This window comes from Medicago truncatula, chromosome 1 (genome assembly GCF_003473485.1).
Source record: "Medicago truncatula cultivar Jemalong A17 chromosome 1, MtrunA17r5.0-ANR, whole genome shotgun sequence".
Taxonomy (NCBI): domain Eukaryota; kingdom Viridiplantae; phylum Streptophyta; class Magnoliopsida; order Fabales; family Fabaceae; genus Medicago; species Medicago truncatula.
Window position 1 is genome coordinate 14,889,068 of NC_053042.1, and position 121,096 is coordinate 15,010,163.

The window sequence follows — 121,096 nt, forward strand, 5'->3', positions numbered from 1 at the left end:
AATTTCCCCCCCCCCCCTTCAGATATTTCATTCAATTTCCTTAAAGATAATCAAAGATCGTACCCTTTTCATATGATTTTTTTTAGATTAGCCTCTCTTATTTAGATGGTATTTTATCCTCTCATGATATCAACCAATTAAAATGTAATATACATTGACAACATTAAATGTCATAAACGAGTCAATTTTTTTCTAAAAAAAGAATCAATTATAATCATAAGGTAATTTTTAATGCTTTTAATTTTTATTTAATTATAGACATGATTACGTTAGAAATCATATATCTTATTTATTTGTTACACATGGGTCCTTTATCTTTATTTTTTCCGCTTAGGTCTTTTATCTCTTATAAAAGCACATATACATCATTTTTCTCATTTTTTTTATTAAAAAAAATACATAATTTTATTTTTTAAAATATCGTTTTATTAAAAACGAAACAAATCCAGAAATATGATGAAGATGTTCATCATCTTCATCTTCTTCCTTTGAATCTCCATCATCTTCATTGAATCAAAAAAATTTCTGCACAAATATATCTCCAAATATCATGAATTAATGTTATATTCACCTCAAATCTTCTTTTAAACACAAAAATCAAACCCCTATAGAGAAAGAGATTTAGTTTCATCAAAAAAAAAAAAATTAGTTATATAAATTGTCACGCTATTATTATTATTATTATTATTATTATTATTATTATTATTATTATTATTATTATTTTCTAACTCAATATTCAAGCCCGGCATAAAAATAACCCCAAAATTGATAGCAGTTTTGCACATCAATTTTATTGTTTTCAGAACAATCTTAACTTTCGTAAAGCCTAACCCTTCCGCCAGTGACTAAGCCCCCACCATCCGCCTTCCAACATTTGTGAAATTAAGGTTTTGATTTTTGTGTTTAAAATAAGATTTGAGGTGAATATAACATTAATTCACGATATTTGGAGATGTATTTTAGTAGTTTTTTTTATTTAAAGAAGATGATGAAGATTCAAAGGAAGAAGATGAAGATGATGAACATCTTCATCATATTTTTGGATTTTTTTTCAGTTTTAATAAAAATATATTTTTAAAAATAAAATTATGTATTTTTTAACAAAAAAAATACGAAAAAAGATGTACATGTGCTTTTAAGAGAGATAAAGAACCTAAACGGGAAAAAATAAAGACAAACGACCAAAGTGTTACAAATAAATAAGATAAATGACTCATAATGTAATATTGCCTTAATTATATTTCAGTGTTCAATCTTAATTAATTTACACGACAGGACTGACTTAGAACAATTAAATTTTCACATCAAATTTCTTTAATCTGAATGTCCTTAAATTTATCAGTTATATTCATAAAATTTATTCCTCCGATTTTGATTGTTCAATTTTGTCGTTCCCAACTACCACATTTTTCAATTTTCGTGAGAATCGTCATGATTTCCAATATCGTGAGAATTGTCGTTATTTCCAGTACAACTTCAGGTATGATGACTTGATTTTTCTTTTTGATTTGATTTTTCTTGGTTGTGAGGTAGTTAATTATAACAATTGAGAAAATCATCCGTTGTATTTTGAGGGCTAATAGCAGGTGTTACCGCTGTGATGTTGTGGGAGTTTGCTAGCATTTTTTTGGTTGTTGCTGAAATGGTTATGTGATGAGGCTTTTGTTCTTTTATTTTGGCTTAAAGGCTTTTGCTGATAGTGAGACATGTCTATGCGTGTTAACAGATTTTATTAGGTTGGCTGCTTAAATAAAAAATAAAAAAAAGTCACGATACCTGACGCGGTTCTAGAAACAACGACAATTCTCACGATAATTGGAAATTGGGGCAATTTTGAACGACAAAATTGAACAATCAAAATGGGAATAAGAATGAAAAAGAAACAAAAATTGATCAATATGGAAGAATAAAGGACAAGAAATTTGAAAGAAGGAGATGTTTTTGTTCTCACGTTCGGGGTTCTGGAATGAAAGAAATTTTATGAATGTAAATGATGAATTTAAGGACATCCAGATGAAAGAAATTTGATGTAAAATTTTATTTGTTATAAGTCTTGTAGTGTAAATTAATTAAGATTGAACACCTTAATATAAATAAAATAAAAAAATTAAATAAAAATTAAAGTATTAAAAGTTACCTTATGATTAAGATTAACTCTCATTAAAAAAAAATTAAGATTAACTCTTTTATTTTTAGAAAAAATCTACTCATTTATTTGACATTTAATATTACTTATGTATATTACATTTTTATTGGTTGATATCATATAGGCCTCACCCGGTTCTAAACTTTGATGAGATTATTTGATCTTTATTGCTAAAGTCAACGCCGCTCATTATTGCCATGCATTTTATTCCTTAACAATCATGAATGATAATGCATTTAATAATGCCACTCATTATTGCCTTGCATTTCATATTAATTTTCTCATTTGGTGAGAAATATTTCATAGTCATGGATAAAAAAAAATCTCGTTCACTCGGTGGTTTGAAGTTATTTTTAACATAGAATATTTCATCTGTATCTTTTTTTTATCTAAATAAGTTTTTTTTATGTGTTAGTGTAGTGTTATGTTGTTCGTCGTCTTGTACCTTGTTTTTTAATTTCACTTCTTATTGTGATGTTTGTTTGATTCATAATGAAAGATCAGTTTCACTCCATAACATATTCAATCAATAATCTGGACGTCAATGTGACAGATTCGTTAGCGTGGGGTATTCTGGTGATTTAGATTTTATCATATTATTTGTAGGTATTTTGTTGTTGTATGTTATTAACTTGGGTATTGAGAGTTTATTAGCATATTCACCCTTTACGTTTTTAGCGATGTTAATCATGTCATTGTATTTGATATATTCTATAATTTGAATAAATGTATATTGTTTTTTTAATTTGTAAACTAAAATAAAATATTCATAGTCATGGTCATGGATGATATGTTACTCTTTGCAATTAAACCACGTCCTTCCTTTTTCATTGTGTGCGACACGTTTTGCAAGAGTTACATTCTGATTTTGCTTTCTCTCACTCTGTTGCACGCTTCTTGATTTTCAAACGACACACGTGAAAATTGGTGTCTAATTTTATTCAACATTTAACAATTTAATCATTAATTGATACATTTTTTAATTGTACTAAAATAAAATCATTTTCGTACTATCTTTAATTCTTTCCACAATTCAACTAAGGTGGATTAAATAAATGTACATTCTCTTGTAAATCAAACATGGAGAATGATCTTTAAAAAAAATGAGAACGCTAACGAGTAGGCATTGGTTAAAATTCTAAAATAAGTAAGTTTGTATAAAAAAAAAAATGTGTAATTATTGCTAAGATAAAGGTCAAAATTTATATTTTCAAGACAAAGTTTTTTTGCGGATGATTGTTTTTGTTTGGTTATTTGATGTTTATGTTATCGACATTAAATATGCTATAATATTTTGATGTGTTTTACATTTTTAAATTATGTATCGCTTGAACAAATTTTGACTTGTATGTAAAAAAATAATTTATTTTGTGTCTAAATTCTACATTTAACTATAGTACTTGAAATTTAATTTGATTGGTAACTAAGGATAAAATTGTAAGAAAAAAATCAATTATATAAAGGGTAATATAATTTATATAGGTTATTAAAAATTAAAAAAAAAAAGTTTTTAAAAAATTTAATTACCAAACAGGTTTTCTAATTTTCTGTTTTCTAAAACTGTTTTTGAAAATTATATTACCAAATGGATTTTCTAATTTTTTTCATTTCTAAAACAGTTTTTAAAAGTCACATTACCAAACAAGTTTTTTCTTTTTCTCTTCTTGAAATCACTTTTCTAAAATTGTTTTTTAAAACATATTTTGAAAAATAAAAACATATTTTGTCATTTTTTTTAAGAAGTTAAAATGGAATATATTACGAAATCAATGAGTCTTTCCTAGCACAAGATGTACTAAGAAAGAATCAGCAAAATCCAAACAATATTTACAATAGAAGCAGAGCAAAAACTAAAATAGGCAGAAAAATATCTGGATATAATAATAATAATAATTATAAGTCTTAATTTGTATACACTAAGTGACAATTTATTGGCTTTAAACCTCCAATATGAGTGAAGAAGATTCAAACATATTCCAATGGAAAATTGCATATGCCGTGAGAGCATAGTAAGAGTAGAGTAGATGGTGATTGCTTTAGCGTCCTTTATTCATAGTAAGAGTAGAGCATAGTAAGTTTTTTTTATTCATATGCAAAATTTTCTCTTGAACCAAAAGAATCTTCATCGTAAAATACATGTTTTTCTAGTTTTTTCACTTTAATAATCTGAACCGGAGACAAATTAACATCTTCTGCAGAGGACTTCATCTTCTTAGGTGAAGAAACTCCCAAAGTTGTTTTTTTACCCTATCTGTCTCTTTATTCATGTCAAAAATATTATTTTTTTACTATGGTTATTTCCTTGCAATAATTGAACTATTTTTAGTATTGTATTATTAACTCTGGAATATATATATATATATATATATATATATATATATATATATATATATATATATATATATATATATATATAGTAAGTATAGTAAGTATAATTCAGATAATAAAAGACTGCATAATGTTTCAAAAGAAAAAAGACTACAGAAGAAAGTTAATATTTTTTTTAATGATAAATGTTATTAATTATTTTTTTAAAGGAAATGTTATTATTTAATTGTTAGATTAATATATATTTCTTTGTTCGGATTTCAATCTAAAACTTGCAATTTATTAATCTGTAGTTCAAACTAGCTGAGCTACTCAACTCTTAAAAAAAAATTGATATGTTGGAGCATGGATTAATAAGACTTTCGATTCTCCACTTTTCAACATTGCAAATTCGTAGTTTAGGCTCTTTAATTTAGGGGGAAATGATATTTGTGTGGATATTAAAAAAAAAACGGTAGGCCTAATTAATTTGTATGTATTAAGACAACATGTGGCTTTAAACTTCCAACATGAGTGAACAAGACCCTTACATAATTCTGCAGGATTACGGATGCAATTGAAAAGATAGCTAATTAGTTACTAAAACATATCAACATAATGAACTAGGGATTGATTGTGAAATAGCAGCTATATATTTGTTCCAGCAACGATGGGACGCTTATTTGCTAGGAAAAGTTTTCATGTTAATTCGTTGCTAATATAAAGATGTCATAGCAAATTCATAGTCAATGTGCAGCAACATCCTATTCAAAAGTTTATGTTCTCTAGTTTTTTTTTTTTTTTAAGTAAGATATGTCCTCTAGATATATAGCTTAGATATTGCAACAAATTTCCTAGTAAATCTCTAGCTAAAACTGGTCAAAATTTCAAAGCAAATTCTATATTTCATTGGTAAGTATTTTAGTTTTTCCAATTAATTTGTTAAAAATTTGCTCTAAACAAGAATAACGTTGTCCTGAGAACAAAACGGTAAGTTCCATAAAACATATTGGTTCCTTTTGTTAAATCCAACTCACACAAACTCCTAAAACCAACAGCAACATAAGAAAGGAAACATTAAAACAACATGAACACACAATCTTCCAAAGCACAAATCTACCATTGAGAAATCTGTATGAAGTTATTAAGACAATTTCTTAACTTCAAAACAATTACTCAAACAAATTAAAGAATGAAAGAGCTGATGGCGTCAAATTGCATAAATTGGTCTAATATAAAGACCAATTCTGTACAATTATATTGATCTAAATTATATATTAAAATTGATAAGACCAGAACCATAACACAAAATGTAGAGTATCAAAAATGCTCCAGCATAAGGAAATATTCGGCCTAAAGCTATCTTACCCCATCTTCAAGTTTGAAAACATTACACAGTTGCAATAAAAACTTTACCACAAGATCAACATTTTCAGGTCTCACAAGAAATAGATGACTTGGTAACTCTGGTCAATAAAGGCTAGTGGGTTAGATCTATTTTCAATATAGAAAACATACAAATGTCCAATTCAAGTACAGATATAGGAAAATCAAGAGAGTGAAGAGACAAACATTAGATAGATATACAAGTATTCTTAAGCCAGGAAAAGACAACACACCTTAGGCACAAGTGTAATGGTAGCAAGAAGCTGATTCGGATGCACCTACGGAACGGAGGACTGTGATTCGGGAAGGGAGGTTGGTAATGATGGAAGTCAAATCGTTACGGAGGAAGAGTTTATTGATCAGTACAGTTGCAGAAATTCGTGAATTTTGCTGGAAGTCGAGCTTTGGAATATAAATATAGAAGAACCACCTAAAAGGATTGAGACTCATGTTCTTGTTTTTTTTAACACTAATCTTCAACAATAAGAAGTTGTAGACATCATGCATTTTTAATTTTCTTAACAATTAAAAATTGAAAGCTTATAAAAGTCCTGCTCTTCTACACGAAAGGATGTATTAAAACTGAGTAGAATGAAATAGTATTTATGGGAAAATTTTGAAATCTATCATTTTGAAGTCTATTCTTCTATTCTCTCTAATATGTTCAACAGTTAGTCCTTAGGTTGTTCTCTTGTTTAACGGGCACACCGATGTTCATAGAATATGAACTCTTATATTAGGCTGACCAATAATTGTTTCTTTTAAGATGACTTGTTTGAGAAGGTTCCCACCATTTATATCTACTATTTTTTTTAGATAGTGAATAAAAATCAAAGATGAAGGAAAGAGGGTCATTGGTGTTTCCTTTCGATGAGGTTCCATTAACATTTCGCATTTTAATTTTATAATAATAATTCAATGGTTGGAGAAATGGGATCACCGGTCCTTTTAACTGCACCTCAAACCAGACGTGCTCAACATCTTGTGTAAATCAAATTTGGTTTTTAAAAGAACAAAGCTGATCCGATGGCATAGGGAAACAGTTTCTATTACTGCATACACACTTTACATCTTGCTTACATTAAAAAAATTTGACAAAATCTTGTTTACATAATTTGTTCACATATAATAGATACAATGCCAATGGTAATAATTTTTCCAATATATAAAATATATATGAAATACTATTATTTGTGTTTAGTCTCTCCCATTTGAGGAAGTTTCAATTTTAGTTACTGAAAAAAAAAAATCTTCAGAACCTACACCAACTTAAGATTGCATCATATTTAGTCTCTAGGATAACACTTACCATACTAGAAAACTATGATTACAAACTCTTTGTTTTTTTATTACCGGACTTTGTGAAAAATGCAATCCTATTTGATTCTTGTGTATTTAGATTAGAATCAGATAGTTCATCCTTTATTGATGTATCAATTTGGAGGTTTTTTCTGCAGTGCATAAATCACGATACTTAATGTGTAATTCTCAGTATAAAAGATAGGAAATCAATTTACTTTTATAAATTTTACATAAAATTATTTATTAGGATTTGGATCTTCTCATTTAGTTCTTAACAGAAAACCTTTTCACTTCATATAGGACGAGAAAGTAAGGGGGGTGTATTGGATCATGATTCTAAGGGTTAAAAGACTTTTTTATCATGAAAAAATCTTGTGGTATTCAATCAAGACTCTTTCCAATTTAAAAAAAGTCTTGTGTTATTCAATCAAGATTCTTTGTCATTTAAAAAAAGTCTTGTAGTATTCAATCAAGACTCTTAATCACTTAAAAAAAGTCTAGTGGTATTCAAAATCATTCAAATTTCGAAGGATTGTTTAATAAATCAGATTTTGATGGATTTTGTGGGATTTTCTAGTGAAATTTTAGCATGAAAAAGTCTTTCATGAAAACATGAAATTTCTTAGGATTGTTTTTTTCTTTTAAGATTTTACTATCTCTCCCTCTCTCTCCTCCCTTCTCTCTTACTCTCTCTTTTCCTCTCCCCTCTCTCCCTCTCTCTCTCCCCTTCCTTCTCTCTCTCTCTCTCTCTCTCTAGCTCTCCCGTAAAAAACCTCTCTCTCTCTAGCTCTCCCGTAAAAATAAAATAAAATAAATAGAAGAGTCTTTATTGAGATTTTGTGAAAGAGAGTGTGTTATGATATTTTTTTTCAACTATTTCTTAAAATTCATAAAATCTGTTGAAATCTCTTGAAATCCATAAAATCATTTCAAATCCTTTAAAATCTTATGAATTAAATCCATTTAAATCCTTAATAGTCTTTTAAAATCATCAAAGTCATCAAAATCTTGCAAAATCTTTTAAAATCCTCAAGACTTTTTTAAACAAAAATTGTCCTTTAAAATCCTAAAAGGATGTGTGAGACACAATATTGGATTCAACTGAAGCAAAAGTTATATATTATATATAGGTTTTCATCTTTTTTTTTTGGCATATAAATAAGTATCATATAAAGTTAAAATAAAACTTTAAATTATAGCAATATTGAAAGCGTACTTGAAACTATAAATTCATAATAATTATAAAAACGATTCACAATGCCAAAAAAGATTTTACAAATACAAAACAATGATGTATTATTGAAGTACATATATTTCGTAAACACCATATTTTGTAAACACAATATTTAGGCTATATATATGAGACAATATATATGTAACTGACCCTTTGAACATGGCTATGACATTACAAGCTGCTTGCAGACCTGCTCCATGGTAGGGCGAGAACACGGGCTTTTTGTTATGCAAGCAACTGCAATCCTTAGCACAGAAGACACCTCTTGAACAATGGTATTTGTGGGATGAGGGAGACGTTGGTCCAATTTATCTATCAATGGCATAGGATCAAGTGTCACGTCCATAACACTTTGTGAAGCTTGCTGCCACAAAGAAGTTACAACATCTCCAGGGTGCTTTCCATAAAGTATTTCCAAGGTTAATATCCCAAAACTATACACATCACATTTCTCATTTACTTCCATTGTGTATGCAAGTTCTGTGGAAATTTAAAAAGAGTTATCACGTGAAAAATATGATTCTGTAAAAATAGCATGATATGTAGATTTCATAGTTGTGAAATAATTACATTTTACATGTAAGTACTAAAAATGAACTACAAATTATTATAACCTTTAATTAATATAAAAGAAAAGGAATTGACCTGGAGCTGCATATCCAAAGGTGCCTGCAAAAGAAGTCATGTTGGATGAATTGGGATTTAGGAACTTGGATGTTCCGAAGTCTGAGACATGAGCTACATATTCCAAATCCAAAATAACATTCTTGCTGGATATATCTCGATGAACAATAGGAGGGGAACAATCATGATGCAGATAGAATAAGGCATTAGCTATATCTTTAATGATATTCACCCTCTTATTCCAATCAAATTCAGCAGCTTGTTCATTGTCCTTCAAAATGTTGTACATGCTACCCTTCTCCAAAAATTCATAAACCAAAAATGAGTGTAGTCGATGTGAACAAAAGCCGTATAACTTCACAATGTTGCGATGTCGAATTTCTGTCAAAGCATGGATCTCATTATTGAATGCTTTCATATTAGACATTTCTTCATGTTCTAATAAATGAAGTTTCTTCACAGCTACAACTTGACCTGAAGGCAACTCTGCTTTGTAAACATTTCCATGTCCTCCAACCCCAATGAGATGCTTGTTGTCAAAATCTTCTGTGGCTTCGATTATGTTCTCATATACCATTTTTCCATCAAAGCTCCATGTTGCAAAGAGATTTTCAGTTTGAAATTCTTCTGTAGGCTTGTATTCTTTTTTTCTTGAAGTGTGGTAGAAAAGGTATGAGAACCCATAAACAAATAATGCTAACAATAGAGTTCCAAGAGTGAGGGGTAAAACTAGATCCAAAATTTTGTTAGTCTTATGACTATGAAAGTTATGAAAGTTTCCACCTGATGTTGAGCAAGGCTCTAGACCAGAGACATTACCACACAAGCCTTTGTTATTTCTCAGTGCTTCAATTGGAGCTTTTAGGAAGGCTGGAATGTTAGGAATCGGACCCTCCAATTGGTTGTATGATATATCAACAATTGTCAAGCTTAACATCTTACCGTAGCTCAAAGGAATGGTTCCAGAAAGATTATTATGTGAAAGATTCAATGTTTGTATGTGATTTAACTGTCCAAGCATTGATGGTATGGTTCCGTTCAAAAAATTTCCACTAAGGTCAAGATCTTCAATAACTTCTAATTGGCCAAACTCAATGGGAATGTTTCCTTCAAACCTATTTTGGCTCAAATTCAAATGTATTAACTCAGACAACCTTCCAAGTCTTCTAGGGATGAAGCCACTTAAATTATTTTTTTCAAGCTCCAAGGCAGTTAGTGCCTGCAGTGATGCAATTTGTACAGGAACTTCTCCCAAAAGATTATTGTTATTTATCGAGAGTTTGATTAACAAAGATAAGTTTCCTAGCTCCTTTGGAATTTTTCCAGTAAGATGGTTTGAAGACAGATTAAGTTCTTGTAATTGTGTTGCTCCACCTAGTTCTTGCGGTATGCTTCCAGTTAAATTATTGTTGGAGATTTGAAGACTTGTGAGTTTCTTGCACTTACCCCAATTTGGTGATATATGGCCATAAAAATTATTATCACTTAATTCCATGTAGACCAAATGTGGATAAACACCAAAACCATCTGTTATATTTCCAGTTAATTGATTTTTTTGAAGCCTAACTCTAATAAGGCTGGAGCAATTCTTCAAACTCATTGGAACTAATCCTGTGAAATGATTATTGGATGCAGTGAACCAATATAACTTTCCACTAACACAAATGTTGTGCGGTAATTGACCTGTGAAATTATTATCACCTAACAACAAAACTTCTAAATTGGTAACTCTATTCATTCTGGTTGGAATGTTGCCACTTAATGCATTTGAGAAAGGAGGTAAGCTACTGAGTTTTGTCAAATTTCCGATAGTGGGAGGAATTGGTCCAGAGGGTTTATTTGTTGAAATGGTAATAGAATCCAAGTTGACCAAGTTACCAATGGAAGGTGGAATTTGTCCGGTGAGAGCATTTGAGAAAAGAGATAACACTGTGAGTTTTGTCAAATTTTTTATAGTGCAAGGAATTGGTCCCGAGAGTTTATTTATATGAAGGATAATAGAATCCAAATTGACCAAGTTACCTATGGAATGTGGAATTTGTCCGGTGAGAGCATTTGAGAAAAGAGTTAACTCAGTGAGTTTTGTCAAATTTCCTATAGTGAAAGGAATAGGTCCAGATAGTGTATTTGTATGAAGGACAATAGTATCCAAATTGACCAAGTTATATATGGAAGGTGGAATTTGTCCGGTGAGAGCATTTGAGAAAAGAGATAACATTGTGAGTTTTGTCAAATTTCCGATAGTGGTAGGAATTGGTCCCGAGAGTTTATTTCTATGAAGGAGAATAGAATCCAAATTGACCAAGTTACTCATGGATGGAGGGATTGACCCTGAGAGGTTGTTGTCTAACAACTGGATTGTGGAAAGGGAATAAAGTTTTCCAACTTCATTCGGAATGCTACCAATGAGATGGTTTGAATAAAGGTAAAGATAATATAAATTGCTCAAATTTCCAATTGTAGAAGGGATTGCACCGGAGAGATGATTCATAGACAAGTCAAGTTCACCGAGTTGTTTTAGAAATCCAATTTCTCGAGGAATGAAGCCAGAAAGGCTGTTATTTCCAAGATATAGTCTCTGGAGGTTGACTAAATTTCCTATTTCACGAGGAATGTGGCCGAAAAGTTGATTGGAATGTAACTTGAGATTTGTTATTTTGGCCAACTTTCCTAAAGAAATAGAGATAGACCCACTGAGATAATTAAAGCTGAGATCAAGATAGGATAGTTTGGAGAAATTACCAATGGTATTGGGAACGCTACCAGAGAGTTCATTTAGTGACAAATCAAGAGTTTCTAGATTGGACATTACACCAATATGATGTGGAACAACTCCAAAGAATGAGTTGTTTCTTAAAACTAAGCTATGGATTTTTGGAAGTGATGAGATATTGAGATTTTGAAGTGTACCTTTTAGTCCAATACTTGCAAGATGTATCTTGTAGATAGATTTTGACTTGCCATCACATGTGATTCCCACCCAATTGCAAGGCTTATTACCAATCCATGAAGAGAGCAATGACTTGCTTTGGTTGTCAAAGCTTGCTTTCCATTTCAATAAAGCATTTGCCTCGCTGCTTTGCGTTTTTGACGAAGCATGAGGTGATGTTGCCATTACAAACATACAAAAGAACCAAAGAAGACATGATAATGGAAACAGCTTCATGCTCTGAAGCATTTTGGAAATTTAATCAATGAAATGAAAGTATGTATAGTTAACTGAAAGTATAATTGAACAAGAGACTCTTTATGATATTGCATGCATTATAATGGGAGATGTAGATGATATATTTATACACATAATATGGTAATAAACACTTGATATTCCCTTTGCAATAGGGAAGAGAGACACTAGGTTGGATTAACACGGAGTTTAAACTAAGCCACATAAAAAAATCTTCTTATCTTTCATTAGTCTATTCAAGTCTAGAACCACAAAATATTAAGTCGTTCATTATTAATCTATTCTCAATATTCCAATTTCTCCACCATTTGTATATTTGTTATTACACTCTTTAGAAAGAAAAAAAAGATTATCTGGATATAATAATAATAATAATACGTCTTAATTTGTATGCACTAAGTGACAATATGATAGCTTTAAATTTCAAACATGAGTGAAGAAGATTCAAACATATTCCAATGGAAAATGGCAAATGCCGTTAGAGCACATAGTAGGAGTAGATGGTGATTGCATTAGCGTCCATTTTGGTCTAGAATCATTGATCTATCCTCCCAAGGAGGGGTAGAGTTGTTGAGGTGGACCATGAGATTTTAAAATATTGATATTTTTTTTTGTTGAATATAGTATTTAATATGCTTAATTGCATGTTTGATCTCTTATGTTTATTTTAGGTTTTAAGTTGGTCTCTTATGTTTTAAAAGTTTCAAGATGATTGCTTACGTTTTAAAAGTTTTAATTTGGTACAAAATGTTACTCGCATTGAAATAAGCTAGTCTCTTCTATAACTTAACGTTTAAAGATTCAGGTTGAGTATAAAATTTAATTTATTTAGACAATCACTTTTAAAACATTTTTTAAATTTTTTGTTTTATTAGACTCAATTGCGAAATGGACTGACTTATTCCAATGTGAATAACATTTTTGACCAACTTAAAACTTATAAAACACTTATAAAACGTAAGGGACCAATTTGAAACTTTTAAAACATAAGGGACCATCTTAAAAATTAAAATAAACATAAGAGATCAAACATGGAATTAAGCCTATTTAATATCTAAGCATATCATGTTCTATTATTTATATAATTATTTTTAAGTGAACTTAATTTTGGGATCCTATTATTTTTATCAAATTCATGAATTTAATTTTTATCCATGATTTATTTTTTATGATTTTCTGGGAAGTTTTAGAGCAATCTGATCAAGTAGTACGGAAACCAGATTTTTTTCTAAAACAGAAAATGAGAGTTATGATGATTAATATATATGGTCCTTAAAATGGTTATCCATGTTACGAATAGACTCAGAATTTGTGTTGATACAGTTTGAGTTATATAATCTGGACTAATTTTCCCCTGAAAAATGGCGTTTAGGGGTATTCGGATTCTATAATCCAAAAAAGTAAGGAACACGCCCTATTTCTTGAGGTTTTTGGATTATAAAATCCGAACCGGTGAAAAATTCATTTTTTTAATCCCATAACAAAGAAAAAACTCAATTTAGATTATAAAATTTGAAAATCACATGATCATTTTCATAAAAAATAAAAAATGGATGCGCGAAAAATAGGTAGAGAGGAAAAGGCAATAGTCTAACATTTTGTGTGTTGAACACTCCCCCATTGTCTTAAATCATAGTGTCCTTCACTACTCTAGGAAGGATCACTTTTGGAAAATGCTTGCTGCACCAAACTTCTATCCCTTCAGCAATATCCTTTTGTGCTCACTGTGATTCTTGGATTGTTGATATTGATTCTTGTTTTACATGTCTAACAATGTAACTGTTCCAGTCAAAGCACGCAGTAGGCACCATCAGATTAATTGTCTCTGATAATTATGATTCGATTTATTAAAATTTTATAACATTTTTTAATTAAAATAATATAAAAAATAATTTTTTTAATAATTATAAAAAAACAATTACACACGTGACATCCACGTCAGCATTGATTTGGTCAAAATTGGTCTGGGAGACCAAAACTGCAAAAGGGGGAGTACTTATGGAGCTGAATTGTATTTTATTTTGTTAGGGGGCCAAAACTGCTATTAAGCCTAAAATTTATAGTAGTAATAAATATGTAATATTACAACTTTAATTTTTTGTTTATATATTATAGTTTATTTTAGTGGTCAATTTAAATTTTTTCTGACTCGGTTAACCGGTGGAATATGAGTCAACTCTTTGTGAACCGAACAAACCTTCTTCACTTGTTTAATTTATTTGGGTCTTTCCACAATATTTTGGAGTTTCTTAAAGTCTTGAGAACATCTGCACGTTTTCCCTTATGGCATGATTTCTCCTCTTCTTCATGTCATATTTGTCCTCTTGCAAAACTTAATTAGAAGGTTATCTTATATCTTACATAATCACTTGTCTAAATCTACCTTTGAAGTATTGCATTGTGATATTGAATGGAGACCTATATGGACATTTCACATGACATGCAATACACTATAATTCAAAAGCAACATAATTAAAGCCTTAAAATTACTCAATAAAAAACAGTTTCATAAGAGGTTTACCATTACAAAACAGAAAAATGGTGGTCTTATTTTTATAGAAGCTAAAATGAGTACACCAACTCATACAACAAAGCTACACCCAACAGAGCAATACATTGACACTTAACTATAATTTTATTCTCAAGATAAAACACTTATCATGTAATAGAAAAAGGGATGGAAAATCCTCTAAATCATTAGATAAAACCACCCATTTCCTATATCTTAAGATGACTTTGACATTACAATCTCCTTGCAAACTTGCCCCATTGTAGGGCGATCATGTGTTCTCTCACTTAAGCAATGAATTGCAATCCTTAAAATTGATAACACCTCATTCTTGATATCTTTAGTAGGATGCGGGAGGCGTTGATCCAACTTATCAATCAATGACATAGCGTCGACTGTTACATATATACCACTTGAATGCAAAGCAGTTGATACAATGTCTCCAGGATGCTTTCCAAAAAGTATTTCCAAGGTTAATATCCCAAAACTATACACATCACACTTCTCATTTACTTCCATTGTGTATGCAAGTTCTGTAACAAACACTAAGAGTTATCAATGTGAAAAATAGGGTTCCAAAACAAACAGGATATGTAGACAATTAATACAAAGAAAAGAAATTAACCTGGAGCAGCATATCCAAAGGTTCCTACAAAACAGGTCCAATTGGAAGAATCGGGATTAAGAAACTTGGCTGTTCCGAAGTCTGAGACATGAGCCACATATTCCAAATCCAAAACAACATTCTTGCTGGATATATCACGATGAACAATTGAAGGTGAGCAATTGTGATGCATATAGCATAAAGCATTAGCTACACCTTTAATGGCATTTACCCTCCTATTCCAATTCAACTTAATTGCTTGGTCATTGTCTTTCAAAATCTTGTCCACACTGCCTTTCTCCAAGAACTCATAAACCAAAAATGAGTGCAATGGATGTGAACAATACCCGTATAACTTCACAATGTTTCGATGCCGGATTTCAGTTAAAGCTTGGATCTCACTTGCGAAAGCTTTCAGATTGGACGTCTCTCCATTTTGTAATGAATGGAGTTTCTTCACCGCTACAACTTGTCCTGTGGGGAACTCTGCTTTGTAAACACTTCCGTGTCCTCCTATCCCAATGAGATGCTTGTTGTCAAACTCTTCAGTTGCTTCAACAATGTTCTCATACACCAATTTTCCATCAAAGCTCCATATTGCAAATAGATTTTCAGTTTGAAATTCTCCTGCAGTCTTGTATTCTTTTGTGCTTGAAGTTCGACATAAAAGGCATGAGAGGCCATAAAGAAATAATGCTGACAATAGAGTGCCTAGAGTGATGGGTAAAACAACCACCAAAATGTGTTTAGTCTTATGACTATGAAAGTTACCACCTAATGTTGAGCAAGGCTCTAAGCCAGAGTTACCACACAAGCCTTTGTTATTTCTTAATGCTTCAATTGGAGCATTTTTGAAGGCTGGAATGTTTGGAATTGGACCTTCAAATTGGTTGTATGATATATCAATAGTTGTTAAGCTTGACATCTCACCATAGGTCAAGGGAATGGTACCAGAAAAATTATTATGTGAGAGATTCAATGTTTCTAAGCGATTTAACTCTCCAAGCATTGTTGGTATGGTTCCATTCAAAACATTCTCGCTAAGATCAAGATTTTCAATAATTTTCAATTGTCCAAACTCAGCAGGAATGTCTCCTTCAAACTTATTTTGGCTCAAATTCAAGTCCAATAAATTAGGTAATCTTCCAAGTTGTTCTGGGATGAAGCCACTGAAATTATTTGTTGCAAGCTCCAAGATAGTTATTTTATGCAATAATGCAATTTGTTCAGGAACTTCTCCTACAAGATGATTGCTACTTATCAAGAGCTGGATCAATGAGGATAAGTTTCCTAGCTCCTTTGGAATTTCTCCTGTGAGTTGATTCGAGGAAAGGTCCAGTATAGTTAAATTGGTTGCTTCGGCCAATTCGGGTGGTATGCTTCCTGATATATTATTATTGAAAACTTTAAGGCTTGTGAGATTCTTGCACTTTCCCCAATTTGGAGAGAGATGACCATAAAAATTATTATCACTCAATTCCATATATTCCAAATTCGGATACACACCAAAGCTATCTGTTATATTTGCAGTCAGTTGGTTTTGTTGAAGTCTCACTCTCTTAAGGCTTGAGCAATTTTTTAAACTCTTTGGAACTAGACCAATGAACTGGTTATTACTAGTGGAGAAACGAGTTAACTTTCCACTAACACATATATTGTGAGGTAAATGACCTGTGAAATTATTATTGCATAACTGGAGAATTTCAAAATTAGTAAGCCTATTCATTTCAGTTGGAATATTTCCAGTGAGAGCATTTGAAATAAGAGATAACTTAGTGAGTTTTGTCAAATTTCCAATAGTGGAAGGAATATGTCCGCAGAGTTTATTATCATCAAGAAGAATAGAAGTCAATTTGATCAAATTACCAATGGATGATGGGATTGGCCCAGAGAGGTTGTTTCCTGACAATTGGATTGTGGTAAGGGAATTGAGCTTTCCAACTTCACTGGGAATGTTACCAGAGAGTCTATTAAGTGATAAATCAAGAGTTTCCAGATTTGACATCACCCCAATATGGTGAGGAACAACTCCGTAAAAGGAATTGTTTTTTAAAACTAAGATGCGGATTTTTGGAAGTGATGAGAAATTGAGACTTTGAAGCATACCTTTTAGGCCAATATTGGTGAGATTTAACTTGCAGATAGATTTTGAGTCATCACAACATGTGATTCCTTCCCAACTACTACAAGGATCGTTACCGATCCATGAAGAGAGCAATGCCCTACTATGGTTGTCAAAGCTTGCTTTCCACTTCAATAGAACATCTACTTCGCTGCCTTGGATTTTTGTTGTGGCATGAGGTGATGTGGCTATTACAAACACATAGAAGAACAGACGAACACACAACAATGGTAAGGGCTTCATCTTCTGAAACATTTTGGAAATTTGGACACAAAGAAAGTTACGTATTAGACTAAGAGACTTGTTGTTATAATGCCATGGGAGATATTTATACACAAAATACAAGTCTTCCATCGGCCTGATTAAAGTCTTCCATGTTGAACTTCCATGAATAAGTGACGTTCCCTTCCCAAAAAAAAAAATTAATAAGTGACATTGACAATGGTGACTTATAAACTTCAAAAATGGTGACTTTTAATGCCGTAAGAAAGATTGTTTGAATGTGAAGCAAGTTAGGTGACGGTCTTTGCACTAGAGTCTTGTTTTGGGGTTAGTATCTGTCAAAGGACCGATAAAGACCTGTTTGGTCACCACTCCAGATTATTTTGGTTTGGACACACTCATAATAACTCATAAGAGAAAAAGATAAAATCAAATTGAATTAAATAATTAATTGATCTATCAATACTTTCCCGGGATTATCCTAGTGGAAATTTTATTCCTAGAAAAGTTTGACAAAAGTGTTTGGATATTGATTTGAATTCTGAGGAACTATATTTTAAGGAAATGGTGTAATTATTAAAATACCCCTTGAGTGTGTTTGGATGAGGGAATGTTTTGAGGGAATATAATGTTTTGAGGAAATTCAAATATTTTGGGGTGAATTCCATTGTTTGGATAATAATTTGAAGCATTTTCAAAATGATGGAAATTTATGAAGTATTTTGTTCAAGTTAAATTTAGAGAATTTCAAATGACACCTAAAAGTTAAGAATTTCAAATTTCTTCATTGTTGTTATTTTTCATATTTTGCATTTTAGTCCTCAATTTTTCCAAAAATTTCAAATTGACCCCAATAAATTTCCAAAAAATTGCAAATTGGTCCCTCAAAATTTTCAAAAATTATAATTTGACCCCTTAAGTTTTTGAAATTTGTAAATTGACCCCTAATTTCAATTTTCAAATTTGGCCCTCTAAAAATTAAAATTTATAAAAGTTGCCCAAAAATGATGACAATAAATTTTTTTATTACTCCATCCAAACAATAATATTTAAGAATGAAAGCAATTTAATTGAATCATTTGAATAACCTAGAATTCTAAATTCTTCAAAAAATTTCAAATACTCCATCCAAACACACTCTTATAGTAGGTGGACACAAATGATGGGTGGCCCGATAGCGGAAACCTGATAGCAGGTGGCCCAGTGGATCTTGGAGAGGATCTGATACCATATTAGAAATTGTGGTTGTGCCTAACACAACCCCACAAAACTGGCTTGTGAGGTGAGGATTGCCCCCCACTTATTAACACATTGTCAGGCCATCAGCTATCCGATGTGGGACTCTTAAGAAGACCGCGGGAAGACAGAGAAGAAGTATGGAGCTGACAGAACTAACCCACTCAAAGATTATTCAACGCCAGCAACCAAAGGATCTCAGGTCTTGAAGGATAAGTGGCGAGTTTATTGGGGATTGAACCTTTGAAAAAGCAACAATTTGAGTTTTGAGGTTGTGATGATAGCTCAACTTACCTTGTATTTGGTATATTTTTGAGTCACTTTAATAAGCATTTAAAGACAATATAAATGAGTTTTAGATAAGTTGATCATGGTTTAAGAGAACTTTTGCATTTTTTTTTATTTTAATTCGTTGTAATTTTGTTTCTTCCCTAACCAAACAACTCCATAGGTGTTTTAACTCATTTTATCAATATGTTATATAAGCCGGAAAACAAGACATCTCATGAAATCTATGGAACACAAAGAATGAAGATCAACGAGGTTTTGGAAGGCTTTGAAGACAATACAAGTTGGGGGAACAAAGGAAGAAGAAGTTACTGGGTGTTTTTAGTTTTTATTTTTTTAAAATAAAAACAATCCATGTGGCATCAATATCATCAAAATAGTCCACATGACAGCGTTGTGTAGACTGCCACGTGAAATTTTGTTAGTAAAATGTTAGTTGACCTAACTTTAGAGACTAAAATCGTTATGAAAGATTTTGGAGGGATGAAAACATGTGATTTTTTTATAGGAACAAAAACCAAAATTTGCTAACTTTTTATAAACAATAAACTTATTTAACCCTTGAGGATTTTTTTTTTCCTCTACTCCCCTCTCTCCAAAGCCCTCCACACCCATCCAAATTCCCAAAGAGACCCTTAAAGCATTTGAGTGAAGGACTGCACTAAATTCAAAGGCTTTCACTTTTCCTTTTTGTAAAAACAAAATAAAATTCACCTTATTATGGTTCACGTCCACAAGTTTCATACTAAGGAGTACACCATTTCTAGCACAAGATATCAAGGATCACTAAACAATTATAGAACGAAATATACAGACTGTATATTTCATTCACCTATAAACACAATTCTATAGTTCAAAGCAAGAATTATTTTGATATGCAAAGCTGCATATAAGTTACCTTACCTAACAAATACTTGTGACACGAAATGGATTATTTTCTCTTGGGTGGAGGGAAATATGTTGGAATAACATTAACTTACTTTACAAGACCTAAATTGAGGATACCCCATGAAGTATTTGGCCAAGATTTCTCTTTTGCCTTCATTAACAAAACTCTAGTCCATGCAATCCAACCTTCCCAAGAAATCCTTTTATCCCAATGACATCCCCATTCAAGCAAAAGAGTCAATCCTCTCTCAGCTTCTTTCTCACCCTCTTCAAATCTACCCTTTGTCAAATAAACTTGACTCAACACCACATATGGCTCTCCCACAAAAGGGTTTTTCTCAATACTCTTCACCAACAACTCCTCAATCTTCTCCAACCCTTCTTCACAAATCATAGCTTCCCAATACAAATCCCTTGCAACAATTTGATCCCTTGCATCCAAAACCTTGGTACATTTAGCGAAAACCGGTGGCAAAACCAACTCAATATGTTCATCTCTCTCATAATCAACACCATTAACTCCTTTTACTCCCAACATTTTCTTCTTTTCTTCCAAGAATATCTCTTCCTCTCTCAGAATCAAATTGTAAACAGCTCCCATCCTCGAAATAGAATTCAACCACAAACCCGGCTTACCATTTCCCGGCCAAACAGCACCAAAATTGTTCCCTTTAAACTCAAGCCTACCATCAAAGTTCTCAAACAACATATCTTGAAAACCAAAAAGCTGATCACAAAAATCAGCCATAGTCATCATAACAAAAACCGCGACAACCCTCCTCGAAAGCTTCACATCTTCACCTGTACGAATATGCTTCACTTTTATCCCATCAGCAGGAACAAGACCTTGCAATTTCTTCCTCCAACTTTCATCCTTATTAAATATCCCCTTCTCCTTTGCATTCCTCAAAGACAATTCTGATTTTTCAAGATCATGACAAAGCTCCTTATCAGAGTAGTGAAAAAGTAGATCATCATGAATAAGAGATTGTCTAGGAACAACACAAAACAAATGAATCAGACGCTCAGCTTCTACGCCAACATGTCCACGAACAACTTCGCGAGAGGTTGAAGGATCAAAGATAGCAAGATTAACATAGGAATTGGAGTATGCTGAGTGGAATAGGCCACAAAGAGACACGGAGTATGGAGATTTCCAAAGATGGAGAATGCGGAAAATATCAATAAGGTGTTCAAGGAAAGTTCCATGTTTGTGCCAACATTCAGATGCACCAACAGAACGGAGGATTGTGATTAGGGAAGGGAGTTTGGGATCGATGGAAATGAGCTCGTTACGAAGGAAGGGTTTAGCTGAGGTTAAGAGGGTTTCGAGGTATTCACTTGAACTTGATGAATAAGAAGAAGAATTTGACATGGTTATTAATTCGTTAACGAGTTGGTGAATGATTTTGGAAGACTACTATTTAACGAGAAACAACGAGGATTGGTCTAGCAGAAGGAGTTAGACTCTTAAAACATGGCGATCTAAGGATTAAAACATGGTTGAAGTGTTCAAATTTGAGACGTCTAAATAGAATTACCAGGAACCTATGAGAAACAAACAAAAGAAAATTATGTGAAACAAAATGTGGTTGGTGCCGTGTTGTTGTTGTTGTGTTGTTGAGAAACAATCCAAGTGGGTAATGATGAGGCACTGAAAATGAAAGTGATAGAGACAAGTGATTCATAATATAGAGAGATTGAGACGTTGCCTAGATTCTTATGCAGTCACATTCAGTGTGTTTGTTTGTTAAACTGATAAGATCAAACAATTTATCTGGCTACGGATAGTTTCTTAACGCTGATTTTGTGCAGTCACATTCAGTGTGTTTGTTTGTTTGTTAAACTGCATTGTATTTTTATGACTTTTTCTTTATGTCATGACTCAATTTATTTTGTTTTGATTTTAGTTTTCTTTACTGTTGGTACTAAAGAGAGCCTAGAAGGACAGTAAAACTAGGTAAATGTAACACAACCTCGACTGTAACGTAATCAAGTCAAGGTTGTGAAGTTCAAAGAGAGTCTCCGTAGAAAAGAAAGAAGATCCAATATCCGACTTAAAGACCGATTGATTCGAAGGGTTCAATTTTATTGTCCATTTGCGGAGCTCTATTTAGGATCCGTTTGGTTCGAGAGTTTTGGAGGGGAGGGGAGGGAAGGGGAGGGGAGATTTTTAATTTGAAGTGTTTGGTTCAATTTTTAGAAGGGAAGGGAAGGGGAGGGGAGGGGAGCAAATCTCTTTAAAATTTTATTGCATTGCCATAATTATCCTTAAATTAATTTCAAATCTCAATATTAACCTTGTAACAACTTTTATTATTATTAGATTATATTATTTTTGTAACAATCTTATTATTATTATTAGGTTATCTTATTCTTGTAACAATTATTATTATTATTATTTTGTTATATTTTCCTTGTAACAATTTTTATTATTATATAATCTACCACTCTTATTTGTTAGACATACTTAGAATGATTCTTCAATGTCCACCCAAAGCACGCAAAGCAGTCATAATGGAAACTGTCTTTGGTTCTTCTGATTAATCATACTATGATGGTGTTATGATGTTTATGAGTTTTTTTAGGGAGACTGTTTTGTTATGATGTTTATCATTATTTTTTTTAAGGAGAAATAGTTAACAGTAGTCATAGTCACTTTCATGTGTCTTATTTGTTCATATGCAACAAATTTCATTTATCTTACAATTGTTAATTAATAAGCACTATCCATGATTTTGAAAATTCTTATGTCATATATTTAAGAGCTATGCTATTTTTTACGAAAGTAATTGGAAAAAAATGCAAGGATTACAAAGAATTGCTCTTATAAAAAAAATATTACAAAGAATTGCTCCGATAAAAAAAGCCAAAAAAAAAAACAATATGATGCTTGGAGCAAAATACATGAGCCAGTTTAAGATAAAATAGCGGCTTAGATGTGTGCTTGTCTTTGTCAGTTTCTGAAATCGTAAAAACAAACAGTTTCTTTTATTTAATTAAGTTTAAGGGTAAAACGGTAAAATACTGTTAAAATCTCTCCCCTCCCCTTGTGAACCAAACACACTTTTAATTAAAAATATCTCTCCTCCACTCCCCTCCGTAAAAATCCCTCCCCTCCTAATTCTCGAACCAAACGGACCCTTAAAATCAAGGTAAAGCTTTCTTCCAAATAATCCATTAAAATTGGCATCGAAGAAATCAAACGCTTTAAGAAAAACACACTCCAAACTTTCAAACGAACACCATTAGAAAAACTCATAACATTTAACACAAAAGTTACCATCACACCTCATAAGCATGATGTTTCCATGGCCGAGAGATTCACGATCAGCAAGGCCTTACTTTAGGCCTTCTAAAAAAAAAAAATTATCTAAAGCATTTTACACCTCTTTAAAATACAATAGTTCACTATTATTAAAAACTAAGTTGCAAATATACAAGTTCGTCAACAAAAAAAAAAAGAGTTGCAAATATACACAAGAAGATTTGTAACATCTTGCATTTTAATCCCAGATATTACTTAAATTTTATTTATTTATTTTTTACAAAATATGACTATTTTTTTTATATGAAAACAAATTTACTACATGGTAATTTATTTTTCACTAGAAATTTTATTTTGTTAAATAACCATTTAAATTGTAAATGAAAATCATCTAACTTACATTTTAGTTAAAATAATTGATTTTCTTTTACAACATAATTTTATAAAAAAAATATATTCATTGTTGCGGAAGTATAAAATTTAGGCAAAATTATTGAAATTCAAATTAATTAAAACTTAAATATATATTTATTTTACTCTACAAGCCGGCCCTAGTTTTCTCTCTCTAGGTTTTCTCTTCTAGATTTTCCATCGAGCGGTGGTTTTGTGTCAATTCTTGACCTGAAATCACTCATCTTCATCTTTTTCTCTATATTTCAATCTAAATAAGTGATTTTCACATAGATCTAGGTTTTTTCTTTGTGATTTCATCATCTAAGTGTGGTGGTTTGTTGTTCGTCGTCTTGTGCGACGCTGTTTGATTCCCGTCTTCTTGCGGTGTTCATCTGATTTATTTTGAAGATCGATTATTCAATCAAAGATTTGGGCGTCAACGTTGCAGATCCGGAGGCCATGAGTATTCCGATCATTTTAATTTTATCATATATTTTTGTAGGCATTATGCCGTTATACGCTATTAACTTAGCGGTATTGAATGATGTAATCTCTCTATTTGAACGAATGAATATCATTTTGTTTTTGTCAAAAAAATTAATTAAAACTTAACAACATTTTGATTAGTTTCTAGCGGAGGAAAACTCACTTCCACGTTTCTAGTTTGGAACAAAGGATAATGCTAAGCACAACGACAAAAATCAAAAAAAATCAAACCCCTATAGAGAAAGAGATTTAGTTTCATCAAAAAAAAAAAAATTAGTTATATAAATTGTCACGCTATTATTATTATTATTATTATTATTATTATTATTATTATTATTATTATTATTATTTTCTAACTCAATATTCAAGCCCGGCATAAAAATAACCCCAAAATTGATAGCAGTTTTGCACATCAATTTTATTGTTTTCAGAACAATCTTAACTTTCGTAAAGCCTAACCCTTCCGCCAGTGACTAAGCCCCCACCATCCGCCTTCCAACATTTGTGAAATTAAGGTTTTGATTTTTGTGTTTAAAATAAGATTTGAGGTGAATATAACATTAATTCACGATATTTGGAGATGTATTTTAGTAGTTTTTTTTATTTAAAGAAGATGATGAAGATTCAAAGGAAGAAGATGAAGATGATGAACATCTTCATCATATTTTTGGATTTTTTTTCAGTTTTAATAAAAATATATTTTTAAAAATAAAATTATGTATTTTTTAACAAAAAAAATACGAAAAAAGATGTACATGTGCTTTTAAGAGAGATAAAGAACCTAAACGGGAAAAAATAAAGACAAACGACCAAAGTGTTACAAATAAATAAGATAAATGACTCATAATGTAATATTGCCTTAATTATATTTCAGTGTTCAATCTTAATTAATTTACACGACAGGACTGACTTAGAACAATTAAATTTTCACATCAAATTTCTTTAATCTGAATGTCCTTAAATTTATCAGTTATATTCATAAAATTTATTCCTCCGATTTTGATTGTTCAATTTTGTCGTTCCCAACTACCACATTTTTCAATTTTCGTGAGAATCGTCATGATTTCCAATATCGTGAGAATTGTCGTTATTTCCAGTACAACTTCAGGTATGATGACTTGATTTTTCTTTTTGATTTGATTTTTCTTGGTTGTGAGGTAGTTAATTATAACAATTGAGAAAATCATCCGTTGTATTTTGAGGGCTAATAGCAGGTGTTACCGCTGTGATGTTGTGGGAGTTTGCTAGCATTTTTTTGGTTGTTGCTGAAATGGTTATGTGATGAGGCTTTTGTTCTTTTATTTTGGCTTAAAGGCTTTTGCTGATAGTGAGACATGTCTATGCGTGTTAACAGATTTTATTAGGTTGGCTGCTTAAATAAAAAATAAAAAAAAGTCACGATACCTGACGCGGTTCTAGAAACAACGACAATTCTCACGATAATTGGAAATTGGGGCAATTTTGAACGACAAAATTGAACAATCAAAATGGGAATAAGAATGAAAAAGAAACAAAAATTGATCAATATGGAAGAATAAAGGACAAGAAATTTGAAAGAAGGAGATGTTTTTGTTCTCACGTTCGGGGTTCTGGAATGAAAGAAATTTTATGAATGTAAATGATGAATTTAAGGACATCCAGATGAAAGAAATTTGATGTAAAATTTTATTTGTTATAAGTCTTGTAGTGTAAATTAATTAAGATTGAACACCTTAATATAAATAAAATAAAAAAATTAAATAAAAATTAAAGTATTAAAAGTTACCTTATGATTAAGATTAACTCTCATTAAAAAAAAATTAAGATTAACTCTTTTATTTTTAGAAAAAATCTACTCATTTATTTGACATTTAATATTACTTATGTATATTACATTTTTATTGGTTGATATCATATAGGCCTCACCCGGTTCTAAACTTTGATGAGATTATTTGATCTTTATTGCTAAAGTCAACGCCGCTCATTATTGCCATGCATTTTATTCCTTAACAATCATGAATGATAATGCATTTAATAATGCCACTCATTATTGCCTTGCATTTCATATTAATTTTCTCATTTGGTGAGAAATATTTCATAGTCATGGATAAAAAAAATCTCGTTCACTCGGTGGTTTGAAGTTATTTTTAACATAGAATATTTCATCTGTATCTTTTTTTTTATCTAAATAAGTTTTTTTATGTGTTAGTGTAGTGTTATGTTGTTCGTCGTCTTGTACCTTGTTTTTTAATTTCACTTCTTATTGTGATGTTTGTTTGATTCATAATGAAAGATCAGTTTCACTCCATAACATATTCAATCAATAATCTGGACGTCAATGTGACAGATTCGTTAGCGTGGGGTATTCTGGTGATTTAGATTTTATCATATTATTTGTAGGTATTTTGTTGTTGTATGTTATTAACTTGGGTATTGAGAGTTTATTAGCATATTCACCCTTTACGTTTTTAGCGATGTTAATCATGTCATTGTATTTGATATATTCTATAATTTGAATAAATGTATATTGTTTTTTTAATTTGTAAACTAAAATAAAATATTCATAGTCATGGTCATGGATGATATGTTACTCTTTGCAATTAAACCACGTCCTTCCTTTTTCATTGTGTGCGACACGTTTTGCAAGAGTTACATTCTGATTTTGCTTTCTCTCACTCTGTTGCACGCTTCTTGATTTTCAAACGACACACGTGAAAATTGGTGTCTAATTTTATTCAACATTTAACAATTTAATCATTAATTGATACATTTTTTAATTGTACTAAAATAAAATCATTTTCGTACTATCTTTAATTCTTTCCACAATTCAACTAAGGTGGATTAAATAAATGTACATTCTCTTGTAAATCAAACATGGAGAATGATCTTTAAAAAAAATGAGAACGCTAACGAGTAGGCATTGGTTAAAATTCTAAAATAAGTAAGTTTGTATAAAAAAAAAAATGTGTAATTATTGCTAAGATAAAGGTCAAAATTTATATTTTCAAGACAAAGTTTTTTTGCGGATGATTGTTTTTGTTTGGTTATTTGATGTTTATGTTATCGACATTAAATATGCTATAATATTTTGATGTGTTTTACATTTTTAAATTATGTATCGCTTGAACAAATTTTGACTTGTATGTAAAAAAATAATTTATTTTGTGTCTAAATTCTACATTTAACTATAGTACTTGAAATTTAATTTGATTGGTAACTAAGGATAAAATTGTAAGAAAAAAATCAATTATATAAAGGGTAATATAATTTATATAGGTTATTAAAAATTAAAAAAAAAAAAGTTTTTAAAAAATTTAATTACCAAACAGGTTTTCTAATTTTCTGTTTTCTAAAACTGTTTTTGAAAATTATATTACCAAATGGATTTTCTAATTTTTTTCATTTCTAAAACAGTTTTTAAAAGTCACATTACCAAACAAGTTTTTTCTTTTTCTCTTCTTGAAATCACTTTTCTAAAATTGTTTTTTAAAACATATTTTGAAAAATAAAAACATATTTTGTCATTTTTTTTAAGAAGTTAAAATGGAATATATTACGAAATCAATGAGTCTTTCCTAGCACAAGATGTACTAAGAAAGAATCAGCAAAATCCAAACAATATTTACAATAGAAGCAGAGCAAAAACTAAAATAGGCAGAAAAATATCTGGATATAATAATAATAATAATTATAAGTCTTAATTTGTATACACTAAGTGACAATTTATTGGCTTTAAACCTCCAATATGAGTGAAGAAGATTCAAACATATTCCAATGGAAAATTGCATATGCCGTGAGAGCATAGTAAGAGTAGAGTAGATGGTGATTGCTTTAGCGTCCTTTATTCATAGTAAGAGTAGAGCATAGTAAGTTTTTTTTATTCATATGCAAAATTTTCTCTTGAACCAAAAGAATCTTCATCGTAAAATACATGTTTTTCTAGTTTTTTCACTTTAATAATCTGAACCGGAGACAAATTAACATCTTCTGCAGAGGACTTCATCTTCTTAGGTGAAGAAACTCCCAAAGTTGTTTTTTTACCCTATCTGTCTCTTTATTCATGTCAAAAATATTATTTTTTTACTATGGTTATTTCCTTGCAATAATTGAACTATTTTTAGTATTGTATTATTAACTCTGGAATATATATATATATATATATATATATATATATATATATATATATATATATAGTAAGTATAGTAAGTATAATTCAGATAATAAAAGACTGCATAATGTTTCAAAAGAAAAAAGACTACAGAAGAAAGTTAATATTTTTTTTAATGATAAATGTTATTAATTATTTTTTTAAAGGAAATGTTATTATTTAATTGTTAGATTAATATATATTTCTTTGTTCGGATTTCAATCTAAAACTTGCAATTTATTAATCTGTAGTTCAAACTAGCTGAGCTACTCAACTCTTAAAAAAAAATTGATATGTTGGAGCATGGATTAATAAGACTTTCGATTCTCCACTTTTCAACATTGCAAATTCGTAGTTTAGGCTCTTTAATTTAGGGGGAAATGATATTTGTGTGGATATTAAAAAAAAAACGGTAGGCCTAATTAATTTGTATGTATTAAGACAACATGTGGCTTTAAACTTCCAACATGAGTGAACAAGACCCTTACATAATTCTGCAGGATTACGGATGCAATTGAAAAGATAGCTAATTAGTTACTAAAACATATCAACATAATGAACTAGGGATTGATTGTGAAATAGCAGCTATATATTTGTTCCAGCAACGATGGGACGCTTATTTGCTAGGAAAAGTTTTCATGTTAATTCGTTGCTAATATAAAGATGTCATAGCAAATTCATAGTCAATGTGCAGCAACATCCTATTCAAAAGTTTATGTTCTCTAGTTTTTTTTTTTTTTTAAGTAAGATATGTCCTCTAGATATATAGCTTAGATATTGCAACAAATTTCCTAGTAAATCTCTAGCTAAAACTGGTCAAAATTTCAAAGCAAATTCTATATTTCATTGGTAAGTATTTTAGTTTTTCCAATTAATTTGTTAAAAATTTGCTCTAAACAAGAATAACGTTGTCCTGAGAACAAAACGGTAAGTTCCATAAAACATATTGGTTCCTTTTGTTAAATCCAACTCACACAAACTCCTAAAACCAACAGCAACATAAGAAAGGAAACATTAAAACAACATGAACACACAATCTTCCAAAGCACAAATCTACCATTGAGAAATCTGTATGAAGTTATTAAGACAATTTCTTAACTTCAAAACAATTACTCAAACAAATTAAAGAATGAAAGAGCTGATGGCGTCAAATTGCATAAATTGGTCTAATATAAAGACCAATTCTGTACAATTATATTGATCTAAATTATATATTAAAATTGATAAGACCAGAACCATAACACAAAATGTAGAGTATCAAAAATGCTCCAGCATAAGGAAATATTCGGCCTAAAGCTATCTTACCCCATCTTCAAGTTTGAAAACATTACACAGTTGCAATAAAAACTTTACCACAAGATCAACATTTTCAGGTCTCACAAGAAATAGATGACTTGGTAACTCTGGTCAATAAAGGCTAGTGGGTTAGATCTATTTTCAATATAGAAAACATACAAATGTCCAATTCAAGTACAGATATAGGAAAATCAAGAGAGTGAAGAGACAAACATTAGATAGATATACAAGTATTCTTAAGCCAGGAAAAGACAACACACCTTAGGCACAAGTGTAATGGTAGCAAGAAGCTGATTCGGATGCACCTACGGAACGGAGGACTGTGATTCGGGAAGGGAGGTTGGTAATGATGGAAGTCAAATCGTTACGGAGGAAGAGTTTATTGATCAGTACAGTTGCAGAAATTCGTGAATTTTGCTGGAAGTCGAGCTTTGGAATATAAATATAGAAGAACCACCTAAAAGGATTGAGACTCATGTTCTTGTTTTTTTTAACACTAATCTTCAACAATAAGAAGTTGTAGACATCATGCATTTTTAATTTTCTTAACAATTAAAAATTGAAAGCTTATAAAAGTCCTGCTCTTCTACACGAAAGGATGTATTAAAACTGAGTAGAATGAAATAGTATTTATGGGAAAATTTTGAAATCTATCATTTTGAAGTCTATTCTTCTATTCTCTCTAATATGTTCAACAGTTAGTCCTTAGGTTGTTCTCTTGTTTAACGGGCACACCGATGTTCATAGAATATGAACTCTTATATTAGGCTGACCAATAATTGTTTCTTTTAAGATGACTTGTTTGAGAAGGTTCCCACCATTTATATCTACTATTTTTTTTAGATAGTGAATAAAAATCAAAGATGAAGGAAAGAGGGTCATTGGTGTTTCCTTTCGATGAGGTTCCATTAACATTTCGCATTTTAATTTTATAATAATAATTCAATGGTTGGAGAAATGGGATCACCGGTCCTTTTAACTGCACCTCAAACCAGACGTGCTCAACATCTTGTGTAAATCAAATTTGGTTTTTAAAAGAACAAAGCTGATCCGATGGCATAGGGAAACAGTTTCTATTACTGCATACACACTTTACATCTTGCTTACATTAAAAAAATTTGACAAAATCTTGTTTACATAATTTGTTCACATATAATAGATACAATGCCAATGGTAATAATTTTTCCAATATATAAAATATATATGAAATACTATTATTTGTGTTTAGTCTCTCCCATTTGAGGAAGTTTCAATTTTAGTTACTGAAAAAAAAAATCTTCAGAACCTACACCAACTTAAGATTGCATCATATTTAGTCTCTAGGATAACACTTACCATACTAGAAAACTATGATTACAAACTCTTTGTTTTTTTATTACCGGACTTTGTGAAAAATGCAATCCTATTTGATTCTTGTGTATTTAGATTAGAATCAGATAGTTCATCCTTTATTGATGTATCAATTTGGAGGTTTTTTCTGCAGTGCATAAATCACGATACTTAATGTGTAATTCTCAGTATAAAAGATAGGAAATCAATTTACTTTTATAAATTTTACATAAAATTATTTATTAGGATTTGGATCTTCTCATTTAGTTCTTAACAGAAAACCTTTTCACTTCATATAGGACGAGAAAGTAAGGGGGGTGTATTGGATCATGATTCTAAGGGTTAAAAGACTTTTTTATCATGAAAAAATCTTGTGGTATTCAATCAAGACTCTTTCCAATTTAAAAAAAGTCTTGTGTTATTCAATCAAGATTCTTTGTCATTTAAAAAAAGTCTTGTAGTATTCAATCAAGACTCTTAATCACTTAAAAAAAGTCTAGTGGTATTCAAAATCATTCAAATTTCGAAGGATTGTTTAATAAATCAGATTTTGATGGATTTTGTGGGATTTTCTAGTGAAATTTTAGCATGAAAAAGTCTTTCATGAAAACATGAAATTTCTTAGGATTGTTTTTTTCTTTTAAGATTTTACTATCTCTCCCTCTCTCTCCTCCCTTCTCTCTTACTCTCTCTTTTCCTCTCCCCTCTCTCCCTCTCTCTCTCCCCTTCCTTCTCTCTCTCTCTCTCTCTCTCTAGCTCTCCCGTAAAAAACCTCTCTCTCTCTAGCTCTCCCGTAAAAAATAAAATAAAATAAATAGAAGAGTCTTTATTGAGATTTTGTGAAAGAGAGTGTGTTATGATATTTTTTTTCAACTATTTCTTAAAATTCATAAAATCTGTTGAAATCTCTTGAAATCCATAAAATCATTTCAAATCCTTTAAAATCTTATGAATTAAATCCATTTAAATCCTTAATAGTCTTTTAAAATCATCAAAGTCATCAAAATCTTGCAAAATCTTTTAAAATCCTCAAGACTTTTTTAAACAAAAATTGTCCTTTAAAATCCTAAAAGGATGTGTGAGACACAATATTGGATTCAACTGAAGCAAAAGTTATATATTATATATAGGTTTTCATCTTTTTTTTTTGGCATATAAATAAGTATCATATAAAGTTAAAATAAAACTTTAAATTATAGCAATATTGAAAGCGTACTTGAAACTATAAATTCATAATAATTATAAAAACGATTCACAATGCCAAAAAAGATTTTACAAATACAAAACAATGATGTATTATTGAAGTACATATATTTCGTAAACACCATATTTTGTAAACACAATATTTAGGCTATATATATGAGACAATATATATGTAACTGACCCTTTGAACATGGCTATGACATTACAAGCTGCTTGCAGACCTGCTCCATGGTAGGGCGAGAACACGGGCTTTTTGTTATGCAAGCAACTGCAATCCTTAGCACAGAAGACACCTCTTGAACAATGGTATTTGTGGGATGAGGGAGACGTTGGTCCAATTTATCTATCAATGGCATAGGATCAAGTGTCACGTCCATAACACTTTGTGAAGCTTGCTGCCACAAAGAAGTTACAACATCTCCAGGGTGCTTTCCATAAAGTATTTCCAAGGTTAATATCCCAAAACTATACACATCACATTTCTCATTTACTTCCATTGTGTATGCAAGTTCTGTGGAAATTTAAAAAGAGTTATCACGTGAAAAATATGATTCTGTAAAAATAGCATGATATGTAGATTTCATAGTTGTGAAATAATTACATTTTACATGTAAGTACTAAAAATGAACTACAAATTATTATAACCTTTAATTAATATAAAAGAAAAGGAATTGACCTGGAGCTGCATATCCAAAGGTGCCTGCAAAAGAAGTCATGTTGGATGAATTGGGATTTAGGAACTTGGATGTTCCGAAGTCTGAGACATGAGCTACATATTCCAAATCCAAAATAACATTCTTGCTGGATATATCTCGATGAACAATAGGAGGGGAACAATCATGATGCAGATAGAATAAGGCATTAGCTATATCTTTAATGATATTCACCCTCTTATTCCAATCAAATTCAGCAGCTTGTTCATTGTCCTTCAAAATGTTGTACATGCTACCCTTCTCCAAAAATTCATAAACCAAAAATGAGTGTAGTCGATGTGAACAAAAGCCGTATAACTTCACAATGTTGCGATGTCGAATTTCTGTCAAAGCATGGATCTCATTATTGAATGCTTTCATATTAGACATTTCTTCATGTTCTAATAAATGAAGTTTCTTCACAGCTACAACTTGACCTGAAGGCAACTCTGCTTTGTAAACATTTCCATGTCCTCCAACCCCAATGAGATGCTTGTTGTCAAAATCTTCTGTGGCTTCGATTATGTTCTCATATACCATTTTTCCATCAAAGCTCCATGTTGCAAAGAGATTTTCAGTTTGAAATTCTTCTGTAGGCTTGTATTCTTTTTTTCTTGAAGTGTGGTAGAAAAGGTATGAGAACCCATAAACAAATAATGCTAACAATAGAGTTCCAAGAGTGAGGGGTAAAACTAGATCCAAAATTTTGTTAGTCTTATGACTATGAAAGTTATGAAAGTTTCCACCTGATGTTGAGCAAGGCTCTAGACCAGAGACATTACCACACAAGCCTTTGTTATTTCTCAGTGCTTCAATTGGAGCTTTTAGGAAGGCTGGAATGTTAGGAATCGGACCCTCCAATTGGTTGTATGATATATCAACAATTGTCAAGCTTAACATCTTACCGTAGCTCAAAGGAATGGTTCCAGAAAGATTATTATGTGAAAGATTCAATGTTTGTATGTGATTTAACTGTCCAAGCATTGATGGTATGGTTCCGTTCAAAAAATTTCCACTAAGGTCAAGATCTTCAATAACTTCTAATTGGCCAAACTCAATGGGAATGTTTCCTTCAAACCTATTTTGGCTCAAATTCAAATGTATTAACTCAGACAACCTTCCAAGTCTTCTAGGGATGAAGCCACTTAAATTATTTTTTTCAAGCTCCAAGGCAGTTAGTGCCTGCAGTGATGCAATTTGTACAGGAACTTCTCCCAAAAGATTATTGTTATTTATCGAGAGTTTGATTAACAAAGATAAGTTTCCTAGCTCCTTTGGAATTTTTCCAGTAAGATGGTTTGAAGACAGATTAAGTTCTTGTAATTGTGTTGCTCCACCTAGTTCTTGCGGTATGCTTCCAGTTAAATTATTGTTGGAGATTTGAAGACTTGTGAGTTTCTTGCACTTACCCCAATTTGGTGATATATGGCCATAAAAATTATTATCACTTAATTCCATGTAGACCAAATGTGGATAAACACCAAAACCATCTGTTATATTTCCAGTTAATTGATTTTTTGAAGCCTAACTCTAATAAGGCTGGAGCAATTCTTCAAACTCATTGGAACTAATCCTGTGAAATGATTATTGGATGCAGTGAACCAATATAACTTTCCACTAACACAAATGTTGTGCGGTAATTGACCTGTGAAATTATTATCACCTAACAACAAAACTTCTAAATTGGTAACTCTATTCATTCTGGTTGGAATGTTGCCACTTAATGCATTTGAGAAAGGAGGTAAGCTACTGAGTTTTGTCAAATTTCCGATAGTGGGAGGAATTGGTCCAGAGGGTTTATTTGTTGAAATGGTAATAGAATCCAAGTTGACCAAGTTACCAATGGAAGGTGGAATTTGTCCGGTGAGAGCATTTGAGAAAAGAGATAACACTGTGAGTTTTGTCAAATTTTTTATAGTGCAAGGAATTGGTCCGAGAGTTTATTTATATGAAGGATAATAGAATCCAAATTGACCAAGTTACCTATGGAATGTGGAATTTGTCCGGTGAGAGCATTTGAGAAAAGAGTTAACTCAGTGAGTTTTGTCAAATTTCCTATAGTGAAAGGAATAGGTCCAGATAGTGTATTTGTATGAAGGACAATAGTATCCAAATTGACCAAGTTATATATGGAAGGTGGAATTTGTCCGGTGAGAGCATTTGAGAAAAGAGATAACATTGTGAGTTTTGTCAAATTTCCGATAGTGGTAGGAATTGGTCCCGAGAGTTTATTTCTATGAAGGAGAATAGAATCCAAATTGACCAAGTTACTCATGGATGGAGGGATTGACCCTGAGAGGTTGTTGTCTAACAACTGGATTGTGGAAAGGGAATAAAGTTTTCCAACTTCATTCGGAATGCTACCAATGAGATGGTTTGAATAAAGGTAAAGATAATATAAATTGCTCAAATTTCCAATTGTAGAAGGGATTGCACCGGAGAGATGATTCATAGACAAGTCAAGTTCACCGAGTTGTTTTAGAAATCCAATTTCTCGAGGAATGAAGCCAGAAAGGCTGTTATTTCCAAGATATAGTCTCTGGAGGTTGACTAAATTTCCTATTTCACGAGGAATGTGGCCGAAAAGTTGATTGGAATGTAACTTGAGATTTGTTATTTTGGCCAACTTTCCTAAAGAAATAGAGATAGACCCACTGAGATAATTAAAGCTGAGATCAAGATAGGATAGTTTGGAGAAATTACCAATGGTATTGGGAACGCTACCAGAGAGTTCATTTAGTGACAAATCAAGAGTTTCTAGATTGGACATTACACCAATATGATGTGGAACAACTCCAAAGAATGAGTTGTTTCTTAAAACTAAGCTATGGATTTTTGGAAGTGATGAGATATTGAGATTTTGAAGTGTACCTTTTAGTCCAATACTTGCAAGATGTATCTTGTAGATAGATTTTGACTTGCCATCACATGTGATTCCCACCCAATTGCAAGGCTTATTACCAATCCATGAAGAGAGCAATGACTTGCTTTGGTTGTCAAAGCTTGCTTTCCATTTCAATAAAGCATTTGCCTCGCTGCTTTGCGTTTTTGACGAAGCATGAGGTGATGTTGCCATTACAAACATACAAAAGAACCAAAGAAGACATGATAATGGAAACAGCTTCATGCTCTGAAGCATTTTGGAAATTTAATCAATGAAATGAAAGTATGTATAGTTAACTGAAAGTATAATTGAACAAGAGACTCTTTATGATATTGCATGCATTATAATGGGAGATGTAGATGATATATTTATACACATAATATGGTAATAAACACTTGATATTCCCTTTGCAATAGGGAAGAGAGACACTAGGTTGGATTAACACGGAGTTTAAACTAAGCCACATAAAAAAATCTTCTTATCTTTCATTAGTCTATTCAAGTCTAGAACCACAAAATATTAAGTCGTTCATTATTAATCTATTCTCAATATTCCAATTTCTCCACCATTTGTATATTTGTTATTACACTCTTTAGAAAGAAAAAAAAGATTATCTGGATATAATAATAATAATAATACGTCTTAATTTGTATGCACTAAGTGACAATATGATAGCTTTAAATTTCAAACATGAGTGAAGAAGATTCAAACATATTCCAATGGAAAATGGCAAATGCCGTTAGAGCACATAGTAGGAGTAGATGGTGATTGCATTAGCGTCCATTTTGGTCTAGAATCATTGATCTATCCTCCCAAGGAGGGGTAGAGTTGTTGAGGTGGACCATGAGATTTTAAAATATTGATATTTTTTTTGTTGAATATAGTATTTAATATGCTTAATTGCATGTTTGATCTCTTATGTTTATTTTAGGTTTTAAGTTGGTCTCTTATGTTTTAAAAGTTTCAAGATGATTGCTTACGTTTTAAAAGTTTTAATTTGGTACAAAATGTTACTCGCATTGAAATAAGCTAGTCTCTTCTATAACTTAACGTTTAAAGATTCAGGTTGAGTATAAAATTTAATTTATTTAGACAATCACTTTTAAAACATTTTTTAAATTTTTTGTTTTATTAGACTCAATTGCGAAATGGACTGACTTATTCCAATGTGAATAACATTTTTGACCAACTTAAAACTTATAAAACACTTATAAAACGTAAGGGACCAATTTGAAACTTTTAAAACATAAGGGACCATCTTAAAAATTAAAATAAACATAAGAGATCAAACATGGAATTAAGCCTATTTAATATCTAAGCATATCATGTTCTATTATTTATATAATTATTTTTAAGTGAACTTAATTTTGGGATCCTATTATTTTTATCAAATTCATGAATTTAATTTTTATCCATGATTTATTTTTTATGATTTTCTGGGAAGTTTTAGAGCAATCTGATCAAGTAGTACGGAAACCAGATTTTTTCTAAAACAGAAAATGAGAGTTATGATGATTAATATATATGGTCCTTAAAATGGTTATCCATGTTACGAATAGACTCAGAATTTGTGTTGATACAGTTTGAGTTATATAATCTGGACTAATTTTCCCCTGAAAAATGGCGTTTAGGGGTATTCGGATTCTATAATCCAAAAAAGTAAGGAACACGCCCTATTTCTTGAGGTTTTTGGATTATAAAATCCGAACCGGTGAAAAATTCATTTTTTTAATCCCATAACAAAGAAAAAACTCAATTTAGATTATAAAATTTGAAAATCACATGATCATTTTCATAAAAAATAAAAAATGGATGCGCGAAAAATAGGTAGAGAGGAAAAGGCAATAGTCTAACATTTTGTGTGTTGAACACTCCCCCATTGTCTTAAATCATAGTGTCCTTCACTACTCTAGGAAGGATCACTTTTGGAAAATGCTTGCTGCACCAAACTTCTATCCCTTCAGCAATATCCTTTTGTGCTCACTGTGATTCTTGGATTGTTGATATTGATTCTTGTTTTACATGTCTAACAATGTAACTGTTCCAGTCAAAGCACGCAGTAGGCACCATCAGATTAATTGTCTCTGATAATTATGATTCGATTTATTAAAATTTTATAACATTTTTTAATTAAAATAATATAAAAAAATAATTTTTTTAATAATTATAAAAAAAACAATTACACACGTGACATCCACGTCAGCATTGATTTGGTCAAAATTGGTCTGGGAGACCAAAACTGCAAAAGGGGGAGTACTTATGGAGCTGAATTGTATTTTATTTTGTTAGGGGGCCAAAACTGCTATTAAGCCTAAAATTTATAGTAGTAATAAATATGTAATATTACAACTTTAATTTTTTGTTTATATATTATAGTTTATTTTAGTGGTCAATTTAAATTTTTTCTGACTCGGTTAACCGGTGGAATATGAGTCAACTCTTTGTGAACCGAACAAACCTTCTTCACTTGTTTAATTTATTTGGGTCTTTCCACAATATTTTGGAGTTTCTTAAAGTCTTGAGAACATCTGCACGTTTTCCCTTATGGCATGATTTCTCCTCTTCTTCATGTCATATTTGTCCTCTTGCAAAACTTAATTAGAAGGTTATCTTATATCTTACATAATCACTTGTCTAAATCTACCTTTGAAGTATTGCATTGTGATATTGAATGGAGACCTATATGGACATTTCACATGACATGCAATACACTATAATTCAAAAGCAACATAATTAAAGCCTTAAAATTACTCAATAAAAAACAGTTTCATAAGAGGTTTACCATTACAAAACAGAAAAATGGTGGTCTTATTTTTATAGAAGCTAAAATGAGTACACCAACTCATACAACAAAGCTACACCCAACAGAGCAATACATTGACACTTAACTATAATTTTATTCTCAAGATAAAACACTTATCATGTAATAGAAAAAGGGATGGAAAATCCTCTAAATCATTAGATAAAACCACCCATTTCCTATATCTTAAGATGACTTTGACATTACAATCTCCTTGCAAACTTGCCCCATTGTAGGGCGATCATGTGTTCTCTCACTTAAGCAATGAATTGCAATCCTTAAAATTGATAACACCTCATTCTTGATATCTTTAGTAGGATGCGGGAGGCGTTGATCCAACTTATCAATCAATGACATAGCGTCGACTGTTACATATATACCACTTGAATGCAAAGCAGTTGATACAATGTCTCCAGGATGCTTTCCAAAAAGTATTTCCAAGGTTAATATCCCAAAACTATACACATCACACTTCTCATTTACTTCCATTGTGTATGCAAGTTCTGTAACAAACACTAAGAGTTATCAATGTGAAAAATAGGGTTCCAAAACAAACAGGATATGTAGACAATTAATACAAAGAAAAGAAATTAACCTGGAGCAGCATATCCAAAGGTTCCTACAAAACAGGTCCAATTGGAAGAATCGGGATTAAGAAACTTGGCTGTTCCGAAGTCTGAGACATGAGCCACATATTCCAAATCCAAAACAACATTCTTGCTGGATATATCACGATGAACAATTGAAGGTGAGCAATTGTGATGCATATAGCATAAAGCATTAGCTACACCTTTAATGGCATTTACCCTCCTATTCCAATTCAACTTAATTGCTTGGTCATTGTCTTTCAAAATCTTGTCCACACTGCCTTTCTCCAAGAACTCATAAACCAAAAATGAGTGCAATGGATGTGAACAATACCCGTATAACTTCACAATGTTTCGATGCCGGATTTCAGTTAAAGCTTGGATCTCACTTGCGAAAGCTTTCAGATTGGACGTCTCTCCATTTTGTAATGAATGGAGTTTCTTCACCGCTACAACTTGTCCTGTGGGGAACTCTGCTTTGTAAACACTTCCGTGTCCTCCTATCCCAATGAGATGCTTGTTGTCAAACTCTTCAGTTGCTTCAACAATGTTCTCATACACCAATTTTCCATCAAAGCTCCATATTGCAAATAGATTTTCAGTTTGAAATTCTCCTGCAGTCTTGTATTCTTTTGTGCTTGAAGTTCGACATAAAAGGCATGAGAGGCCATAAAGAAATAATGCTGACAATAGAGTGCCTAGAGTGATGGGTAAAACAACCACCAAAATGTGTTTAGTCTTATGACTATGAAAGTTACCACCTAATGTTGAGCAAGGCTCTAAGCCAGAGTTACCACACAAGCCTTTGTTATTTCTTAATGCTTCAATTGGAGCATTTTTGAAGGCTGGAATGTTTGGAATTGGACCTTCAAATTGGTTGTATGATATATCAATAGTTGTTAAGCTTGACATCTCACCATAGGTCAAGGGAATGGTACCAGAAAAATTATTATGTGAGAGATTCAATGTTTCTAAGCGATTTAACTCTCCAAGCATTGTTGGTATGGTTCCATTCAAAACATTCTCGCTAAGATCAAGATTTTCAATAATTTTCAATTGTCCAAACTCAGCAGGAATGTCTCCTTCAAACTTATTTTGGCTCAAATTCAAGTCCAATAAATTAGGTAATCTTCCAAGTTGTTCTGGGATGAAGCCACTGAAATTATTTGTTGCAAGCTCCAAGATAGTTATTTTATGCAATAATGCAATTTGTTCAGGAACTTCTCCTACAAGATGATTGCTACTTATCAAGAGCTGGATCAATGAGGATAAGTTTCCTAGCTCCTTTGGAATTTCTCCTGTGAGTTGATTCGAGGAAAGGTCCAGTATAGTTAAATTGGTTGCTTCGGCCAATTCGGGTGGTATGCTTCCTGATATATTATTATTGAAAACTTTAAGGCTTGTGAGATTCTTGCACTTTCCCCAATTTGGAGAGAGATGACCATAAAAATTATTATCACTCAATTCCATATATTCCAAATTCGGATACACACCAAAGCTATCTGTTATATTTGCAGTCAGTTGGTTTTGTTGAAGTCTCACTCTCTTAAGGCTTGAGCAATTTTTTAAACTCTTTGGAACTAGACCAATGAACTGGTTATTACTAGTGGAGAAACGAGTTAACTTTCCACTAACACATATATTGTGAGGTAAATGACCTGTGAAATTATTATTGCATAACTGGAGAATTTCAAAATTAGTAAGCCTATTCATTTCAGTTGGAATATTTCCAGTGAGAGCATTTGAAATAAGAGATAACTTAGTGAGTTTTGTCAAATTTCCAATAGTGGAAGGAATATGTCCGCAGAGTTTATTATCATCAAGAAGAATAGAAGTCAATTTGATCAAATTACCAATGGATGATGGGATTGGCCCAGAGAGGTTGTTTCCTGACAATTGGATTGTGGTAAGGGAATTGAGCTTTCCAACTTCACTGGGAATGTTACCAGAGAGTCTATTAAGTGATAAATCAAGAGTTTCCAGATTTGACATCACCCCAATATGGTGAGGAACAACTCCGTAAAAGGAATTGTTTTTTAAAACTAAGATGCGGATTTTTGGAAGTGATGAGAAATTGAGACTTTGAAGCATACCTTTTAGGCCAATATTGGTGAGATTTAACTTGCAGATAGATTTTGAGTCATCACAACATGTGATTCCTTCCCAACTACTACAAGGATCGTTACCGATCCATGAAGAGAGCAATGCCCTACTATGGTTGTCAAAGCTTGCTTTCCACTTCAATAGAACATCTACTTCGCTGCCTTGGATTTTTGTTGTGGCATGAGGTGATGTGGCTATTACAAACACATAGAAGAACAGACGAACACACAACAATGGTAAGGGCTTCATCTTCTGAAACATTTTGGAAATTTGGACACAAAGAAAGTTACGTATTAGACTAAGAGACTTGTTGTTATAATGCCATGGGAGATATTTATACACAAAATACAAGTCTTCCATCGGCCTGATTAAAGTCTTCCATGTTGAACTTCCATGAATAAGTGACGTTCCCTTCCCAAAAAAAAAAATTAATAAGTGACATTGACAATGGTGACTTATAAACTTCAAAAATGGTGACTTTTAATGCCGTAAGAAAGATTGTTTGAATGTGAAGCAAGTTAGGTGACGGTCTTTGCACTAGAGTCTTGTTTTGGGGTTAGTATCTGTCAAAGGACCGATAAAGACCTGTTTGGTCACCACTCCAGATTATTTTGGTTTGGACACACTCATAATAACTCATAAGAGAAAAAGATAAAATCAAATTGAATTAAATAATTAATTGATCTATCAATACTTTCCCGGGATTATCCTAGTGGAAATTTTATTCCTAGAAAAGTTTGACAAAAGTGTTTGGATATTGATTTGAATTCTGAGGAACTATATTTTAAGGAAATGGTGTAATTATTAAAATACCCCTTGAGTGTGTTTGGATGAGGGAATGTTTTGAGGGAATATAATGTTTTGAGGAAATTCAAATATTTTGGGGTGAATTCCATTGTTTGGATAATAATTTGAAGCATTTTCAAAATGATGGAAATTTATGAAGTATTTTGTTCAAGTTAAATTTAGAGAATTTCAAATGACACCTAAAAGTTAAGAATTTCAAATTTCTTCATTGTTGTTATTTTTCATATTTTGCATTTTAGTCCTCAATTTTTCCAAAAATTTCAAATTGACCCCAATAAATTTCCAAAAAATTGCAAATTGGTCCCTCAAAATTTTCAAAAATTATAATTTGACCCCTTAAGTTTTTGAAATTTGTAAATTGACCCCTAATTTCAATTTTCAAATTTGGCCCTCTAAAAATTAAAATTTATAAAAGTTGCCCAAAAATGATGACAATAAATTTTTTTATTACTCCATCCAAACAATAATATTTAAGAATGAAAGCAATTTAATTGAATCATTTGAATAACCTAGAATTCTAAATTCTTCAAAAAATTTCAAATACTCCATCCAAACACACTCTTATAGTAGGTGGACACAAATGATGGGTGGCCCGATAGCGGAAACCTGATAGCAGGTGGCCCAGTGGATCTTGGAGAGGATCTGATACCATATTAGAAATTGTGGTTGTGCCTAACACAACCCCACAAAACTGGCTTGTGAGGTGAGGATTGCCCCCCACTTATTAACACATTGTCAGGCCATCAGCTATCCGATGTGGGACTCTTAAGAAGACCGCGGGAAGACAGAGAAGAAGTATGGAGCTGACAGAACTAACCCACTCAAAGATTATTCAACGCCAGCAACCAAAGGATCTCAGGTCTTGAAGGATAAGTGGCGAGTTTATTGGGGATTGAACCTTTGAAAAAGCAACAATTTGAGTTTTGAGGTTGTGATGATAGCTCAACTTACCTTGTATTTGGTATATTTTTGAGTCACTTTAATAAGCATTTAAAGACAATATAAATGAGTTTTAGATAAGTTGATCATGGTTTAAGAGAACTTTTGCATTTTTTTTTATTTTAATTCGTTGTAATTTTGTTTCTTCCCTAACCAAACAACTCCATAGGTGTTTTAACTCATTTTATCAATATGTTATATAAGCCGGAAAACAAGACATCTCATGAAATCTATGGAACACAAAGAATGAAGATCAACGAGGTTTTGGAAGGCTTTGAAGACAATACAAGTTGGGGGAACAAAGGAAGAAGAAGTTACTGGGTGTTTTTAGTTTTTATTTTTTTAAAATAAAAACAATCCATGTGGCATCAATATCATCAAAATAGTCCACATGACAGCGTTGTGTAGACTGCCACGTGAAATTTTGTTAGTAAAATGTTAGTTGACCTAACTTTAGAGACTAAAATCGTTATGAAAGATTTTGGAGGGATGAAAACATGTGATTTTTTTATAGGAACAAAAACCAAAATTTGCTAACTTTTTATAAACAATAAACTTATTTAACCCTTGAGGATTTTTTTTTTCCTCTACTCCCCTCTCTCCAAAGCCCTCCACACCCATCCAAATTCCCAAAGAGACCCTTAAAGCATTTGAGTGAAGGACTGCACTAAATTCAAAGGCTTTCACTTTTCCTTTTTGTAAAAACAAAATAAAATTCACCTTATTATGGTTCACGTCCACAAGTTTCATACTAAGGAGTACACCATTTCTAGCACAAGATATCAAGGATCACTAAACAATTATAGAACGAAATATACAGACTGTATATTTCATTCACCTATAAACACAATTCTATAGTTCAAAGCAAGAATTATTTTGATATGCAAAGCTGCATATAAGTTACCTTACCTAACAAATACTTGTGACACGAAATGGATTATTTTCTCTTGGGTGGAGGGAAATATGTTGGAATAACATTAACTTACTTTACAAGACCTAAATTGAGGATACCCCATGAAGTATTTGGCCAAGATTTCTCTTTTGCCTTCATTAACAAAACTCTAGTCCATGCAATCCAACCTTCCCAAGAAATCCTTTTATCCCAATGACATCCCCATTCAAGCAAAAGAGTCAATCCTCTCTCAGCTTCTTTCTCACCCTCTTCAAATCTACCCTTTGTCAAATAAACTTGACTCAACACCACATATGGCTCTCCCACAAAAGGGTTTTTCTCAATACTCTTCACCAACAACTCCTCAATCTTCTCCAACCCTTCTTCACAAATCATAGCTTCCCAATACAAATCCCTTGCAACAATTTGATCCCTTGCATCCAAAACCTTGGTACATTTAGCGAAAACCGGTGGCAAAACCAACTCAATATGTTCATCTCTCTCATAATCAACACCATTAACTCCTTTTACTCCCAACATTTTCTTCTTTTCTTCCAAGAATATCTCTTCCTCTCTCAGAATCAAATTGTAAACAGCTCCCATCCTCGAAATAGAATTCAACCACAAACCCGGCTTACCATTTCCCGGCCAAACAGCACCAAAATTGTTCCCTTTAAACTCAAGCCTACCATCAAAGTTCTCAAACAACATATCTTGAAAACCAAAAAGCTGATCACAAAAATCAGCCATAGTCATCATAACAAAAACCGCGACAACCCTCCTCGAAAGCTTCACATCTTCACCTGTACGAATATGCTTCACTTTTATCCCATCAGCAGGAACAAGACCTTGCAATTTCTTCCTCCAACTTTCATCCTTATTAAATATCCCCTTCTCCTTTGCATTCCTCAAAGACAATTCTGATTTTTCAAGATCATGACAAAGCTCCTTATCAGAGTAGTGAAAAAGTAGATCATCATGAATAAGAGATTGTCTAGGAACAACACAAAACAAATGAATCAGACGCTCAGCTTCTACGCCAACATGTCCACGAACAACTTCGCGAGAGGTTGAAGGATCAAAGATAGCAAGATTAACATAGGAATTGGAGTATGCTGAGTGGAATAGGCCACAAAGAGACACGGAGTATGGAGATTTCCAAAGATGGAGAATGCGGAAAATATCAATAAGGTGTTCAAGGAAAGTTCCATGTTTGTGCCAACATTCAGATGCACCAACAGAACGGAGGATTGTGATTAGGAAGGGAGTTTGGGATCGATGGAAATGAGCTCGTTACGAAGGAAGGGTTTAGCTGAGGTTAAGAGGGTTTCGAGGTATTCACTTGAACTTGATGAATAAGAAGAAGAATTTGACATGGTTATTAATTCGTTAACGAGTTGGTGAATGATTTTGGAAGACTACTATTTAACGAGAAACAACGAGGATTGGTCTAGCAGAAGGAGTTAGACTCTTAAAACATGGCGATCTAAGGATTAAAACATGGTTGAAGTGTTCAAATTTGAGACGTCTAAATAGAATTACCAGGAACCTATGAGAAACAAACAAAAGAAAATTATGTGAAACAAAATGTGGTTGGTGCCGTGTTGTTGTTGTTGTGTTGTTGAGAAACAATCCAAGTGGGTAATGATGAGGCACTGAAAATGAAAGTGATAGAGACAAGTGATTCATAATATAGAGAGATTGAGACGTTGCCTAGATTCTTATGCAGTCACATTCAGTGTGTTTGTTTGTTAAACTGATAAGATCAAACAATTTATCTGGCTACGGATAGTTTCTTAACGCTGATTTTGTGCAGTCACATTCAGTGTGTTTGTTTGTTTGTTAAACTGCATTGTATTTTTATGACTTTTTCTTTATGTCATGACTCAATTTATTTTGTTTTGATTTTAGTTTTCTTTACTGTTGGTACTAAAGAGAGCCTAGAAGGACAGTAAAACTAGGTAAATGTAACACAACCTCGACTGTAACGTAATCAAGTCAAGGTTGTGAAGTTCAAAGAGAGTCTCCGTAGAAAAGAAAGAAGATCCAATATCCGACTTAAAGACCGATTGATTCGAAGGGTTCAATTTTATTGTCCATTTGCGGAGCTCTATTTAGGATCCGTTTGGTTCGAGAGTTTTGGAGGGGAGGGGAGGGAAGGGGAGGGGAGATTTTTAATTTGAAGTGTTTGGTTCAATTTTTAGAAGGGAAGGGAAGGGGAGGGGAGGGGAGCAAATCTCTTTAAAATTTTATTGCATTGCCATAATTATCCTTAAATTAATTTCAAATCTCAATATTAACCTTGTAACAACTTTTATTATTATTAGATTATATTATTTTTGTAACAATCTTATTATTATTATTAGGTTATCTTATTCTTGTAACAATTATTATTATTATTATTTTGTTATATTTTCCTTGTAACAATTTTTATTATTATATAATCTACCACTCTTATTTGTTAGACATACTTAGAATGATTCTTCAATGTCCACCCAAAGCACGCAAAGCAGTCATAATGGAAACTGTCTTTGGTTCTTCTGATTAATCATACTATGATGGTGTTATGATGTTTATGAGTTTTTTTAGGGAGACTGTTTTGTTATGATGTTTATCATTATTTTTTTTAAGGAGAAATAGTTAACAGTAGTCATAGTCACTTTCATGTGTCTTATTTGTTCATATGCAACAAATTTCATTTATCTTACAATTGTTAATTAATAAGCACTATCCATGATTTTGAAAATTCTTATGTCATATATTTAAGAGCTATGCTATTTTTTACGAAAGTAATTGGAAAAAAATGCAAGGATTACAAAGAATTGCTCTTATAAAAAAAATATTACAAAGAATTGCTCCGATAAAAAAAGCCAAAAAAAAAAACAATATGATGCTTGGAGCAAAATACATGAGCCAGTTTAAGATAAAATAGCGGCTTAGATGTGTGCTTGTCTTTGTCAGTTTCTGAAATCGTAAAAACAAACAGTTTCTTTTATTTAATTAAGTTTAAGGGTAAAACGGTAAAATACTGTTAAAATCTCTCCCCTCCCCTTGTGAACCAAACACACTTTTAATTAAAAATATCTCTCCTCCACTCCCCTCCGTAAAAATCCCTCCCCTCCTAATTCTCGAACCAAACGGACCCTTAAAATCAAGGTAAAGCTTTCTTCCAAATAATCCATTAAAATTGGCATCGAAGAAATCAAACGCTTTAAGAAAAACACACTCCAAACTTTCAAACGAACACCATTAGAAAAACTCATAACATTTAACACAAAAGTTACCATCACACCTCATAAGCATGATGTTTCCATGGCCGAGAGATTCACGATCAGCAAGGCCTTACTTTAGGCCTTCTAAAAAAAAAAAAATTATCTAAAGCATTTTACACCTCTTTAAAATACAATAGTTCACTATTATTAAAAACTAAGTTGCAAATATACAAGTTCGTCAACAAAAAAAAAAAGAGTTGCAAATATACACAAGAAGATTTGTAACATCTTGCATTTTAATCCCAGATATTACTTAAATTTTATTTATTTATTTTTTACAAAATATGACTATTTTTTTATATGAAAACAAATTTACTACATGGTAATTTATTTTTCACTAGAAATTTTATTTTGTTAAATAACCATTTAAATTGTAAATGAAAATCATCTAACTTACATTTTAGTTAAAATAATTGATTTTCTTTTACAACATAATTTTATAAAAAAAATATATTCATTGTTGCGGAAGTATAAAATTTAGGCAAAATTATTGAAATTCAAATTAATTAAAACTTAAATATATATTTATTTTACTCTACAAGCCGGCCCTAGTTTTCTCTCTCTAGGTTTTCTCTTCTAGATTTTCCATCGAGCGGTGGTTTTGTGTCAATTCTTGACCTGAAATCACTCATCTTCATCTTTTTCTCTATATTTCAATCTAAATAAGTGATTTTCACATAGATCTAGGTTTTTTCTTTGTGATTTCATCATCTAAGTGTGGTGGTTTGTTGTTCGTCGTCTTGTGCGACGCTGTTTGATTCCCGTCTTCTTGCGGTGTTCATCTGATTTATTTTGAAGATCGATTATTCAATCAAAGATTTGGGCGTCAACGTTGCAGATCCGGAGGCCATGAGTATTCCGATCATTTTAATTTTATCATATATTTTTGTAGGCATTATGCCGTTATACGCTATTAACTTAGCGGTATTGAATGATGTAATCTCTCTATTTGAACGAATGAATATCATTTTGTTTTTGTCAAAAAAATTAATTAAAACTTAACAACATTTTGATTAGTTTCTAGCGGAGGAAAACTCACTTCCACGTTTCTAGTTTGGAACAAAGGATAATGCTAAGCACAACGACAAAAATCAAAAAAAATCAAACCCCTATAGAGAAAGAGATTTAGTTTCATCAAAAAAAAAAAAATTAGTTATATAAATTGTCACGCTATTATTATTATTATTATTATTATTATTATTATTATTATTATTATTATTATTTTCTAACTCAATATTCAAGCCCGGCATAAAAATAACCCCAAAATTGATAGCAGTTTTGCACATCAATTTTATTGTTTTCAGAACAATCTTAACTTTCGTAAAGCCTAACCCTTCCGCCAGTGACTAAGCCCCCACCATCCGCCTTCCAACATTTGTGAAATTAAGGTTTTGATTTTTGTGTTTAAAATAAGATTTGAGGTGAATATAACATTAATTCACGATATTTGGAGATGTATTTTAGTAGTTTTTTTTATTTAAAGAAGATGATGAAGATTCAAAGGAAGAAGATGAAGATGATGAACATCTTCATCATATTTTTGGATTTTTTTTCAGTTTTAATAAAAATATATTTTTAAAAATAAAATTATGTATTTTTTAACAAAAAAAATACGAAAAAAGATGTACATGTGCTTTTAAGAGAGATAAAGAACCTAAACGGGAAAAAATAAAGACAAACGACCAAAGTGTTACAAATAAATAAGATAAATGACTCATAATGTAATATTGCCTTAATTATATTTCAGTGTTCAATCTTAATTAATTTACACGACAGGACTGACTTAGAACAATTAAATTTTCACATCAAATTTCTTTAATCTGAATGTCCTTAAATTTATCAGTTATATTCATAAAATTTATTCCTCCGATTTTGATTGTTCAATTTTGTCGTTCCCAACTACCACATTTTTCAATTTTCGTGAGAATCGTCATGATTTCCAATATCGTGAGAATTGTCGTTATTTCCAGTACAACTTCAGGTATGATGACTTGATTTTTCTTTTTGATTTGATTTTTCTTGGTTGTGAGGTAGTTAATTATAACAATTGAGAAAATCATCCGTTGTATTTTGAGGGCTAATAGCAGGTGTTACCGCTGTGATGTTGTGGGAGTTTGCTAGCATTTTTTTGGTTGTTGCTGAAATGGTTATGTGATGAGGCTTTTGTTCTTTTATTTTGGCTTAAAGGCTTTTGCTGATAGTGAGACATGTCTATGCGTGTTAACAGATTTTATTAGGTTGGCTGCTTAAATAAAAAATAAAAAAAAGTCACGATACCTGACGCGGTTCTAGAAACAACGACAATTCTCACGATAATTGGAAATTGGGGCAATTTTGAACGACAAAATTGAACAATCAAAATGGGAATAAGAATGAAAAAGAAACAAAAATTGATCAATATGGAAGAATAAAGGACAAGAAATTTGAAAGAAGGAGATGTTTTTGTTCTCACGTTCGGGGTTCTGGAATGAAAGAAATTTTATGAATGTAAATGATGAATTTAAGGACATCCAGATGAAAGAAATTTGATGTAAAATTTTATTTGTTATAAGTCTTGTAGTGTAAATTAATTAAGATTGAACACCTTAATATAAATAAAATAAAAAAATTAAATAAAAATTAAAGTATTAAAAGTTACCTTATGATTAAGATTAACTCTCATTAAAAAAAAATTAAGATTAACTCTTTTATTTTTAGAAAAAATCTACTCATTTATTTGACATTTAATATTACTTATGTATATTACATTTTTATTGGTTGATATCATATAGGCCTCACCCGGTTCTAAACTTTGATGAGATTATTTGATCTTTATTGCTAAAGTCAACGCCGCTCATTATTGCCATGCATTTTATTCCTTAACAATCATGAATGATAATGCATTTAATAATGCCACTCATTATTGCCTTGCATTTCATATTAATTTTCTCATTTGGTGAGAAATATTTCATAGTCATGGATAAAAAAAAATCTCGTTCACTCGGTGGTTTGAAGTTATTTTTAACATAGAATATTTCATCTGTATCTTTTTTTTTATCTAAATAAGTTTTTTTTATGTGTTAGTGTAGTGTTATGTTGTTCGTCGTCTTGTACCTTGTTTTTTAATTTCACTTCTTATTGTGATGTTTGTTTGATTCATAATGAAAGATCAGTTTCACTCCATAACATATTCAATCAATAATCTGGACGTCAATGTGACAGATTCGTTAGCGTGGGGTATTCTGGTGATTTAGATTTTATCATATTATTTGTAGGTATTTTGTTGTTGTATGTTATTAACTTGGGTATTGAGAGTTTATTAGCATATTCACCCTTTACGTTTTTAGCGATGTTAATCATGTCATTGTATTTGATATATTCTATAATTTGAATAAATGTATATTGTTTTTTTAATTTGTAAACTAAAATAAAATATTCATAGTCATGGTCATGGATGATATGTTACTCTTTGCAATTAAACCACGTCCTTCCTTTTTCATTGTGTGCGACACGTTTTGCAAGAGTTACATTCTGATTTTGCTTTCTCTCACTCTGTTGCACGCTTCTTGATTTTCAAACGACACACGTGAAAATTGGTGTCTAATTTTATTCAACATTTAACAATTTAATCATTAATTGATACATTTTTTAATTGTACTAAAATAAAATCATTTTCGTACTATCTTTAATTCTTTCCACAATTCAACTAAGGTGGATTAAATAAATGTACATTCTCTTGTAAATCAAACATGGAGAATGATCTTTAAAAAAAATGAGAACGCTAACGAGTAGGCATTGGTTAAAATTCTAAAATAAGTAAGTTTGTATAAAAAAAAAAATGTGTAATTATTGCTAAGATAAAGGTCAAAATTTATATTTTCAAGACAAAGTTTTTTTGCGGATGATTGTTTTTGTTTGGTTATTTGATGTTTATGTTATCGACATTAAATATGCTATAATATTTTGATGTGTTTTACATTTTTAAATTATGTATCGCTTGAACAAATTTTGACTTGTATGTAAAAAAATAATTTATTTTGTGTCTAAATTCTACATTTAACTATAGTACTTGAAATTTAATTTGATTGGTAACTAAGGATAAAATTGTAAGAAAAAAATCAATTATATAAAGGGTAATATAATTTATATAGGTTATTAAAAATTAAAAAAAAAAAGTTTTTAAAAAATTTAATTACCAAACAGGTTTTCTAATTTTCTGTTTTCTAAAACTGTTTTTGAAAATTATATTACCAAATGGATTTTCTAATTTTTTTCATTTCTAAAACAGTTTTTAAAAGTCACATTACCAAACAAGTTTTTTCTTTTTCTCTTCTTGAAATCACTTTTCTAAAATTGTTTTTTAAAACATATTTTGAAAAATAAAAACATATTTTGTCATTTTTTTAAGAAGTTAAAATGGAATATATTACGAAATCAATGAGTCTTTCCTAGCACAAGATGTACTAAGAAAGAATCAGCAAAATCCAAACAATATTTACAATAGAAGCAGAGCAAAAACTAAAATAGGCAGAAAAATATCTGGATATAATAATAATAATAATTATAAGTCTTAATTTGTATACACTAAGTGACAATTTATTGGCTTTAAACCTCCAATATGAGTGAAGAAGATTCAAACATATTCCAATGGAAAATTGCATATGCCGTGAGAGCATAGTAAGAGTAGAGTAGATGGTGATTGCTTTAGCGTCCTTTATTCATAGTAAGAGTAGAGCATAGTAAGTTTTTTTTATTCATATGCAAAATTTTCTCTTGAACCAAAAGAATCTTCATCGTAAAATACATGTTTTTCTAGTTTTTTCACTTTAATAATCTGAACCGGAGACAAATTAACATCTTCTGCAGAGGACTTCATCTTCTTAGGTGAAGAAACTCCCAAAGTTGTTTTTTTACCCTATCTGTCTCTTTATTCATGTCAAAAATATTATTTTTTTACTATGGTTATTTCCTTGCAATAATTGAACTATTTTTAGTATTGTATTATTAACTCTGGAATATATATATATATATAGTAAGTATAGTAAGTATAATTCAGATAATAAAAGACTGCATAATGTTTCAAAAGAAAAAAGACTACAGAAGAAAGTTAATATTTTTTTAATGATAAATGTTATTAATTATTTTTTTAAAGGAAATGTTATTATTTAATTGTTAGATTAATATATATTTCTTTGTTCGGATTTCAATCTAAAACTTGCAATTTATTAATCTGTAGTTCAAACTAGCTGAGCTACTCAACTCTTAAAAAAAAATTGATATGTTGGAGCATGGATTAATAAGACTTTCGATTCTCCACTTTTCAACATTGCAAATTCGTAGTTTAGGCTCTTTAATTTAGGGGGAAATGATATTTGTGTGGATATTAAAAAAAAAACGGTAGGCCTAATTAATTTGTATGTATTAAGACAACATGTGGCTTTAAACTTCCAACATGAGTGAACAAGACCCTTACATAATTCTGCAGGATTACGGATGCAATTGAAAAGATAGCTAATTAGTTACTAAAACATATCAACATAATGAACTAGGGATTGATTGTGAAATAGCAGCTATATATTTGTTCCAGCAACGATGGGACGCTTATTTGCTAGGAAAAGTTTTCATGTTAATTCGTTGCTAATATAAAGATGTCATAGCAAATTCATAGTCAATGTGCAGCAACATCCTATTCAAAAGTTTATGTTCTCTAGTTTTTTTTTTTTTTAAGTAAGATATGTCCTCTAGATATATAGCTTAGATATTGCAACAAATTTCCTAGTAAATCTCTAGCTAAAACTGGTCAAAATTTCAAAGCAAATTCTATATTTCATTGGTAAGTATTTTAGTTTTTCCAATTAATTTGTTAAAAATTTGCTCTAAACAAGAATAACGTTGTCCTGAGAACAAAACGGTAAGTTCCATAAAACATATTGGTTCCTTTTGTTAAATCCAACTCACACAAACTCCTAAAACCAACAGCAACATAAGAAAGGAAACATTAAAACAACATGAACACACAATCTTCCAAAGCACAAATCTACCATTGAGAAATCTGTATGAAGTTATTAAGACAATTTCTTAACTTCAAAACAATTACTCAAACAAATTAAAGAATGAAAGAGCTGATGGCGTCAAATTGCATAAATTGGTCTAATATAAAGACCAATTCTGTACAATTATATTGATCTAAATTATATATTAAAATTGATAAGACCAGAACCATAACACAAAATGTAGAGTATCAAAAATGCTCCAGCATAAGGAAATATTCGGCCTAAAGCTATCTTACCCCATCTTCAAGTTTGAAAACATTACACAGTTGCAATAAAAACTTTACCACAAGATCAACATTTTCAGGTCTCACAAGAAATAGATGACTTGGTAACTCTGGTCAATAAAGGCTAGTGGGTTAGATCTATTTTCAATATAGAAAACATACAAATGTCCAATTCAAGTACAGATATAGGAAAATCAAGAGAGTGAAGAGACAAACATTAGATAGATATACAAGTATTCTTAAGCCAGGAAAAGACAACACACCTTAGGCACAAGTGTAATGGTAGCAAGAAGCTGATTCGGATGCACCTACGGAACGGAGGACTGTGATTCGGGAAGGGAGGTTGGTAATGATGGAAGTCAAATCGTTACGGAGGAAGAGTTTATTGATCAGTACAGTTGCAGAAATTCGTGAATTTTGCTGGAAGTCGAGCTTTGGAATATAAATATAGAAGAACCACCTAAAAGGATTGAGACTCATGTTCTTGTTTTTTTTAACACTAATCTTCAACAATAAGAAGTTGTAGACATCATGCATTTTTAATTTTCTTAACAATTAAAAATTGAAAGCTTATAAAAGTCCTGCTCTTCTACACGAAAGGATGTATTAAAACTGAGTAGAATGAAATAGTATTTATGGGAAAATTTTGAAATCTATCATTTTGAAGTCTATTCTTCTATTCTCTCTAATATGTTCAACAGTTAGTCCTTAGGTTGTTCTCTTGTTTAACGGGCACACCGATGTTCATAGAATATGAACTCTTATATTAGGCTGACCAATAATTGTTTCTTTTAAGATGACTTGTTTGAGAAGGTTCCCACCATTTATATCTACTATTTTTTTTAGATAGTGAATAAAAATCAAAGATGAAGGAAAGAGGGTCATTGGTGTTTCCTTTCGATGAGGTTCCATTAACATTTCGCATTTTAATTTTATAATAATAATTCAATGGTTGGAGAAATGGGATCACCGGTCCTTTTAACTGCACCTCAAACCAGACGTGCTCAACATCTTGTGTAAATCAAATTTGGTTTTTAAAAGAACAAAGCTGATCCGATGGCATAGGGAAACAGTTTCTATTACTGCATACACACTTTACATCTTGCTTACATTAAAAAAATTTGACAAAATCTTGTTTACATAATTTGTTCACATATAATAGATACAATGCCAATGGTAATAATTTTTCCAATATATAAAATATATATGAAATACTATTATTTGTGTTTAGTCTCTCCCATTTGAGGAAGTTTCAATTTTAGTTACTGAAAAAAAAAAATCTTCAGAACCTACACCAACTTAAGATTGCATCATATTTAGTCTCTAGGATAACACTTACCATACTAGAAAACTATGATTACAAACTCTTTGTTTTTTTATTACCGGACTTTGTGAAAAATGCAATCCTATTTGATTCTTGTGTATTTAGATTAGAATCAGATAGTTCATCCTTTATTGATGTATCAATTTGGAGGTTTTTTCTGCAGTGCATAAATCACGATACTTAATGTGTAATTCTCAGTATAAAAGATAGGAAATCAATTTACTTTTATAAATTTTACATAAAATTATTTATTAGGATTTGGATCTTCTCATTTAGTTCTTAACAGAAAACCTTTTCACTTCATATAGGACGAGAAAGTAAGGGGGGTGTATTGGATCATGATTCTAAGGGTTAAAAGACTTTTTTATCATGAAAAAATCTTGTGGTATTCAATCAAGACTCTTTCCAATTTAAAAAAAGTCTTGTGTTATTCAATCAAGATTCTTTGTCATTTAAAAAAAGTCTTGTAGTATTCAATCAAGACTCTTAATCACTTAAAAAAAGTCTAGTGGTATTCAAAATCATTCAAATTTCGAAGGATTGTTTAATAAATCAGATTTTGATGGATTTTGTGGGATTTTCTAGTGAAATTTTAGCATGAAAAAGTCTTTCATGAAAACATGAAATTTCTTAGGATTGTTTTTTTCTTTTAAGATTTTACTATCTCTCCCTCTCTCTCCTCCCTTCTCTCTTACTCTCTCTTTTCCTCTCCCCTCTCTCCCTCTCTCTCTCCCCTTCCTTCTCTCTCTCTCTCTCTCTCTCTAGCTCTCCCGTAAAAAACCTCTCTCTCTCTAGCTCTCCCGTAAAAAATAAAATAAAATAAATAGAAGAGTCTTTATTGAGATTTTGTGAAAGAGAGTGTGTTATGATATTTTTTTTCAACTATTTCTTAAAATTCATAAAATCTGTTGAAATCTCTTGAAATCCATAAAATCATTTCAAATCCTTTAAAATCTTATGAATTAAATCCATTTAAATCCTTAATAGTCTTTTAAAATCATCAAAGTCATCAAAATCTTGCAAAATCTTTTAAAATCCTCAAGACTTTTTTAAACAAAAATTGTCCTTTAAAATCCTAAAAGGATGTGTGAGACACAATATTGGATTCAACTGAAGCAAAAGTTATATATTATATATAGGTTTTCATCTTTTTTTTTTGGCATATAAATAAGTATCATATAAAGTTAAAATAAAACTTTAAATTATAGCAATATTGAAAGCGTACTTGAAACTATAAATTCATAATAATTATAAAAACGATTCACAATGCCAAAAAAGATTTTACAAATACAAAACAATGATGTATTATTGAAGTACATATATTTCGTAAACACCATATTTTGTAAACACAATATTTAGGCTATATATATGAGACAATATATATGTAACTGACCCTTTGAACATGGCTATGACATTACAAGCTGCTTGCAGACCTGCTCCATGGTAGGGCGAGAACACGGGCTTTTTGTTATGCAAGCAACTGCAATCCTTAGCACAGAAGACACCTCTTGAACAATGGTATTTGTGGGATGAGGGAGACGTTGGTCCAATTTATCTATCAATGGCATAGGATCAAGTGTCACGTCCATAACACTTTGTGAAGCTTGCTGCCACAAAGAAGTTACAACATCTCCAGGGTGCTTTCCATAAAGTATTTCCAAGGTTAATATCCCAAAACTATACACATCACATTTCTCATTTACTTCCATTGTGTATGCAAGTTCTGTGGAAATTTAAAAAGAGTTATCACGTGAAAAATATGATTCTGTAAAAATAGCATGATATGTAGATTTCATAGTTGTGAAATAATTACATTTTACATGTAAGTACTAAAAATGAACTACAAATTATTATAACCTTTAATTAATATAAAAGAAAAGGAATTGACCTGGAGCTGCATATCCAAAGGTGCCTGCAAAAGAAGTCATGTTGGATGAATTGGGATTTAGGAACTTGGATGTTCCGAAGTCTGAGACATGAGCTACATATTCCAAATCCAAAATAACATTCTTGCTGGATATATCTCGATGAACAATAGGAGGGGAACAATCATGATGCAGATAGAATAAGGCATTAGCTATATCTTTAATGATATTCACCCTCTTATTCCAATCAAATTCAGCAGCTTGTTCATTGTCCTTCAAAATGTTGTACATGCTACCCTTCTCCAAAAATTCATAAACCAAAAATGAGTGTAGTCGATGTGAACAAAAGCCGTATAACTTCACAATGTTGCGATGTCGAATTTCTGTCAAAGCATGGATCTCATTATTGAATGCTTTCATATTAGACATTTCTTCATGTTCTAATAAATGAAGTTTCTTCACAGCTACAACTTGACCTGAAGGCAACTCTGCTTTGTAAACATTTCCATGTCCTCCAACCCCAATGAGATGCTTGTTGTCAAAATCTTCTGTGGCTTCGATTATGTTCTCATATACCATTTTTCCATCAAAGCTCCATGTTGCAAAGAGATTTTCAGTTTGAAATTCTTCTGTAGGCTTGTATTCTTTTTTTCTTGAAGTGTGGTAGAAAAGGTATGAGAACCCATAAACAAATAATGCTAACAATAGAGTTCCAAGAGTGAGGGGTAAAACTAGATCCAAAATTTTGTTAGTCTTATGACTATGAAAGTTATGAAAGTTTCCACCTGATGTTGAGCAAGGCTCTAGACCAGAGACATTACCACACAAGCCTTTGTTATTTCTCAGTGCTTCAATTGGAGCTTTTAGGAAGGCTGGAATGTTAGGAATCGGACCCTCCAATTGGTTGTATGATATATCAACAATTGTCAAGCTTAACATCTTACCGTAGCTCAAAGGAATGGTTCCAGAAAGATTATTATGTGAAAGATTCAATGTTTGTATGTGATTTAACTGTCCAAGCATTGATGGTATGGTTCCGTTCAAAAAATTTCCACTAAGGTCAAGATCTTCAATAACTTCTAATTGGCCAAACTCAATGGGAATGTTTCCTTCAAACCTATTTTGGCTCAAATTCAAATGTATTAACTCAGACAACCTTCCAAGTCTTCTAGGGATGAAGCCACTTAAATTATTTTTTTCAAGCTCCAAGGCAGTTAGTGCCTGCAGTGATGCAATTTGTACAGGAACTTCTCCCAAAAGATTATTGTTATTTATCGAGAGTTTGATTAACAAAGATAAGTTTCCTAGCTCCTTTGGAATTTTTCCAGTAAGATGGTTTGAAGACAGATTAAGTTCTTGTAATTGTGTTGCTCCACCTAGTTCTTGCGGTATGCTTCCAGTTAAATTATTGTTGGAGATTTGAAGACTTGTGAGTTTCTTGCACTTACCCCAATTTGGTGATATATGGCCATAAAAATTATTATCACTTAATTCCATGTAGACCAAATGTGGATAAACACCAAAACCATCTGTTATATTTCCAGTTAATTGATTTTTTTGAAGCCTAACTCTAATAAGGCTGGAGCAATTCTTCAAACTCATTGGAACTAATCCTGTGAAATGATTATTGGATGCAGTGAACCAATATAACTTTCCACTAACACAAATGTTGTGCGGTAATTGACCTGTGAAATTATTATCACCTAACAACAAAACTTCTAAATTGGTAACTCTATTCATTCTGGTTGGAATGTTGCCACTTAATGCATTTGAGAAAGGAGGTAAGCTACTGAGTTTTGTCAAATTTCCGATAGTGGGAGGAATTGGTCCAGAGGGTTTATTTGTTGAAATGGTAATAGAATCCAAGTTGACCAAGTTACCAATGGAAGGTGGAATTTGTCCGGTGAGAGCATTTGAGAAAAGAGATAACACTGTGAGTTTTGTCAAATTTTTTATAGTGCAAGGAATTGGTCCCGAGAGTTTATTTATATGAAGGATAATAGAATCCAAATTGACCAAGTTACCTATGGAATGTGGAATTTGTCCGGTGAGAGCATTTGAGAAAAGAGTTAACTCAGTGAGTTTTGTCAAATTTCCTATAGTGAAAGGAATAGGTCCAGATAGTGTATTTGTATGAAGGACAATAGTATCCAAATTGACCAAGTTATATATGGAAGGTGGAATTTGTCCGGTGAGAGCATTTGAGAAAAGAGATAACATTGTGAGTTTTGTCAAATTTCCGATAGTGGTAGGAATTGGTCCCGAGAGTTTATTTCTATGAAGGAGAATAGAATCCAAATTGACCAAGTTACTCATGGATGGAGGGATTGACCCTGAGAGGTTGTTGTCTAACAACTGGATTGTGGAAAGGGAATAAAGTTTTCCAACTTCATTCGGAATGCTACCAATGAGATGGTTTGAATAAAGGTAAAGATAATATAAATTGCTCAAATTTCCAATTGTAGAAGGGATTGCACCGGAGAGATGATTCATAGACAAGTCAAGTTCACCGAGTTGTTTTAGAAATCCAATTTCTCGAGGAATGAAGCCAGAAAGGCTGTTATTTCCAAGATATAGTCTCTGGAGGTTGACTAAATTTCCTATTTCACGAGGAATGTGGCCGAAAAGTTGATTGGAATGTAACTTGAGATTTGTTATTTTGGCCAACTTTCCTAAAGAAATAGAGATAGACCCACTGAGATAATTAAAGCTGAGATCAAGATAGGATAGTTTGGAGAAATTACCAATGGTATTGGGAACGCTACCAGAGAGTTCATTTAGTGACAAATCAAGAGTTTCTAGATTGGACATTACACCAATATGATGTGGAACAACTCCAAAGAATGAGTTGTTTCTTAAAACTAAGCTATGGATTTTTGGAAGTGATGAGATATTGAGATTTTGAAGTGTACCTTTTAGTCCAATACTTGCAAGATGTATCTTGTAGATAGATTTTGACTTGCCATCACATGTGATTCCCACCCAATTGCAAGGCTTATTACCAATCCATGAAGAGAGCAATGACTTGCTTTGGTTGTCAAAGCTTGCTTTCCATTTCAATAAAGCATTTGCCTCGCTGCTTTGCGTTTTTGACGAAGCATGAGGTGATGTTGCCATTACAAACATACAAAAGAACCAAAGAAGACATGATAATGGAAACAGCTTCATGCTCTGAAGCATTTTGGAAATTTAATCAATGAAATGAAAGTATGTATAGTTAACTGAAAGTATAATTGAACAAGAGACTCTTTATGATATTGCATGCATTATAATGGGAGATGTAGATGATATATTTATACACATAATATGGTAATAAACACTTGATATTCCCTTTGCAATAGGGAAGAGAGACACTAGGTTGGATTAACACGGAGTTTAAACTAAGCCACATAAAAAAATCTTCTTATCTTTCATTAGTCTATTCAAGTCTAGAACCACAAAATATTAAGTCGTTCATTATTAATCTATTCTCAATATTCCAATTTCTCCACCATTTGTATATTTGTTATTACACTCTTTAGAAAGAAAAAAAGATTATCTGGATATAATAATAATAATAATACGTCTTAATTTGTATGCACTAAGTGACAATATGATAGCTTTAAATTTCAAACATGAGTGAAGAAGATTCAAACATATTCCAATGGAAAATGGCAAATGCCGTTAGAGCACATAGTAGGAGTAGATGGTGATTGCATTAGCGTCCATTTTGGTCTAGAATCATTGATCTATCCTCCCAAGGAGGGGTAGAGTTGTTGAGGTGGACCATGAGATTTTAAAATATTGATATTTTTTTTTGTTGAATATAGTATTTAATATGCTTAATTGCATGTTTGATCTCTTATGTTTATTTTAGGTTTTAAGTTGGTCTCTTATGTTTTAAAAGTTTCAAGATGATTGCTTACGTTTTAAAAGTTTTAATTTGGTACAAAATGTTACTCGCATTGAAATAAGCTAGTCTCTTCTATAACTTAACGTTTAAAGATTCAGGTTGAGTATAAAATTTAATTTATTTAGACAATCACTTTTAAAACATTTTTTAAATTTTTTGTTTTATTAGACTCAATTGCGAAATGGACTGACTTATTCCAATGTGAATAACATTTTTGACCAACTTAAAACTTATAAAACACTTATAAAACGTAAGGGACCAATTTGAAACTTTTAAAACATAAGGGACCATCTTAAAAATTAAAATAAACATAAGAGATCAAACATGGAATTAAGCCTATTTAATATCTAAGCATATCATGTTCTATTATTTATATAATTATTTTTAAGTGAACTTAATTTTGGGATCCTATTATTTTTATCAAATTCATGAATTTAATTTTTATCCATGATTTATTTTTATGATTTTCTGGGAAGTTTTAGAGCAATCTGATCAAGTAGTACGGAAACCAGATTTTTTTCTAAAACAGAAAATGAGAGTTATGATGATTAATATATATGGTCCTTAAAATGGTTATCCATGTTACGAATAGACTCAGAATTTGTGTTGATACAGTTTGAGTTATATAATCTGGACTAATTTTCCCCTGAAAAATGGCGTTTAGGGGTATTCGGATTCTATAATCCAAAAAAGTAAGGAACACGCCCTATTTCTTGAGGTTTTTGGATTATAAAATCCGAACCGGTGAAAAATTCATTTTTTTAATCCCATAACAAAGAAAAAACTCAATTTAGATTATAAAATTTGAAAATCACATGATCATTTTCATAAAAAATAAAAAATGGATGCGCGAAAAATAGGTAGAGAGGAAAAGGCAATAGTCTAACATTTTGTGTGTTGAACACTCCCCCATTGTCTTAAATCATAGTGTCCTTCACTACTCTAGGAAGGATCACTTTTGGAAAATGCTTGCTGCACCAAACTTCTATCCCTTCAGCAATATCCTTTTGTGCTCACTGTGATTCTTGGATTGTTGATATTGATTCTTGTTTTACATGTCTAACAATGTAACTGTTCCAGTCAAAGCACGCAGTAGGCACCATCAGATTAATTGTCTCTGATAATTATGATTCGATTTATTAAAATTTTATAACATTTTTAATTAAAATAATATAAAAAAATAATTTTTTTAATAATTATAAAAAAAACAATTACACACGTGACATCCACGTCAGCATTGATTTGGTCAAAATTGGTCTGGGAGACCAAAACTGCAAAAGGGGGAGTACTTATGGAGCTGAATTGTATTTTATTTTGTTAGGGGGCCAAAACTGCTATTAAGCCTAAAATTTATAGTAGTAATAAATATGTAATATTACAACTTTAATTTTTTGTTTATATATTATAGTTTATTTTAGTGGTCAATTTAAATTTTTTCTGACTCGGTTAACCGGTGGAATATGAGTCAACTCTTTGTGAACCGAACAAACCTTCTTCACTTGTTTAATTTATTTGGGTCTTTCCACAATATTTTGGAGTTTCTTAAAGTCTTGAGAACATCTGCACGTTTTCCCTTATGGCATGATTTCTCCTCTTCTTCATGTCATATTTGTCCTCTTGCAAAACTTAATTAGAAGGTTATCTTATATCTTACATAATCACTTGTCTAAATCTACCTTTGAAGTATTGCATTGTGATATTGAATGGAGACCTATATGGACATTTCACATGACATGCAATACACTATAATTCAAAAGCAACATAATTAAAGCCTTAAAATTACTCAATAAAAAACAGTTTCATAAGAGGTTTACCATTACAAAACAGAAAAATGGTGGTCTTATTTTTATAGAAGCTAAAATGAGTACACCAACTCATACAACAAAGCTACACCCAACAGAGCAATACATTGACACTTAACTATAATTTTATTCTCAAGATAAAACACTTATCATGTAATAGAAAAAGGGATGGAAAATCCTCTAAATCATTAGATAAAACCACCCATTTCCTATATCTTAAGATGACTTTGACATTACAATCTCCTTGCAAACTTGCCCCATTGTAGGGCGATCATGTGTTCTCTCACTTAAGCAATGAATTGCAATCCTTAAAATTGATAACACCTCATTCTTGATATCTTTAGTAGGATGCGGGAGGCGTTGATCCAACTTATCAATCAATGACATAGCGTCGACTGTTACATATATACCACTTGAATGCAAAGCAGTTGATACAATGTCTCCAGGATGCTTTCCAAAAAGTATTTCCAAGGTTAATATCCCAAAACTATACACATCACACTTCTCATTTACTTCCATTGTGTATGCAAGTTCTGTAACAAACACTAAGAGTTATCAATGTGAAAAATAGGGTTCCAAAACAAACAGGATATGTAGACAATTAATACAAAGAAAAGAAATTAACCTGGAGCAGCATATCCAAAGGTTCCTACAAAACAGGTCCAATTGGAAGAATCGGGATTAAGAAACTTGGCTGTTCCGAAGTCTGAGACATGAGCCACATATTCCAAATCCAAAACAACATTCTTGCTGGATATATCACGATGAACAATTGAAGGTGAGCAATTGTGATGCATATAGCATAAAGCATTAGCTACACCTTTAATGGCATTTACCCTCCTATTCCAATTCAACTTAATTGCTTGGTCATTGTCTTTCAAAATCTTGTCCACACTGCCTTTCTCCAAGAACTCATAAACCAAAAATGAGTGCAATGGATGTGAACAATACCCGTATAACTTCACAATGTTTCGATGCCGGATTTCAGTTAAAGCTTGGATCTCACTTGCGAAAGCTTTCAGATTGGACGTCTCTCCATTTTGTAATGAATGGAGTTTCTTCACCGCTACAACTTGTCCTGTGGGGAACTCTGCTTTGTAAACACTTCCGTGTCCTCCTATCCCAATGAGATGCTTGTTGTCAAACTCTTCAGTTGCTTCAACAATGTTCTCATACACCAATTTTCCATCAAAGCTCCATATTGCAAATAGATTTTCAGTTTGAAATTCTCCTGCAGTCTTGTATTCTTTTGTGCTTGAAGTTCGACATAAAAGGCATGAGAGGCCATAAAGAAATAATGCTGACAATAGAGTGCCTAGAGTGATGGGTAAAACAACCACCAAAATGTGTTTAGTCTTATGACTATGAAAGTTACCACCTAATGTTGAGCAAGGCTCTAAGCCAGAGTTACCACACAAGCCTTTGTTATTTCTTAATGCTTCAATTGGAGCATTTTTGAAGGCTGGAATGTTTGGAATTGGACCTTCAAATTGGTTGTATGATATATCAATAGTTGTTAAGCTTGACATCTCACCATAGGTCAAGGGAATGGTACCAGAAAAATTATTATGTGAGAGATTCAATGTTTCTAAGCGATTTAACTCTCCAAGCATTGTTGGTATGGTTCCATTCAAAACATTCTCGCTAAGATCAAGATTTTCAATAATTTTCAATTGTCCAAACTCAGCAGGAATGTCTCCTTCAAACTTATTTTGGCTCAAATTCAAGTCCAATAAATTAGGTAATCTTCCAAGTTGTTCTGGGATGAAGCCACTGAAATTATTTGTTGCAAGCTCCAAGATAGTTATTTTATGCAATAATGCAATTTGTTCAGGAACTTCTCCTACAAGATGATTGCTACTTATCAAGAGCTGGATCAATGAGGATAAGTTTCCTAGCTCCTTTGGAATTTCTCCTGTGAGTTGATTCGAGGAAAGGTCCAGTATAGTTAAATTGGTTGCTTCGGCCAATTCGGGTGGTATGCTTCCTGATATATTATTATTGAAAACTTTAAGGCTTGTGAGATTCTTGCACTTTCCCCAATTTGGAGAGAGATGACCATAAAAATTATTATCACTCAATTCCATATATTCCAAATTCGGATACACACCAAAGCTATCTGTTATATTTGCAGTCAGTTGGTTTTGTTGAAGTCTCACTCTCTTAAGGCTTGAGCAATTTTTTAAACTCTTTGGAACTAGACCAATGAACTGGTTATTACTAGTGGAGAAACGAGTTAACTTTCCACTAACACATATATTGTGAGGTAAATGACCTGTGAAATTATTATTGCATAACTGGAGAATTTCAAAATTAGTAAGCCTATTCATTTCAGTTGGAATATTTCCAGTGAGAGCATTTGAAATAAGAGATAACTTAGTGAGTTTTGTCAAATTTCCAATAGTGGAAGGAATATGTCCGCAGAGTTTATTATCATCAAGAAGAATAGAAGTCAATTTGATCAAATTACCAATGGATGATGGGATTGGCCCAGAGAGGTTGTTTCCTGACAATTGGATTGTGGTAAGGGAATTGAGCTTTCCAACTTCACTGGGAATGTTACCAGAGAGTCTATTAAGTGATAAATCAAGAGTTTCCAGATTTGACATCACCCCAATATGGTGAGGAACAACTCCGTAAAAGGAATTGTTTTTTAAAACTAAGATGCGGATTTTTGGAAGTGATGAGAAATTGAGACTTTGAAGCATACCTTTTAGGCCAATATTGGTGAGATTTAACTTGCAGATAGATTTTGAGTCATCACAACATGTGATTCCTTCCCAACTACTACAAGGATCGTTACCGATCCATGAAGAGAGCAATGCCCTACTATGGTTGTCAAAGCTTGCTTTCCACTTCAATAGAACATCTACTTCGCTGCCTTGGATTTTTGTTGTGGCATGAGGTGATGTGGCTATTACAAACACATAGAAGAACAGACGAACACACAACAATGGTAAGGGCTTCATCTTCTGAAACATTTTGGAAATTTGGACACAAAGAAAGTTACGTATTAGACTAAGAGACTTGTTGTTATAATGCCATGGGAGATATTTATACACAAAATACAAGTCTTCCATCGGCCTGATTAAAGTCTTCCATGTTGAACTTCCATGAATAAGTGACGTTCCCTTCCCAAAAAAAAAAATTAATAAGTGACATTGACAATGGTGACTTATAAACTTCAAAAATGGTGACTTTTAATGCCGTAAGAAAGATTGTTTGAATGTGAAGCAAGTTAGGTGACGGTCTTTGCACTAGAGTCTTGTTTTGGGGTTAGTATCTGTCAAAGGACCGATAAAGACCTGTTTGGTCACCACTCCAGATTATTTTGGTTTGGACACACTCATAATAACTCATAAGAGAAAAAGATAAAATCAAATTGAATTAAATAATTAATTGATCTATCAATACTTTCCCGGGATTATCCTAGTGGAAATTTTATTCCTAGAAAAGTTTGACAAAAGTGTTTGGATATTGATTTGAATTCTGAGGAACTATATTTTAAGGAAATGGTGTAATTATTAAAATACCCCTTGAGTGTGTTTGGATGAGGGAATGTTTTGAGGGAATATAATGTTTTGAGGAAATTCAAATATTTTGGGGTGAATTCCATTGTTTGGATAATAATTTGAAGCATTTTCAAAATGATGGAAATTTATGAAGTATTTTGTTCAAGTTAAATTTAGAGAATTTCAAATGACACCTAAAAGTTAAGAATTTCAAATTTCTTCATTGTTGTTATTTTTCATATTTTGCATTTTAGTCCTCAATTTTTCCAAAAATTTCAAATTGACCCCAATAAATTTCCAAAAAATTGCAAATTGGTCCCTCAAAATTTTCAAAAATTATAATTTGACCCCTTAAGTTTTTGAAATTTGTAAATTGACCCCTAATTTCAATTTTCAAATTTGGCCCTCTAAAAATTAAAATTTATAAAAGTTGCCCAAAAATGATGACAATAAATTTTTTTATTACTCCATCCAAACAATAATATTTAAGAATGAAAGCAATTTAATTGAATCATTTGAATAACCTAGAATTCTAAATTCTTCAAAAAATTTCAAATACTCCATCCAAACACACTCTTATAGTAGGTGGACACAAATGATGGGTGGCCCGATAGCGGAAACCTGATAGCAGGTGGCCCAGTGGATCTTGGAGAGGATCTGATACCATATTAGAAATTGTGGTTGTGCCTAACACAACCCCACAAAACTGGCTTGTGAGGTGAGGATTGCCCCCCACTTATTAACACATTGTCAGGCCATCAGCTATCCGATGTGGGACTCTTAAGAAGACCGCGGGAAGACAGAGAAGAAGTATGGAGCTGACAGAACTAACCCACTCAAAGATTATTCAACGCCAGCAACCAAAGGATCTCAGGTCTTGAAGGATAAGTGGCGAGTTTATTGGGGATTGAACCTTTGAAAAAGCAACAATTTGAGTTTTGAGGTTGTGATGATAGCTCAACTTACCTTGTATTTGGTATATTTTTGAGTCACTTTAATAAGCATTTAAAGACAATATAAATGAGTTTTAGATAAGTTGATCATGGTTTAAGAGAACTTTTGCATTTTTTTTTATTTTAATTCGTTGTAATTTTGTTTCTTCCCTAACCAAACAACTCCATAGGTGTTTTAACTCATTTTATCAATATGTTATATAAGCCGGAAAACAAGACATCTCATGAAATCTATGGAACACAAAGAATGAAGATCAACGAGGTTTTGGAAGGCTTTGAAGACAATACAAGTTGGGGGAACAAAGGAAGAAGAAGTTACTGGGTGTTTTTAGTTTTTATTTTTTTAAAATAAAAACAATCCATGTGGCATCAATATCATCAAAATAGTCCACATGACAGCGTTGTGTAGACTGCCACGTGAAATTTTGTTAGTAAAATGTTAGTTGACCTAACTTTAGAGACTAAAATCGTTATGAAAGATTTTGGAGGGATGAAAACATGTGATTTTTTTATAGGAACAAAAACCAAAATTTGCTAACTTTTTATAAACAATAAACTTATTTAACCCTTGAGGATTTTTTTTTTCCTCTACTCCCCTCTCTCCAAAGCCCTCCACACCCATCCAAATTCCCAAAGAGACCCTTAAAGCATTTGAGTGAAGGACTGCACTAAATTCAAAGGCTTTCACTTTTCCTTTTTGTAAAAACAAAATAAAATTCACCTTATTATGGTTCACGTCCACAAGTTTCATACTAAGGAGTACACCATTTCTAGCACAAGATATCAAGGATCACTAAACAATTATAGAACGAAATATACAGACTGTATATTTCATTCACCTATAAACACAATTCTATAGTTCAAAGCAAGAATTATTTTGATATGCAAAGCTGCATATAAGTTACCTTACCTAACAAATACTTGTGACACGAAATGGATTATTTTCTCTTGGGTGGAGGGAAATATGTTGGAATAACATTAACTTACTTTACAAGACCTAAATTGAGGATACCCCATGAAGTATTTGGCCAAGATTTCTCTTTTGCCTTCATTAACAAAACTCTAGTCCATGCAATCCAACCTTCCCAAGAAATCCTTTTATCCCAATGACATCCCCATTCAAGCAAAAGAGTCAATCCTCTCTCAGCTTCTTTCTCACCCTCTTCAAATCTACCCTTTGTCAAATAAACTTGACTCAACACCACATATGGCTCTCCCACAAAAGGGTTTTTCTCAATACTCTTCACCAACAACTCCTCAATCTTCTCCAACCCTTCTTCACAAATCATAGCTTCCCAATACAAATCCCTTGCAACAATTTGATCCCTTGCATCCAAAACCTTGGTACATTTAGCGAAAACCGGTGGCAAAACCAACTCAATATGTTCATCTCTCTCATAATCAACACCATTAACTCCTTTTACTCCCAACATTTTCTTCTTTTCTTCCAAGAATATCTCTTCCTCTCTCAGAATCAAATTGTAAACAGCTCCCATCCTCGAAATAGAATTCAACCACAAACCCGGCTTACCATTTCCCGGCCAAACAGCACCAAAATTGTTCCCTTTAAACTCAAGCCTACCATCAAAGTTCTCAAACAACATATCTTGAAAACCAAAAAGCTGATCACAAAAATCAGCCATAGTCATCATAACAAAAACCGCGACAACCCTCCTCGAAAGCTTCACATCTTCACCTGTACGAATATGCTTCACTTTTATCCCATCAGCAGGAACAAGACCTTGCAATTTCTTCCTCCAACTTTCATCCTTATTAAATATCCCCTTCTCCTTTGCATTCCTCAAAGACAATTCTGATTTTTCAAGATCATGACAAAGCTCCTTATCAGAGTAGTGAAAAAGTAGATCATCATGAATAAGAGATTGTCTAGGAACAACACAAAACAAATGAATCAGACGCTCAGCTTCTACGCCAACATGTCCACGAACAACTTCGCGAGAGGTTGAAGGATCAAAGATAGCAAGATTAACATAGGAATTGGAGTATGCTGAGTGGAATAGGCCACAAAGAGACACGGAGTATGGAGATTTCCAAAGATGGAGAATGCGGAAAATATCAATAAGGTGTTCAAGGAAAGTTCCATGTTTGTGCCAACATTCAGATGCACCAACAGAACGGAGGATTGTGATTAGGGAAGGGAGTTTGGGATCGATGGAAATGAGCTCGTTACGAAGGAAGGGTTTAGCTGAGGTTAAGAGGGTTTCGAGGTATTCACTTGAACTTGATGAATAAGAAGAAGAATTTGACATGGTTATTAATTCGTTAACGAGTTGGTGAATGATTTTGGAAGACTACTATTTAACGAGAAACAACGAGGATTGGTCTAGCAGAAGGAGTTAGACTCTTAAAACATGGCGATCTAAGGATTAAAACATGGTTGAAGTGTTCAAATTTGAGACGTCTAAATAGAATTACCAGGAACCTATGAGAAACAAACAAAAGAAAATTATGTGAAACAAAATGTGGTTGGTGCCGTGTTGTTGTTGTTGTGTTGTTGAGAAACAATCCAAGTGGGTAATGATGAGGCACTGAAAATGAAAGTGATAGAGACAAGTGATTCATAATATAGAGAGATTGAGACGTTGCCTAGATTCTTATGCAGTCACATTCAGTGTGTTTGTTTGTTAAACTGATAAGATCAAACAATTTATCTGGCTACGGATAGTTTCTTAACGCTGATTTTGTGCAGTCACATTCAGTGTGTTTGTTTGTTTGTTAAACTGCATTGTATTTTTATGACTTTTTCTTTATGTCATGACTCAATTTATTTTGTTTTGATTTTAGTTTTCTTTACTGTTGGTACTAAAGAGAGCCTAGAAGGACAGTAAAACTAGGTAAATGTAACACAACCTCGACTGTAACGTAATCAAGTCAAGGTTGTGAAGTTCAAAGAGAGTCTCCGTAGAAAAGAAAGAAGATCCAATATCCGACTTAAAGACCGATTGATTCGAAGGGTTCAATTTTATTGTCCATTTGCGGAGCTCTATTTAGGATCCGTTTGGTTCGAGAGTTTTGGAGGGGAGGGGAGGGAAGGGGAGGGGAGATTTTTAATTTGAAGTGTTTGGTTCAATTTTTAGAAGGGAAGGGAAGGGGAGGGGAGGGGAGCAAATCTCTTTAAAATTTTATTGCATTGCCATAATTATCCTTAAATTAATTTCAAATCTCAATATTAACCTTGTAACAACTTTTATTATTATTAGATTATATTATTTTTGTAACAATCTTATTATTATTATTAGGTTATCTTATTCTTGTAACAATTATTATTATTATTATTTTGTTATATTTTCCTTGTAACAATTTTTATTATTATATAATCTACCACTCTTATTTGTTAGACATACTTAGAATGATTCTTCAATGTCCACCCAAAGCACGCAAAGCAGTCATAATGGAAACTGTCTTTGGTTCTTCTGATTAATCATACTATGATGGTGTTATGATGTTTATGAGTTTTTTTAGGGAGACTGTTTTGTTATGATGTTTATCATTATTTTTTTTAAGGAGAAATAGTTAACAGTAGTCATAGTCACTTTCATGTGTCTTATTTGTTCATATGCAACAAATTTCATTTATCTTACAATTGTTAATTAATAAGCACTATCCATGATTTTGAAAATTCTTATGTCATATATTTAAGAGCTATGCTATTTTTTACGAAAGTAATTGGAAAAAAATGCAAGGATTACAAAGAATTGCTCTTATAAAAAAAATATTACAAAGAATTGCTCCGATAAAAAAAGCCAAAAAAAAAAACAATATGATGCTTGGAGCAAAATACATGAGCCAGTTTAAGATAAAATAGCGGCTTAGATGTGTGCTTGTCTTTGTCAGTTTCTGAAATCGTAAAAACAAACAGTTTCTTTTATTTAATTAAGTTTAAGGGTAAAACGGTAAAATACTGTTAAAATCTCTCCCCTCCCCTTGTGAACCAAACACACTTTTAATTAAAAATATCTCTCCTCCACTCCCCTCCGTAAAAATCCCTCCCCTCCTAATTCTCGAACCAAACGGACCCTTAAAATCAAGGTAAAGCTTTCTTCCAAATAATCCATTAAAATTGGCATCGAAGAAATCAAACGCTTTAAGAAAAACACACTCCAAACTTTCAAACGAACACCATTAGAAAAACTCATAACATTTAACACAAAAGTTACCATCACACCTCATAAGCATGATGTTTCCATGGCCGAGAGATTCACGATCAGCAAGGCCTTACTTTAGGCCTTCTAAAAAAAAAAAAATTATCTAAAGCATTTTACACCTCTTTAAAATACAATAGTTCACTATTATTAAAAACTAAGTTGCAAATATACAAGTTCGTCAACAAAAAAAAAAAAGAGTTGCAAATATACACAAGAAGATTTGTAACATCTTGCATTTTAATCCCAGATATTACTTAAATTTTATTTATTTATTTTTTACAAAATATGACTATTTTTTTTATATGAAAACAAATTTACTACATGGTAATTTATTTTTCACTAGAAATTTTATTTTGTTAAATAACCATTTAAATTGTAAATGAAAATCATCTAACTTACATTTTAGTTAAAATAATTGATTTTCTTTTACAACATAATTTTATAAAAAAAATATATTCATTGTTGCGGAAGTATAAAATTTAGGCAAAATTATTGAAATTCAAATTAATTAAAACTTAAATATATATTTATTTTACTCTACAAGCCGGCCCTAGTTTTCTCTCTCTAGGTTTTCTCTTCTAGATTTTCCATCGAGCGGTGGTTTTGTGTCAATTCTTGACCTGAAATCACTCATCTTCATCTTTTTCTCTATATTTCAATCTAAATAAGTGATTTTCACATAGATCTAGGTTTTTTCTTTGTGATTTCATCATCTAAGTGTGGTGGTTTGTTGTTCGTCGTCTTGTGCGACGCTGTTTGATTCCCGTCTTCTTGCGGTGTTCATCTGATTTATTTTGAAGATCGATTATTCAATCAAAGATTTGGGCGTCAACGTTGCAGATCCGGAGGCCATGAGTATTCCGATCATTTTAATTTTATCATATATTTTTGTAGGCATTATGCCGTTATACGCTATTAACTTAGCGGTATTGAATGATGTAATCTCTCTATTTGAACGAATGAATATCATTTTGTTTTTGTCAAAAAAATTAATTAAAACTTAACAACATTTTGATTAGTTTCTAGCGGAGGAAAACTCACTTCCACGTTTCTAGTTTGGAACAAAGGATAATGCTAAGCACAACGACAAGAATCATCCCGAATTCTTCAAGAATGCAGTTTATTTGCTAAATTAGAGAAACTGTTTTGCTATTCCTCTTTTTATTCTATACGTTTGTGGTTCGTGAATATCCACAAAAAATAATTTCGCTGTATATAGCAGTGCCCTGCAACAAATTAACCTAAGAGCAATGCTTAATGTCACCGATATATTATCGCAGAAAACTCACGAATGACATTCTTTTCTTCTTTTTTAAGAAACAACACGAATGACATTCTCGATCACTAGATACAACAAAATGGTCCATTCAATTCAATGTTAAAATGGGAAAAATACTTGAGTGACAATAAAAAAATGGTCTATTGTGAAAAAATAACGATAAAAATGGATTCTAAGCTTAATATGCATCCTGTTTGGCCAACAAAGAGTGGGCGGAGAAAAGCTTTAAGATAGCCTACTGTGGTGCTAGCACAGGGGAAGAAAATCAAAGTGGACAGTCGTAACTGTGGGACAGCCTTACTTTGGGGTTGATTATAATTATGTTTTGAGAATTAAAACTATACAATGGTAAGCTTCGTGATTTATTCGTGAATTATTTGGTCCCGATAAATAGTAGCACTTGATAAATATTTGGCAAGTGTATCAAAAACTATCGAAGAAGTAATAATATTAAATTAGTATCCACGAGTACTATTGTTAATTAATAAAAAAGTGCAGTAAAAGTTGGTTTTAGAAATTTAATTTGGAGAATGATTAAGCTTACTGAATCCTCTGATGCTTGCTTTGCACCTCTTTCCTATCATTGTTTCCCTACTCTAATGATAGATTACAAAGTAGTTCAAATCAATCGTTTGACTTGGAACTCTCTCCTAAAGTCACAATCTCTTAAATGAGTTCGAAATATTTGGAGGTTTTAGTATTCCGTTAATCTCTAAATCATAATTTAACAATTATCCATCACTAGCTTAACAAGTTAAGTTAATCAAGTTACCTAGGTCTGATTCAAAAGTTATGGCTAGTAATCATTCAAAGTCTATAATCGATTCATATATTCAATAAGTTAGGGCTAGTAGTCAATCGTAAAAATAAAAAGCATTACATAAAAACTAACTGAAAATAGCTAACTTTAAAACACCATATAACATGTCATCAACACTCTTAACTAAAACTTTCAATTAAGTCTTAAAGCTACAAATTCAAGAAAAACCCAAAATTTTGTCCCCCGATTAGGGCAATCATTTCATCATTCTTGATTCACATCTCGAAACACGTCAATACCTGTAAGTGTAGGTGAGGTCTAACATGAGGGAGTGAATAGGTCCCTCATGACATGAGGGAGCAAAAGATGCTTTATTTTTACCTTAGGATCAAAGCAATGGGTTGGATCTAATCCACATCAGCAAGAGATGACCTACACCTCTCCACACTCTAACAAATTCAACCCAAACTCATATTTCCTCCAAAAACGATAACGATAGATCTGCACAATCCTATTACAATTTCGTTCTCCACTCCGGCGATAAAAACCCTGGCTCCCATGCTCACCATCGCCGGCCACCGTTAACAAGAAATTCAACCCAAACTCATATCTCCTCCAAAAACGATAGATCTGCACAGATCGTATTACAATTTCCTGTCTCCACTCCGGCAATAAAAACCTTGGCTCCCATGCTCACCATCGACAGCCACCGTTAACGGCGGCGATCCTTTCAAAAACAACGAGAACACGTCCACAGCCATATCACAAAAGCTCGCCTGAGGTTTCTCTTCTCAGTTGTCACCGTCGTTTCGTCGGTCATAGTCGCCGGCAAATTTTTTCATTGGAGTCGATCTACACCGCTGGAGAAGATACAACTTCGTACATACAAATTTACACATTCCTTTAAGGTATTCTTCTCATTTCAAATTTGGATTTATACTTACCGGTTTAGATCTAAATATTGAATAATTAAGTTTAAATTCAATTGATTATTTTGTTTGTTGTGTATATTGATCAATTGCCCTGTATTGTAAGAACAATTATGTGTTGGAGATTAGTGTTTATCAATATTTTGGTTTATTGTTTTTTAAAATCACAATCACATTTTACCAGAATAACATTTCACTTGTTTTTTAAACAAAAGGAAATTTTTCTGGCAACGGGGGGATGGAAAGAAAAGGACATCACGTGATTTCTTCTTTCTTCTCCAACGGTAGGATATTTGAGTTTAAAAACCCCCAAATCCCCCCATTCTCCATTCCCATCTCATTTATCTATTCTTCTTCTCTTAATCGAATTTCTCTTTCAATTCGTGTGCATATCTCCCTTTCTTTCCCGTATTCATCCCTTTCAATTCGTATTCATCCCTTTTTTTCCAGGAATCCAACAATGGGTGATTATTCATCTTCAACCCTGTCTAGTGCAACACAGCAACAAAGAGGTAACCTGGTTTGCTATTGTAGTGTTGATTCACCATTGGTAACCGCTTGGACAGATGAAAACCCAGGGCGGAGATTCTATGGATGTGGGAGATATTTTCAGAGGAGGAAATGCAAGTTTTTTAGGCGGTTTGATCCGGAAGTCCCAGATCGACAGAAGAAAATCATCAGAGGATTGCTGAAGAAAAACGATGCTTTGAGGAAGAAAGAGAGAACTCATGTGAGTATCATTGTCATTTTAGGGGTATTGTTGTTGCTAAGTTTTGTTGTAATGTGCATTAAGTTTGCTAACTGATGTGATATTAGAGAGATTAGGTGTGATGTGTTTAATTATGGTAACCTTGTAATGGTATGAAAACTATGTAAGTTATGAATTGAGAATGAAGAAGGAATTGAATAATTTTGTGTACTATGTTTGATGAATTTCTGTTAGTGTGAATAAGTTGTGCAAATAACTGATAGACAAATAACTGATTGCAAGATATATATTGAAGCAAAATAGTACTTAACATAATATTATGATAATAAGAGTACTTAACATTACATGCCCATAGACCATGTCTGATGTTCCACAAAGATAAGACACAATTCAAGTCAAAATACTTAAAGATTACATTCCAAAAGATGAAATTATTCAACACCCAAAAAGTGGAGCACATATTGTAAGCTAAGTCTCTGCTAAAACAACTGAAAATAGTTTAAGGCTTGTTGGTTGATTGTTGAGTCCCAACTTGACACAAATAGTTTTTCAGACCCAACTAGATGCTTCCCACCTTTGACAATACAAAAAATTATTTACAGATTATCATTCCTAATGCTTAGATAGCCAACTGTCTTCTGCCTTGGCCTGTAAGTTTGCAGCTAACTCATTATGTTCCCACATGATTAGGTCCGTGGCCACCTTCAACCTGATCACATCCTCATGTACCTGAAACAAAATCATGTTCTAAGTATAAAATTTTACACATTATAACAATCATAACTATTTATTTAAACAAATCACAAACCAAGCCAGTGGTGTTAGGCTGAAACATGTCCTCCATTCCCATCCATCCCAGTACCCAAACTCCAGAGTGTTGGCTGAGTAAACAATTCATAAATTGTCAATAGGTTATACTACAGTTATATTTTTGTTTTTCAATAGTGATATATAGAGTTGACTCACCAGTAGTCATTAGAAACAATTCCAATTGGATCAGATATATCCCATTCAGCATGAATGTGATGGCCTAGCAAAAAATCTGGTGGATAGTGGTCAGATTGCATGATTTGGATAATTGTTTCCCACTGCAATGAACATTGGTAATGGTTAGAGGCTAGGCTCAAAATATATTGGAAAATATAAATTTTTTGGTTTTTTATAATACCAGTTTCTTTATCACTCTCTGCCTAGCTGGGATACCATTTACTGAAACACATGGGTCCATGTGGTAAACAATTCCCTCATGAATTGATGCCACCATTAGATACCAATTATCACAGTTGTCCTTGATGGGAACATAAACCTATGTCAAAATACGCCCAAAATATGTATTTAGATTACTAAAATAATGAGGGTCCGTAGTAATAATTGATATGTACTTGAACTTAATGACTTACATATTTCAAGTCATCAAATGGCGGCATCCAGGTTTCCGCATAATCATGGATTAGTTCTTGTAGTGAAGCAGAATTAATCACATCATTCTAGTGGACAATAACATTTACAACAATTACATTTACAATAGTAATTAGAATGAATAAATATATAATTAACATTCATGTATCATAGTCTAACAAAGAGTACTATACCGCGAATGATGGAGAGAATGTCCAAACCGTTTGGGTAGGGATGTTCCTCTGAACCCATGTAGTCTTCAGGGCCATGATATACAAAATCTAACATAATGGTTAAAAAATATTAGGTGTGGAAAAGCCGAATAACTGATCCAATTGGATTTCCTATGTATATTACCTCTGCTGCCACAGTATTTCCGGGACATAGTGTTTGGAATAACATCCGATTTTCTTGATAATCCAATGCCTTGAACAAATACTCCCTTCATACAAATTGCAACACTCAGATTCAATATACAGTGTATAATGTATGGTCATGTAAAATGAAAGTAAACCAATCATTGTGAATAGAAGTAAAATACCCCATGTCTTTGTCGGGATGAAACACATAAGTAGCCAAGTGATGGGCTTCATCATATAGTTTTATTTTTACACTTGTTTTGAAGTTTGATTTCACCTGAAAATGTATAGAGCAAACATTAGATTAATAGTACTTTAGGATCTCTGATTATGATGTTACAATATGTAATAATTTGTGAACCTTTTGTTTGGTCTGGCCACAAGTAGTAGGGGGTCACTTTAGGAGTGTTTTGTGTGGCCCCTTCTTTCACCTTCAATGTGCTTTTTGACTTATGAGTGAAGGGTACCGAACGTTGTTTTTTCTTAAGGGGTTTTCCATGGTTGGTTCCATCCTCTTTTGAACTTGTGGTGTTTTATTTGGAGGGGACGTGTGAAAGTTTGGTAATTTTGGTGTACTATGGGATTCTGACTTATTCCGTAAGCATAATCCCTCTGGTGTTTTGAAGGTAGGTGAGAAGCCAAAGGTTTGCAATTTCTGTGTTTTATTGGTTGGGAAATGATATGCAACTGGTGGTTTCATAGGAAAGGGGTTGCCAAAGGTTGGCATGGTTTTTGGTGCAATGGGAGGAGAGCTACTGAATCGTAATGCCCTTCCTATGGTTTTTGATTGTCTTAATGGGGTTACATTTAGGTTCAATTGAGAGGTACATGCATTTGTAGCATCATCTCCATCTGATTCAAGGTCTAGGATAACATCGCTCACATCAGATCCTTTGAAAATGTTGTCCTTAACATATTTCTTCTTACTTATCACTTCTTCTTGTGATTTTTTGTCAGGGGGTTGCTGAGAAGGCATGTCATATTCGTCGACGTTTTGAGTGGGTTTTACATCTGCTGTGAATTCAGGATCAAGACGGTCTTCAATTCTTATCATCTTTTTTTCCATTCTATCTAGTTTATTGCAGATTATGTTGAAGCAACTGTTTAGCATATCTAACCTATCAGCGTAATCCTGAAAATATATCATGCACAACCAATAAATAAACAATGTCTTTGGGAGTGGTAATTAATTTATCATTGTCAACAAACAAATTCAAGTTAAAGAAGAGAAATTTCATGTTATTGGTGACATGTTTAAAATAATCAGACATGTTTATCAAACATGTTTAAACTTTCACCTTGCCTAAATCTATTGTAACACTTTTTACAGTTTTTGGTCACACATCTGTTTATTTCATTTTCAAGTAGCATGTATTCAACCTCTATTGTGTTTATCATTTTCAGAATATATACCTTTTGGAACTGCAGTGATTCCTTCAGCAATGCAAGAAGTGTGCCGTTGGTTTGGCTTCCCAACTGCATTGAAAGTATGATTGGTGAGTAAATTTTGTGCCATTAATGCAATCTACATGGAACTTGAATTAAAAACTAAAGAATGAATACTATCATATTAGAACAAACAGATGCATCCACGTGTAACTCCTCACCCAGATGTGAAATATTTTCATCTCTGCAAAAAAAATAAAAAATATATATATAGTAAATGCACATCAACCATCATTCTTAACTGTATTAATTGCTTGTTTGTTATCATACCCCTTTATTTTGATTTCCATGTCTTCAATGTTCATCTCTGCCTCTATCAACCACCACTTAGTCGAGTTGCAACTATTTGAGTTGAATGAATTAAACACAGGTTGTGACTTGATTTGAGGATAGGTCTATTGTCTTGCAAAGTGGACATTAAATGTAGAGCATGATAATTGTTTTCAAAGCATTCCATATTTGAGATTAATTTAGCCTTGGAGATAGGGTGCAGGATACCATTGTTTCCATTATCATGCATATCAATTAATGAAAAGCAGAGCACAATTTTATTATTTTAATTTTTATTTCATAAATGTCATTAAAAATTGCAGGTTTAACATGGTTATATAAAAGGTGCCTAGCCATCTGAGAAAATGTTGGTGAAATGCATATCAATTAAAAAAATTGAAGGTAAATGTCTGTAAAAGCCTGCTGCTGTGTGGTTACAAGACATGGGTACAAGACAATATTGTGTGCTGTGTGTTGGATAACAATCCTCTCATTTGCTGACATGTGTGAAGTAGCTCCAATTTTGCAATACCCTACAAATCCCTTTTTGATGTTTAGGTCTGTAGACATTCCATTTGTATGTTGTTTTACTGTGTAATAGTCCAAATATTCATTGAATGCATTGCTTGTGATTCAAAAAAAAATTATGGTGTGTTGACTGTTGTGTGCTGGATTTTAATTGTTTTGGGATGTGTGGAGAAAGTATCTCACTACTTTGCTTAGCTTTGGTGAGCTTTTAAAATTAGAATTAATTTTTAGCAAATAATCACTCGGTTGATACATAGAGTATTTTTTTTTTTTTTTTTTACAAAGGTTGATACATAGGTTAACTTCTAAATTTAATTAACTTAGAAAACATAACATAATCCTATAGTTAACAGGTTTGTCCAAAATAATCAGCAGATGCCATAATCAATTGATTTTGTTAAACAAAATCCCAATTAAAACCAAAATTATAACATTGTTCGGTAAAACCAAAATCACAATTAAAACCAAAATTATAACATTGTCCGGTAAAAATAAAATCTCAATTAAAACCAAAATTATAACATTATCCGGTAAACCAAAATCACAATTAAAACTAAAATTATAACATTGTCCGGTAAAACTAAAATTACTTATAAGATTATAACCTTACCTTATTTTATTCCTTAAAAAAAAAACTTACCTTATTTTATTCCTTAAAAACAAAATTAAAAAAAAAACTTACCATATTTTATTCGTTAAAAAAAAAATAAAAAACCTACCTTATTTTATTATAAAATATCCCTAATTAAACTAACATTGTCCGGTAGACACGTGTCCCGTATTCCGATCTGAGAAATCTCAGTTTCTGCTTCCTTCTAACTACGCGAGGGTCACATCCAACGGTCAGATCGACTAAACATGCTTCCGTTCAAATGTTAGAAACGTTTCAGTCACCAGGGAGCTGTCCTTCCTAGTTTACTAGGCTTCTGAAGGTATAGTTTGTCCGGTAGACACGTTTCCGGGATTCCGATCTGAGAAATCTCAGTTTCTGCTTCCTTCTAACTACGTGAAGGTCACATCCAACGGTCGGATCGACTAAACATGCTTCCGTTCAAATGTTAGAAACGTTTCAGTCACCGGGGAGTTGTCCTTCCTAGTTTAAGGGGCTTCTGAAGGTATAGTTTGTCCGATAGACATGTTTCTGGGATTCCGATCTGAGAAATCTCAGTTTCTGCTTCCTTCTAACTACGCGAAGGTCACATCCAACGGTCGGATAGACTAAACATGCTTCCGTTCAAATGTTAGAAACGTTTCAGTCACCGGGGAGCTGTCCTTCCTAATTTACTAGGCTTCTGAAGGTATAGTTTGTCCGGTAGACACGTTTCCGGGATTCCGATCTGAGAAATCTCAGTTTCTTCTTCCTTCTAACTACGCGAAGGTCACATCCAACGGTCGGATCGACTAAACATGCTTCCTTTCAAATGTTAGAAACGTTTCAGTCACCGGGGAGTTGTCCTTCCTAGTTTAAGGGGCTTCTGAAGGTATAGTTTGTCCGATAGACATGTTTCTGGGATTCTGATCTGAGAAATCTCAGTTTCTGCTTCCTTCTAACTACGCGAAGGTCACATCCAACGGTCGGATCGAGTAAACATGCTTCCGTTCAAATGTTAGAAACGTTTCAGTCACCGGCGAGTTGTCCTTCCTAGTTTAAGGACCATTATTTTGGATTACTACATAGGTAAACAAGCTTCCCAGTTTATCTATTTTATAAAGAATGTTGATATAGTAAATGTCATTGTGGACACTAATTAATTTTCAATACATTCCAACAAAGTTAAAACCAAAATGGTCCCCATTCATAATAAATACAAAATTCATTACCCCACACACATCTTGCCTTTAAAGAGAAGGCCACCCAACAAGAAACCATAACCACACACATCCTAGTTCAACTCAAACAAAGATCTAGTTCCTCAACTAGGAGCATTCAAAGGACCCAATGAGTTCATCTTTAAGGTTGCATCTCAATTTTTTACACCCTCCTTTTTTTTTTTTTTTTTTTTTGCGTGTGTGTGGATATAATCATAAGCTTGCTAACTTTTCTTGCTCTTGGTTCATATATGCATAAGGTTGCTAGCTGATATTTGCACATAAATCCAACTTGTAGCACTAACTGATCTAACTTTTCACATATAAAACAACTTATTAAATCCAACTTGGTTCATACTATTATGCCAGATTTTTTTATATAATTATCATTTCAACTCTGATTCATGTTAATGAAATTATTAAATGCAGCGTTGAAATGGATCCGGAGTTGGCTGAATTTTACGAGAATTTTTACCCCGTTGAAGATGAAGATCTTGTTGAAGAATGGATTGCTAACTTTGACCATGTTGATGACTATGTTTGGATGGTCAAGGTTACTACTTCTTTGATTCAATTAAAAAATGTTCTGGTGCGTTTGTATATCTTGAATCAACTATTTCATGCTTCATAAGTTGTATTTAATGTTAGTTTACCTTTTGATTCATTTGACATTTTTGTGTGCAGCATATTCCTAAGCACGTTGTCATTCAAAGCTTTCAAGTGAATCCAATGAAATTTTACCAATGAAGTGATTATTGCTTTTCCATTAAAAAAATGATTATTGCGTAAAAAATTTATAACAAAGTGATTAGTTTTGACATTGAGTCGAGGAAGGATAATTCGATTTACATTTTGTTAGCCTAGCGACTCATTAACATCACGCATCCCCAACCTCCTGTCCTATTTATAGCATCAACTAGGAGGAGCAACAACTTACGATTATCCATGGATCAAGCGACATAACTATCTTTGTCTTTATCCTTTTCTCCGTTATTTTCTTTTTTGTTATTTTCTTGTTGTGAATCTCGCATTTGATCACTAATATATATAAGGAACAAACTAATTTTTTTTTCTTTTTTGACAAAACAAGGAACCAACTATTTTTCACAAGAACAATTGTTGTTTCCTAATTGTCAAAAGCATAGTGACTATATAAAATCTCAAGGGTTTGTGTGAGATTGTTGAATGGGAGTAGTATTTTATACTTTTGACTAAAAAGTCTCACAAAATCCATTCAATCCAAGAATTCATCAAAATCTATAGACTTTTGAATACCAAGAGACAATTTACAAGTCATGAGAAATCTCAATTGAATATCAACGGAATTGGTTGTCCTGAAATAAAAGTCATGATTGTCTTAATTGAATACCACAAATTTTTTTTATATTTTATAAAAGTCTTGATTGAATACCACCAAACTTTTTTATTATAAAAAAGTCTTTTAAAATCCTTTTAAATTACAATCCAATACACCTCCTTATTATGTTCATAGTTTTATTTCTCTAGTTTTATTAGCTAATCTTAAAATTGTAGCCTTTTATTGAGATTTTAACTTATTTTTATTATTCTTTTCTTTTATGAGGCTTGTTAATTTATTTTTATTTTTAAAGAAAAGAAAACAAACGCACTCCTTGGAGAGACAAAATTGATTTGAAATAATATTCACTTGAGCTGGGCTTTACATATTACAATTATATCTTGGCTTATTTATAAGTTTAGTTCCCGCAATTAAAGGTCACTTGTGTTTCAGTCAGGAATTTGTTTACCCTTTCAATTTTACCTTGTAAATATTAATTACTCGAGTTTTGGTCTCTGAGTTCATAACTTTGCTGAGGTGACCGTGGTTAGATGACGTGTCCAATGTTGACTAGGATAAGTGGTTGCCAACTCAACAAGAAAAACTTGAAAGGACGACTTTACCCTTCATTGTTATTGAAAAATGGGAAAAGACAAAAACACACTACTTCAAGCTTCCCTTCTAAACTTGATTCAATCTTTAAATTCATTAAACAATAATTATATCTGTAATTTTGTTTGAAGGAATAGTAGTATCTATAATATTGACCAAGATATATATATATATATATATATATTTGATTTAAATGTGTCATTGGTCCCTGCACTTTCATCAGATTTTGACATTGATCCCTGCACTTTTTTTGTTTGGCATTGGTCCTTGTACTTTGTAAAAATATTGGTATTGGTCCCTCTGTTAACTTTCTGTTAAAAAAAAATACAAAACCAACGGAGTGCCACGTGGTCCAATCATTTCACACCACGTGGCACCAATATCAATATTTTTACAAAGTGCAGGGACTAATACCAATATTTTTACAAAGTACAGGGACTAATACCAATAGTTTGGTGTTTTTTTTAACAGAAAGTTAACAGAGGGATCAATACCAATATTTTTACAAAGTGCAGGGATCAATTCCAAACAAAAAAAAGTGTAGGGACAAATGCCAAAATCTGATGAAAGTGCAGGGACTAAAGATATATTTAAGCCTATATTTTTTTAGACAATTGACCAGGATAAATTAGTTATTCAACGAATTTAATTTGAAAGTGTATTATAAAAAAATTAGGAAATTTTTTTTTTTGGTTCAAGGGTTATATATGTTTTTTTTAGGTGGCGCCGGGGTTCGAACCCGAACTTTATATATATTATACATTGTTCATATCGATTGAGTTAAGCTCGCGAGAACGGCTTATATGTGTGTTTTATTAACACAAAAGGATCCTTAAAAAAATAAAATATTTTTGAAAAAGGGTTATGTTAAAATAGCTAGCAAGGTGTGTGAATTATTTTTGTTGACTGGAGGGAAAATAGTTGTTAGCAGTAGAAAGAAGAGAGAGAGAGAGTGTTTCCTCCTTCTCCTCTTGTTTTGGGTATTTTTGTTCGACAGCGCCGAGGGAAGAGAAGAGAAGAGAGAGAAACAAAAAAAAAAGTGAGATATGGATTTGGACCAATGGATCTCGAAGGTTAAAGATGGCCAACATCTTCTCGAAGACGAACTTCAACTTCTCTGCGAATACGTATTCTCCTCTCTCCCTCTCTCTCGCTTTCTTCTCTTTTTAGGGTTTCACTTTCAATCGATTCTTGCTCAATTCATTCTCAACGTGTTTAATTTTCGACTTCAATTTTGTATTATGTTTATTGTCGTTGCGCATTGGGGAGAAATTTTAGGGCTTTCTTTGGTTCGGTTCAAGATTTATATGTATTTTCTGTTATTATTGTTTTAATTTTAATTTATTATGCTGTTTTAATTGTGTTTAATTATTTTTGTTTAGTTTAAGTTTGAAATTGAAGTGATTATTATTATGAATGTTTCAGGTTAAAGAGATCTTAATTGAGGAATCCAATGTGCAACCTGTGAATAGTCCAGTAACTGTTTGTGGTGACATTCATGGTCAGTTTCATGATCTAATGAAACTTTTTCAGACCGGTGGGCACGTGCCCGAGACGAATTACATTTTTATGGTATTTTATTTTATTTTACTATGTTTTGTTATTTATTATTGGATCTGGATGATGTTTTTGGTATGTATATTTAGTGATTGTTTTTGTGTTGCTGAATGTGTTTTAGGGTGACTTTGTTGATCGCGGTTATAATAGTCTCGAAGTATTCACTATCCTTTTGCTTCTAAAAGCTAGGTATGTTGCTTACATCTGTCTTAACTTAGCTTGTTTTCATGTGACTTTGAGTAATATTGCGGCCACTTTGTAGTTTTGTGACTTTCTAATTTATTCGTCGTGTTTGGCTGTGAAGCACTGACACAGACATATACAACACGACCCAGATGATAATTTTAGGAATGATTTAGAAATTAATGAGTTGGACCGAAATGTAGTTTATGATAGAACATTATGGCGTATTTTGATCCACGTGGCCGATCCCACTTAGTAGAAAAAGGGTTGCTACTTGTTGTTTTTGTGGAACTTATGTAACCAATAGTATCAGTGTCAGTCACTGGACAAGACACGACACACCTTCATTGTGAACTGACAATGCTACATAGGTGTTTAGATCTTGAATGTTCAGAGTTATTTGGTCTTTCTAAATACTTTTCCTTTTATTTAATCATCTTTTAACTTTTTCTTTGATTTTGTAGATACCCTGCTAATATAACCCTTCTACGTGGAAACCATGAAAGTAGACAACTCACACAGGTATATGTTTAATGTACTTGGCTATCATGCATGATATGAATTACTGTAGGCTTAAGCTAACATTTTAGGCAGAAGATTGGAAATTATTAAAGGTTTCTGCTTTGTGTCATTTTAGCAAGCCAATGTTGTCAATTGTATATTGCAAAAAGTAGCGGTTTGTTCAAATTTCCGGTTATAGCAAGCTAATGATCTTTTGTTTTTGAGGGGGACACCTATAGGCCTTTTGTTCAAATTCCTGGCTATAGCAAGCCTTTTTGTGGAAGGGCTGAATCGTTAACTGTGACAAAACTAATGGGTCTTGATTTGTTAAAATAAATTAGGAGTCTGTTGGTTATATAATTGATTCAGTGATGTAAGGATTTGTGAACTATCATTCTTGTTTTTCTTTTTTACTCCTGCTCTTGCTGTATTAAGAAATGTCTAAATTTATGGATTTCTATTACGAGATCTTACAACTTTGATGATAATTTTTGAAATGCCATTAGAAATTAGAGATGAGATAAGTTGCCAATTGATGTTAATTTTGTGTAATTTAATATTTTGCTAGGTCTATGGATTTTATGATGAATGCCAGAGAAAGTATGGAAATGCTAATGCTTGGCGATATTGTACCGATGTTTTCGACTATCTTACACTTTCTGCAATTATAGATGGAACTGTAATTCTCCTTCCTTCCCTCCTTCCTCTCTCTATTCCCTATTCACATTTAAGCAGTGCATGCGCTTTTTATTTATTTTTAATTATGCTTTAAGAAAACGTAACTCTCTTATATGCTATGGTCGACCCAGGTGCTTTGTGTTCACGGTGGCCTTTCTCCAGACATCAGAACAATTGACCAGGTTCTCTAGCTCCCTTCTCAGTTGCTGGTCGAAATCAACATTTTCTATGTATCTATGTATTATACTATAGCCCTCTACGGAAATAAGTTGAAGATAGGTTATTGATGTGTCATAAGCTCTTTCTATTAGCTCTCCTAAACAATCTCGCAAATGTTTATGTCAGTAGATAACCTCAAATAAGCTAATCCAAATATGCCCTAAGTGCAGTTGGAATAACTTATTTTGTGTTTAGAAGAACATAATAAGAATGACACATAATTTTCTCTCAAAAGCTGTCCTTGTTAAAATTAAGCAAACCCAAATTTGTGCCATGCCAACTTACAATATATAATGGCTAGTTGTCTTACATCAGTGTCAAATACTTTTTTTTGCAAATTTTTTAATTTACATTGTGTATGTAAATTTGTCCACCCTTTTACCACAACATATTAATAGGGCTGATATGTGTATATGACATGCTTGTATTTTTGGTACCTCTTGAATTTTGACTTCCGTTTTCATATTGTGTGTCTTTTATTTAAATATGATATTGATAACACTGCACATAATTGGATGCTATATTTCTCCTTTTTCCTTACTTTATTCTAGGAAATCAGAGAGGTATCAGCAATAGCCTGTTTGGTTTGAAAACATGTTTTCTGTTTATTATTTTCTGTTTTCCCGGTTACTTACATTTTGCAAAAATGCCACCCTGATTTTACTTTTCACTTTATTTCCTGATATCAAGAAGATCTGTATAGGGATAATCAGGGTGACGTTTTTGTGGTTAAAAGTCAAACCAAAACAAGCTGTAATGTGTTCTGTGATGATTTGACGTCAGAAAACTTTCAGTTTCATTTTGCTGTACCTGTTTGGTTAATTATTAACTTTTAACAATAACTGTTAGTCTTGAAATATAAATGATATATTCTGTAAGTTTATTTCTCAGCACCATAATAAAAAATTTATATGCTATTGTTGGATAATTTACTGTTAATTCTATAGCTGAAATATTGTTTCTTACTTTTTTAGAAGGTTAACGACTATGTATATTGTTTAAAATATAGTAATATAAACTTACAAACTTTATGACAGATAAGAGTCATTGAGCGGAACTGTGAAATTCCTCACGAGGGGCCATTTTGTGATCTAATGTGGAGTGATCCTGAAGATATTGAAACGTGGGCAGTCAGTCCACGTGGAGCAGGTTGGCTTTTCGGATCCCGGGTTACATCTGAGGTAATGTCATGGATTGTCAATTGCTTATTGAATTGAGCTTTATGTGTGGGTTTTACTGATTCATTCTTTTCATGCAGTTCAATCACATAAACAACCTTGATCTTGTTTGTCGGGCACATCAACTTGTACAAGAAGGACTTAAGTACATGTTCCAAGATAAAGGCCTTGTAACTGTAAGTATCTGAATCTTATAAAAATTTAAGAAGACTTTGATGATTCGTTTTTTTGATCAACTGGTCTTTTGAGGTGTTTCGTCCGGTCATGTTAAAAGACTATAAAGGCTCTAGTCTGAAATAGTCCAATCAATAGGGGGTAAAGGCTCTAGTATTTTAAGTAAGTGAGCTTAAGCTTACTGTTTGAGGGGACTCAATTATTGTCAGGTGGGGGAGCATTGTGGGGCAAAATCAGGCTACTACAGCTTCTCCGTTGCTGAGTATTTTGGAGTAGTTGTCGTGGGTGTTATCCCTCAATCTTATCCCATAAATATCTAAGGATGAATACATCCAGACTAGCTCAATTTACAGACAAATCACTTGAGAAGGGCTTTTTCCCATTTACTAATCCATTTAGATGGTCCCACCTTGTGGGATAATTTGCTTGGTAGCTATTGTATTTAATTTTCTAAAAATAATGATTCCAGATTTATTTGAAAATATTGAGCTAAATAAGGTATTTTTTAAATTTGCAGGTATGGTCTGCACCTAATTATTGTTACCGTTGTGGAAATGTAGCTTCTATTCTTAGTTTCAATGAAAATATGGTGAGTCAACTGAAGCATTTTTACTTTTAAGTACATTTTAAGGAATGTCTTGATTGTTGCATAATTTGGTCTCATGGTGTATGTGTGCCTTTGTTTTTTTGCGTATCTCATGGAAAGAACTTTTCACTTTATTCTGTTTTTCTTTTTAGCATCCAATAGTATTTCTTCTTGTATGGCCTTCATGTTAAAGAAATCAAGAGACAGAGGAGAATACATTTCTCTTTACTCCTATAGTTGTTGGAAGTAAGAGGCATTTATTTTAAAAATTTGGATGGTGCTATTATGCAAAACAATGACTTCTTTGAGGGATAGTTGGCGCGTCCAATACCATTGGAACACATGTATGCATGACATGTCAGATTGTCAGTCACATATGGGGTATCAGAGAAAGTACTTTTGAATGACTGTTACCAATATATATCATGTACCCGATGGTATCAGCGATTTAGATGCTTTACAATATTTCTTCTTAGTTCAAAGTGTTTGCTTTAATGTTAGAGGATTTTCTCATGAAATTGGATGGTGAAAGGGAGGTCATTAGGGATGAAAATAACAGGAGAATATGGCAATTGCATTTCCCCCCTGAAGCTGCTAATGCCTGTTAAGATCAGTTTTAAATACAAATATATCATGACGTGTCCCAAGGCTTTAAACTTTGAACAAACTAAAATCATAAAAATATTTACAAAGAAACCATATTAAAAAATCAATTAATCTGCAAAGGAAGTTACTAATTTTCTTGTAGATGGCTGTTGAAATTTTAGGAATCAGATGTAAAGAAAAGAAATGAGATGTAGATCGAATGCATGAAAATATTAGTGTACTAACGAGGCTTTGATTAGCTGCGATATAAATTGTAATACATATAAAACAGACCCAATTTTTTATATACTAAACTATGACTTAAAAAGACCAAAATGTTGAAAAAAAGTTGTTTAGGACACTAGAAACTAAAGTAGGACATAATTGACATGCTCAGACTGGAAAGTGGTATGATTGGTCAGTGTCGATCTGGGAAGGTTTTCAACTATGAGCTCTGGTTTCCCTGTGATCGGATTTCCCTAATTCTAATAGCAGGATCTATTTGGCAAGATGATAAGATGACAATTTTAGTAGGATTTTTGGGCAACTGAACGGTAAAACATCAATAAGCTTAGGCAACAGAGAGATTGGAAAGGCATCTGTGGGAACTCTGTGGTCCAAATGAGGGCGCAGCCTTCTCAAGGAATGACAAAAATGGGGTGTTGCGACAATGTATGAGGTGGCTGGCAGGATAGATCAAAGATCAAACAGGAATTAATGTAACCTTAAAACAGAACAAAAATAGTGGGTAACAAATGTAGTCAAAATTTTGGAGACTTGCTGCAGAACTTAAACCAAAGGTCGTGCCCGATGTGTGAAAAATTGGAAGATATATGAAAGCAACATGAACATAGATTTTTCTTACGAGACTGAGTAACTGTGATGCCATACCCTTGATTTATTTACACAATTGTTTGACTATGAAAAGAAAAATATTCCCTTTATTTTGGATTGCTCTGTAAGTAGTATTGGACCTCAACATTGTTATAATTTGGTTTGTATTTTTGGTATCGATCTCTACATACTTGCAGTTACAGTTTTAACCTTTATGATAAATGCTAGGAACACTCTTTTTAACACTCACTCTCCTATTGAATGAAACTCTTGTAGTGTCACCACTTTATGTGGGATCCATTTCCAAAGTGTGGTACCTACATAAATTTCACTCAATAAGAGAGTTGAGTGTTAGAGTATTTTAGAAAGAGTGTCCGTATCACTCCCTCCTCTAACCTATTTAGATCCTTCACTACAAGGGATATATATCCTTGTCTAGTCACACAACTGCTTTTTGAGTTAGGCTGTATGTCTGGTCCAATCCAATAGTTAAAAAAACTCAATAAATAAAATAGAAAAGGGGGTCAACAAATACACTTTCTTAGTTACATAATAAGCACGTAGTTTTGAACTCATTTTCAATTTTTGGTGTTGGAAATAGTTGGGCTATGGCTGGTACATGCCGTTAAGGCGACAATTACTTTGTTTTTTTTTTTTTTCTCTTTAAATGCTGTATCCCTGCTATTTATTTGATTTGATCTTAAGGTGGTAAATGTACTTAACTCTGTGTCAGGCCTAGTGAAATTACTGCTTTGTAACATGCACATTTGTGTGTTGAAACATTTGTTTGTGTCATGAAAGTGCATAGATATAATACATGCTATCTTGTAAACTTGGATTTTGATGGTTGTTATCCTGCTTATATGTTACTAGCATTTTGGTTGCTGACCCTAGGATGTTTTCTTGTAACAGGAGAGAGAAGTTAAGTTTTTCACTGAAACAGAGGAGAACAATCAGATGAGAGGGCCTAGGACAGGTGTTCCATATTTCTTATAATTTGGCAAAGGTTTGGGTGAATTTATTGTAAAATTATGCAGTAAATGGCTTTCTATTATGATTGGACAGTGTTAGTCATGTATTGTGGAGATTCAAATGCATTGTTTTTTCTTAGGTGAACTCTATTTTTGTTTTAGTATTTTTTGTCTTCCACCAAATATTTAACATTCTAGTTTCGCAATCTTTTGTACAATACAATATTGAAAAGTGTATTTCTCAGTTCTCACGATGAAAAAGTACAGTGATATATGCAAGTTCGTTACAAGTATGTGGCACTTTTCACCTACATATTTTTGTTACAAAAAAAATGAATAACGAATCTCAACTCAAGCATACATTTTCATCACCATCCTTTTCTATGTTGTTTGAACGAGGTTTCTAGGAATGTAATTGTTATAAATGGATTTCCATATAATTAAAGTAAAGTAATTTGGCAGATGAGAATACATGATAGTATGTTACGGTGGTATGGTGTTACTTATTCTTCAGCAGTAAAATTACCGGCAAAAAAGTTATTATCAGGCAAAGAAAGAACCAAGTCTCAATATTTTGAAAGTGTTTTTTTACAGGCAATGTTAGACAATAAGATCTTTGTTTTAACAATCCCATTCGAGTTATGCTTTGAATATGTATTTTGAAATCTTTGGACAACATCCCAATCTTATTCTGCAGAGGTTCAAAAATAGTGAGTGAGCTACGAGTGATAACAGGGCCAACTACAACTCTTGTGAAACAAAAATGTGAGAGCAGGAGCAACAAGAAGAGTTGGAAAGACATTAATTTCTGTTTTTTTTTTTTTTTTTTTACACTATTAATCAATCATAACCATTGGATTATTGAAAACTTTTGACTTTTAAGTTTGGTTACTTTAAAAGTCATTCAAACTAGTGATTGTGATTTATCGACAATGTTACTTGACAACATATAAAAATTAATTTTTTATTAAAATGTATAACTTTTCCTTCGAAAAAAGAAATTAAAATGTATAGCTTTTTTGTGATTAAAAAAGTTAAAACAAACTATTTTTTCTCTAAACGATGAAATGTGTCTGGTTAAAATATACTCTTTTGCCTTTTGAACAAACTTATTCTACCGTGTCTACAAAAAAAGTTTATTCTACCATATAAAAAATGACAATTGAACTCAAAACATACCTAAGAGCATTTAGATGAGATAATAAGTGATTTTTTCGAGCCTAATTAGAGGTCATAGGTTTGAATTAAGCCCTACAAGAAAATGCGGCAGTGTTAACCATTGGGGTCGTATCCAATTGCGAGTAGAGAAGTTATTTTTTGCAACGTCTAATATATTTATTATCTTAAAAGAAACTGATATACTTATTACATTAAGTTGAACATAAAAAAAAAAAAAACTAAATAAATTGAACTACAATGAATAAAAAATGAGACTACCTATAAAAAGCATTACAAAAGCAATTGGGAATAATAAAAACTAAATCCGCGAGGAGGAGCCATGGAGAGGGTAGTCGTGTTAACAACATAGAGGAGGTGTGATCTCCGTTGTTCTTCCAAGGCAGAGATAGCGGCGATCCAGCCAAAGCTGATAGCAGATCACCATCAACGAGACAGCCGAAAACAAGAGAGCCAATGCGAAGAACACAAATTCTACACGACGATGGTGGTGAGCCTTGGTAATATCATGGTTTCTTTCTGCGAAGATCAGGATCATGTTTGGTAAATGTGATCGGACTGAGAAGATTGAGGCTGAAAATATCTTGCAAACCAAGAAACTTCGAAAGAGAGGAGTGTGGGTTTTATGTATTCCAGGTGTTGCTGAAGGTGTATGTATTTTGCACAAGATTAAATATATTGTTTAACATGTTATGACGATTCCAACTATCAATACTAGATGAATGTTGTCTAGTAGGGAGGCATACCTTCACTCTCCAGATGATTCTTTTTATCGGTGAATGACTTGCGAGCTGCCAAATGATCTTCCAGATTCTACTTTCTTTGAGATGTTCACTATCAACTTAATTTGTTAAAGCTAGGTGTTAATATTAAGATGATCTCATTGAATAACACTTTTCTTCATCTAGTTCCAAACCAACTTGTCTTTCATAGCCAATGCAATTAAAGGTGTGACTAAGATGCATTGGCTTCTGCATAACATCTTCTCATTGAATAATTTTCATTCTAATATGAATGTATGATAGTTGGGAATTTGGAAAATGCTGCCTTACTTGTAGAGCAAGGAATAGAAAATCAAGAGAAGGGAGAAAAATATTCATTCCCATCACACTGAAATTGAAATAAAATGCTCAAGGGTTTGTTCTTACTGCCACTTTCTTTTGCCTAGAGTTTTCTGCATGTTTCTGGATGGTACAGAAGACATATAGGCTTGTGTTTTGCTCCTTATGAAGGCAACTTTATTAGCTCATTGGATTTTTATGTCATTGGTAATTTGATTAGCCTTGTTGGATTTTTATACCCTTACATTTAAACCCTCACCCCAATATTTGACATGAACTATCTATTTTACCTTGTTTATAAACTTAAAACACTTCATTTTTTCATTTGTCTCACAAAATTTTTCAAACGTTTCTGGTTTGCTAAAGAGAGAGTGAAAGAGTAAGTATCAATTGCTATATTGGAAAACAATTTTTTAGCTTTCCGGTTTGGAAGATTCCTCCGGAAATCATTATTTATCTCTTCCGGTTTGCGTTTTTCTACCGGAAAACATCATTTACCTCTCCCGGTTTGTGTTTTTATACCGGAAACCTCATCTGATCGTTTCCGATTCAGACATAGCTTCCAGAAAACTCAAATGAACTATTCCACTTCAATTCTGCATTTCGGAAAACCCATAGGAAGTGTTCCAGTTTAATTTGATCTACCGGAAAACATAAAACATGTGTTCCAGTTTAGAAGGGCCCAAAAAGTTGTGGACACGCTGGAAGAAACTCAAAAGGCCCAAAAGTTGGTCGAAGACTTCTAGAAGCTATGCGCCTCAACTACTACCGACGTGGAGATTGTTCTTCATTTTTATGTAGATTGTATATTTTATTGCTCAACTTAGTTTATTAGTTGACTAGTACATAAGGTAGAAGCTTGACTCTTTCACTTGTATCATTTTTCTTTTATCTTCAATACAAACTTTTTAACCTTTCTCTCTCATATCCTCTGGTAAGTGGTATCATGTTTCTCAACAGACATGAATCAATAATTCTTGTTGAACAACTTCGTATTACGATCAATCCAAAAGACGATCCAAGACCAATTTCACAACTCTAGGAGCATCAACTGTCACAGCTACTTTTACTGTTGGCATATTGCACCATTCAGTGACTTCACCAAACCTGGTTTATTACAAACAGAAAAAAGATATAAGTGAGGTGGCATATAATAACGGTAACGCAAAGACAAAGTCGACAAATTTGCAATACAAGATGAAGACAAGATATCATTACAAAGAGGCTTTTGTTCAACCCCCTCTTCCTAAAACATCCATTATATTGAACTTTTTCAATGTTGAAAGCAGTTAAAAAGAGAGCAAACAATGCCCAAATGCTCTATTATAGATCATATCTTTAGCCGAAATATTGACCTCAAAGTCTTTCTTAATAGTTTTTCTTACAATTTTCTAGGTCTTTCTCTGTCTCTAGCAATTGGACTACCCTTCATCTGATTTACTTTGTTTACTATGCAATCTACATATTTCTTCCACAAATTCCCAAATCACCTAAGTCGAGATTCAACCACCCGTTCTACAATAAGGTCCTACCGCTTGACACTAGCTTTTAAAGTAAGATTTCCTCATTTTCTTGTGTTCTTATCAAAGGAGCACACTGTCCCTCAGCAATCAGGAACGAGCTTAACATACTCTAGGTTATGCTCTCTATTCTGCTAAAACACTACTCACCATCAGAGTATCCCTGTCATCATGTCCGGTCCAGCAAGGTACATGACAAAACCAACTAAGAGGGATAAGCTTGGTGGTAATTGTTGTTCTTTAGAGAATGTTTCAGGACAAAATTCAATCCCAATACCATCTTAAAAAACTATTCTGCATAATTTCGGTTTGGAAAGAACTGTTAGGAAATGAGCATTAGCATCCCATATGAATATAGATAAATTGAAAAAATTATCCCAAGCCCTCCAAGGCCTTATATCAACTGCTAGGGGTTTCTACCTTTTCTGTTTATTTTCGAGTATTGTAAGTCCCCTTGTAATACCATTGGTTTGGACTCTAACGACACCCTCCGTGAAGGTTACAAGTGAAGGATCAACGACTGCAAGCAACGCTGTTGGGTCATGAAGGTAAATTCCTGTATAAAAAAACTATAATTCATAAATCAGATGATTAATTCTCTCCGATTTATTTGGTGCAGTATGAAGACTAACCTTTGATGTTGTATGCCTTACAATAGTTAGAGAAATACACCTCTAAGATTCCATTCAAGTATTGAGCAAATTTTCCTTTTGAACTTGCCAACTTTTCTCGATCAGAACCTAGTCATTTTGTTTTTTGGATAAGGGTAAACCAAAACAAATGTGACAGAACAAAACAACTGACATGAATCAAAATTAAAATAGCAGCATGATCATGTTGTTCGACATGAATCAACAAAGAGTTCCAATGGGGGGTACCTGTAAATACGACTTGTTGTGTAACGTTTATCCCCACAGCAAGAACATCTGCGCCACTTGTGAATACAACATCTGCAGCATCTGGATCACCTAATATCTGGAATCAAATCCAACTGAAAATTTAGATAGATCAAGCGGTGAGCGGTATGACAGTTTTATGGAGTTTATTTCAAGAATTTGAATGAAAAATGGAAATACTTACATTTGTTTCAGCAGAAGGATTCACACTTCCATTTACTGCAAAAGCTCCACCAAGCAGAACAATCTGACCAATGTTCTTAGAAAATTCCGGGTCCATCTGTATAGCCTGCCATGCAGAATTTTGTCGTGTGACAAAGTACGAAGAGTAACAAATAACATAGTTGAAATTGCAAACATATCATACCAAAGCAATATTTGTAAGAGGACCTAATGCCACAACCGTGATTTTTCCACGGTTAGCTTTTGCTTGGTTAACAAAAAAAGCAGCAGCTGATTCTTCAAGGGGTTTTCCATTTGGTGGTGGAAAATTTTGGTTGCCAAGTCCATCTGCACCATGGACAGAATCCCTAATATGAAGTTTTGTTTCTTTCTGTAAAAGTGAAATGAGTGAAAATAATTAGTCAAGTCAAATACCAAGTTATACTACATATCAACTAATTTCATACTGCAATTTCTAAGTGACCTCATCGGCGAGGCAATCAATAACAATGCATTTGAAAGGGATACACAGATTCAACGACACAGAATCTGACACGTTGACACCAATAATAAATGATTGAGTGTAACCACATGTTTCCCGACACTGGACATGTCTTTAATCTAAAGTATTGGTTCTACATGCAGCTAGCAGATGACCTTGGTTGCGTTGTGGTCATAGAGACATTGAAAACCTTGAATCGCGGCAAAAGGACCTTCTTTTAACAACTTATCAAAGTAGATATACGAGTTGTTACACACTTACAGTTAATGTGACATGAGATCCTTCAGCAACTGGTATATCAGTTCTTCCAGCAAACTCCAACTACACAAATGCAAATTTAGTATCAAAAGCGGATTTCATCACTAATACTGTTTTGAATTCAACAAGAGTGGAACAACAAGCAAATAGGGAATCAACCTAGAAAAAATTTAGAACATATGTGTAATGCAAATGAAAATCATCAATCCAACAAGAAGATAAAGAGAGTAGAGAAACAAACACACCAAAATTATTTACCCTATTCGGCTTAAATTGACCTACGTCTGCGGGAGAGAGCAGTTCTCCAATCTACTATCAATGAGTCTTTACATGAGATACACAAGACGTTACAAGAAATTAGCTCTCCAATACATAGATTTTAAGGTACATTAGAACAAAAACAAAAACAAATTCATCACTTAAACAATAACAAAACAAAGCATTACCAAGTGCAAGGCATTTCTGGTAGCAAGAGTAGTATAAACATTTCCATAAATAGTAGTAAGTCCAATAACTTGAACTTCTGGTGATCTTAGAGCAAGGAATATTGCCATAGCATCATCTATAGAAATAAAACCAATCACAATATTATGATCAAAGTCAAAGAAACATGGAATTTGAAAAATCAAACATAGACAAAGAGCAAAAAAAAAAAAAAAGTATATGTTGTGTATTAATTGCTATTATTTACCGATTCCAGGGTCAGTATCAATTATGATCTTCTTTGGTTCCTTTTGGGCTGCCATGTGATTTGATGACTCTCTTGAGCAGAAGTGAGTGATGATTTATGAGTTATTACTATGACTTATTTGAAGATACATCGACACGTAAGTATCTTTGCATGGTGCTTTTATTTACTGCTGCAACAATTAATCTACTACTACAACAAAACTAGTAAAATACCATGCATAGAGGATACTCGAAATGTGTGTCAAAAAGAGAAATTGCGTCTAAACCAAATACATCATCATAGTCACAAGACATCATGAGTCAAAAAGAAAATTCTGGACACAATTTATTTGACAAAATTATTTGATTTTGACTAAAAGTATAGGTATAAGTATTTTTCATTTTCATTCTGTATTATACAATATTTTTTTTTTCAACGACACTAATAATATAATAAATATAATATAAATTCTTATAATTTTGATCATGACACCAACAGCATAACATTCTTGTAGGCATTTTTTTTTAATTAACGAGTTTAGGGATTGGGTAATTATGTATATCTTTTTTTCCTCTTGTTTGGTTGTGATGGTTGTAAGCTTTTGAGACATTTGCTCTCCTCTAGTATTATGTTTGAGCGGACTTTTTTTCTGGTAATATATTTTATTTTGGTTTTTTTTAAAAAAAAAAAAAAAAAGAGAGTCCAAACCATGTATTCCCTTTATATACCACGCCTAAATTTAATCCCCTAAAAAAACTTAAATTTAATTCCTCTGAAAAAAATACTAAATTTAATCAAACAATTAATTATTTAATTAATGATATTTCATTAAAAAGAGGAGAGATGGATGAAATGATGAGTAAAGAGGCAGCGATAGTCTCCTCCCTCCGAGTCTTCACAATTGATTAGGAAAATAGGTCGATAAAAAAGAGGCAACAATGGTCTTATGACTTTTATCTAGGCAACAATGGTCTTCACAAATAGTTGAGTTTTTTGTGAAAATAATTTTAAATTTTTATTCTAAAAAGTTGGAGGTAAACTTTCCCATAAAAAATTTGGAGGTAAACATTTTGTCAAACAAATAAATTGAAGCATGAATTGAAAATTATTTTGTAGCTAAAAAAAAATGAAAATAATTAGCGGTATTATGACTTTTATCTAGGCTACGTGTAATTTGTCAGACTTACAACCATGGATAGCTAACAATTTTTCAAAATAAAATAAAATTATAGATAGCTATCCATGGTTAGTCTATAGGTAACGCCTCTTACAAGTTTAAATAACACCGACATCTTTATCCACAATTTAGTGACGGCTTGGTGCACTATACATAAAACATTACAGTGGCCACGGGGTTGTGGCTAAATGCTGTGGGTGATGACAAATTTTCTTGTAGTGGAAGTAGGGTAAATGAATGGAAGATTAAAATAAAAAATGAAGAGATTACAAATGATAACAAATTAAAGAAGGAGAAATAAAAGGATTAAAGATAAAAGATTAAATAATAGAAGGAGGGAGAATTATGATAGGAGATTATGAAAGGTTAAAGAGAAGAAGAAGAAATGATAAGTGGGAATCTTCAATATTCGTTCTCGTGCTTGAACATATCAAATGTTTTTGTAATTATCAAATGAGTTGTATTTATGAGACTAATTTTTATATATTTTTTAAAGTTGTCTTCTTTGTTTGATTTTGAGTAGGTCATTTGTACTCATATTTTAATGTTATTTTTTCTAGCTACATCCCTAAAATATTTTGTTACACTTTCCACCTCTGTAAAAGTTTCTTCCCTTTTTCATAGTCATGGTCCAAGCTTAAGAATTACTCATAATTTTCAATTTTACCATATACATTCATTTTGTTTAAATTTTACCATATACATTCATTTAGTGTTTTCAAGCAAACAACTACATATGTGTAACTTGCATCATATCCTTCAACCTTCTCTATATCTTTATTATTATTTTTTAAGAATAAATAGTAGACACTTGTCTTGACGTTTATAAACTAAAATAGTGTTTTTATATAGTCGTCCATATTTAATTTATAGTATTTGAATAAAAATGGATTGAACTTTTACTTCCTAATGTTCTATATTATTGATATTTATATAAAGATTCTATTTTTAGACTATACAAAAAAAAATTAGGGCTAAATTACTCTGTCACCGAGTAAATTGAGTCATATCATAAAAACCCAAAAATAAATAAAATAGGACATTCATATAAATTATATACACGGTATCATATAAAATATATCATTATAAAATTATATTGATCATTTTATTTTGTCATTTGTCCTATTTTTCTATTAAGACTATAGGAAGGCTGGTTCTTAGAAAGATTAATGAGAACCACCTTCCTATAGTCTACAGAAACAGCCTTTACACCCACTTGAGATTTCCTAGAACAAAATTCACCAAATTCGCCAAAGGGTCATATCAAACACAAACCACTTCTTGAACTCTAGGTGTTGCAGCCACATAAAGCATACTTTGCTGAAGGTGTATCTTGTATGTGATCTGCACAAGATCAGATATATTTTTTCACATGTAGGTGTTGCATCCCCTCACTCCATTTTTTTTTTTTTTACCTGTAAACGAGTTGCAATCCGCAGAATGATTGTCAGTTTCCTCTAGCTTTGAGATTTTCATTATCAATTAAATTGGCCATTGCTAGGTCATAAGACGATCTCTCCGAGTACAGACTTGTCTCTGTCTGGTTTCAACTCAATTTGTCATTCATAGCCAATGGAAATTAAAGGAGTAGCCAAAATAGCATTGGTTTCTGCAGAACATAATATCAAGATATTATGAAATCTAATGTTAAATTCTAACAGGACATATAACAAGATTTTCCTTTTACCTTTTAATAATTTGAATTGAACAAATTATAATAAGTATTCTACACAATGTATGATAATTGGGATTGGAATGTCAATTTAATCGGCGAAGGCAACGGGAATTTGTAAAATGCTGCCTTACTTGTAGATCAAGGAACAGCAAATAAAGAGAAGGGAGCAAGACAATCATTCCTATCACATTGTAATTAAAATTGAAATAAAATGTAAAATAAAAGTAACGCTCAAGAGCTTTGAAGTGAGCAGTCTTGTGCTTAATCAACAATGCTAATTGAACGGCTGTGTAGCTTCTTCAAACCAAAAGACGATCCATGACCAATTTCACAACTCTCGGAGCATCTACTGTCACAGCTACTTTTACTGTTGGCATATTGCACCATTCAGTGGTTTCGCCAAACCTGGTTTATTACAAACAGAAAAAAGATGTAAAAGTGAGGTGATGCATATAAAAAGTTGACAAAATTTTCAATACAAGATGAAGATAAGATATCATTGCATAGAGGTTTTTCCGACTACCCTTCCTAAATCATCCATTACATTGGACTTTTTTAATCATGAAAGCCATTGAAAAAAGAGCAAAGTGTCTAATTAGTTCTTCCAATCTTTGCATGCCAAAACATTAGTTTTCTTCAGAGATTTTATCGTTATATTACAACAACTGATCCTTATACACTAGGTGGAGTTGACTGCAAGGATTAACTATGTCATAGTGTTCAATCACAAATCATATCTCTTGCCCAAACACTGACCTCAAATTTATCCCTAATAGTTTCCCCTATAGATTTTCTAGGTCTTCCCCCGACTCTTGCAATTGGAGTAACCTTCATTTAACCTAATCTCCTACATTCAATCTACATATCTTCTCGACACATGTCTAAATCACCTAAGTCGATATTGAACCAATTATTCTACAGTAAGGTGCTATCCATATTCTCTGGTTAATGCTAACATTTCTAATTCTATCTAATCTAGTTTATCCTCATGTACAATGGAACATTCTCATACAAACCACTAAATAAGGGAGGTATGGATAATACCAAGATTTTGAACGAAACCCAACATCTGGAGCCAAAAACTGAACCAAGCCCAATAGGGAGGAAAAAGTCAACTAATCCAACCATAACTCATACCCAATTGTAGAGGACATTTGATCATACTAACCTACCAATCAACTAGGGTACCTGAAACCAAAATTCATAACTAAATGGACAAGTCATCAAAGCACCCAAATTCTTATAAAAATGGACAAGTCATCAAAGACAGAAAAACTTTAACAAAATATCCTCCCTAACAATTGCAATAAGAAGGGTGATGGGGAGTTATGGATAAAATGGAAGCCCATGTATGTCCCACATCTAATCTTATGAGGTGATCAACGGAGTATTTTCCTGCTTAGTTTTCCCCCCTTGACAGCTAGATATTAAGGGAATTAGGTTTGTCAAGCGTTTGAGTTCTTATGAAATGGTATCATTGTTGGTTGCAGGTGTCTCAGAAAGAGATGACTAACAAAAGCTAATCGAAAAAGGTCGAGAAAAGTAACGGACAGTGCAGCCTCCAAGACATCGTCTCTCATGGTTATGATATGGACTTGGGCGTTATGGAGTGCTCATGTCTTACACCGAGTAGTATGGAATGGTTGGTAGAGTACCTGTGTGGCTTAGTTCTTCCCCCTTGACAACTAGCTTTTAAAGTAGGGTTTCCCCATTGCTTGGGTTCTTATCAAAGGGGTACACTGTTCCTCAGCAAGCTTCCCCCTTTTAGCCCATACAAAAAGGGGTACACTTATCAAAGGGGTACACTGTCTCTCTTCAGATAAAACACCATTCACCATAGGAGTATCTTTGTAGTTATCCCTGTCTAGCAAGAAAGTTTGACACTATGCTTGCACTTTTCATTATCTGAGTGTCTAATAAGCGAGATCATTCTTAATCTCTGTAGTCAATTAGAATTAGCACATCACTCTACAAGGAATAAAGGAAAGGAAACACAGGTTTAAATTCTTACAATCCAAACTCCTACCAAACTTTAGCTTAAATCATTTATGGAAAATTTACTTCCTTCTCCTAAGGAATTACGCTGGCCACTAAAATTTATCCTAATTTTTGGGTCTTCATCTGACACCAACTTTTTTTTGTTAAATTACAATCAGACAATATTTTACAAGAGTCAATGATATTCTCTGATCCATGTAGCAAAATCCACCAAGTGGGATAAGCTTGGTGGTGGTTGTTGTTCTTTAGAGAAAGTTTCACTACAAAATACAATCCCATAGCATCTTAACAAACTACTTTGCATAATTTTGAAATAAATAGAATTGCTATAAAATATGCATTCACATTCATAAGACTAGATAAATTTCAAAAAATATATATTTGCCCTAGTCCTCCAAGGTTTTATTATATCAACTGCTAGTGATTTCTACCTTTTCTGTTTATTGTAGAGTACTGTAAGTCCCCTTGTAATGCCACTGGTTTGGACTCTAACAGAACCCTCCGTACAAGTTACAAGTGAGGGATCAACAGCAGCAAGCAACGTTGTTGGATCATGAAGGTAAACTCCTGCATACAAAAACAATAATTAATAATTCAGATGATTAGGTATCTCCCAATTCTTTGATGCAGTATGAAGACTAACCTTTGGTGTTGTATGCGTCATGATGATAAGAGAAATACACCTCTAAGATTTGGGTCAAGTATTGAGCAAACTTTCCTTTTGAACTAGCCAACTTTTCTCGATCAGAACCTAGTCATTTTATTTTTTCAGATCAGCGTATACCGGAACAAATTTAACAGAACAAAACAAGTGAGAACCTTGATAAATGAGAACATCATGTACAAAAGAAAAATGCTACAGATAGATTCAAGGTGAACATACTGTGCTACCTTAGAAAAAAACAAATTCTAATTTGCATCTCTACTCCCCATTTTTCCTAAATTTTTAGCTATTAATCAAAGGTATTCAGAAAATACTACTTTAGTTCGGGAGACATCTATGAAATCTGTTGAGCTGAAAATTTTATTTATTTTAAATATAAAAGTTTAAAATAGTCGCATAAAGTAGTGCTGGAACATGATGCATAATTCCTGAAAGGAAAAGCAAATTAAATTATCTGTTGAAGAATTACGTCAAACACATAAGATATATCAAGAGATGATTATTCACTTAAAAAAATGCCTATACAAGTATAGAAATAATGAGTGCATGGGAATTGACAATGCGGTACCTGACAATACGACTTGGTGAGTGACATTTATTCCCACTGCGAGTATATCTGCGCCACTTGTGAACACAACATCTGCAGCATCTGGATCACCGAATATCTGGAATCAAATCCAATTGAAGAGTTAGATAGATATATCAAGCAGCGACTGATATCATTTTTTTTAATGGAATTTATATTAAGAAATTGAATACAAAATAGACATACTTACATTTGCTTCAGCAGCTGGATTCACATTGCCATTTACTGCGAAAGATCCACCAAGTAGAACGATCTGTCCAATGTTCTTAGCGAATTCTGGGTCCATCTGTATAGCCTGCCAAAAATAAACTTGGCATGAAACAAAGTGTGAAGAGACGATGAGAAAATGACAAATTGGACATTGCAAACATAACAAACCAAAGCAATATTTGTAAGAGGACCCAATGCCACGACAGTGATTTTTCCGGGGTTAGCTTTTGCTTGGTTAACCAAAAAAGAAGCAGCTGATTCTTCAATGGGTTTCCCATTTGGTGGTGGAAAATTTTGGTTGCCAAGTCCATCTGCACCATGGACAAAATCTGCAATGCGAAGTTTTGTTCCTTTCTGTAAACATAACATGGATTACCAAAATTAATCAAGTCAAAATCTCGGTATACATTTTGAAGGAATACAGAGATTTCAACAAGCAGCTTATATAGTTTGATCATCTTTTCAAACTTAAAAAAGTGCCAAAACTCAAAGACCACTCAAGTTGATGTGAGGGAGCGAAAGATATAATGTGTTCCTCTCTGAGAATTTCAAGTGTGCAGACTATGTAATATGTAATACATAAAGCATAAAGGGTCCCACTGCATGACTTAGTGGGATGCATTTGAATAACAACCAATTAAAAAGCTTGTGCTGAAAAGAGTGTGTTGGAGAGTGTGCTCCTCTTATCTATATGCACTAAAGATCACATATACTAATGGCCTGTTTGGATTGGCTTATTTGAGCTTATCTACTGGCTTAAATTTTGTGGCACTGTTTGGGACAACTTGTGAAAACAGCTTATGACAATTTTCAAAAGCTTTTTTCAGCTTATTTTCAAAGTTCTCTAATATAGCTTATAAAAAAAAATTATAGCATATACAAAAACAATTTAACTTTATTTTATCCTTTACTATGGAAATAGCTTACATGAGCTTATAAATAAGTGCTTATCATGATAAGAGCTTGTGCTATAAGCTGGAAATAAGATGTTTATCCCAACAGGCCCTGGTTCTAAACACTAATATGACATTTATAGAAGTTAAGAAAAAAAGAGAAACATGAGTAAATAAAATGGATAATAATAGAAGACATGAAACAGATGGTGGTAGTGGGAGAGTCAGATATTGGAAAAGCCATTGTACAGATATAATCAAGGTTTTAAATCATGATAGTTGGATCCTTAATATTTCCGAGAATCATTGTAAAATGTAGCCGCAACAGCCTGTGAAGCACAAACTGAGACATGATGCCACCGAAACTGACACATTGACATGAGTAAGTAATAATTTAAGAAAATGAAATGATTGATTGTAACCACATTCACTCGACACACTTTCAATCTGAACTGTTGATGCTAGCTATCAGATGACCGTGTCGCATAGATATCAAAAACCTTAAATTGCAATAAACGGACCTTCTTTTAAAAACCTACACCCTATGATCACTATTATAAGGAAAAAAATCACTTTTTAGGTTCACTGAATAGTTGATGTATCTTATATCAGATACATCAACTATTCAATGAATCTAAAATGTGCTTTTTTGCTTATAACAGTGACCAGAAGATGTATCAAGTAGACATATGAGTTGTTATTCTTATAAACTTACAGTTAAAGTCACATGAGATCCTTCAGCCACTGGTATATCAGTTCTTCCAGCAACCTCCAACTACACAAATACAAATTTAGTCTCAAAACTAAATTTCATCAAATAAAACTATTGCAAGACACGTGTCAGACATCAGACATGTCTTCGATTAGAAGTGTCGGTGCTACGGAGCTATCAAACCAAACAAAACAAAAAAATTACCAAATGCAAAGCATTTCTGGTGGCAAGAGTAGTATAAACATTTCCATAGATAGTAGTAAGTCCAATAACTTGAACTTCTGGTGATCTTAGAGCAAGAAATATTGCCATAGCATCATCTGCACAAAAAAAAAATAATCAATTACAATATTATGATCAAAGTCAAAGAAACATGAAATTTGAAACAAAGGAACAGAGTGAATATGAAATTGAAATCTAAAAGTGTATTTACCGATTCCAGGGTCGGTGTCGATTATGATCTTCTTTGGTTCGGTTTGAGTTGCCATGTGATTTGATTGATGATTTTTTTTCTTTTTTCTTTTTTCTTTTTTCTTTTTTCTTTTAGAAGATATATATTATTGACAATCAGTTATTACTTCAGCTCTTCAACAGTACACTAGTACAAACGAACTTTTACTTATAATTATGGTAAAGTACGATCAAGTATAAGTGGTTGTTAGCAAGTACCAACATTTGACACAATATTATATAGAAAGAAATTATAATTATAAAAAAAAAAAAAAAACTATTCCTAAATAAAAAAGATGTATATATTTTTATAATAATTAAATTATGCATATTTTAATGAGAAATGTTAACAAGACACTATTTAAAAACTATAACTAGTAAGTTTTGGTCAAATACCTCCCACGGTAATTTATAACATATTAGTCATTTCAGTTTATTTTGTTATTGATTGGTCATTTAAGTTATTTTTTTGTTGCACATTGATCATTTATGTCATAGAATGTTTACACTCATCCATCTTTTCAGCTAACTTTATTAAAAAGTACTTATAGATCATTTAACATTAAGATGGTAGGTCTAAAAGGGCTTATGACATCAAACATGATTACTTATACACATTTTTTTCTTCTTGTTTTTTAATTTAAAGCCTAATTTTACATATAAATATTTGATCATCAATAGGGCTGACAATGAACCGAACCAACTCGATTAGAGTTCGTAATTCGATTAGACAATTGATTTGTTGAACTTGGTTCATGAACCAAATGAGCCGAACTGGAGCTGAAAATTAAGTTCGTCAACTATATATAGTTCGACTCATTTTGTTCACGAGATGACTCGATAATATATATATATAACACTGAAAAAATATTTTAAAATTTTATATAATTGATTTTACACAATTTGATAATTGATTATATATATAATACTTTAAAAACTAAGACAAACGAATTCTTTGAACAAATGAATTTAAAAATTGGTATAAATTCTAATATATTTATGTATAAAAAATTTAAATTCTTTGACTTTTGAGTTACGTGGTTCAAGTGGTTTTACTCATTTCCATACCTAAAGTTATGTGCTTTGAACAAACGAATTGAACCTAATGAGTCGAACCAAACTGTTCGTGAATTTTAAACGAGCCGAACTTGAACTCAAAAAAAAGTTCGTGTCAAACTCGAACCGAGGTTTGAACAAAGCCAATTCTTAACGAGTCGAGTCGAGCTCATACAGGTTCGATTCGACTCGACTCATTTCCAGCCCTAATCATCAATATTATAAATCAAGTAATCGGTCAATTTTTTTTAATCAAGACGGAATAACATTCCTATGAGCTCTAGGTTTGAGAGCAATGAATTTGGAGAAACCAATTTAACATTAAACATCTACATAAACACTCTTTGATTGAGTTTGATGAAATTAGGATAATGGTGCAAATATTTTATGACTTAAAAGACCAATTTGTAACAAAAAAAAACACTTAAAGGACTAACTTATTATAATCATGTAATTTAAAAGGACCGTAAATGATATTTAGCCTAAGTTTTTATGAAAAGTTATGTATTTATTGTATTAAAAATTGTAGTATTTGATTTTTTTTAAAATAATTTTTTAATGTGGAATGGTTAAAAAATGTCTTGGGGCAATCTTTAACACAATATTTTTTATAGTGTGTGTAACTGATGTGTACAAGTCTCATTTGTCATGGGTTTGAGCACCACTAATGCATTTAAGGGTAGAAAATATAAATGTATTTGTATTCTTCTTCGAACTTGAAGGATTTTTTTTGTTTTAGACCAGGGTGTCACCCTTCATCCTAAATTTTTACTAAAAAATATATGGGTTAAAAATGCTTTTCTTTGGGTAAATCTAAAGTATATTATGCATGCAACTATTATACATTCCGGTCGAAACCTCAACCAAATGGTAGGGTCAAAGCATCTGATGTAGTCGCCCATGTGCTATCGATTTTTTTTTTTTTAAGGAAAAGGACTTACTTATATAATTAATTAAAATGGGTTGAATATAATTTGGTATGCTAATAAAGATTTGGAAACTAGCTAATAACGTGGCCGTCTTAACTAGTTCATCTCATTTGTTGGTTTCCTTTAAACTATTCACGGGAGTTTTCATAAAATGACTAAAGAGCTCTACAATGATTACTAATGGCCCCGAATTCACTTACATCATGCTTACGTGACATAAAACTATCTACCACTTTTTTAGAATCGAGCTTGAAGTCAACATATCCGAAATTGAGTTCATCCACCCACTATAAAGCCGATAAGAGACCTAATGCTTCTCCAATATAAATGTCACATGAGATTAATCCATTCAAGTTTTGCCTACACAAAAGAACATTTGTCATCTCTTATACACATTCTTAATCCAACGGAAAAATTGTTGGAACAAAATTGGATTTGTCCAATGCCTTTAAAATTTTGATGATAACAAAGTATTAAAGAACAATTAGATATGTTAATATATGTTCAAGAGTGCAGGATCTTAGATTAAAATTTAACAAGGTCTAAATATGTATAAAAGCACCAGAAGCACAAGAGAAGTTAAAAGACTTGATAGAAGATATGAGGAAAGGTAAACTTAGAAGTCAAGCAAGTGAAGACCATACTCAAGAAAATAAGGCTATGAGTCACTCAGACTTAGAGTCACCCAAACTCCGTGACATCCAGACGGGACCTAGAAGCCTAGTCATATTTGTCTTCTTATGAGAAGAGCCACTTTCAATAGTACAATTTGTCTTCTTCTCGATCACGTGCTTAGTCAAATTCAAGGACAAAAAGAATGAAAAAGGATAATTCTATTTCCGTCAATGGATTTCGAATGTCCCTTCAAACGACGTTAACCATATCAGGCAACATTTCAACGTCTTTGATTTGAAGTTTCTCAACAACTCTTAATGCGCTGACACTCTCCAACGTCTCTAAAATCCTTGCATATATAAGGAGCTAAAGACTTAAAGAATATGAACAAGAATCTGCAATTTTAATTGTGCCCTTACTCTGTCAAATTCAAAAGCGCATAAAAACACTTAAGAATTTCTTACCAAGTTCATAATTGAATCTAAGTATGAATTTATGGCTATAACTCATCTTCAGGGAATCCTTCAATTTCAAACAGGTGAGTAGGGATTCAAATAAAATTCCACTAATTCATCGTAGGGTTGTGTTCTACTTTCTTAAACATAAGACAAATTATAAACTAATAATTTATGTATTTAATTTCCAACAAAGACGAAGTGGGGGATTCAAGGATTCCCTAATCGCAGTTAAATATCTGAATCAATCAAACCTAACCTCGCATTGTGCAAGATAATTAAAACCCTGCAACCATCACCTTCAAATCTTTTTATTTATTTGCTTTTTAAATAGATTCCGCTAATTACAGAGTTCAACGACAATCCCTGTAAAAACAATTAATTTATTACTTTATTACTTAGTACAATTTGGTGCACTTGTCAAAATCACCAACAATTACATAGTATCATCAGTCTATAGTACCATTCAGTATTTAAAAAAGTTTAAAACACATTTTTGTATGTTATTAAATAAAACAAATTCAACATTTTAAGAGAACACACATCTTCCTTTTAAGTCCATGTCAACAGTAGTATAGATAGTGGGAATGAAATAATGCATGATAAAAAATAAATTGTAGAGAATGTCTTGTGTTCTCACAACAATTTGGACACAATAGGGCATGCATTGTGTTATAAACTGAAACAATACATAGGGTGCCAAAGTGTAATAGGATGAAACATGAATACAAATGTGTATAAATATAGTTTTTAAAATTCAAGGTACTTACCATTGAAATGTGTTGAGATAGTTCTTTTTCAACTTGCAACCTTTTTTGATGGAGAGACATATTATTTAAGCAATAAACATAGCGAATATGAATATGTGAGATTGGATCCACTTTTTACAAATGAAGCTGAAATGTTTGAGATGATATAACAATAATAGGACATGTATTGTTAAATTTTATTTGAAACATTCTTGGATAGATGGACTAAATTAATCTATGGGAATAAATAGAGTTAGAAATGAAGAACTGCGTCTTTCCAAAATAAAATAAAAAAGGAGAAACGAAGGAGGTGTGAAAGTTGATGGGAGTGAGAGGATTGTTAGTTTTGAATTTAGATATCAGAAATACTGCAAAGGAATTATCGGGTTGAGTTACGATCAGGTCGCTCTCTTTAAGAAGTTTCGCGGCACTACCCTAGTTGTGCAAGGTAGACTAACAACCACACCGTCTCCAGGATAAAACAGTCCAGATCACTGTTACGATTATACACTGCACAATATACAATCGCTCGAGATATACACCTCTAAATATAGCCTAATCGTTCGATTAAAACTATTCAATACGGTATGTAGCCGCTCTATTCGAAACCGAAAGGGATAGAAAGAAGTAGAAGCCGAAGAATGACTCGTTAACACAAATCGAAGGGAGAAGAGAGGAATGGCACAGGAGGTCACTCTACCCTTATATAAAAAATTTCTAGTTGGTGTGGTTCACCAATGTGGGACATTTTTAAGTCACACACTCACACTAGTTCTTACATTGTGTTTTTCTTATCCAATTTTCTCACTAGATTTAACTAGTGTTCCAACAAGGATGATAAGATTTCTCTCAAGGAATATATGTAGAGTAAATTGCAACATTTCTAAGATAAGTAAACGTATAATTAACCGTTGTTACTTAACTGCAAATTGTTTGAAACTATTCACAGAAATCCGCAACGTTTCAAGTTTGAAAACGCTTGGCTTGCTGAACCTGATTTCAGAGATCAAGTTAAACCACGCTGGCGGCACTATCCTCATGGCAAATTCACGAAAAAGCTAACTCAATGTGCTACTGATCTTTCTGAATGGAGTCGTAATAATAATAATATCCGGCGTGAAATCAGTAAAGTTCAGGAAAAAATTGCACGGTTTCGAACCAACGTCACAACCTCAAACTTTGATTTCTTCAATTCTCTCAAAAAATGGCTCGACAGGTTGCTTATTCAGGATGATATCTATTGGAAACAACGGGAAAAATCCTTCTAGTATCGTGATGGGGATTTAAATGCTAAATATTTTCACGCTGCTGCTACTTCTCGGAAAAAAGTCAATTGAATCACACATCTTGAGAACTCAGCTGGAGTAGTATGTCGTAAAGAAGAGGATTTCCAAACAATTGCACGTGACTATTTTTCCAACTTATTTACAAAGCTGCCAAGTAATCGTGCATCTGTTGTTTCTTTAGTTCCAAGTTCAATCATAGATGAAGACAACTTCTCTTTAACTGCAGATTTCACAATGGAAGAATTCTGAACAGCGGCATTTTCAATGCAAGCAAACAAGTGCCCAGGACCGGATGGCTTCAATCCGGGTTTCTACCATAATTTTTGGGACATGTGCGGTCAAGAGGTGTACCAAGCAAGATGTGAATGGCTTGCAAATGGTGTTTTCCCTCCTCATTTGAACTCTACAAACATTGCTTTAATACCTAAAGGTGATTCTCAGAAGTCTATGAAGGACTGGAGACCTATTGCACTATGTAACGTTGTTTATAAAATAGTGACTAAGGTCCTTGCTAATAGGCTTAAAGGTGTACTTGAAAAATGCATCTCCTCATCTCAATCCGCTTTTGTACTAGGCCGGTCTATTCTTGATATCGCCTTGGTTGCCATCGAATTAATTCACTATATGAAGGCAAAAACAAAGGGTACGCAAGGTGGTGTAGCTCTTAAGTTGGATATCAGCAAGGCATATGATAGGCTGGACTGGGGATATCTCCGTGACATTATGTTTCAGATGGGTTTCTCTGCTAAATGGGTTCAGTGGATTGTGTAATGTATTGAGACAGTTGACTACACAGTCCTTGTGAATGGAGTTCAGGTTGGACCATTCATTCCTTGCAGAGGTATAAGGCAAGGCGATCCATTATCCCCTTACTTGTTCATTCTTTGTGCTGAAGGGCTCTCTGCTCTTATCAGTGATGCCGAGAGAAGAGGTGCGATCAAAGGTACACGCATTTGTACACGTGCCCCGACAATAACACATCTCTTGTTTGCCGATGACTGTTTTTTATTCTTTGGAGCTTGTGATCATGAAGCCATAGAGATGAAGAATATTTTAACATCTTATGAGGCTGCGTCAGGGCAATCAGAGATGTATTGTAGTAGAAATACACCTTTGGATTGTCAGGAGCGCAAAGCAACAATACTTAGGGTCAAACAGGTATTAGGCACAGGAAAGTATCTAGGACTTCCATCTATGATTGGCAGGAGCAACAAAACGACTTTTAAGTTTGTTAAGGATCATATATGGAACATGATTAATTCATGGAGTACCAGATGTCTTTCGCAAACAAGAAGGGAAATTCTTATCAAATCAGTCCTGCAATCCATACCCTCATATGTAATGAGCGTGTTCTTATTACCAGGCACTTTCATCAGCGAAATAGAGAAAATGCTTAATGCCTTTTGGTGGGGACATAACTCTACTAACTCTAAAGTTTTACACTGGTTATCATGGGAACATCTCTCTGTCCCTAAGATCTTTGGAGGTATGGGTTTCAAGAGTCTTAGAGCTTTCAATTTGGCTATGATCGGAAAGCAGGCATGGAAGATGGTCGCTAACCCGGATGCACTAATCACTAGATTACTCAAAGCTAAATATTATCCACATATAGTGATTATTTTAATGCTTCCATAGGACATAATTCAAGTTACGTTTGGCGAAGTCTTTGGAATGCTAGAGGTTTTATTAAGTGCGGGTTAAAATGGAGCATAGGCACGGGAGAATCCATTTCTGTTTGGAATGAACCTTGGCTAAAAGATCCTATATGCCTTCAACAAAACATAGAAGTGCAAGTTATGTGGGATGCTCTTAATGTTGCTCATTTATTCAAGCCAAATCAAAAGGTATGGAATGACAATTTCATTCATTATGTCTTTGATGATGAAACAACAAGTCAAATTCTGCAGACCCCTCTTCTTCCTTCTGTTCAGATGGATACGGCTATTTGGCGTCATGAGAAAAATGGCTTATATTCCGTTCGTAGTGCCTATCGAGGCATTTTTAATAATCATGATGCTATGTTACACCACATAGTCCATGGTCATTGGAACACTATTTGGAAACTCAAGCTTCCCCCAAAAGTTAAAAATTTCATTTGGCGTATCTGTCGTAATTGTTTACCCACCCGGATGAGATTGACTGCGAAAGGTGTGGACTGTCCTAACAGTTGTGCGGTCTGTTTGGAAAGAGACGAAGACGGGAAGCATTTGTTCTTCGAATGCGGTAAAAGTGTCGGTTGTTGGCAACGCTGCAACCTCTAGAACTCCATTCAAAATTGTTGGTCCACTGATGTTTCTTGTATTGAACTGATCTTTACTCTCCTCCAACAGTTCGATAATTCCCAACAACAAATCTTTTCTATCACCTTATGGAGCATATGGAAACATAGAAACAACAAAGTGTGGAACAATGTTGTGGAAACAATTCAACAAATTAGTGAGAGGGCTGAAGCTTTTCTGAACAGCTGGAAAAATGCGCAAACAATAAAGCACCGCAGCCAAGTCACTACGAGGCATAATGAAGTCACGGGCTGGAAAAAATCGGTATTGGGAAGATTCAAATGTAATGTGGATGCAGCTTTTTCCGCCTCGCTTAATAAGGTTGGTATCAGAGCTTGTATAAGGGATGAGGTAGGGAACTTTGTCGCAGCCAGAACAACCTCTATCTCCCCTTTACTTGACGTTGAGATGGGTGAAGCTATAGGGCTTCTGCAAGCAATGCAGTGGGCAAAAGAGCTTAACATGGTAAGCATGGACTTCGAAACAGACTCTAAGATTGTGACAGATAGCATTTATGAAGGAGATGGTGTCTCTGATTTTATGGCAATTATTCATGATTGTAAACACTTGTTGATGACCGACTTAGCAAACTCTGATGTGAATTTTATTAGGAGACAAGCCAATGGTGTTGCCCATAGTTTAGCTAGGGAAGCATTATCACATGCTAGTTTCCAATTATATCTTAATATTCCACATTGTATAACTAGTTTGATTAATAATGAAAAGCTATAAGCTTCCTTTCTAAAAAAAAAAAAAAAAAAACTAAACGTATAATTAATTATGTCGCAATTTGTGTTGTAGTGTCCATAATAATGGCTATCACAATTAGGGTGGTAAAGTTATCCACCAAACAATTTTTTTTTAATGGATTGGATTCAATCCATCCATTTAAGAATAAGGATGGATTCAATACAACAAATTTAATTTTTAAAATCCAATGGATTAATTAAAATAAACAAGTCGTAATAAATATTTAAATATTAAAATTAATTAAGAACTAAGAAATTGTAAAAATCTGACAATAAAAAACATAAAATTATAGAAATTTAATAGAGGTGGCAAAATTAAGACTATTACTTTTCCCACACTATGTCTTTCCTCGCGCGTCCTATTTTTTTTCCAATTTTACCCCTGGTCCGGATTTCGTTTTTCGGATGGTATTGTTAGAATTTTGCAGATGTTTCCGGATTAAAAAATCAGGAATAATGTTTTACCAGAAGTTTTGCAATTTTAATCTTCAAAATTTGTAAAATAAAATGCAAATAAAATAAAAAAGTAGAAATAAAAAGACACAAACATAAAAACAACTCATTTTATTAATATATGAACAATGCATTACAATAATTTTCAAGTTTTTTAAACTTATTGCATAAGATCCTAAATCTATTTCTAATCTCCTATGAGCCTAATTCTAATCTCCTAAGAGTCTAACCATTGATATGTGATGGGACATACCAGTCGTTTGCCTATTGGAGGAAAACCGAAGGAAGATGGAAGAGGAGGGCGGGAAGAAGAAAACAATGCCTCTGAGGGAGATGGGGGTTGCTCAAACTTACGCCCAGACATGCCAAGCTAAGAACCACACTGACCCACATGACCCTCAGATGAACCGCGCTTCGTTGCAGCGCGGTTCCATCCTCGTTGACCGTTCATACAAACCCTGAAAGTTTTCAACGAGGCCCTTATCTATGAAAGGCCAACGATGGAAAACCATGGTTGTAGAAGGAAGAAGAGGAAGAGAGGATGGGAGAGGATGGTGTTAGAAATAGTGGGGTTTGAAAGGCTATTTATAGGGAGGGGTGGGTCAAAAATGGTTAGGAGGCCATAAATGCAGTCAAAAAACGTGTTTTACTACGTTTTTTTTACTTGATCACCAACAAAAACGTGTGGTGCAGACCATCGGCCATGACTGATGCATTACGGAATATATAATCCGGAAAGCACATCTGTTTTCTGGAATATATTTTCCGGATTAATGCGATAATGGTGGTGAACGAGGGAAAAGTTGGTACTTCCTATTGGGCTAAGGACATTCCGGAATGTAAAATCCGGAAAGATTCAGAGCCATTTATGTGGGTTTGGACGGTTACAACAACCACTAACACGTTTTCATTGACTGTATTAATGACTTAGGACTTGTTTTAGGCTATAAATAGGCGGCTTCCATCTTCAACAAATACCTTCATTCTTCACTTCACCTCTTTTCTTACATTTTCTTCAAATATTTTTTAGTTTTTTAGGGGTGTTGATGGTGTCATGATCATTGTTGGCCGTTCATAGAAACCCTACAATTGCAATGCATTGCAGCTTGTGTGGGGTTCATATAACGGTCAACAGAGACCCTTGACATCAAAGAAAGACACAGAAAATTACATAACATCTGGTCCGGATTTCTGTTTCCGGAAATCACTAACAATCTGATCCGGATTATGTAATCCGGACCATGGGTATTTTAGTAAATTTTGCAGGGTGCGTGAGAAGGCAGCAGGGTGGGAAAAGTAATAGTCCAAAATTAATACTTTCGATGATAAAATTATTTTCTCTTGACTGGGCCTAAAACATAATTTTTCATTTAGTCCATTTGAAAGAGTAGATTTCTCTTTAGGCCCCCCTCATATCTCTTTAGGCCCCGAAAATTAGATGTTTATTTTTAAAATTTATATTTTGTACATCTGGTAGATAACTACCAGATGTTCATTTTAAAAAAATTTCATTTTCTACCTCTAGTAGATAGCTACCGATTGTTAATTTAAAAAATTTCATTATGTACCTCCGGTAGATCACTACCGGATTATTGCCCATTTAACCTTCTTTTTACTAAAACATCAACCAAACTTTCTCTCTCATTTTCTCGCATCTCTCCATCAGCTCACTTCGTCCACCATCTCACTCTGATGACCTAATTCATACCTAATGAGAACGTCGAATCATCACCGTCCAATTATCCACCATCATCAAAATTCACCAAATATGCTAATTGATCGCAATTGAGTGAATATTGACGCTATTTGTTCTACTGATTGTGATGAAAACGCAAAAAATCACCCAAAAATTGCAAGTTTTAAAAGCATATTCAAGTTGAGTGCAAAACAGAAAATGACTGCTTAAAAACTGCAATTTGATTTATATAATGAATATTCCAACAGTTATCTACCTGAGATACATAATCAAGATTTTTAAAATGAAAATCCGATAGTTATCTACCGGATGTATAAAATTAAAATTTTTAAAATGAACTTCCAGTAGTTATCTACTAGATATACAAAATGTAAATTTTTAAAATGAACATCCGATAATTATCTACGAGACGTGTTATTAAGAGAAATTTTATAATTTTAGGGGACCTAGAGATACGGAGGGGGCCTAAAAAGAAATCTTATTTGAAAGAAACATGATATTTAGCCCAAACGCAAATCAATTATAGACAAAAACAATAGTTATAGGTATCATTATATTTTTAGGAAAAACTTTGCACAACATATCCTACGACTTCTAATTTGATCCTGCAAGCAACTTTTAAAATAAGTCTTCTTATTTATCAAAAACTGTAGTAAACAGGTATACAAAATAATTGTTTTCCCTTTACTATCACGAAAGGTTGAAAAGTAAGAAAAAAAATTACTGGAAAAAATAATGAAAAATTAGGTAAATAATATTAAATTCTTATGAATATTAAGTTCCTATGTTTTCAGAAGGGACAAAAAAACCCATTGATACATTTAAGACGCACTTGGTAATGAATTTTAATTTGTGAAGGGTTTTTAAAATTTCATAATGCTTAAACTCTTTAATTTTATTTATACGTCCATGAACTTTATACACTATAAATAGATCAAATTATCTACCAATTTTTTTATCCAAATAAGAAAAAATATGGTTGAAATTCAGAAGTTGGTTTATGTTTTGATTCTATTTCTTTCCATATTTCTTGAAATGATAGTATCCAATTGTACTTTCATTGGGTTTCAAGACAATCCTTGTAAAACAGATAAAGATTGTCGAAAAGTTAGAGGGGTTAATCTTAGATGTCGTAATGGCCATTGTGTAATGATTTTGCAATAAACGAGTTCTTTCACTGGCAAGAGAATTGTACGGTATACCTTATGCTTGAATCTGTTAGGGTTGATTCACATGCATTGAATGGACCAGGTTTTATGCCCCCCCCAACAATTTTAATGTAATTTTTTTTTACCTTTTTTAATAATATATATGAGCATTTGTCAAAAGTTAGAGTATGGTACCAACTTAATTAGTTGGACACTATTCTTTCTGATGTCATTTTTCTTTTATAACTTATAAAAAAAATATTACACTTGTTGTCATTTAGTTATTGTGCATGCACTAAATTATTGTTTTCTTCTTATTACTCTTCTTCGTCTTCTTCTTTTCCATCCTAATTTCAAGGAAATGAAACAAGGCAACTCTTCTTCATCCTAATTTGTCAATGATAATGATTCAAATTTTGATTTTTTATATAAATTTTGAATGCTTTTGATTTGGCAAAATACTATTATTTGCAAAATTTTATGTATTGATTTAAATTCAGTTATGTTTCTTTTCTTTTTTATTGTTTTTTGTATTAAAGTGCGGGTAATGGGCGCGAGTACGGACATTTAGATGTCCATAGGGCATGGGGACGGGTAGTAAAATTGTTGCCCACGAGGGTATGAGTTCGGGTACATGTATTTTTTACAAATACGGGTATGGGGACAAGCATTATAGTACCCTGCCCATTGGGGACGCATTGCCATCCCTACGTGTTGTTCATCTATATACACTACATGCTGAACGAAAATGGCTTAAGAACAATATTTCTCAATTTTGGTATAGATGATAATAAAGTACAAAAGAAAAATTTATTTTCTCATGCTTGTTTCATGTGAAAAAAAATATTTTAATAAATTTATCCTTTTAGCACGTGAAGAGATCGAATGACCATACGATAATGAGTAAATGGATGACACCTTATTTAAATTTATAGATAATGAGTTAATATGATTATATAGTATTGAAATTAAGTGATTATAAGAATAATGTTTCAACTATTAGTAAATTATATGGAATTTGTAATTATTGTTTTCTGAATCAAGTTCAAAACTGAAATAAAGGATTTTAAGAGTAAATATTTTTTTCATAAAAATAAAACAACGCATTTTCAAATTTAAGTTTTGATCAATCAGTTAATGATACCAAATACGTAACTATAGTTTTTGCTGTAAAAAAAGTGAAACTATTTTTTTTAATCAAGTTCGGAACAAAAATAGAGGATTTTAAGAGTAAGTACTTTTTCCTTAAAAACAAAAAGATTAACAGATTTTTCAAATTTAAGTTTTGATCGATAATATTAATAATGATACCTGTAACTATTGTTTTTTCTGTAAAAAAAGAATGTAACTATTTCTAGTAAAAAAAAAAATGTAACTATTTTTTATCTGTAATCTTGTTTTGTGAAGGAAGAGTAAAAGTAAAATAATAGCTTTAAGGGTAACAGATACTTTTCAACGCAAATATTTATTGTTTTAGGTTATTATAATTGGATTTTTTTTACTATATTAAGAGTTATTTGGAAAATTGCAATAATTTTTTTGATAATGAACAAAATGTTGTTGATAATTTTTTTTTAATTTTGATTAAGGTAAACTACAAAAAATAAATTCACAGTAATGAGAGATGGATTTGGATACCCTAAACATATTCAACATGATTAAGTTATGTTTGAAGTTTGTTTTTTACTATCCTTTTTGAAGACAAAATCCTTTATGTTGTTTACAGACTCTATTTTTTGCTTTATGGCTGCTTATAGCCTTATTGTATTGTAATTAACACTTTTCAGCTCCCTTCGCACACCTTGTGCTTGAAGGACCGATTACTTCTTTAATATATTTCGCTTATGGTCTGTTTGGTTGAGTAGAGATTGTGAAGAGAGATGATGAAAAGAGAGAAATTAAAGAGAAATAGGTAACTTGTTGTGTTTGGAATGAGAAGAAGTAGGGGAGAGAGGAATAATGTGTGGTCCTATCAAAAGATTCTTTCTACCCCTTGAAGCAGCGAAGAAATGGGGAAGAAGAGCAAGTGTATCGTGCTTTTACAATTTAGTCTTTATAGAAAAATGTGCAATTCAAAAAATTTCACTTTTTATGTGTAAAATAAGTCAATGGTAGGGGTATTTTGATACATTTAATAATAATCAACACTTCTCTCTTATATTTCTTTCATATCTCTTTTATATCAAACAATACATCAAATCTACTCTATTTCTCACTTATTTCTCATATTTTTCTCTCTTTTCAAACTCTCTCTTACCTATTTCTCTATGCACAACTTCTCTCATAAACCAAACACACCCTTAGGGTATGTTTGTTTCAAGGGAAAGAAAGTGATGAGGAGAGAAAGATGAGGGAAAAAAAGCCTTTATGTTGTTTGGATCTCCCTAAAAAGGTGAAGGAAAGAAAGAATTTTTGTGAGACCCACATTAGAAACTTTTCTACCCAAACGGAAAGCTTTAGGAATATAAGTGATTTGTTGAAAATGTCCAAAATGCCCATATTTTTATTCTTTATTCATTTTACTATGAAGTTGGTGTCTTTTTTCATTTTTTTTTCTTTTCAATTCAACGCTAATCCTTTTTTTTTTTTTTGAAATAATTTGCTGCCTAACGTTTTTTTTTAGGAATGCTGCCTATCGTTTTGTTAGCACATTGTTTTTATTCAAATTTTATTTTTCCACTAAAACTATAGACAATTAGTTTATATATACGGACATATTATTTTTGTTTAAGGGTATTAATATCAATTACTAAATTTAGGTCTTTCTTTCCTCCAACTTTCTATTCCACTTTCTCTTGTACCAAACAACCAAAACAATCCGCTTACTTTCTACTCTCTTTCTTTCCTTAGACAATCTTTCTTTTCTTTCATTTTCTTTGTGCATTCAAACAAAGCTTTAGTTTCTTAAAAAAAAAAATTATGTTTGAAGTTCTTTATTTTAGAAACGTTTGAAGATATATCGTATCAATTTAGCAAATGTAGAATATATTAGTTTATATAATATTAATTTGAGGACATGTATGTATTGTGTTACAAACTTGAAACAATACGTGCCAAAGTGTGATTGAATAAAAGAGGACTACAAATGTGTATAAAAATAGTTTTTAAAATTTAAGGACATATGTGTTGAGATAGTCCTTTTCCAACTTGCAACTTCTTGTGTTGAGTATGTGAGATTGGATTCAATTTTTACAAATGAATCTGAAACATTTTAGATGATATAACAAAGAATAGGACATGTATTGTTAGATTTTATTTGAAACAATCTTGGATTGATAGACTAATTAATTAATCCATGGGGATAAATAGAGAGAGTGTTAGAAATGGAGAAGTAGTCTTTCTCCAAAAAAAAAAAAAAAAAAGAAACGTAGGAGTGAAAGTTGATAGGAGTGGGAGGATTGTAGGATTTTCTCAAGGAATATATCTTATCTTATCTTATTATATACAAATGTAAAGATGTGTTGCATCCAAACTCTAGAAAAATCCTAGATTTATCCATGTTTTTTTTCTTACTAAAATGGCCTCCCATAGGCGCCAAAATGCAAGGCCATGTGACATTTCTAGCCATTGATAATATTCATCAATCAAACCATGTCATTTGTATCAAAGTTTCTTCTGTGACAATATTTGAAGTTTATAAAAAGATTTTGTTAGCCTAAAAAAGAAAACAATAATTTTGTTGCACCCTAAACATAAAGGCTACATTTAGACATAGATAAATGCACTGTTCTATGCACCTTTATTACCACCATATACATAAATGCTAGTATATGGTAGACATTGACTTTAGTTAGAAGAATAACAATATTTCAAGTTTACAAAAAAGGCTATACATCTAGACAGAAAAGCTGCACTTATTATTAATAATAAGAGGGTTTGTCTTCTTTAGTTTCACTTTTTAAGCTACACAATAAAAGGATTCCGCCAAAACTTGAACTTAATTATTACTCCCTCCGTTTTAAAATGAGTGTTGTTTTAGGTTTTTACACATATTAAGAAATGCAATGATTAAAAAAAAGATAATGGTTATTTTACCAAATTATCCTTATTAACTATTTGTTAGTTTTAAAAGTAATACTTTGGAGGGTACAATTGAAAAGAAAAAATTATTATTGCATTGGAAACTGAAAGTGACATTCATTTAAAATAATTTTTTTTAGCTAAAACAACACTTATATTGTGGTCATCATTAACCCGTGCGAAGCACGAAAGCGCCGTCTAGTGTAGAGTAAACTTCAACATTTATATGGTGAGTAAACATATAATTAGTTCATGTCACAATTTATGTTGCAGTGTTCATAATGATGGCTATGACAACGACCACAATGACATCGCTACTAATTGATTCACAAACTACGGCTACCGCACAAGAAAATGAGACTTTTGGAGATCTTTATAGTTGACTTTTATTTTTGTCAAGTATGACATTCTCTTTTAGATCGGTCTACATATATTGCTGCTTTCGTTGTATTTACTTCAAATTAATTTGCTTTGTAATGGGATTTGTTGTGGTCTTATAGAAAAACAAATATTGAGATGAATTTTTTTTTTTCCGGTATGATGTTGGTTTTTGTGAACATGATTAAGTCTTTAATTGTCCTACAACAAAATTTACTTATGATTCACATAGACATCTTATACATGTGACATGTCCTCATTTATACTTATATATCACACAAATTACAATAATTAGAAACTTTATATACTGTTTCAATGAATTTTTTTAAATATGCATTATTTATGACCCAATGATTTAATCAAAAAGTATATTCATCCTACATACCTTACGTGTTACTTGTTCATAAATATTTTGTCACTCCAATGATGCATTATATTCGAACATAACTTTACCATGGTATAAAATATGTACTTTTTTTCCTTTTACTATTACAAAAGGTTAAAAAGTAAGGAAATTTTTGTACAGGAAAAAAAAAATTAGTTAAATAATATTAAATTCTTAGAAATATTAAGTTTATTATATTATCTCCTTCCTAAGTTTTCAGAAGGGACAAAAATAACATATTTATATATTTAAGATACACTTATAATGAATTTGAATCTGTGAAGGGTTGTTAAAATTTGATAATGCTTAAACTCTTAAATTATTTTTATACGACCGTGAATATTATACACTACCAGAGGAAAGATAGACACATGTTTTTCTGCTTTTTTTATTACACTAACGTTTGAAAATTATGAACAATGTTTTTTTGCAAAATTTTGATTAAAAATAAAAATATAAATGTTTGTTGCTTTCAAATTATAACAAACCATGATTATCTTTTCAATGAAATCAACAATATAACAAAA

General features: G+C 32.4%; 11 protein-coding genes and 1 pseudogene across 11 annotated transcripts; 1 reads left to right on the forward strand and 11 right to left on the reverse strand.

The window, feature by feature from the left end:
• Positions 1-8,395: 8,395 nt before the first annotated feature.
• Positions 8,396-12,202, reverse strand: LOC25481014 (probable leucine-rich repeat receptor-like protein kinase At1g35710). Its single transcript, XM_039834359.1, has 2 exons — positions 9,021-12,202; positions 8,396-8,855 (listed from the first exon to the last, which is right to left on the reverse strand). The coding sequence occupies exons 1-2, from the start codon at positions 12,175-12,177 to the stop codon at positions 8,539-8,541; spliced, it is 3,474 nt and encodes a 1,157-aa protein (XP_039690293.1). The 5' UTR covers positions 12,178-12,202; the 3' UTR covers positions 8,396-8,538.
• A 2,504-nt stretch (positions 12,203-14,706) lies between these two features.
• On the reverse strand, positions 14,707-18,089 carry LOC25481013 (MDIS1-interacting receptor like kinase 2). The gene is made up of 2 exons (XM_013586502.3): positions 15,318-18,089; positions 14,707-15,225 (listed from the first exon to the last, which is right to left on the reverse strand). Exons 1-2 carry the CDS (start codon positions 17,770-17,772, stop codon positions 14,909-14,911), a joined length of 2,772 nt encoding a protein of 923 aa, XP_013441956.2. The 5' UTR covers positions 17,773-18,089; the 3' UTR covers positions 14,707-14,908.
• Positions 18,090-19,746: 1,657 nt separating this feature from the next.
• On the reverse strand, positions 19,747-21,616 carry LOC25481012 (uncharacterized). Its single transcript, XM_013586501.3, has one exon. It carries the CDS (start codon positions 21,425-21,427, stop codon positions 20,141-20,143), a length of 1,287 nt encoding a protein of 428 aa, XP_013441955.3. The 5' UTR covers positions 21,428-21,616; the 3' UTR covers positions 19,747-20,140.
• A 10,588-nt stretch (positions 21,617-32,204) lies between these two features.
• LOC120580553 (MDIS1-interacting receptor like kinase 2-like) lies at positions 32,205-36,009 on the reverse strand (annotated as a pseudogene).
• Positions 36,010-38,513: 2,504 nt separating this feature from the next.
• LOC120580555 (MDIS1-interacting receptor like kinase 2) lies at positions 38,514-41,896 on the reverse strand. The gene is made up of 2 exons (XM_039834367.1): positions 39,125-41,896; positions 38,514-39,032 (listed from the first exon to the last, which is right to left on the reverse strand). Exons 1-2 carry the CDS (start codon positions 41,577-41,579, stop codon positions 38,716-38,718), a joined length of 2,772 nt encoding a protein of 923 aa, XP_039690301.1. The 5' UTR covers positions 41,580-41,896; the 3' UTR covers positions 38,514-38,715.
• Positions 41,897-43,553: 1,657 nt separating this feature from the next.
• Positions 43,554-45,423, reverse strand: LOC25480955 (uncharacterized). The gene is given in 2 exon segments (XM_013586560.3): positions 43,554-45,119; positions 45,122-45,423. Coding segments are annotated over 2 exon segments (1,284 nt in total). The 5' UTR covers positions 45,234-45,423; the 3' UTR covers positions 43,554-43,947.
• Positions 45,424-55,972: 10,549 nt separating this feature from the next.
• On the reverse strand, positions 55,973-59,779 carry LOC25480957 (probable leucine-rich repeat receptor-like protein kinase At1g35710). Its single transcript, XM_013586562.3, has 2 exons — positions 56,598-59,779; positions 55,973-56,432 (listed from the first exon to the last, which is right to left on the reverse strand). Exons 1-2 carry the CDS (start codon positions 59,752-59,754, stop codon positions 56,116-56,118), a joined length of 3,474 nt encoding a protein of 1,157 aa, XP_013442016.1. The 5' UTR covers positions 59,755-59,779; the 3' UTR covers positions 55,973-56,115.
• A 2,503-nt stretch (positions 59,780-62,282) lies between these two features.
• Positions 62,283-65,665, reverse strand: LOC120580558 (MDIS1-interacting receptor like kinase 2). The gene is made up of 2 exons (XM_039834372.1): positions 62,894-65,665; positions 62,283-62,801 (listed from the first exon to the last, which is right to left on the reverse strand). The coding sequence occupies exons 1-2, from the start codon at positions 65,346-65,348 to the stop codon at positions 62,485-62,487; spliced, it is 2,772 nt and encodes a 923-aa protein (XP_039690306.1). The 5' UTR covers positions 65,349-65,665; the 3' UTR covers positions 62,283-62,484.
• Positions 65,666-67,322: 1,657 nt separating this feature from the next.
• Positions 67,323-69,191, reverse strand: LOC120580559 (uncharacterized). The gene has a single exon (XM_039834374.1). The coding sequence runs from the start codon at positions 69,001-69,003 to the stop codon at positions 67,717-67,719; it is 1,287 nt and encodes a 428-aa protein (XP_039690308.1). The 5' UTR covers positions 69,004-69,191; the 3' UTR covers positions 67,323-67,716.
• A 13,989-nt stretch (positions 69,192-83,180) lies between these two features.
• On the forward strand, positions 83,181-90,061 carry LOC11424262 (phytochrome-associated serine/threonine-protein phosphatase). The gene is made up of 10 exons (XM_003589747.4): positions 83,181-83,422; positions 83,721-83,867; positions 83,974-84,041; positions 84,500-84,557; positions 85,105-85,215; positions 85,346-85,396; positions 86,471-86,614; positions 86,692-86,787; positions 87,303-87,374; positions 89,703-90,061. Exons 1-10 carry the CDS (start codon positions 83,342-83,344, stop codon positions 89,784-89,786), a joined length of 912 nt encoding a protein of 303 aa, XP_003589795.1. The 5' UTR covers positions 83,181-83,341; the 3' UTR covers positions 89,787-90,061.
• Positions 90,062-92,706: 2,645 nt separating this feature from the next.
• Positions 92,707-96,216, reverse strand: LOC11430380 (probable uridine nucleosidase 2). The gene is made up of 9 exons (XM_003589751.4): positions 96,028-96,216; positions 95,783-95,898; positions 95,340-95,399; positions 94,782-94,967; positions 94,599-94,703; positions 94,397-94,493; positions 94,151-94,258; positions 93,939-94,074; positions 92,707-93,105 (listed from the first exon to the last, which is right to left on the reverse strand). The coding sequence occupies exons 1-9, from the start codon at positions 96,080-96,082 to the stop codon at positions 93,000-93,002; spliced, it is 969 nt and encodes a 322-aa protein (XP_003589799.2). The 5' UTR covers positions 96,083-96,216; the 3' UTR covers positions 92,707-92,999.
• Positions 96,217-98,848: 2,632 nt separating this feature from the next.
• Positions 98,849-104,519, reverse strand: LOC11428555 (probable uridine nucleosidase 2). The gene is made up of 9 exons (XM_003589752.3): positions 104,355-104,519; positions 104,126-104,241; positions 103,925-103,984; positions 102,485-102,670; positions 102,297-102,401; positions 102,089-102,185; positions 101,500-101,607; positions 101,288-101,423; positions 98,849-99,263 (listed from the first exon to the last, which is right to left on the reverse strand). Exons 1-9 carry the CDS (start codon positions 104,407-104,409, stop codon positions 99,158-99,160), a joined length of 969 nt encoding a protein of 322 aa, XP_003589800.2. The 5' UTR covers positions 104,410-104,519; the 3' UTR covers positions 98,849-99,157.
• Positions 104,520-121,096: the final 16,577 nt, after the last annotated feature.

Excerpts from the sequence above, each read along its gene's own strand:
- LOC25481012 (XM_013586501.3), bottom strand. The coding sequence starts at position 21,427 with ATGTCAAATTCTTCTTCTTATTCATCAAGTTCAAGTGAATACCTCGAA.
- LOC11430380 (XM_003589751.4), bottom strand. The coding sequence starts at position 96,082 with ATGGCAGCCCAAAAGGAACCAAAGAAGATCATAATTGATACTGACCCT. Across the intron at positions 94,494-94,598 it reads ATCCTTCTGCTGAAACAAAT|ATATTAGGTGATCCAGATGC; the intron begins GTAAGTATTTCC and ends ATTTGATTCCAG. Across the intron at positions 94,075-94,150 it reads TAAGGCATACAACATCAAAG|GAATTTACCTTCATGACCCA; the intron begins GTTAGTCTTCAT and ends TTTTTTATACAG.
- LOC120580558 (XM_039834372.1), bottom strand. The coding sequence starts at position 65,348 with ATGGAAGACTTGTATTTTGTGTATAAATATCTCCCATGGCATTATAAC. Across the intron at positions 62,802-62,893 it reads CTTTGGATATGCTGCTCCAG|AACTTGCATACACAATGGAA; the intron begins GTTAATTTCTTT and ends TGTTTGTTACAG.
- LOC120580555 (XM_039834367.1), bottom strand. The coding sequence starts at position 41,579 with ATGGAAGACTTGTATTTTGTGTATAAATATCTCCCATGGCATTATAAC. Across the intron at positions 39,033-39,124 it reads CTTTGGATATGCTGCTCCAG|AACTTGCATACACAATGGAA; the intron begins GTTAATTTCTTT and ends TGTTTGTTACAG.
- LOC120580559 (XM_039834374.1), bottom strand. The coding sequence starts at position 69,003 with ATGTCAAATTCTTCTTCTTATTCATCAAGTTCAAGTGAATACCTCGAA.
- LOC11424262 (XM_003589747.4), top strand. The coding sequence starts at position 83,342 with ATGGATTTGGACCAATGGATCTCGAAGGTTAAAGATGGCCAACATCTT. Across the intron at positions 84,558-85,104 it reads AAAGTAGACAACTCACACAG|GTCTATGGATTTTATGATGA; the intron begins GTATATGTTTAA and ends ATATTTTGCTAG. Across the intron at positions 86,788-87,302 it reads AAGATAAAGGCCTTGTAACT|GTATGGTCTGCACCTAATTA; the intron begins GTAAGTATCTGA and ends TTAAATTTGCAG.
- LOC25481014 (XM_039834359.1), bottom strand. The coding sequence starts at position 12,177 with ATGCTTCAGAGCATGAAGCTGTTTCCATTATCATGTCTTCTTTGGTTC. Across the intron at positions 8,856-9,020 it reads CTTTGGATATGCAGCTCCAG|AACTTGCATACACAATGGAA; the intron begins GTCAATTCCTTT and ends AAATTTCCACAG.
- LOC11428555 (XM_003589752.3), bottom strand. The coding sequence starts at position 104,409 with ATGGCAACTCAAACCGAACCAAAGAAGATCATAATCGACACCGACCCT. Across the intron at positions 101,424-101,499 it reads TGACGCATACAACACCAAAG|GAGTTTACCTTCATGATCCA; the intron begins GTTAGTCTTCAT and ends TTTTGTATGCAG. Across the intron at positions 99,264-101,287 it reads CTCTACAATAAACAGAAAAG|GTTTGGCGAAACCACTGAAT; the intron begins GTAGAAATCACT and ends GTAATAAACCAG.
- LOC25481013 (XM_013586502.3), bottom strand. The coding sequence starts at position 17,772 with ATGGAAGACTTGTATTTTGTGTATAAATATCTCCCATGGCATTATAAC. Across the intron at positions 15,226-15,317 it reads CTTTGGATATGCTGCTCCAG|AACTTGCATACACAATGGAA; the intron begins GTTAATTTCTTT and ends TGTTTGTTACAG.
- LOC25480957 (XM_013586562.3), bottom strand. The coding sequence starts at position 59,754 with ATGCTTCAGAGCATGAAGCTGTTTCCATTATCATGTCTTCTTTGGTTC. Across the intron at positions 56,433-56,597 it reads CTTTGGATATGCAGCTCCAG|AACTTGCATACACAATGGAA; the intron begins GTCAATTCCTTT and ends AAATTTCCACAG.